Consider the following 144,179-nt stretch of genomic DNA (forward strand, 5'->3'; position numbering starts at 1 on the left):
AACTTTATTACTTCGTGTCCAGTTATGCAGTTAAACGTTATTGCTTTACATTAAGACACTGCCAAAAATACATCGATCATATGTATGACTTGATAATGACGATATACAACATACATACGTTTCTTCAGAATGTTTATTTAACAACAATCAATGAGTTTGACTATAATTAATCAATTAAATCATATCTTTTGATGTTGTTTTGGTTTATATCTGCAAACATTTTTACTTTTAAGCACTAAGCCCCATTGCTGTTCTTCTCTACGTATGATGATTTTAACTTCTCCGCTGTTGTTTTTACGAAGCGTCTAATGATATTCGATACCGCCAATGTAAATCATGCCGTCCTTTTTAAGTAAAATTGTAAGAACTTTGACTCTAATATCGCTTGGGCCATGTTCCGATCACGAAATTACAGTAATTGTGCTTGGGTTATAAAATTATCATTACACATTGATAGTTATTTGGAAAAATGGCGGCCGTCGATTTTCATCACTGTGCTATGTTCCGAACACAAAATTAAAGAAATTGCGCATGAGTTATAAAATTATCATGAAACATCAATAGTTTGGGGGGAAATGGCGGCTGTTGATTTTGCCATTTTTTGGTAGCGTGTTATACATAGGACCTGCTGTTTTTCGCCGGTTTTTGGTCAACTTTGGGGGGTGCGTATTATACACGAGTACGTATTATACACGATACATTACGGTACTTTATAATAGCTAATGCCTAAATAGATCATATATTAAATTTCAAGGTAGATCTGATGGTTCAATTGACAGTAGTTGACTATCCAACCTCTTAAATATTGTAGCTATATAAAAAAAAACATTGCCTACATGTGAGCTAGCTTTATAATGCTATACATGTTACTTTTCAGATTGGTCACCTATTATCTTCTTGCCTTAAATTTTTAGACAATACAGTAAAACATGGTTATAGCAAACATGATTATAATGAATTGAAGCTTACAGCATAAGGTAAGTGATTTTCATTCCCAGTAACTATATTACATGTTGTAAAATTGAAAGATATAACAAATTACGCTTATAGCGAAGCAAAATCTCCCGTCCCTGGCACTTCGTTATAACCATGTTTTACTGTAGAATGTTGCCACCCCAAAAAATAAAACACCCTCATAGTATATGTAAATCTTCACACAAATCTCTGAACCCACCTACCTAAGTTTCTAGTCCTTGAAAATTGCCTTTAAATTAAATGCAATATATCACTAATATTAAAATGACAGATTCAATTCATTAATATGCTTTGCTCAATAACTAATTATTAAGTACTGAGATTTTTAGTGGATATCATAAATATCATAATACAATAACAATACAATCCCAATCAACTCCTCCTACATTACCTCCATCACCGTATCTCCATCCATCTATTATATCATTCCTTTAATAGCTCACATCTCTCAGTTCTCTGTCAATTCACTATTCATGAATACTTCCCAAAAGAGTTATTTTGTGCATACCTATCCAGGGGCGGATACAGGATTTGTAGTTAGGGGGGGCGTGGATAAAATTATTGAGGCAGGGGGTCTGGGGGCCGCCTTGAGGTGGGGGCCCAGGGGGCGAAGCCCCCGGAAGCTCCTGGGTTTTCGTGTATTTTGAAGGTAAAACCAGGCTCAAAATAGTGGTATTTTTTCAGTTATGTACACTTTACACAAAAGTATATAACAATTTGACATATATTGTTACTTATACCTAATACATGTATTGGATTAAAAACAAATATTTTAGGCATTTATGAACTCCCAAAATTAACCAGGTTATCAAAGTTACAACATTCTAATGACGTTACAGTATCAGACCCCCTATTAGCTGTTAGAAATATCTGATGCATCAAATCTTCAATATTCTTATATTTAAATAGTCTATTTACTTAGAAAAAAATTCAAAAAATATACAGCTATTCAGAAATTTCTGCTTGCATCACAATATGGAAATGACAGCGCAGTCTACACTTGAAACAAAACTGCTGGGATTTCCAGTCGATTCTTGGTCGAAGCCCCAAGTTCAGGGCCCTGGGGAATTTGATGCAGCCACCATAATAAAATGACCAACACTGCTTGTTTTAAACACTGTTTAATTGGTTTGTTATCAGAACCTGTCAACATGCATTAGGATTAGATGTTTATAGATGATTATAGAGCAGCAGAATTACAGTCAGCATAGCACAGCTAGTGTATCAATGATGTGTAATATTGAGTCAGGCATAATTATAAATAAAGTGAAACACAAAATGCTAACTTTTCTGTGTAAAATTTATCAAATCATCTACAGTCATGCATACTTTGAAAATTTTAGGGGGGGCGTGCGCCCTCCACGCCCCCCCCTTAAATCCGCCAGTGCTATCTATGCATCAATTTCTCCAAAGAAATATCGCTTAAATGATCATGGAAATCTATACTGTATTGCCCATAGATATTCATATGCGAAGCAAAAGCATTTTTTTATGGCATACATAAAATTTCAAAGCACCAGTAAGACTGAGAGCCGTGTAGTGTATATATGTAGAGTGACTATATCTATTTCCTCTTTCAGCAGAGTGATTCAGAGCGATCAAGGGCCATAGAACAAAGATGAGCTCACTTTTGATCTCATCTACCAAGTAAGTTGAAAAACCACTTCATCAAAGTGAACTTCAATCAAAAGGAATTTATATGCTAAATCTGCATCCTGCATCAATGATTATATAAACATGTACCATATCAACAATGTATAAAACATAATACAACAATGCTCCAAGTTGTGACTAATATCTGGGTTGCATTTGCGACTTAAACTTGGGTTTTCAAGGTTAAATTTAAAGCTAAAGTAACCATTTCCAACGAAAAATTATCTGTAGATCACATTACAAAATTTTAAAAACGGGTTCAAAATTCAGACAAGTAATAATTTTTTTAACAATCTTTTTTATCAGAAAAATATGCAAATATCTTAATGCAATTAACATAAAGCCTTACTTCTTATGAGGCATCTTAAATTTCAAAATGACCACATAAATTTATAGATAGAGGGAATTGCCATTTGGGCACCTTAAACTTGTTCAAAAGTCTACAATGAGCCCTGCAAATGTACATCCTCAAGTTTCAACCAATTGTCTGAGCTTTCACTTCAGACAAGCTAATGACCCATGTACAGAACTGATTTACTTAAAAGGCCATGCATCTGTGGAAAAAATTTAGTTTTTCTCTTTTTTGACTAAATGTTTTTAAAAGTATATATGTTGGTATATATAAGTATAGACAATTTTTTTTATCAAAGTTGAAAGTTAAAAAATTGAATAGCAAAGAACTGGTTTTTTGTTAAACTTATACTTTTTTGTCAGTCAGTAATGCTAATGTACAATTTTTTTCACAGCTGTGTCTGCACTTTCTGTGAATCCCATTTAGGAAAAATACTAGGAAATAATAAGGAAACTAAACATACTTTGACAAAGTGAAACCCATTTACATGTGTGCATGTGTATCAATTATCAAGTAAATATATCAAATATAACCCACAAACTGCGACACATATATTTATATTAACATTAATTTTACTTCCCTGTTTGGCAATTTTTTTAAAATGGTGACCATTAATCAAAATACTATGTCTAAAATGTTATTATAAATGCTGTTTTTGAATATATATATACATTCTGATTTTATAAAATAATCAGAACTTTAATCAACTGATTGACAAAAAGAAATTCAGAATCTATGTTTGTTTAAAATATTCTTACAATTCAAATACCAGCTGCTTTCAGCAAGCATCTCTGAATTTGTTCGATCTGGAAAGATTTGATCACAATTGTTCGATTAATTTTCTTTGACCATTTTCGATCCTCTGCAATGTTTGATAACTCTAAATTATCCAGAATCTTTTATATTCATACCGTAAATCTGCCTTTTATGTAGACAAATTTAATTAGTCTTGTAGTGTTAACATGGTTAATACATGTATTACACACAGCTATTCAACGAACTGCTTGGCTTAGTGGCTCCACTGAGACCTATTACATAAAGGTAAAGTGGTTCGAGCCACCGAGGCAACAGTACAACCGTTTTTGTTTTCTAATTTGATCTCAACTTGTATATATAACCATTATATCCAATGTGGTCAAAATTGCAATAACTTAGTAAAATGCATGGATACCATCAAAAAAATTCTTTTCTTGTTTATTTCATTTAAAGTTTGAAGGATAAATAACATTTTGATGATGAAAAAATACTTTAAGGATGAGAATTATAAGTACCTTAAAGTAGACGGTAGTTTTGGAGGTATAAGACAATGATGACTGCCTATTTTCTTCACCAATCAAATGTGACAACAGATACATATTTCTTCATGTGCACTGCAGCTAACTTTTACCTATATTACAAACGATTGACAATACAAAGATACATACACAATTTCAAAAACACTTACTTTGTCAGGCAGGTTATAATATCTTCAGATTGGCCTTCTGCTGACAAATTAACCATGGAAAACTGGGGTCTCGGTCCAATTCAATTTGAAGGTACCTGGTATATATATTTAGATGTATATATGGACAGTGTTTATTTCCTCAGTAAAAAGGACTGGCTTTTCACAGTAATAGGTAGAGAGAGAATCAGATACTATCTCCGAGTCAGCCATATATAAAGGGTACTCATGCAGAGAGTGGAGAAATGAGATAAAATTACCGGTACTGACAGATAAAAATGAACTCTATAACTTTTGTGACCTTGGAGTTATTTTTATCTTCAAAATTACATGTTTGAAGTTTTTCAGAGCATAAAATGCAAGTTTAATATGTGCATGTTTAGAGTATACAATTAAATACATGCACTTCCTGGTATTGTGTACACAATGGCAGGTGCAAACACTTGCAAGTTTGCAGGCATTAAATCATTATGTACCATACTCAACATACAGTGCCCTACTTTTCCTAAAATAAAATTGGGTATATAATTCAATATGAATTTTGTTTCAGTCAATGAAAATACATATGTTAAAATAATTCCGAATTAAAATAATACGCTGTTATATAGTTTTTTATCATTACATATCATACTTAAAAACATTTAGAAAAAAACTTGTGTAAAATGTTCATCATTAAAATATAATTTTCCGGGTATGGCAATAAAAGAGGGATAACTCTTTTTATCTCTCCATGACTGTCTAGATCTTTTTCTCTCTCTCTGCGAGACAATTATGGTGGCAGGGGATAGTTTCGAAGGAAAGACCCGGTCAAAATTTTGAAATAAAGGGAGAACCTGGGGTTTGGCTGGTTATTTGAGGGGTATAAATTGGTAGAATATTTATTGCATTCATTTTGTGGATAGAGGAGCTCATGTCAATTTCTTTGATATATGACACTCTAATACTGGTAGCACTTTTCATCAGATATGGAATAAAAATGCGAAACTGAGGCCAAAATTTTCACTTTCGGTTTTGTGCTTGAAAAGTAGGGTGGGTTCAGAACACGAAATGTCACTCGAAAAGAAGGTGATTGACCCCCCATCAATTGGTGATTATTTGCATGGGTATACATTAAGCTACAAATCCTATGGTAGTTTATGGCAGTTGCTCGGGACTGGAGCGTGGTTCTGGACCCGTGAAAATGTGAAAAAAGGGCAATTTTTCAGAAAATTTTGAGACCGTCCCTGGCTGTTCTTTATAGTGCTATATGTAAGTTGTACTTGTTTTATTCTGAAATGTTTAAAAATTCTCAAGAGTTGGGACCATGTGTCCACTGCATGCAAACCAATTTTAGCAAATTTAAAAATCCACTGAAAAATTAAATCTCATATATGAGCACTATCTGCCTCACATTTCCTCGACCAGAAAAACTATCCCCTGCCACCTTCAAGAAAATGTCAAATTTTGACTAGGCCTGAAATTGAACAATATGGGAACAGAAAAGATGTTCAATGTGTGTAAAATGGGAAACTGGCTGAATTTTTATGATTGCTCAACCCTGTGATGAGATTTAGGGGCCAAAATGTAACAGGGGGTGGTCCATAGAAAAAGTGCAACTTTTTCGCGTTTTGGGTTTGTCCTTATTTTAAAACCCTTTATAGGCATTTTATTCTTATTGATATAAGATGCAGGGTTGAATTTGAATTAACTGAATAATATTATACCATTTTCTTTAAATTTTCTTGAAATTAATTGATAGCCATGCAGTTTTATGAAGTTTTAAACCCTTAGTTTTGATAAGAAATTGCTAAATATTGTTCTTTCTCAAGCTAAAACAGGAAAAAAGTAGCTTTTATGGCTAAATATATATTTTACATGTGCTACATATAAATTATATGTAATTACATGTAATTCTGAATAGTTAATATTTGCATTTTAAGTCATTATAAACAATTTTAAAATGTCTGATTGTCAAAAAAGCACCCCCCCACCCTTCAATTTTCTTCACCAAAAACCCCAAAATAGCCTTTGTTTCACATTTCTTTTGATAAAATCTCATAGGTACACAAAATTGCTCCCATTTAAAACAAAACACATATGTCTGGTTTCTTCTTTATTGAAAATATATCAAGAAAAATTGAATTTGTGTGCATTTTTTAACCATTTGTCATTTGCATGTATTCCGACCTCATGATGGGGGTGTGGTCATGATGTTCAAATTTGGTATTTCTTTATGTGTAAAACATGTATTTCAATCTTTTTAACAAATGAATCTAGATCTTTTACTATTGGTTAAAGAATAAACAGAGAAATTAGGTTTCATCATCATCCGTTCAGCATATTTGGGAAATGACTCCTCGGGTAAGATGCCTGATTGCCATTTTCTAGGTACCTGTCCCTTATGAAGAGATGAAAGTGAAGTTTTGTGTTCCAAATAAGTTGCTTTTATGTTCCAATAGAGTTTTTAAACCTGTTAATACCATTTAGAAACAAAAAGGTTGATTGCAAGGAGTAATAGTGTGTTTTTTCTTATTCCCATTTGCAGGGGGATAGGTGATACATATGAGTTGAATTCTCCTATATGTTGTTACTAAATGTGAATATTTCAATGTTTTTACATCAGATTTGGATACAGGTTTCTTGTTATAACTGATTTTAAAAGAAAAAATGTCTTTTGGATTGAAAGAAGTCAGGATACATCTTGAAAACCTTACAGAAACAGGTTAAGGTGATTCAGCCGGGAAAGGGGGTAATACTTAAACAGCCATAACTTTTTTATTTTTTAATGAAATCAGACCAAATTTGAAAAGTTTTACTCAGAATTGCATGAACTTTCTGATTGTAAAGTGTTTTGGTTAGAAAGAAACAAACTCTAAAAGTTAAAGGTGGCAGGGGATAGTTTCGAAGGAAAGACCCGGTCAAAATTTTGAAATAAAGGGAGAACCTGGGGTTTGGCTGGTTATTTGAGGGGTATAAATTGGTAGAATATTTATTGCATTCATTTTGTGGATAGAGGAGCTCATGTCAATTTCTTTGATATATGACACTCTAATACTGGTAGCACTTTTCATCAGATATGGAATAAAAATGCGAAACTGAGGCCAAAATTTTCACTTTCGGTTTTGTGCTTGAAAAGTAGGGTGGGTTCAGAACACGAAATGTCACTCGAAAAGAAGGTGATTGACCCCCCATCAATTGGTGATTATTTGCATGGGTATACATTAAGCTACAAATCCTATGGTAGTTTATGGCAGTTGCTCGGGACTGGAGCGTGGTTCTGGACCCGTGAAAATGTGAAAAAAGGGCAATTTTTCAGAAAATTTTGAGACCGTCCCTGGCTGTTCTTTATAGTGCTATATGTAAGTTGTACTTGTTTTATTCTGAAATGTTTAAAAATTCTCAAGAGTTGGGACCATGTGTCCACTGCATGCAAACCAATTTTAGCAAATTTAAAAATCCACTGAAAAATTAAATCTCATATATGAGCACTATCTGCCTCACATTTCCTCGACCAGAAAAACTATCCCCTGCCACCTATAATACCGTTATTTTCACATTTTGACACACTCTAAACATCCTGGCAAGCTCAATATAGTTGTTGCAACTATTACGAATACAGCATTAACCAATATTTAGGTTGTCTACCTTTATAAGAAATAATATTGCATAAAGAAAAGTGTCAGCTATTTACAATAAAAAATCAACAAAATGTACAGAGATCTATGTAAAATTCAATTGATGAGAATTATTACTAACTTCAATTGAATTTTCTTACTGTCTTCATGTTATGTAACCATTTACCTTATTCTAATGTCAATGAAAACTAACTCATACAGTGTATTACAATAAAGATGTGGCGATATGATACACGTAACGTGAGTCAACACGATCAATATGATCAATGCATTGTCGTATTGTTACACCTCTAACTTTCATGGCCAATGAATTCTGGAGTTTAGAGTGCAAAATAATTTTACAAATGCACTGTAATAATGTGATACAGGACCTTCACCAAAATTCAACAGTATCTGTTTATCCTTTTAAGTTGTTCTGTAAACAATGTATTACACATCAAACTTTGCACTCAAAGTTTTAAAAGTTTTGGGGCAATTGATTCATGACCAGTTACTTCTTGAATGAAATATAAAGAAGGTCAATTATTGTTTATAACAAGATTATTGATTGGTGAAAATTCTGATTCAACACAATGTAAAGAAATCATTCTTATCCACGTCTCACTGCATACAGTTGGTGGACAATTACGCAAAAAATGGAAATATTATTTTTGCTTAACCATATTTTAAATTTACTTTTCAAAAAAGTATTGACGTTATAAATACTGCGAACTAATCTTAAATGTTAAAACATTCAATCAATCAATCATCCAGATTCCACCATGAGGGACGTATATACTTCCCTGATTCCACTGTCTAAAAAACTGTACATGCATTGGCACTTCGAAGAACATTCGGCTGACAAATTTTAAGAACATGTAACAACCAACCTGCGTCTTTATGCTTTTTAAAACAGCATTTATATTAGAGTTCAAATAATCATGACAACTTACCACAAGGCATGCCAATCAAATTATTGCGCCATGCAACGAACGCACGTGAATTTGAAAATTGTTAATTCGTTCGAAGTCTTATTCGATCCATCGTCATTAAGAATGTAAATCTTTTTTAAACGATAAATATTGTTGGGTTTTTTTCTGGTTTATTTAATTCATGCACACTTTCAAATGACAAATGAGATACTGTTGATATATTGTCTAGCATGCAGATCTAGAGGTAAGGCGGGGACACACCCCCCTTTTGAAAAATTTAAAAAAATTAAAACTTATTATATTCACTCACACTGCCCCCTTCTTTCATAAACTTCTATGATTCTTTTTATATGATAGATATTTATTGAAAAAAAATTATACATGCGTAAGACGACACGAAATCTAAAATTTTTATACTTAAACATTAGAAAGCAGTATGAACCGCATTTTCGGAATTTCAATTTATAGCTGTGAACACCATATTTTGTGTATACGCTTAGATTGGTTTGCATGCATAAGGGTCTTTACCATTGCATGGTATTCATAATTTGGAATTAACAGATGAATATATACAAGAGTAAGATAAGATAAGATAAGATAAGATAAGATAATTTTATTTCCAAATTCTGGCCCCTTTTGGGCATACAAAGGTACATGTAAAAACAAAAAAACCAAAAGAACTGCATGGGGGGGGGGGATACTATTTTAGCACATGACTTAATATATGTATGTTCCTTAAAGTAAAAGCATGGATGAATGTATAATGAATCCACAAATGATAAGAATATATGATACTGTATACAGGGAAATATTTGCCTCCGTTTTATTTTCGCCCCTTTCGCGCCCTCTTTGTCTACGGGGAAATTCAAGACTACTGGGCGAATTGAAATGGCTCAATTAAAACGGAAAAAAACTGTTTGCAAGTTTAGAATGGCGAAAATTACTCGGGGCGAATATATCCCTATATACATGTACAGTATTTGAAAACTGATAGAGGAAATTCGAACTGGAATATTTATAAAAATTGTGAATGAAAACTTAATGCTTTGTGTCTGTTTAGTGTTACTGCCATTCATAAACTGTATTTCATTTTTAAGAGAGTTTAGCAATTTCGCGGGCATGTTAAAAGGCTTCCCGATGGATTTTACAGCATTGGGAAAGTCACTTGTCTGTACTTCGTACAATATAACGTCATAATTAACTTTGAAGTCACAGTCTGCATTCTTGTCGATAGTTCAGGTAAAGGTGAATTATATCAAACCACTGTAAAACCGCATGTTTCCTTTACATAGATGCTGCCGTTAATGCTAGACATACAGAATTCATTCATATTAAAAACCAGTATCAAATAATCGGCAGTTTTAAAGCTTTGTTTTAAGTAAAAGACTATTTCTAAACTAGTGGTTTTGGAGACTCTCCCTGCTGCGTGTTAACAACTGAATCGTGCTTGGGAAACTTACAGATTCTCCCCAATTTTTTATATTTACATTCTACTGTGTTTTTCCATTAAATTCCGTGATGTTTAACGAGGCCGAGTACAGAACGAGTACGCACGCTTTCGCGCAGCGTTTCATTTGTATTGTGACGTCATCTCTTTGCTTAGTTGACGCCATGGCGTGATAGTTTCAACTGTAGATATTCAGCGAAAATTGTTGAAAATATCTCGTTTGATGCGTAAAAATAATGTTATATTGTGGAATAAACATAAATGTCTCGAAGTATAAGCTATTGGTCGAAAACGTGAAGAGGGTTCAGCAAGCCTAGCCCTCTGTCACGTTTTCTTAACCCGCCTAAATATAGCTTAATTCATACATTTCAAGACAGTAACCATGTATTTTATATTAATGACCCTTAATATGCGAAGTTATATATTTTTTTATTACTTAAATATGTCTGAATGTTTTAATAATACTATATAGACCACCTTTTTCGCCTTTGTCATATAAAAAATAGCCATTATCTGACGAATCTGGGAAATTGGGCATACAAAAATCAACTTTGATAAGACCCCTGGAACAAACCAGGAGGTAAAAGTGTTTTTTTATTTGACCATTTGATGCCCTTTAGCAATAACTTTAATATGTAGAACAGAAAAAGAAATCCCTAGGGCAGAAGTTTTGAAAAAATGTAAAAAATTTGCAAAATTGATACATTTCAAGCAAAATCCCATAGGGTCCTATGTTAAAGATTAACAAACTTTGAGATGACCCCCTAAACAAACGGTGTGGTAAATGTCTTATTTTTTAATCTTAAAATAATAATTATATCGGTAGAAATTCATGTAAAAAGTTTCATCCAAAAATCTAGGGCAGAACAAATTAGACCCGGCCTCGTTAAATGCCTCTAAATGCAACAAGTAGTCAAAGGTCAAATTGACGAGTTTTATCATGACGTCACAAACGTTGAACGCTGTAAACTGCAACGTCACAAGCGAAAATCAAAGTTCACGCTTATGGCTGTTACTGTGGCTCTTCCATTAATATTAACTTACTTTTAGGATAAGATAGGAATTTTAAGGTATGAATCACATTTGCAGACAAGGCAAGAAGTTAAAAAAAATGTAAATATAAGCATTGAATGATGATTTTTAGAAGTATACACTCTCATAACTGCAGCGGTGTGTGCATACAAATTTTCATAACGCGCTAACGCGCGTTACTCAATTTGTATGCACACACCGCTGCAGTTATGAGAGTGTATACTTCTAAAAATCATCATTCAATGCTATAATATTTACATTCCAAATATTTTTTGCATGTAAAGTGTGTGAAAAGGTACTGCAGTTATAAGACCGTAACACACATAAGGTACTCAAAGGTTAAAATGACGAGTTTATTATGACGTCACAAACGTTGAACGCTGTAAAATGCAACGTCACAAGTGAGAATCAAAGTTCACGCTTTCGGCTGTTACAGTGGCTCTTCCATTAATTTGAACTTACCCTTAGGATAAAACAGACATTTTGACCTATAAATCACATTTGCAGAGAAGGCAAGAAGTTAAAAAAATGTAAATATAAGCATTAAATCATCATTTTTTAAAAGATATAGTCTCATAACTGCAGCGGTGTGTGCATACAAATTGAGTAACGCGCTACTCAATTTGTATGCACACACCGCTGCAGTTATGAGACTATATCTTTCAAAAAATAATGATTCAATGCTTAAGTAAATCGCTTTTGATTAGTAAAAATGTGCATTATTTTGATGATTTTGTGGAATGTTTTAACAATATCTTCCATAAACGAAATATCTATTCTTTCCCAAGCAAGAACTTCAAAGTATATATAACTTAACAAAGGATTTTTCTTGAAAATATGTATAACTGAATGCCATTAATCACCTGCGTCGATGCGATTTAATAGATCATTTGCAATATTAGGATTCGCCCGTCACGTGATTACAAAAAACATATGACGTCGCAAACATATGGAACGCCAAATTAACATATATTCAAATATTTGTACCTATCTTCAAATAATTGTACCTATCTTCAATTCAATTGTACCTATCTTCAATTCAATTGTACCTATCTTCAAATTGAATTAGAGATAGGTACAATTCAATTATACCTATCTTTAATTCATTTGATGATAGGTACAAATGGAATGAATTGAAGATAGGTACAATTGAATTAAAGATAGGTACACTTGAATTGAACATATCTTCAATTACTAAAATATTGGCAATAATGAATACTCCCTGTATAGTACGTCATTTCCGTTACGCCACAACTGGCGCGAAAATTTATCAGTTTTAGATACAGTTGTAAAAGATATAGTATCTACTACATCTAGTATCCAAATATAGGCACCTAGTATTACTATTAAGGAGGGATGCCACATCCAAATATTTATTTCATAGATCTTTAAAGTATTCCTATAAAGATATGGTTTCAGCACTTAATCAGGTCTTAATTATTTAATATATGATTTCTTTTTCATAAAAAATGAAAAAAAAAATGTTTGTAAATAAGATGATTTAAAATTAAAAATCTGCTATTATGAAATGCATCATATGAAAATCTAATAAATATAGTGTTTTATTTTCATAAATAATTGTATATTTAAAATTAAAATGTCTATCTGGGCCTTCTTTACATATTCTAATGAATATTTATATTAGGTATTTATCAACGGCAAATGTTAAACCATAAAATACCAAATTTGCAACAACAAAAAATTCAAAAAAATTCAAAAAAAATTAATTTCTCTGAAAAATGCATAAAAAATCTTATAAAATAATTAAATAGCTTACACTGGTTTTTCAATGCTGAAACCGTAGTGTAAAAGGGATGTCCTTAAGATCTATAAAAGAAAAATCAGAGGTGACATTACTGCTTAACACCTTTACATATTTATAAATAATAAAAATAAACAAAAGATTGAAGAAAGGTGACTTAGAAATAAAATCGGGATCGGGATGATAAAATAGGCAATATGATTTTGTCAACTCTTCGAAAGATTGAGCCTTAAAACAAACAAACACTCATAATAATTGTTACCGCTTTAATAAATAGAGTGATTATCAACTGAAATATACATTCTTTGATAAAATTATGGAAAAAAATAAAGCCAGTTTTTTATTTAGGTATATAGTGACCCTAACTACGTCACTACCCTAACTCCGCCACTTCAAGGGAGCGTTCATTATTTTCAACAATACACAAAACGAATTGAACCTAGGTATAATTGAATTGTACCTATCTTCAAATCCTTTGTAGATATGTCTGAATTGAACATATCTTCAAATCAATTGTACCTATCTTTAAATGAATTAGAGATAGGTATAATTTAATTAAACCTATCTTGAATTGAATTGAAGATAGGTATAATTCATTTGTACCTAGGTATAATTCATTTGTACCTAGGTATAATTCATTTGAACCTAGGTATAATTATTTAGAGATAGATATAATTGTTTACACCTATCTTCAATTAATCAATTGTACCTATCTTCAAATAATTGTACCTATCTTTAATTCAATTGTACCTATCTTCAAATGATTTGAAGATAGGTACAATTTATTGAAGATAGGTACAAATATTTGAATATATGTTAATTTGGCGTTCCATACAAAAAGGCATCAAATATAATGTTTAACATTGGTGTCAATAAATGTAACACAGATTTTAAGAAATACCCCCGGTCAAAGTATTTTTGCGATGATTCAAATAATACTGTGGTTTCATCAATATTCGTTGAATACCAATTTTCGTGGATTTCGTTGTTTAGTTGATCCACGAATTTAAATGTTCATTGAAGTGCAATTTTTATAAACATTTTGTATTGATAGGGTCATTGGCCACGAATTTACGTATCCTTGAAACTGTGATATTCACTTTATCCACGAAATTTGATGCCCTTGAAAATTAATGAAACCACAGTATAGTTTTCCAGCCGTATTTTAGCATCGGGACGCCTTAACATTGCTGCGTATGTGAACAGGTAACACTATTTTAGATATTATTTATGATCTGTCAACCAAAGTTCCAACTTCTAAGCCAATAAAACGTCTGCATGTTTAATTTTATTGCAACAGCTTGTTCCTGACTTTAAACCTACCACGTGTACTAACAACGGTAGTCAGACAGGAAGGAGGCGAGATCTCAGAACACCAACACAGAGGATTAGAGCGGTTTGTTCATTTTAGATATCCAAAATTCATAGGACTAACTTGTTTGTAAATTAAATTTTTTTTTTCAAAATTAGCAGGTGCTCACATGTGTATGTGTAATAATCTTTCACCAAAAGTGTTTTATCCAGTAAAAGTGTAGTGTAAAAATTAGGATTTCTTGTTTCGCTTTCATATTAAATTCGTGGAATACAGATAAATCAATATATCTTTTATGCATTGGTGATATATATATATAATAGAGCGTATGCTTTTTGAAGATGGACCAAAATTACAGCGCCAGGATATCGTACGATGTTACCTGTGTGACACACCTGTCCCAGAGCATTACTGTGACACCTGTTACACCAGTCTATGCACGGTTTGTGCTGAAGAGCATCTCTCTGACAAATTCAAAGACCATAAAGTGGTGCCGTTTAGACAGCGAAGATCTAGTCCAAATTATCCAAAATGCCCGAAGCACACCAAAAAACGGTGCGAGCTCCACTGTGAACAATGTGACGTGCCAATTTGCACCCGTTGCTTGTCCACTCGAAAACACAAAGAACACAAAATAATTGACATTGTTGCAAACTTTCAACGAAAGAAAGAAATAATACAGACAGAGCTTCTAGAACTAGAGAAATCTATTTATCCAAAATACCAAGAGACTGCCTCTACCATTCCAGTCCGGAAAGCTGATCTGCATGAACACTCAAAGAAGTTTACAACAGACCTCATTCAACGAGGTGAAGACTTGCACAGAGAAGTAGACGCCATCACCGAGAAACTGAAATGCGAATCTGATGAAAATGAAGCAAATTGCCTAGCTTTCCTGAATGATCAAGAAAAGGAAATTAACCGGGGTGTATCTGAAATCGCGCGAAGAATTCTTGACTTGAAGAAACTATCGAAATCTAATGATGTGTGCCTTGTCGCTGGATACACCTCTCAGATAGCTGAACTAAGTAGACCGCCGCCCAATCTTAATGTGTCAATACCACATTTTTCTTGTCAGGAGATCAACACAGCTCAGCTCTCTGAACTGTTTGGTTCTCTATCATTACTTCCCATGACAGTTGATGAACCTGACAACAACACTGCCAGCCAAGGAGCCGAGTCTTCTCCACCAAGCAGGTTGTTTCTTGACCAACCAGAATTCATCCGGGCCATTAACACAAGATTTGAGCTCCTCTACAGCGTGACCTGCTTGAGCGATGAGGAAATTTGGACCCGTGGAAACAACAACATTATGAAACTCCACAACCTCAAACAAGAGCTGCTGGAGTCAATCAAAACTAAGTCAGAGAACAAACCATGGGACTTAGCAGTGACAAAGACTGGTGATCTACTTTATACTGACCCATGGGATAGCTCTGTAAACAGGGTAACAAATAAAGAGATACAGCCATTGATCAGATTTCGGGGATGGATACCTCGCAATCTATGTAGTACCTCCTCTGGTGACCTGTTAGTTGTCGTGAACAGTGACGATAATGAAGAAACAAAAGTTGTGCGTTTCTCGGGCTCCACAAAGATACAAAACATTCAATTCAATGACAAAGGGCAAGCATTTTTTGCACCTCAAAGTTACACAAAGTACATCTGCGAGAACAGAAACATGGATATCTGTGTAGCAGACTATTTAGGCCGTGCAGTAGTGGTGGTCAATCAGGCTGGCAGACATAGATTTACGTACACAGGCTCCTCATTTCCATCCACGGAATCGTTCATTCCAGTCGGTATCGCCACAGACAGCCAGAGTCGGATCCTGGCGGCAGACTGCATGAACCACCGTATTCATGTCATCGAAAATGACGGACGGTTCCTTCGCTACATTGACAACTGCGACTTATTCATTCCATTGGGCTTATGTGTAGACACGAAAGACAATCTTCTAGTGGCTGAGAGGGACTCGGGAAAAGTAAAAATAATCCAATATTATATTTAGACAACACTTGTGTACGTGTGAAAGTTGAACTTAAGATATGTAAATATGGTTTGTACTTTTGAAGTTCATGTGCCCAGTCTGTAATTCTCGGTATAAAGAGAGAAGCAAGATACTTTTACAGTTTATGTAAAAAAAAATGTGTATATATATTCTACATTTAACAAACTGTGTGATACTATCTTATATGCTTCGTTATTAAAACTATTGTTTTTATCAAGTGTACAGCCTACTAAGTGCGTAAACAGGTGTTTTGATTTGTGCTGTGTTGTTTTGACTGTTTAGTGTTTATTGCCCAGAATTCGTAAACAAAATAGTGCAGTGCATAATACAGAGTGATGTGTTCATGATTTCACAATTTTTTTTTCAAAAAATCTTCAATAAAATTTTGAAAACACTGTATTTGTTGTTAAAACTCTTTTTTTAAGATTGAAAATTGTGACAGATAGCGATCGTCACTTTAGGGTAAAACAATAATGTACTACGAATATATATATACGAAAACTGATCAATATGATTCCCTAAACGGAACATCTTTGCTAAAAATCTAAGTTTAATAAAAGATCGCAATCGTAATGTACATGCTCCGAAGTGAGGTTTCATTCAAAACATGTATACTTTGATACTGACAACAAGATAGAAAGATTTATAACATTATATAGATCAAGTAGATTAATTTAAAATCAATTTCATATGGCAAAAAATGGCTGATGCAATGCAAAATTCCCGTAGACTTTCTATTTTGGGACGTGTATTGAAACCTGAAGCAGTAGAAGGGGCGTTTCGAAACAGATAATCTGGACATTTTTCATATTAGTGGATGAACGTAGTTTGAGCACAAAGGTATTTATGATTATCGAAATATCAAGCAAAAAGTGGTGGAAGCAAAAACTCGGGACAGAGTATAGAGTTTTGATGTATATGTAGTTCACAATTATATTAATTATAAATCCTGTAAAGTTTGAATCCTGTCATTATACTCTTAACTACAGTAAAGACCAATTTCAGAGGGCTCGACGTGGCCATTTTTAGATTGATCTCCTTTAAAAATAAGAATATGTATAAAAATATAAAAAACATACACACATTTTAAAAGTAAAATGTAAGTTTTCTTAATTTACGAAATAATAATGTACAGCTAAACAAATCATATCTTTAAATTTTAGGCAAATTTGGTGATTAATTTGCTGACACCCAGCCTCGATCCTCAACAACTAGGTCGTAACATAACAGTATACGTCCAGCGATGTTTTGTAGTTGAAGGACTCGCACGGAAGGATTGTAAAAGATATATATCACAAGCCTGAGTTCTTTGGACTATAGGCCTGGTTTTCGCACACGGCACAATTTTAGTAGATAAAAGAGACCCATTTTTCATGTTAGTACGGATAGGTGATTCACTGATTGAAAGACCGAAATAAATTTACTCACTCAAATGACCTATTTGTTTGGCGGTTTTCGGTCGTTGTCCATTGAAAGTAAAATTTACCAAATATTCAATAAGAAATCTAAATAGAAGAATATTTATTGAACTTTAACCTTGCAAATGAAGGCATTTTGTATTACCTTATAAAAGGGGGAAATATGTATTGTTATTTTGCATTTTTGAAAATTTGAATGAAATGAAATTCTCATATGGAGTATCTAACCAATGTCCATCAAAGAATACAAAGTAACTTTGGAGTTTACTGTTTATAAAGTTTCAAAGTTATAAAACCAATAACAAACTTCCATATCAGACATACAATAAAGAAACCTTGGCTATTTCGGCTACTGCCCTTGGTCTTATCATAACTCGCACGAACTAATTGCTATATAAATGTTCCAGAGAAAGACATCTTTTAAACCTTATAGATTCCAATAACCGACAATGAGGATTTATAGCGTCTTAGCTTTTGTAGCTTTGGCAGGTTTGTTATTATTATTACAAACAAATATAGCAGTGTTACAAAATAAGAAGGCGTTGAGATATATCTTGAGATATCCACAACCTACCTTAACATACTATGTATTAACAAAGGCATTTTTGCTACTGTGCAAAAGGTTATAGACTATAATCTTTGAGATTCAAAGAATTTGTCTTTGTATATACATGTATCAATATTAAACTATATTTTCTTTTGTTCTAAATGTATATGCATGACAATTATTGCTATATTTAATCTTGATCCTGGTCCTTTTGAGTAATCAATAAAATATGTTCAAAACAGATTTCTCTTTTAACATTAAGGAGGCTGGATGGTCAACAAATTGCCCATCAGATCGGTTTTAAGCTTTAGTTTTATATACCCCGATATGATGTTTTTTGGCCATAAATTATGTCGCGTATATTAAACAAAATCCAAATATATATTATCTTTGTTTAAACATTTTCTTAGGCATGTAACTTTGTACCAAGCCTTCTGTCTAAGGGAGGTAAATAGAGTACAAAAATGGCCACCTAGCCTTCTTAACATAAATCTGATACAAAGCATTCCTACATATTCTTTATCCATCGATTGATATGTAAAAGAAATGTTTTATTTTTTTTCCCGAACAAATCATGTTGAATGTGGTTAATGCTGATTTTAAGATGAAAATACAGTTGAACTTTGATATCTGGAACACTGATATCTCGATTTCAGTGGATATGTCGAAGTGATTTGCAAGTCCAACCACTTATACGTTTAACTATTTTACCTTCGATATCACGAATACTTAAATATCTCAAGTTTTTAAGCAGTCCCATTTAGTTCGAGAAAACGAAGTTTGACTTTTCTTTATTGTTATACTATGATAAGTATGTTTAAAATATGGTCAGTTAACGACAGATTGTGTTTTCTATGCACGTACGTGATAAAATTAAATAGTGATAAGGAGAATGGCAATTCTTTAAATCAAAATATTTTGAATTATGATAACACTACAAGAAAACTTTTTATAAACCGTTTCGACTGTAATATACTATAACTAACTATAAAGGAAAATCTCACTCCACGGTTGAGTACATTTTTATTGCTTAAAAAGGTTAAACAGATTTTCACCATGTTTGTATTTTTTTCAGGGTATGTTTCGGCAGGAGTAAGGTAAGTAAAACATACAGTTTTTTTTATATCAAATAATAAACAAAACTACATACCAAACTGAATCTTTAAATACGTTGGAATCATTAGAATTTGCATACATTACATCGCTTTTATCAATTATTTTCAAGAACTAAGTCTTGTCAGCAGCAATGATTTGTGCTGAGGTACAAACACTGTTTCACTTTCGGTTTGTCCGAGTAACTGCATAGGAGAGTTGATTAAAATCAACTCCCAAAACTTGACCCAAATAAAATAAATGATTCTATAATAACCATGGTCTTTATAACATTAGTAATGATACTTATAGATTTGAGATTTAGGTATTTTTTGGTGTTCCTTTTGCTGGGAATGACCTGAAAAGTTATAAAGTTTTACGCAAAGTAATCTAGTTAAGAACAAGCAATTTATTTTTCTCCTCACTTTCTTTTTATATGAAAGTTTTTTATGGCCTCAATTTAGACAAACATTTAGCTAGTGTTCCGCATTCACTGGCTATACAATTATTCTCTAATACAATATACAATTTATGAATTATCATAAACAAATTCATGAATTTTTCTGTTTATTTTAAATCATGTAGTTAGACCAAAACTTAAGATTTTAATAATCACTTATGCTTCATTAAAGTTATGCTCTAGTAAAGTAATCCTTCATTAAAATATGAATGATTATTGTTTATTCCAGACGCGCTGATTGTCATAACGGACACCAGTGTGTGTGCTCTGACGGACAGACCGGAGTCTGTAACAGCCAGGGACATTGTGACTGCGGAAACAACGGGTATGATAGCCTCATTGAACTTCTCATAAAAATCATAAAAATTCTACTACGTTCAAAGTCAATTCCATATTTCTAATGTACATGTACATGCATTAAAATCGTACACAGCAAGAGACAGGCGGCCAGTCAGTGTACCACCGCCGCTGACTGCACCGGATGTTCTAGTAACCAGGTCGCCGAGTGTCACCATGGTCACTGCACGTGTCACCATGACAGCAACCATCACCCTTTTAGGTATGTTCAGATTGCTTTATATTTTGAAACATTTCAATCACATCATTCCGAGAATACATATTTTTGTTGATTGGTATGTTTTTGCAGTTATATTTGTGCATTGAACTCAAATTCATTACACGAGCAAAAACTGCTTTAACTGTTTCACAGGTGTTTTTCCTTCAGTATATTATGTTTTAAGGCATATTTTAAATTCCTTTGCGGATACGATTAATGTTTATTTGAATAAACATACCTATTTATCATTCTGCTAAACAAATATTATTGAAACCACGCGATGAAATTATTTTTCAGTAAACGTTGCAGTTCTGATAATCTTTAGAAACCAACAACCAGTCTTGCATACACTAACTTACTATAATTTATTTGTGAATTGGAAACCATAAAAAAAAGATGAAAGCAATAAAAGTTTCATGATTTGGTTCACGATCAGTTATCGAAGGCAACACTTGAGGTGTGGTTTTTAACAATGTTTTCAAACCCTACTTATCATAATAATGCAGTAAAAGCATATCCATGTCTATTGGTTGTGTGTTATTCCAGACGCGCTGATTGTCATAACGGACACCAGTGTGTGTGCTCTGACGGACAGACCGGAGTCTGTAACAGCCAGGGACATTGTGACTGTGGAAACAACGGGTAAACTAGCCTTCATTGAACTCCTATCAGAAACATTTTAATACGTTCAGAGTCAATTCCATATTCTAATGTATATGCATTAAAATCGTACACAGCAAGAGACAAGCGGCAAGTCAGTGTACCACCGCCGCTGATTGCACCGGATGTTCTAGTAACCAGGTCGCCGAGTGTCACCATGGACACTGCACGTGTCACCATGACAGCAATCATCATCCATTCAGGTTAGTTATTTTGAGACTGGTTTATATCTTCACAATATTTCCATCACATAATTCCGAAGAAAATATTAGTTGTTTATAAATATGTCCAATTATACTTGTGTTGTGATCTCAATATATCGAAAGACTCGTTGAATGTCATTCAGTTTTGAACGAACAAAAAATAAATTTTTTGATATATTTTACTGTTTTCCTGTCATTTCTATACAGTCTAGATTGAACTTTCTGCATTTCTTTGTACAGGGAAAACTATTGATCTTGCTGCTTATTTAAAACCACGTGATAAAAATGAAAACAATATTCAGCATCAAACATTCAGTCGAAAGATAATCCTACTAACTGTAGGCCACCTCGTAACGTTTTTCTCGTTTAAATGAACATATCATGTTGTATTTTGGTTGGCTCCTTCACACATTCATTAACCAAATTCTGCGGATGCCTACACATAGATCACTTAACAACGACGTGGTTTTATAACATCATCTAAAAAGCACAAAACTTTTGCTTTTTCATTGATGAATGGCAATAAGTAATGTTCATAAAATGAGAAAAGTTGTAAAAGTGTGTTCACGGTCAGTAAACGCAAAAAAGACTGATATGTGGGATTTCAACTATGCAGTAAACCCTAACTCATTGTTATACAACATTACCAGATTGTCATTGTTAACTGATCATTCCAGACGCGCTGATTGTCATAACGGACACCAGTGTGTGTGCTCTGACGGACAGACCGGAGTCTGTAACAGCCAGGGACATTGTGACTGTGGAAACAACGGGTATGATAGCTTTACAATTCATACAGGTGTTTTATTTTCTTAATTCGCAATTAAATGGAATATTTTCTACGACGCAATTCATAGACACTGGAGTTCTGTTCGTTAGGTAAGATATAACAACGTAAGAAAATATCTATGAAAGATTGTCTTATATGAAATATCAAAATTATACTATTTGGAAGGTAATTTGTAATGTTAATTTTAAATTGTTGCAAACTTTATTAAATATTGGAACTTAGCTTTGTAATATATGTGTATTTAAATCGTACACAGCAAGAGACAGGCGGCCAGTCAGTGTACCACCGCCGCTGATTGCACCGGATGTTCTAGTAACCAGGTCGCCGAGTGTCACCATGGACACTGCACGTGTCACCATGACAGCAACCATCACCCTTTTAGGTATGTTCAAATTTTTTTATATTTTGAAACATTTCAATCACATCTTTCCGAGAATACATCTTTTTGTTGATTGGTATGTTTTTGCAGTTATATTTGTGCATTGAACTCAAATTCATTACACGAGCAAAATACTGCTTTACTGTTTCATAGGTGTTTTTCCTTCAGTATAGTATGTTTTAAGGCACGTTTTTTAAAAATACCTTTGCGTATACAATTTTATAATGGTTTTTAATAAACATACATATTTATCATTCTACTAAACAAAACTTATTGAAACCACGCGATGAAATTATTTTCAGTAAACGTTGCAGTTCTGATAATCTACACTAACTTACTATTTATTTGTGAATTGGAAACCATAAAAAAAGATGAAAACAATAAAAGTTTCATGATTTGGTTCACAATCAGTTATCGAAGGCAACACTTGAGATGTGGTTTTTAACAATGCATTCAAACATTACTTATCATAATAATGTGGTAAAAGTATGTCCCTGTCTATTGGTTGTGTGTTATTCCAGACGCGCTGATTGTCATAACGGACACCAGTGTGTGTGCTCTGACGGACAGACCGGAGTCTGTAACAGCCAGGGACATTGTGACTGTGGAAACAACGGGTATGATAGCTTTACAATTTATACAGATTCAATATCTGCGTTTTCTTTTCGAAATTCAATGAAAATATCTTCTACAACGCAATTTATAGACATTTTAGTTATGTTCATTTGTACATTATAATATAACAACATTAATATTATATATATAATTTCTTGAAAGATTTTCTTTATGAAATATTAAAATCATACTCTTGGGTATGTTTTTTGATATGTTATTGTTCAATGCAATTAAAAACTGATTTCTAAGTAAAATATCATTTTTGCAAAACTTGATTAAATATGGATCCTTAGGTTTGTAATGTATATGCATTAAAATCGTACACAGCAAGAGACAGGCGGCCAGTCAGTGTACCACCGCCGCTGATTGCACCGGATGTTCTAGTAACCAAGTCGCCGAGTGTCACCATGGTCACTGCACGTGTCACCATGACAGCAATCATCATCCTTTCAGGTTTAAAACCATATCTTTTTTAATAATTTACCTAAACATTTGTTTATCTTTTGATGAAACAAAGTTTTACTCCGACTCAAACCCTGTATTGAAAATGAATAATTTGATATTCAACAGACAAGTTAGACAGACGATGTGTACCGTGGATGCCAATTGCACATGCGCCGGAGCCCATGAAGTAGCTTTCTGTGAAAATGGAAACTGTCATTGTAAACACGACGAACACCATCACAATCCAGGAAACCACCATCCGTATGTATCTCTATGGACTGCGTCTATAGTGACTTATGCTTTATAATTCAGTTCCTTACATTCAATGACACATACATGTATGCCTAGAAAAGGAAAGAAAGAAGAGAGAGAGAGAGAGAGAAAGAGAGAGAGAGAGAGAGAGAGGGAGAGAGAGAGAGGGGTAAAACTATGCATATTCTTCCTTTCTACAGAATTCCCAGACAAATTACAACCGATATGTTTACTTACGTGTGGAGAGAAATGCATGTAAATGAACTTGATATCATGATTTGAGAGAAAGTTATTCATGCTAATTATTGATAAATAATCCATTTTATAAGTTAATTTATAATAATCTGACCGTTTCTTAGCGGCCGACGCCAAACCACAGCCTGTATGGATCCAGATGATTGTACATGCGGCGCCCATGAAACCGCCACCTGTGACGCTGGCATGTGTCACTGCCACAATGATGGCGATACAGGAAACCACAACCCACCACATCATCCGTATGTATAACAGGGAAATTCTCAATTTTAATATTAACCGCCAAGCTGTAATTTCGGGGCTTCTGAAGCACGCACACATTTATATGCCAAACATTTCATAAAGAAATATCTTTATTATTTGCACAATGTCGCCGAGTGTCACCATGGACACTTCACGTGTCACCATGACAGCAACCATCATCCTTTTAGGTTGAAACCATATCTTTAAAAAAAAATTACCTGAACATTTGTTTATCTTTTAATAAACAAATTTTTTCTTCAACTCAAATCCTGTATTGAAAATAATAAATTTGATTTTCAACAGTCAAATTAGACAGACGATGTGTACCGTAGATGCCAACTGCACATGCGCCGGAGCCCATGAAGTAGCTTTCTGTGAAAATGGAAACTGTCATTGTAAACATGACGAACACCATCACAATCCAGGAAACCACCATCCGTATGTACATGTACATCTATGGAACGAGTCATACATAGATTTATAATTCACTATACATTTCCTTATAAATGCACAGAAATTGAGAGAAAAAATATAATTATTTGATTGAAAATTACGAACTTTTTGTCTTGAAGTCTTTAAGAACTTACTATCAAAAAGATGAAACCTTAAGTCGCCTTTTGTAGGTTTAACGGGAAAAAAATTATTTAAATGAACTCTGTTTGAATAAAGATTCCCAATATTTTGTTACATTTAAACGCTTATATAAAACGTTATATTTAAGAATTTTTGTTTATGACAGGACCTTTTGTTTTTCAGTGGCCGACGCCAAACCACAGCCTGTATGGATCCAGATGATTGTACATGCGGCGCCCATGAAACCGCCACCTGTGACGCTGGCATGTGTCACTGCCACAATAATGGCGATACAGGAAACCACAACCCACCACATCACCCGTATGTATGACAGAGAGCCAAAAACTCTCAATTTATAAGAATAACCGTCATCTTGTAATACCAGGATTTCTAAACTACGCAAACTTTATATGACAAAAATTTCTTTAAAACATTTCTAATATTTGCACTATTGTTTAATCGCTAGCCATTGAGCAACACTATCTAGCCTCGATGTCGTGGTTAGAACGAAACTCCAAATTTTGAAATTTACAAAATCCTCTAAAATTCTTGTTCACAGTAAATAATGAAATCAATGTTTAATTTACAAAATCAATGAACAAATAATGAGAAAGAGTTGCACTAAAGAAAAAAAACCCTCTGCAAATGTTGAAGTAAAGACCTTGACAGCTACACAATTGTTATACATGTACATATGTGGTCTATTATTATTAAATCATTTTATTCATTTTCACAAATACACAAGTCTTTGTTCTGAACATATTGTGTATGGTTTTCATTTTCAGTTGATTGCCATCATCGATTAGGAAATAAAATTAGTACACCTGCATACATTTGTTGATTTTTATAATAAAGTTTTTTTTAACAACTTCTATTTTTAATCTGTGGTTTCATTGTATATCACAAAAAGTTCACTTTCTGTGCACAATCTTGTATTCTATGCATTAATTTACTGCATGATTTAAAACCTTTAAAAATACCTGTATTTTTTTTTTATTAAAATTAAAAAAGGGGACATTGTAAGCAACCTGAAAACTTATCAGCAACGAAGGGCAAAGAAGACAATGCCTCTTATGAGCATGCGTGTAATTTTAACCTTGTACAAAGATATATTCATTCAAGGACAATACCTGAACATTTACCTACACATTTTCACCTGTTACGTACGGTGGTTAATACTTTAATTTATACTTTTTACCGAGTAAATGAACAACTAATATTTATTTCATTTTTATTTTCATCACATAAATCATAATATTGATAATGTTTTTTTTTAAAACAAAAAATACCCATTATTGATTGCATTTAAAATGGGTTAATACTAACTATTAAAAATGAATTTGATGAATAAACATACTTTTGAAACTATTAATATGTTTCAATTCACAAAACATACATCTTTCAAATACATGTAACGGACACTTATGATCAACATAACAGGCAGATACCTTCTAAACCATCCAAAATGTTATGACTTAGGGAGATAATAGTGTAAATGACTAATGTATCTGAAAAAATGCATATATACACTCCTTTTTAAGTAGTAAGAAATATTTTGACACTTGTGGGAGTGAGTTGTTTTCCAACAGAGGTTTTGAACCATTGGCATAAACAAGAAAGTGAGAAATCATTGATTCATAAATCAGTCACTAAAGTTAAATGCATATAACTTCGGTGTCAAATACTTTTCAATAAAATGATAAATCTTTTGGATTTTATATGGTGCAAGGAAGAAAAAGGATTAAATATGTAGTTTTATTAAATATTTGTCATTAAGTAATAGCATGAAAAAAGTGAATGTTTATAATGATTAAGTATATATCATTTGTAAAATAGGTTGTCTTAATATTCCTATCGATAAAGCAAGTTTTAAGATAGGAATTTAAGATAAAGCAATCAAGATCGCTTTGATTGTTTAAAGTTCTGACATGAATCTCTGTGTAAAATTCTTAATATATTTTCTTACAGCAAACATTACTCAATGAAAAGTAGCTTGATGCATGAAAGTATATTATATTGTTCAATTGAAACTGTGAAATTCTTAATGCCTTGTGTCTAGTGTCCAAGCTTAATTAAACATTTATATAAGAAATTTTACACGAGTGTACGGGTGTTCAATGAAAGGTGCTCCGTACTGGTCCTTTTGGGGGTTTCCTGTTCCAGACCCACAACTGTCTATCTATCCCCATACACTTCTTCACTGACACTGTCTTACCGTCGGCTGACAGCTCCAGACAACGGTCTGTGCCCTCATGTTGTATCGTGTTGTCCTAGAAAAACAGTGTATGCAAAGATATTAACTTAGTAAAAAAAGCAATTCATAAAGTGGAATCGGAAGAGAAATGTCACGTCTTCATGAAAAAGAAAATGTTTTTAATGATATAAAGGACATGTGTAGTGCCTTCTGGATTTGTTTTTAATCTCTCTCTCTCTCTCTCTCTCTCTCTCTCTCTCTCTCTCTCATTGGTTTTGTTTATATGGCTATCAATTTCTAACTTTGTTTAAAAAAAAACAAGAACAATGTATCCGCTATTGTTGTTTACTTCTGTATCCTTCAAATAATTTTTAGGTACGAGTTTAATTGAAGTGGCTGTATACTGTTATAGATTACAATGTCCCAATTGTTCCACCTGCCTCATTGACAAAAATTATTCTTTTAATTCAGAAAATGTCGTCGGACCTTTCTTTGGATTCGGGATTCATAAATTAGAAATACTGTTTAAGATTGAAATTTGTCTCGGTTTTGCGACAATTAATCAATTTGTAAAATGAAAGAATGCACGTTTAAAAACCCCGACCTCTCTGTAAGTCCATTTTTGGTTTCCGCCCAGTCCATGGCAACTGTTGACGTAGACAGTTGACCCTGCGTCATCAATACAGCCGTACAGATCATGGCGGATCTCACCTTTCTGGGTGTACAGCCAATACTATAAAATAAAAGACAATAACATCAGGAAAATATCTACCGGTGCACAGCCAATACTATAAAATAACAGACAATAACATCAGGAAACTATCTACCGGTGTACAGCCAATGCTATAGATTAAAAGACAATACCATCAGGAAACTACTTGCCGGTGTACAGCCAATACTATAAAATAAAAGACAATAACATCAGGACACTATCTGCCGATGCAAAGCCAATACTATGAAATAGAAGGCATTTATAACATCAGGAAACTAACTACTGGTGTACAAAACTATCTACCGGTGTACAGCCAATAATATACGATAAAAGACAACAACCTCAGAAAACTATCTACCGATGTACGAAACTATCTACCGGTGTACAGCCAATAATATACAATAAAATACAACAACCTCAGGAAACTATCTACCGGTGTACGAAAGTATCTACCGGTGTACAGCCAATACTATACAATAAAAGAAAATAACCCCAGGAAACTATCTACCGGTGTACAGCCAATACTATACAATACAAGAAAATAACCTCAGGAAACTATCTACCGGTGTACAGCCAATATAATGAGATAAAAGACAACAAGCTCAAGAAACTATCTACCAATGTGCTGTCAATGCTATAGAAAAAAGACAATAACAAAACAATAACATCAGAAAACTATCTACCGGTGTACAACCAATACTGTAAAAACTGCTACATGTATACAGCCAATAAATAAATATGAAATAAGTTACTTTGAAATGTTATCAATTAAGAAACTTTCATCCCGTGTACAGCGGCAACTGCAAAAAACTGGTTCTAAGTATACAGCCAAAAAAATGTGGAATTGAGTTCATTGAAATGTTATCAACTTTACACGTAGTCCTATAGAGTGATATCAAGAAACAATCGCCCGGTGTACAATCAATACTGTAGAATGAAGTACTTTGACAGGACATGAAGAAACCATGTAGGTAATGAGTACCATATAGAGGGAAAGTGAAAATTAATTATGTTATATAACTTGAGATAGAAATGATCTGTAGAACTACTAGTGTTGTTTGTCTGTGAAGAGAGAGAGAGAGAGAGAGAGAGAGAGAGAGAGAGAGAGAAAGGATTGTACACATACTTGTACATGTGTATAACAAGAATAGCTAAAAGATAAAACAAAGTATCAAAATCATACACACTTGATTCCCTTTCTGTCCATGACAGTGAAACACAGTTAATGGTTTGTTGATTTTTCCAAACCTATAGGGACTCTCCAGACACAAAGGTTCTGCCTTGCTTCGAATCTGCACGAAAAGGTCAAATAAAAAATATATAGCGAATATTTGATATCTGTATTTTAAGAAAGACGGAGAATGTTGATGTCTTAGGGAGGAGAGGTTTAGGATTCAGTTTGCAAGCATGTGTTTGAGACTGACCTAAGGAGACATGTAGGCCTATAAAAATAATATACATCAAACAAGCGCAATTTTAGGGCCTCGGTGATGTTTTATACATTTGTAAGCGAACAAGGCCAAAACTACTCAAGTTAATAAAGAGGCAGGTTGGAAAAAGGTAAGATTCTGCACAAATCTTATTTTATTCAAGAGTATGGTATAATAGACAAAATTACCTCCCCTGAGTAAAGAGCCTCGGCCGGAATTAATAGTTCCGGATAAACATTAACAAGATACCAATCAAAACTGTGACACTGAAGGTTGGCTCGGAGAGCCCTCCGCGCGGAAACGTCTCCGTAATTTCCCTGAACAAAAAAAGAAAATAATAGGTAAATTGTATTAATCGCGTTTCCAGTTATTATACTTAATACATAAATACATAAGGACCTCTTCTAATAAACCGCCTAAAGATAAACATAATCACACTGACCATGAACACTTACTAGAGTGTAGTTGATATGTTGATAGTAATAATATTTGAAATCGTCTAGCCACACTTCCGCCATGCGCACGAGGTTGTTTTTCACGACGTTTTTCTTTGGGCCAAAGGAATAAGGTGGTGTGTGTCGAAAAACATGGCCAACATGCGAGCAGGGAGCAGTTAGTAATGTTCCACCACACATCCATATCTGAAAATTAATTTGAATGACAACTCATCCGGGAATAGTCCTGGCCTTGAACAGAAACAGAAAATACTGTTAGCCACGGCTATGTTCTCTGGCATTTTTAAATTTTTTTTAAATTCAAATCAAGTCAACTGGTTTTATTTATGAAAAAAATATTACTCATCTAGCTGTTGTTCAAATATTATGATACAAATGAAATCCTGCGAATAACAAGAAGTTACCAATGAAGCAATAAAATGAATACTGAATAATTTAAGTTTTAGCCAGTTTCTCGACTCCTATGAAATTTTTTTTTTTGGTGTTTAAATTAACAAAAACGTGTGTTTTCGTTTCATTAATGAAACGATTTACCAAACTTAATATTAATCACAATCTTTTAAAGACTAAACGCCAAAAAACCCTTACTTTGAGATTAATAAAAACACAGTGTTTTTTGCTGGACATATATAAAGGTATTCTTATATATTTCGACCGTATTAGTTTAATGTTTGAAATACATTACCCTGAATGATAACTCCAAGTTTTCCCCGCCCCAAATGTCCATTCCTTCATCGTAGGTGCCAATGTGCTCAAAATATTTCCTGCTGATGGCGAACAATCCTCCGGCCATTGTCGGCGACCTGCAGGACACAGACATTCACGTGAAACAACTTAACCCTTAACCTTAAATAGGACTGTCTAACTATTAATAATTATTCATCAGGTCTTTCGACTGATTATAGATGTATGATTTTTTAAAGCTATAAACCGTTATTTAGTTTTCGTATTTTATTGGTGAAGAGGCGGAAGTGGTTTACCTTACGGGTAGATAATGCTTGTACTGGCGTCGCTTTTGCTCTGTTTCAGGGACGAAATGCCACGTGAACATCAAGGACCAATCAAATCCACCGACATTAGTCGCGGAGGCTGCTTGAAACCCGTACTGAAATGTCTCCTTATCTATGACGTCAATGACAGGGGTCATGACGGTGCTCCAGTTTCTGGCTATAGGGTCTATTAGGGGCTCCAACCAACCTTCAATGGTGAAAATGCGGTAAACTCTCTTAGAGGAGGGATCTTTACATTCATGCTACTTTAGACTTTTTGGGGATTTTTTTTTAATTTGGTGTATAAAAGTAACTGTTATGTTGTTATAAAATATAGTAAGGTTTCACTGTATTTTGTTTTTAAATTGTTTAATTTGAAAAGTTAACATTTTTATTGAAAGGACAGGTGGACATTCAACATAAAATCTTACTTGCAAGATTTGAAGATGTTTTACAACTGCATGTAATAAAATGCACTTATCAAAGAGGTAAATGTTTTTTAACTGATTTTGATTTTTTAAGAACGTAATATAATATATATTACATGTCTTCTCGGGCGACAATACCAGAATATTTGTCACTTAATGACAGGAAAGATCTGGAATGTTATGAAGCCCTCCGCCTTCGGCATCGGGCGACATAACACGCCAGGGCTTTTCTGGCACCTCCGGGCAAATATTCTGATAATGTAACCCTCGAACCCATGTAATTTATGTATATGATGATAATACCTTCAGCACACTCTATGTGAGAGTCTAGAAAAACGAGGACATCGCCGACCGCCTCCCTGTATCCACGAAGACGAGCGCGGATTAATCCCTGACGCTCTGTGGCTCGAACTATTTTCACCTTTTGGAATTGTTCCATAAATTGATCAAGAGGTTCTTTGAGATGCTCTAAATAAAGAAACAAACATTTATATGTTTTGTTAAAATGATAAAACAAAATAATGTTATGTTTTTATCTTAACACACGGAAAAGAAGATCTACATCGAAGTTCACACACTATATAATTAGTGCTTACCAATTTGACATTACGAAGTTATTAAATACTTGGCTGACGCTTAGTAACACATACCCAAGGACGAAAAGTCGTCAACAAGAATGACTTCTTTGAGCAGAGAGTCGGGTGTTCGGTTGAGTATACTGTATACACTCCTTATCAGAACGCTCCAAGCCTCGTTATGGAATGTGACAATGATGCTGACCTCTGGCAGGTTCTCGCTGTAGGTCAGGTTGTGACACCTGCATGCATAATTAATAATAAATATTAACGAAGAAATCATACACATTAAACACCTAATTTGCAAAAGATCATCTTAATGAACAAAATACACAGATATCTACGGAATGTGAAATTTGCATCGTTTTTATACGAACCCCTACTCCAACCCAATCCCCCCTCCAACAATGCATGTATCAACAGTTAGCACAGCATGCATTCAAAACTTTGAAGAAATAGCAAACAATTACGTAAGGTCAAATTAATCTGATATCTTGTAACCAGGAAAAACCCCCACTAAAATCTACAAGATTCCAACGTTTAAAATATCAATAATATATTGAACGGATTCTTTCTGAAAAGTTATAATAGTCTAAATATTACCATTCAAATTCGATCGCACCGTTTCATTCAAAATAACGATCTAAATTCATTGAAAAATTTAGAAACTTAAAATGTCGTCTTGTAACTGAAGTAAACATTGCGTCTTATAATCTTTTGAAAGTCATCAGTGGAAATAAAATGACAAAAAAAATCTGAAACAGCAAAATGCCGATATAAGATATAGTAACGAAAAATAACATGATTTTTTGCAATCGTTAATGAATAATTATGTACATAATGAAAACGCTGTCGGCGACTCTTAACATTCCAACATCTGTCTTCCTTATGCTTGGTTTTAACTCAATTTTGTGAAAATAAATGGCAAGTACATGTAAATATACTTGTTTAACATCCATTGTACACGTAAATTTCTTACCTATAACAATACATGTCTTACAATTACGATAACCTCCAGCCCCGCCCACCGACAAGGGACTCAGTGTGGGTTTTGTGGCAATAGAAAAGAAAGTAGCCTAAAACTTACTCTTTGTCCCTCGGATCCTTGAGACTTCGTTGTAGAGAAATTCTGTTACTGGCAAATTCATTGAAATTGTTCTTTTTCCAGCCAGTTTCATATTCCAATTTTTCTTTTGAAGTTAACTGACTCTTGTTAAAAATGTAAGGGCTTCCAAGTTCTCCTTCAGATTTCAATATTAGAAAACGAAAAAAATTATATAGTTACATAGAAATAACCAAAACAATACAGGGCTTTCTTTTTCTAAATATCAATTGAATTTTTATTTATTCGACTACAGGGTCAATGTACATTGCACTATCATATGATATATTGAGAAAAGATTTGAACACTAATATGATTAGGCCTAATTCATATGAAAATTAAGAATTTCCAGCACAGAGAATAGAAAAAGTTCAGTTTACATATACATGTAACATATGTACCTGGCGCTTTTAAATCCGTCTTTGCTCTTGCACTTGGCTTCCAATCGTCTTCATCAAATTCTGACAATGCTGAACCTAATGCCTCAATATTGCTAGCATCGAGGTCACTTTTTCTCATGACACGTTTCTTTTCCCGCCAATAACTACGGACAGAGTCAATCACTGCAGCTTTACCATTCGCCATTTTGTCACTTTTAGCGTCCGTTTTTTCCGTGGATGTTTGATTTAGCGACAAATACGAAACATATTTGGTGATTAATAATGTTAAAGTTACGATTATGATTCCCTTTTTTACGTACCTTTTTAAAAATCGAATCGTCATTTTACAATTAGTTACTTAGCCATATATACAGTTTTCCAGTTTTGCTCGAGACCCACGTGGAAAGTATGTTCCGTGAAAAAAATCTATACCAGATGACACATAAGCAGTATCTGTTTGCATCTTACTGTCAATGCAAACTAGTTATAAGCAAATTCATTGATTATCTTTTTTTTGCTTTAATATGAAGCTATGTTTCTTCAGCTAAAAGATTATCTAATTTTCATTGAGAAACGTTAGACAAATTTTAGCATAGAACATTGTTTTTATTTCATTGAAAGGTCTCGTGTACCTAGGGTGCTCAACATCTTGCGTATAATAAATTATTATGAAATCGATTGGTTCAGCGTAAAGTCATCCTTAGCTGAGATAGACAGCTGCCCATACATGTACATAATTCAATAAAATAGCAATCTGTGTTAACAATCATACTACTATACATATATTTTTTATTAACCGGTGAAAAGTAATATTGACCGAGGCAAGGTTTTTGTCCATATCAATTATATTGCTGTTTCAAATTCATCACGGTTAGGTATAGTGTTAAGTTTGAGGGATAAATCACCAATGGCATAAGCAGCCCAAAGGTTATAAGTCGTCATGCGCATGGTTAACTACACTCGTATATTTACGCATCGATAATTTTGTAAAAAAAATTCTCTTAATGACACTTAGCAAAGAAACCCATGACAAATAAATGGCTTAATATTTATAATTGTATCAATTAAAAATTGAGACAGAGGTTTCAATCAACAACAGAAGAAGCACTCACAAGTATAATTTTATATTGAACACGCCTTTAAGCTTAAGACACCCAATATCCACAATCCATGTATCATTATTTACATGTAATTTTGCTTTTGTTATGTTTTTTTTTTTGGATTTTGCGGTTCGTAGAAAGAAGAAAAGGAAATTATTGGTTACGGTAAAATCAGAAAACGTATTGATGAAAACATCTATTTGTGATTTTTAAGGGGGCTCAATGGTCAAGGCCATTTTTAGACTGTATTGATCTCCATTGAAAGAGGACTTTCATGCGCGGATCCAGAAAATTTTTCCGGTTAATTAAGTTTGCTGGGGTGGAGTAAGGCATATTTTTGGTAATTGTATAATTTTACAATTTAAAAAAAATTGAATTTTGCAGGGGAGGGGGTTTGGGTCCCCTTGACCCGCTCTAGATCCGTGCATTAGCTCTGCATAAAAATATAGGGAACTACCCAATTTAAAAGGTAAAATATATGGGATGTTTCTTTTCTAAATTATATTGTATGGCTTAACAATCCAAATCTTGAAAGGTTTGGAAGATCTGATGGGTAATTTGTTGACCACACTATCTCGTTAATATAGTCAAGTTCGCTTTAATATCCACTTAATTTCAAAATCATTCCCCGTCAATGAAGAGTCCATTGCCTCTAAGGATATTGAATTAACAAATCAATAATTGGAATTGTTCTAGCAACATCAACTTTAAGATATCGTAATCTAGGTAATGGTATTGGATCATTATTATATGATGACGTTAATACATCCATTCACTTAACCTATTACCTACAGACAATGTCAAATCTCTGGACAACGAGAATGCGATTTAACTAAACTGCCGATTGAGGGTCCATTTGCTTACTAAGCACTATATTTGACGACTATTGTGGTAGAATCCATTATTTACACATAATATTTTTTTCATTTGGCAAAACAGATCTTGAGGAATATTAAACAAACGTTAGAATTATCCAGTTTTTGCAGTGTGTCCTCGGGAGGAGATAAAATGACTTCAAACGCCACAAGTCTTGGATATGAAGTAGAGGATGTAGGATTTTACATTTACTACTTTGGAATAATGGGACTTCTAACCTGTGTGAATATTCCGGGAAATATCCTTGTGATGACGACAATATTACGTCATCGGGATTTACATATCAACAGTAACTATCTATTGGTGAATCAGGCGGCCGCCGACCTTTTATATGGAGTCCTTTATCCCGTCTATAACTTCGCACAGATGACCATAGTCCCTTCAGTTGTAGAAGCCTTTGGTTTGTGGTTTTAACATCTAAATAATCTTGAATACACAGGGGAAGTTAAAAAAAACTAAGCTTGTAAAGGATATCTGTCGAAATTAATGTGGATTAAAGAATAAATTATAATCAAAATACTTTCACCGGTTTAGAATTTTAAACTTACCACAAAAATACGTTTTAAAATTTTTCGGAAAGGTTAATATTTTAAAATTTCTAGCGGGATTTTAACTATTCCAGCTGGATTCGAACTCATGACTTGCAGATTAGTATTGAACCTTCTAATCCACTGCGCTACTGCAGTACTCTGTTAGCTGACAATTTTGGAAAAAAAATATTTTTAAAATTACATTTGATTTGATTTTTTATTTCCTTAAATAGTATGTCACAATATGGAAATGTCCCATACCACCTTGATATTTTTTGTTCAATCATGATAGGTCAAACTTCTATCATTCCTGCATTCATTGTGCCAGTGAAAAATTTGAATAAGATACTGCTGTGGAATGTGTATCTATGTCATATATAACTTTTACGAGTCTTATTTTCTTTGAAATAGTTTTTTGCATTTAAAGAGAGTTGTTCCCCTCTAGTCTAATTTTTAGTCTAAAAATTCTGCATCTTTTATCTCATACTTTTGGTGTATACTACCCGTGTGATAACCCTTTGCTTTATTATACGTGTGATGGTTTATCAAATACCTCGGGTCGTATCATTTTTGATAAAACCGTTATAGCTTCAACGCTTCAGTGACTTGTTTCTGAAGATTTTCCTGTATGTACCACATCACTATCTCTCCTACCAAAAATTGATTTAAGTGGACTTTGTCGAACATTCAAACTTAAAAAATGAGTAAAAAATGTGTATTTATGTAATAAAACTACAAATCACATTATATGCTATCAATCCTGATGAAAACAGACCGCTTTGGTTAATATTCATTATGTGCACCATCTTTTAAATTGTTAATATGAATTTTTTTTATCTTGCTTGTTTTTTTTAAATATAAGAGTCCTTTAAAATTGTAGCTATCATTCTTATGAAGTGCATATAAAAAAATAGTGTAACTGCATGTCACAGAAATTTGTTCGGAAACAATATTTTTTTTATCGAAATATATTTCAAATGCAATTATTTCAGCTCAAAAATTTTAATTATATTCCACCATTGCAATCAACATTAGGCTGAATTCCGCATATAATATTTTAATCGAAATATATCAACCAGTTGTATTAATTAAAAGCCGTTTCCTAAATATCAAAGTTAAGGTAGTTCACTCTCTTTATTGTAACTGACTACACGATGTGCACGTCTTTTCCACTTTTTTGTAGCTGACTACACGATATGCACATCTTTTACACTTTTTTGTAGCTGATTACACGATATGCACATCTTTTCCACATTTTTGTAGCTGACTACACGATATGCACATCATTTACACTTTTTTTGCAGCTGACTACACGGTGTGCACGTCTTTCCTCTCTTTTTTAGCTGACTACACGGTGTGCACGTTTTTTATATCTCAAGTCCTGACGGTTGTCTTCTGCTCGCCCATCAACTTGATGGTGGTCACAGTGGACCGCTTCATCGCCATTGTGTATCCATTACGTTACGAGCAGCATGTGACCGCGAAATCTACACTTATCGCCATAGCCTCGGTTTGGATTTTCAGCGAATTGTACTCCATTAGTGTTCACGTGATCTATCCGCCAAGTAAGAAATGAAAAAATGAAATTAGCAATTTTATCGTCAGTGAAACGAAATAAAAATGTGGACAATGGTTGTCTATTTCGCACGAACCAACAATTGCTATTGACAATTAATATGATTTTATTTATTTCCAACAAACACTTTATAATACATGTAACAACTGTGGTTTTCCTATCATTTGATTATAAATTCCCTTTAAACGGCTTATCGACATGCACATTGTGATTTAAATAAAATTGTCAAAATAGAAATGACAGGTAATGTCATTAATTTACGTGTCCTCACAAAAACTGGGATGGAAATTAATACCCAGGAATAAAAATACGCAGTATATTGCATGAGTTCATTGTTTTTAGGATCCGACTTCAAGATTTGTCGATACGAGGATATGTTCAACGTTCTCCAGACTCTGCTAATGAATCTAGCGACGGGACTGACTCCCCTGGGGGTGATGATATTTCTCTATATACGAATCGTAAAGGTAGTCAGGACACAGGTAAATTATCAGGTGACCTAATGCGCATTAATGTGATGGCTGTTCTCTGTATACGGGCCGTCAATATGGTATGGATTCGGCTACGCTTAAGATGGCTCGATGGTCGTAATCTCCGTAAGAAGAAGAGCTATATATTAAAACATTAAAAGGAAAATTATATGAATTTTTCTTTACTAAATAATAGGAAAACAAATCGTTTCTTAAAATCTAAGATAAAACGATGGCTATTCGTTGACCATCCAGCCTCCTTATTGGCAATTACTTCTCTTAAAGAACAAATGTATACATGTAATTATAAACGTTATCTGAAGAATAAGCATTTTTCATTCTATACTTATTGTATGTGATAGTGTCACAATTTATGTCCATAATTACTTTCCATACATTATGTGCTACGTTTATAATGTTACTAATTTATTGTTAGAGTTGCTTTCCATAGTTTAAAGCTCACTCAGCCGGTTTTACTAGGCGGGTTCTAATCCCATGCATTTAAGAATTCAGTCTGGGCGTAGCAATTGGAGAGAGCGGACGTTTTCTACCAGCTCCCTCATTTCATCCTACATGTAATGTATAAGTATTTCTGACCAGAGTCTAACTATTCTGGATCTCTTTTTGTACCTTAATCTCAAGTCTGTTGAAGAATTGGAAATTTATCTGTAAATTATCACCTAAATAAAAGCTACGTAAACCTATTGAACGTTATTATTTTGGAGCCGCAACGCCACCCGACGACAGATAGTGTACATGTAACTAACCCAAAAAGCCCACAATGGGTTGTTAGTGGTAAGTCCTTACCAGATAAAAACATTTTCGAAAGTTATTGTGTGAAAAATTAATTCAGAATTAACCTTTCAGCACACATGGTCATATTTCGAATTTTTAAGATTATCAAAGAAAATATGATTTGTTTTATTGTTGAGAAAAGATTCGATATCAAAAGTTCAAACCGCACAGGTTTTAACCGTAAATCATTCAAAGCATTATTTTGCATTTTATTAACGACATATGCATGTACTGGTTAAGGTGGCTTGATGGTCAGTAAAAAAAGTATGAATATGTAATTTACTTTTAAAGTTGGGTATTTTACATACTTTTAAATTAAGCTCTTCGTCAAAAGGAGATCAGTACGGTCTTAAAATATAGTCACGACTATCGAGCCTTCATAAATTAATGACCAGTTAGTTTAGTCAGTGACTATGGGTAAGAAAAGTAACGTACTCCAATGCATTATCAAAGATTTCTCAACAAACAAAGGAAGAGTTCAGACAATGTTTATAATGCTAGAAAGAGCAACGTCATTCAATACGGAGGGCTTAAATTAGATATACTTATGATTCCATTGATCTACTATAACAACTAATTAAAGTGTAAATTATGTTAACAGACTCATTTTCTAAATTATTGTTATATGATTTGCACCTCTTTAATTTGCATTCGGTGTATACTATATTAACCTAATAGATATTAATATCTTTTATCACATCAACTGATCAAAACATATCATAAGTACATTTTAAAATTTTTAAGTCTAGAAGTATTGCAGTACAGCTAATTGCCGTGGAAGCTACTTCCAATGACAACGCTAATTCCCGAAAAGTACCGAAGAAAATCAAAGAAAACAAGTCCACAGCGCTGATCAGTCTCCTGCTGTTGTTTTATTTCTGTGCCTGGTGTCCAGTTCTTATATACTTTCTATACGTTATGCTGACAGAGACTAAACCCAGCCCTTACTTTGGGTGAGTGTAAACCAACCTTTTTTGAAAAAAAATTTATTACATGGACTTATTTCCGGCCATTATCGTCGCTATAAAATAACAAGAGGCCAATTGGCCTTAACGGTCACCTGAGTAGCATACATCCCATACACAAACTTGTCACGGAGCTTCATGTATGATCTAATTAATTAGGTTTCATACTGGAGTAGAAAAATTATAAATTTGTAATGACGACCACATTTCAAAAAGAACTGTGAAACCTATAATTTTGGTGAAAAACTAAGATCTGGTCTACAAAATCATGAATTCAGTTTTCCTTTCAGATGTGTGGGATTTAAGAAGATAATTTTTTAACGTTATATGCATTAACATCTATACAACCATTTTGACCCTGTCCTAGAGTCAAAACCCATCCTTGAGGGGACATGAAAATTAAAATTTCAGTAAAGGACTTCCTGGTAAACATAATTATTAGTCAGTTTTTTTAATAGAGATGTGTGAGAATAGAGAAGAAATTTTTTAAACATTATATATAATGCATTAACACTATATTGCCATATTGCGCCCCCCACCCCCTTTCATGTCCTGAACCCCTGACCAAGGGGCCATGAATTTCACAATTTAGGTAAAGGAGATTGTGGATATCATAACCATGTATTCAGTTTTTTGCCCACATGTGTGGCAGTAGAGAAGATTTTTTAAGATTTTTAAAAAACAGTTTTACTATGTGGCCATATTGGCCCCACCCTAGAGCCTGAACACCTAACAAAGGGGTCATGAATTTCACAATTTTAGTAGAGGGCCTCATGGACATCATAATCATGCATTTAGTTTTTAACAAATATATATGGGAGTAGAGAAGAAGATTTTCTCAGATTTAATACATTTTTACTATTTGGCCATATTGGCCCCACCCTAGATCCTGAACCCCTGACCCAGGGGTCATAAATTTCACAATTCAGGTAGAGGGCCTCATAGACATCATAATCATGCATTTAGTTTTTAACAAATATATATGGGAGTAGAGAAGAAGATTTTCTAAGATTTAATACATTTTTTACTATTTGGCCATATTGGCCCCACTCTAGAGTCTGAACCCCTGACCCAGGGGTCATGAATTTCACAATTTTGATAGAGGGCCTCATGGACATCATAATCATGCATTTAGTTTTTAACAAATATATATGGGAGTAGAGAAGAAGATTTTCTCAGATTTGATACATTTTTACTATTTGGCCATATTGGCCCCACCCTAGATCCTGAACCCCTGACCCAGGAGTCATAAATTTCACAATTTAGGCTGAGGGCCTCATAGACATCATAATCATGCATTTAGTTTTTAAAAAATATATATGGTAGTAAAGAAGAAGATTTTCTAAGATTTAATACATTTTTACTATATGGCCATATTGGCCCCACCCTAGAGCCAGAACCCCTGACCCTGGGGCCATAAATTTCACAATTTTGGTAGAGGGCTTCATGGACATCATAACCATGCAACCGGTTTTTCCTCACATGCCTGGGAGTAGAGAAGAAGATTTTTGAAAATTTGGCTTTTTTTTGCATATTTGGCCCCGCCCGTGGCACCCCAAGGGTGGTAGAGCCATGAATTTCACAATTTAGATTCTTCTTACCATAGAGATGCTTCAGACCAAAAATGGTAACGATTGGCCTGGTAGTTTTCAAGAAGAAGTTAAAAATGTAAAATTGTTAACGCACGACGCACAGACGCACGACGACGGACGAAGACCAATTGCAATAGGTCACCTGAGTGACTCAGGTGACCTAACAATTGTAACTGTGTCTTAAGCTAGCTATCCTACCAAAAAATTTTATTTTCTCCTCTCGCAAATTTTGTGCTAATTTATGTTGTCATTAATCATGATAAAATATATTGTTTATAATTGCATAGGAGAAATCATTAAAATTACACCGTTTAGACAATAATCTTATTTCTACAATATCAAAATTTGAAGCGCAATGCTTAACATGTATCATTATTGTTTTATTTGTAGCGCCACCTGTCGGATTTTTGTGTTCACCAATTCCTGTGTGAACGTTTTCGTGTATTCATTGCGGCTTCAAAATTTCCGGAAGTATCTGATGAAAGATATACGTCTGTGCTGCAAAAAATTCTGCGACTATTTACCTGAAAAGAAAAGAAGAAGCTATCGGATTAATCGCTTAGACAGAGGGGACATAAGTACTGATAGAAGTTCCTCGAAACTATCTGGTCGAGCGGACATAAGTATAATCAACATACAATGAGAGAGAGAGAGAGAGAGAGAGAGAGAGAGAGAGAGAGAGAGAGTTGAGATTTTGATAGTATATGATATCGTCATTCTTTGTTGCTTTTAACAAAGTTACATCTATTGTTTATCTATCATTTGTATGAAATATATATTAAAGCTTAAAAAATCCTGCCTAGTAAGTACTATATGATCTAAATTAGACTTAAATCTATGGAAGTCATTAAACTCGGCTGGTTTAATGTGTTATACTGAGTTGTCGCCCGTGAATGTGAGGAAATATGCTTAAATTCAATGAACTTACATTAATTTAAAGATAGTTATTTATTAATATACTTCAGGGGAAATAGCAAAAAACTCCTTAAACATTTTATCTGTGTGAATTATTGATACATGTGTATGGAAGGATATTATCTTCAAAGGAATTTAACGTGGAAGTAAATATCTAAGCCGATTATAGATATCACACATGAAGTCGCGCACCTGTTTGTCTGCCGCCACGGTAGAAGGAATAACGTATGCAGCATGTCAGTCGTTGGTCTGCATCATGATTCTCTGTGTTTTGTTACCTTTTATAGTGGTCTTGATATGCATGGCGGAAAACAGTAAGTTTATCGGTTTTCAATTAAGTTATATTCTTTAAATTCTAAAATGAATCAGAATAATATTTTAATTATATTGCAAATTCATGTTCAATTTAATCTTATTTGGTATTTTCCAATAAAAAACTATAAAATTTAATTGGGATTTTCTTTTTTATTAAATTTAGATATTGTATTTTCTTAGTTCACAAATGCGCGGAATTCTATGATCATGACAACAATATCATTACTAACCTTCACCAGAATGGTTCGAAACCAACAACGGTTAACCAGACCTGCAACTACGAAATAGTCGCACCGCTGGGCCAGCAAGTGGAAATTGTCTTTGATGTTTCCTTTAACTTTCCTGTTAATTGTGTACCAGCGACAAAACCTGTTCACGGGATCTTCATATCTTACACTCATTACGACAATGTGACGTATTATGACGTCATTTGTAATAACAAATCATCGTATTTCGTTCGTTCCGTTGGAAGAAGACTTTATCTGAAGTTCGTCATGAGTGGTGTTTCATTCTCATACAGGGGGAGATATTACTACGGTATGCTTTCGTTAATTTCGAATTAGAAACCCATTAAAACCGTTTTAACTCTACTGGTAAAGAATAAATCGCTTCTTGTTTTGAGAATTTACAATGTATCTTTGCATAACTTTATATACCGCGGGTATTTGGCATCTCATTTTTTAGTGAAGGTTGCGATTACTTTAATATCGATTCTTTTCATCAACTATAATATATCTACTTTCCTGATTTCTTTTAACCTTTGAAAAGTGACAATGTAATGTTATCCTTAAAGAAGTACATTTCATCCGAATATATTGTAACGAACAAATCTTAATATATTCATATACCCTTTTATAGTGTGCTCTTATTTCCGATAAGGAATAACGTTGTTACGCATGTACATATAAACTATCTTTTTTCTGTTTTGCAGTTCAACCTTCTGACTGCATTCACTACTCTTGTTTTAATGGTGGAACGTGCCTCACCACCAATGGGAAGCGGTTCTGCATATGCAAATCTGATTTTTCCGGATTAGCCTGTTCAGAGTGTTCGAATTTTACTTGCTACAATGGCGGCTCCTGTGTTATGTCGATAGACGAAAGACCATCTTGTGTGTGTGACATCCATTTCGGAGGAACCCATTGCGAGAAAAGCACAAATCCGTGTCTAACTAACCCCTGTCTTTTTGGTCGCTGTGATATTATGACGTCAGTAGATACCACAACGGCACAGAGTCCATTTGTGCCGTCATCATATCTGAGCAAGGCAAAACAAAGTACAACATCAATAAATAAAACTAAACTTATAACGGATCATACGTTAAATGATCAAATTAATACCATTTCACAAGAGAGAAGCATAAACGCGTGGAGATGCGCGTGTTATCCGGGGTATACAGGTGTTCAGTGTGAGAACAACATTAATGAGTGTGAATCTAGCCCATGTTTACAAGGGCAAGAGTGCATTGATGGTGTAAACCAATACGAGTGTTCTTGCAATCATTGCGTATTTGGGTTATGCGTGTTGGATGGAACCAGCATAGTGTGTCGATGTTTTCCTGGGTTCATGGGAGATAACTGTTCTCGAAATGTCAACGAGTGCGATTTTAGTCCTTGTATCCATGGAGACTGCGTTGATTTCGTTAACGGTTACGTCTGCTCTTGTCATGAGAACTACACAGGTAGGAATTGCGACGTCTCCATAAGAAGTAGTTTGAATGAGACTATTAAAACCAATACAAGTATCTGCTCTAACCGTTTTTGTAAAGACGGAGAGTGCATGGAACAAGATTCAGTGCCGTATTGTCGATGTTCCACGGGTTTTACTGGAACAAGATGTGATGTTCCACTATCCGTTCTCGTTCCAAATAACATCACATTTGTATCACAGAAACACGAGTGTTTTATGAAGAAAGACCTTGAGAACATCTGCAGTTGTGTATCTTCATTGTGCCAAAGAAGTCTAAATTCGTCAGCATGTGAGGCGGTTATGATACTATCATCACTAAAAACAATATGTACTGTAGATTACAACATTTCTTTGTGTCTTTCGTTTTATGACTCAAACATTGTATTCATATTGCAGAATCTTTGCATTCAGGAACAAAATGGAACAGCTCTTTCGAAGCCCGTTGGAAATGCTACCATTACAACGTTTGCTCCAGAGTACTGGAACACACGGTTGTTGTTCTCATATGTTCTGTTATGCAAACTGACAAATAGTGAGGAACCTATCAGAATTGAGTTGCTTCCGTTTGGATATTCTCGGGGGAATTCTCAATCAGTTTACCTTTACTCGGAGTGTATCGTGAATACGTCAGACACGTTGATAGTTTCTAACTGTTCATTATCAAGCATCACAATACATTTCAATTTTTCAAAATCCCTAATTTATCTGAAGACAATTTCTTTTACGATAAGAGGTGTTGAGACTTATAATTCGTCCAATACTCATCTAGAGACCATAGTCAGTGGTGAGGACTTTAAGCGTACTATGAAGATGTCCATGATATCTAAGATTGTGTCACTTGATAACGACACTTTGTTGTTCAATTCGAGTTATAATGGAGAGGCATTGTACAGCTGTGATAGTCTTTGCGATGAAAGGTACTGCAGGCAAAAATATTGCGAGCCTGAATTGACCAAACATTTGATGGACTACGAACCAAAACTGGAAAAGAAAACCCAATGCCACTGCCCCGACAGTATTAAAACAGAGGGAATATGCAACATTACAAAAGGTGTGAAATACTTTAATTCTACTTGAATATCGTTTTGACATTTTTTGACAAATATTTGCAAAACAAAATTGAAATTGATACTTGGTATTGATGCCATATACGACGGTTCTCCCTGTGACGTAATACATAACAATACTCTTTGTGACGTAATATACAATCATACTTTCTTTGCCGTTTGTAAGCTACAGAGCCAGATATACGTTGTCCATATCCTCTGAATTGGCAGGTATAAACATACATAAGCTTTGATGTATCCTTTACACTGGCCAATCATTAATGCTTATTGCCTTTCATTCAGATATCACAGGATCTGAAGACAAAAGATCTTACTTAGCGTTGTACATCGCCGCAGCTGTTTCTGTGTTTCTTATCGTGCTGATACCTGGCTCCGCCTATTTCTTTGTAAAGCGATCAAAACAAAGGTAAATGTAAACATTATCTTTAAGACTCTCTCTACACTACGCCCTGATATGAGAATAGTTTTGGGAGGTAAGAGTGATCTGCTGTTTAATATACAATATAGAAACTGTTAATTCATAATTTGATATGATTTAATAAAAGTATTCTGAACATAGGATAAGACAAAATTAGACTATATGGAACTTGATTTGAAAGATTTTCTCAACACAATTAAGTAAATATTTTCCTTAATATATTCTCTGTGTTTAAATGGCACGCACACTGCGTTGGCCTAAATTAAGTAAGTATTATTCATTTATACGTTATAATTTTCTCAAAACTAAAGCAATTAAATGTTATTAGTTAATAGAGGGTTCATAAGCAGAAAAAATATGCAAAAAGAGATAATTTTCTTCAAATCAGTATCGTAGACAATAAATTACTGAGTTTAACAGGGGGTATGGGATTGAATATGCTTATGTATTATGATTGATGTTGAATTTCCTTGGGAAAATATAATAAGAAATGGAAAAATGTTACAAGGTTGAGAAGGATATTTTTCTAACACCTAAGCTTGTCTATATACTCTTCATGTGTAAAACTTTGCTGAACTCCTTGAAGCAAATATAATTTAATTCCATTAAAAAAATGCAAATTTTCATAACACGATCTTTTTTATTTTATTTTCTGATATATTAATTTAGTTGACAATTTTAAGTTTTATGATAGTCGTTTATTCAATCTTTATAATATTTACTTGATCCTTGAGTTACTTGAGAAGCCCTGATACATGAACTTCAGTGTACTCTTTTACAGAGGAGAAGCCAAGTTTCCAGATCTTCTAGGTTCATCTTCGAAGGTCTGGCCTTTACACTCACCACATGAATGGCCTAATGAAATAAACAATTCTAATAATTTGGAAACGACAGTGAAAGATGCCATCAGGCCAGCAAATGATAACAGGTTCGTTTTTAAAATTTCTCCTTTGTTTGTATTCTAATAAGAGTAGATTGGTGAATATTCTTAAAACTTACTGGCTTTGAAATCAAAGTTTTTTAAGAAGTTGCAGCTTTAAGACTAATATTACATTTATCTGGCTTAAGTTTTAAAGATAATTGCAACAGAAATAATGTTAAGGTTTAACAAAATCAATCACAGACAACCAATCTGCTCAGGTCTGAGTTGAAAGAATAATTTAGGCAACTGTAAATTATTCTTTTATTGATCATTGACTTAACACTTCAAATATATCTGAATATTGGCTGAGATAATCTTGCAATATGCACTATTATTATGATAAAGATTGTGTTATTTGGTTTTTAAAAAATGTTGATTCAAATTAAGAGTTCATTTAAATAGGTAGTTAATGTCTCATAATTATTTATCTTATACTTTTTTTTATTTTCGAAATAATTGCTTTTTAATCGACGGACATTAAATATGTACTTTAAAAATATCATATTCTTTAAAAATAGTAGATCAGTAGATCATTTGATATCAATAAATATGTTTTAAAAAATCAGTACAGAAAGATTTGAGACAGAACTTTTTCTGTCAACGTATACCATTACGTTATCATTTTAAGGTAAGGAAATGCAACATATATTCCGATATGGAATTAACATATAAGTAAAAAAGGATTTTGGTGAGTATGTAAATGTTTTGATATATCTGTTAACGTTGTTCAATAAACTTTTATTCATCGCATATTTCTTGTAAGTAATAAATGTGTTCCTAAGTTAACCAAAGAACAGTAAATCACAATGCATAGTTATGTCTTTTATATACTGATTTACATTTTTAAAAATGCCCTGACCCTTAAAAATAGTTCTGTTTCGGTTTGTGGATAAAAACATTTTATGTTGCAATTAGTTTAACGTTTGAGAACAAATTGACAAAACTAATAATGCTGTAATATTGTAAAACCCCTTTCAATACATATACTTATTTTTCCTGATTTTTACCTATGTTATCCATATATGTCATCTATATACAGTTTGACTTCAAAAGGCATAACAACACTTTGGACTATCTTAACTGAGCTGCAAGTCAACATAATGCAGTCGTTTTGTAGTTTATTAATAACATCAACTATTTTGCAGGGTTGTAAACTTAGATGGAGTAGAAACCGGCAAAACCGACGTCTAATTGTAAGTTGCCTGATATGAAGACAGAATATAAATGTTTCAGTCTAAATGTGATTTGGCAAAAAGGCATTACATCCCATAAATGAATCCAAATTTAAACGCTAGACACATCTTTACTTTTTTAAACATTATGATTTTTTCAAATTCATGGTGGTTTATTCTTCATACTTTTTAAAATATTCCTTATACACTAGTCAACATTGCAAACAATAACACATTTTAATTTAAAAAAAAACACTGTAAATTTTTCAAATACTTACGGTGGTCCATTTCCCGTACTTTTTTGTGATGTTCCTCATGCACTAGTAAACACTGCAAACAATTACAAAAACAGTCTTTAATCTGAATACATTCATGTAAATCTACAAATAACAATCTAGAAACCTCTAAAACTGACAATTCACGAAAAAGATTTACACAATTTATTTGATCTGACAGGATTGTTTTTACCAATTGATATATCATAATGTAAAATCAACAACTTACGAGAAACGATCTGTTCAAATAAGTCACAATATTTCACCTGTATCGAAATTAGGTAACATGATAATGAAATGTTTATCTTTCTATATATACACTGTATATCTATATCTATATCTATATATATATATATATATATATATGTATATATATATATATATATATATATATATATATATATATATATATATATATATATATATATATATATATATATATATATATATATATATATTGAAGAGCTAATTGTTTTTTATTTTAATTTACTTGATAGAATTTGTTTTGCAACACAGGGAGCAGAAACATTTAACAAGGTCAAGTAATTTGATAATTTGTTTTCGCAAACGACCGAATTCTGGCAGGTTTTCCAATCTTTTTTTGTTCCTTGTAATTATTTTAGGAGTTTTTTTCCTTAACACGCAACTGGTTTTATACGTGTTGATTGTGTAAGAGTAATCTCATTCTTATGATATTATCATGTATAGTATTTTGTCATTGGAGAATTTTATTTTGTCTTATATAATAAATGACATATAAAACCAAAGTTTACATTGTTTCATGAATTGACATGTAAATAATAACAATGCATTGATTTGGTTTTTTCTAAATCTCACGAGTTGCGCTAGAAAGATGATTAAAATGTTCTAAAGATGACTGGAATGAAATGATTTCTTTTTGAAAATAAGAAACATGGTCTTTTGTTTGTTTTTAATCGGCATGATATCATACACGTAATTTCTTTATAAAATATTAACAAAAACATTGTAATAGTTATGATTTAAAAGAAAATATCGGCCACTATTGTATGTAAAAATAAAATAAAAAAAGCAATCTTTAGTACTCTTTTCAGAAACTGTGGGAAATATTATTTTGCATTTTAGCAAATGATGGTAAACATTTTTTTCAAGAAATTTGATTCGTCGCAAAAAATGTCATTCTAAATGGCACGAATTTTAAAATTAAACTGAAATCCTGTATACCGAAGTTTGTCCTTGATACTTGATCTGTGTTTCAAATTATTTTTGTGTTTCTGGTCTTAAATATTTCTTGACATGTATATTGTATGTTAGACAAACTCTTATGAAGAAATCAAATTTTATGAACGGCATATATAATTGTTATGTTATTATTGTGTTCAATGACAAGATTGAACTAAATTAACCAGATTAGAAATAATAAAATATTGCGAGCCTGAATTGACCAAACATTTGATGGACTACGAACCAAAACTGGAAAAGAAAACTCAATGTCACTGCCCCGACACTATTAAAACAGAAGGAATATGCAACATTACAAAAGGTATAAAATATTTTCATTTTACTTGAATATCGTTTTGACTTTTTTTGACTAATATTAGTAAAACAATATTGACATTGATATATGGTATTGACGCCATATACGACGCTACTCGCAGTGACGTAATATATAACGATACTCTCTGTGCCGTTTATAAGCTACAGAGCCAGAATATTCTCGATCTCTGAATTGGCAGGTATAAACATATATAAGCTTCGATGTATCTTTTACACTGTTGGTCCATCCCATCTTCGCTAGCCAAGGGTTTTCGGTCCATTTTGCTCCCGGATCGAAAACCCTTGGCTAGCGAAGATGGGTTAATCCTGGCCAATCATTAATGCTTATTGTCTTTCATTCAGATATCACAGGACCTGAAGACAGAAGGTCTTACTTAGCGTTGTACATCACCGCAGCTGTTTCTGTGTTTCTTATCGTGTTCATACCTGGCTCCGCCTATTTCTATGTAAAGCGATCAAAACAGAGGTAAATGTAAAAATTATCTTTAAGACTCTCTGTACACTACGCCCTGATATGAGAATAGTTTTGGGATGTAAGTGTGATCTGCTGTTTAATATACAATAAAGAAAGTGTTAATTTATAATTTGATATGACTTAATCAAAGTATTCTAAACATAGGATAAGACCAAATTAGACTATATGGAAACTTGATTTGAAAGCATTTTCTCAACATAATTAAGTAAATATTTTCCTTAATATATTCTCTGGGTTTAAATGGCACGCACACTGCGTTGACCTAAATTAAGTAAGCATTATTCATTTATACGTTATAATTTTCTCAAAACTAAAGCAATTAAATGTTATTAGCTAATAGAGGGTTCATAAGCAGAAAAATATGCAAAAAGAGATTATTTTCTTCAAATCAGTATCGTAGACAATAAATTACTGAGTTTAACAGGGGGTATGGGATTGAATATGCTTATGTATTATGATTGATGTTGAATTTCCCTGGGAAAATATAATAAGAAATGGAAAAATGTTAAAAGGTTGAGAAGGATACTATTCTAAAACCTAAGCTTGTCTATATACTCTTCATGTGTAAAACTTTGCTGAACTCCTTGACGCAAAATAATTGAATTCCATAAAAGAAATGCAAATTTTCATAACATGATCTTTTTTATTTTATTTTCTGATATATTAATTTAGTTGACAATTTTAAGTTTTATGATAGTCGTTTATTCAATCTTTATAATATTTACTTGATCCTTGGGTTACTTGAGAAGCCCTGATACATAAACTTCAGTGTACTCTTTTACAGAGGAGAAGCCAAGTTTCCAGATCTTCTAGGTTCATCTTCGAAGGTCTGGCCTTTACACTCACCACATGATTGGCCTAATGAAATGAACAATTCTAATAATTTGGAAAAGCCAACGACAGTGAAATATGCCATCAGGCCAGCAAATGATAACAGGTTCGTTTTTAAAATTTCTCCTGTGTTTTTATTCTAATAAGAGTAGATTGGTGAATATTCTTAAAACTTAGTGGCTTTGAAATCAAAGTTTTTTAAGAAGTTGCCGCTTTAAGACTAACATTACATTTATTCCAATAAAACATTTTGGCTTAAGTTTTAAAGATAATTGCAACAGAAATTATGTTAAGGATTAACAGAATCAATCACAGACAACCAATCTGCTCAGGTCTGAGTTGAAAGAATAATTTTGGCAACTGTAAATTATTCTTTTATTGATCATTGACTTAACACTTCAAATATATCTGAATATTTGCTGAGTTAATCTTGCAATATGCACTATTATTATGATAAAGATTGTGTGATCTGGTTTTTAAAAAATGTTGATTCAAATTAACAGTTCATTTAAATAGGTCGTTAATGTCTCATAATTATTTATCTTATACTTTTTTTAATTTTCGAAATACTTGCTTTTTAATCGACGGACATTAAATATGTACTTTAAAAATATAATATTCTTTAAAAATAGTAGATCAGTAGATCATTTGATATCAATAAATATGTTTTATAAAATCAGTACAGAAAGATTTGAGACAGAACTTTTTCTGTCAACGTATACCATTACGTTATCATTTTAAGGTAAGGAAATGCAACATATATTCCAAAATGGAATTAACATATATGTAAAAAAGGATTTTGGTGAGTATGTAAATGTTTTAATATAATATATATATATTAAAACATTTATATATTATCTGTTAACGTTGTTTAATATACTTTTATTCATCGCATATTTCTTGTAAGTAATAAAATGTGTTCCTAAGTTAACCGAAGAACAGTAAATTACAATGCATAGTTATGTCTTTTATATACTGATTTACATTTTTAAAAATGCCCTGACCCTGCCCTGTTTCGGTTTGTGGATAAAAACATTTTATGTTGCAATTAGTTTAACGTTTGAGAACAAATTGACAAAACTAATAATGCTGTAATATTGTAAAACCCCTTTCAATACATATACTTATATTTTCCTGATTTTTACCTATGTTATCCATATATGTCATCTATATACAGTTTGACTTTAAAGGCATAACAACACTTTGGACTATCTTAATTGAGCTACAGGTCAACATAATGCCGTCGTTTTGTAGTTTATTAATCACATCAACTATTTTTGCAGGGTTGTAAACTTAGATGGAGTAGAAACCGGCAAAACCGACGTCTAATTGTTTTTTTCCTTAACACGCAACTGGTTTTATAAGTGTTAATTGTGTAAGAGTAATCTCATGCTTATGATATTATCATGTATTGTATTTTGTCATTGAAGAATTTTATTTTGTCTTATATATTAAATGACATATCAAACCAAATTTTACATTGTTTCATGAATTGACATGTAAATAATTTCAAAGAATTGATTTGGTTTCTTTTAAATCTCACGAGTTGCGCTAGAAAGATGATTAAACTGTTATAAAGATGACTGGAATGAAATGATTTCTTTTTGAAAATAAGAAACATGGTATTTTGTTTGTTTTTAATCTGCATGATATCATACACGTAATTTCTTTATAAAATATTGACAAAAACAATGCAATAGTTATGATTTTTAAAAAAAGAATTGGCCACTATTGTGTAAAAAAAATAAATAAAAAATGCAATCTTTAGTACTCTTTTCAGAAACTTTGGGAAATATTATTTTGCATTTTAACAAATGATGGTAAACAATTTTTTCAAGAAATTTGATTCGTCGCAAAAAATGTCATTCTAAATGGCACGAATTTTAAAATTAAACTGAAATCCTGTATACCAAAGTTTGTCCTTGATACTTGATCTGTCTTTCAAATTGTTTTTGTGTTTCTGGTCTTTAATATTTCTTGACATGTATATTGTATGTTAGACAAACTCTTATGAAGAAATCAACTTTTATGAACGGCATATATAATTGTTATGTTATTATTGTGTTCAATGACAAGATTGAACTAAATTAACCAGATTAGAAATAAAAAAAATAACGTTCACTTCTTCTTATTTTCATTTTTTTGTCATTAACATACTAGTAGTCTTTTTTTGACAGTTTCATTTTAGGATAACAACTTAAGAAACTTCAGAAAACTTGAGAAAAAAAAACTAAAAAAAAAGAAAAAAAGAAAAAGAAACAACGGACTGCATGAAATAACCATGATGCTGCCAGACTCAAATTCCTATAAAAAAATCTTGTTGCTTTTCTTTATCTAACATACTGATGTACTTTTACAATTATACGTTTAGGTTACTTTTACTTGCATCTACGATCAATCAAATTCATTTATTATATTATTATTATATATTATATTAATCGTAAAGAAATCTCTAGAGGGGATGAGAAGATTAAAGAGAACAAAAGACCTCAGAGATCCCTTTTTTAAGGAGCTTCTCATTAGAGTCTGTAGCGCCCATTATTAGGTTTGTTTTTTCGGAATGCGAAACATTTTTGTTTAAGTTTTTTTCCCTTGGCCTTTTATGGCATATTTGGGTAGGGTAACTAAGGTCTGTGCCAAGATATTTATGCAGCACATTTGGACGATTTTTAAAAAAAATACACATGTGAAAGAAGTGCAATTAATATAGTTGAAGGGATAATTTCCAAGACACTTTCATTGACACGTTATCATCTTTCACTCGGAAAAATTCACAGGAACGAAAACATTCCTTACGGAGATTTATAATGGGGAATATATACATGCTTTCTCCATTCGGAATACACTCGGAATACATTGCACATTTTTTCAACGTTATCATTCGGGCTTGCTGCTATATAAAATCCCCGTAGACATAACATTTTTAGCATTGTATTGAAACCTGATAAGCTAACAGGGGCGTTACGACTGAAAAATCTTGGACATTTTTCATACTTTGAATGAACATCGTTTGAACCCTGAGGTATTTATAAATATTAAGTAATTAAGCAAAATGTGAATCCAGGATATCTTGGGACAAAGTATAGTGTATACTTCAGAGAAATGCACTCGTGTCCCATTATCAATACAGGATATAGCATTTTGCACGGCCAAAACTGTACCCTGCGTTTCCATTCATGTATAATTCTAAAAAAAACCTTCAAAAAGGAAAAGGAACCCATATTTTATAACCATCTACATGTATTCATCAAAGAAATATATACTGCCTAGTTTTGAATTTTAAAAAATCATAGCAGTGAGACCATGCATCGAGAGTTCATTATTCGTGCATTACGATACACTTCTGCTCACTACATCTCAGTTCAATGCACAGTCTTGAAAAATATTTTTCTGACAATAAATCACAAAATATTCGCTTACAAATTGCATTATTTTTCGAATTGATGGTGCAATGTGTCATGCCATTAAGGGAGTATCGCATGACAACAACCAATATCTAGGGCGATAGACATCAAGCGCATTGCTTAAGTATATTAGAATAGATATGATGTAAGAGTTGTTAATGATTTAATTTTTTGTTGTTATTTATTAATTCTTTAGAGCGTTTTGTGTGGATTCTGAGATCTTCTATTCTTAACTGGGCATGTAGATGGGCAGCTGCAAATTTGACTACAAACTTAGGTTTGGTCAATTTAGGCGTTTAGGTAACGGTGATTGGCCAGTGGGGAATGAAATGGGGGATCTTCAATTGTTTACTGTACAAGTGGATGGTCAGCTGCAAATTTGACTATAAACTAACGTTTAGATAATTTAGGCATTCATGTAACTTGGATTTTCAACGAGGAATATGAGCATATGGCGGCCGGCTCGCTTAGGCTGCCCTAGGAGCCATACAAGCTTGCTACGGAATGCACCGGAGGCTTGTGTGAGGAATCTGTATGGTAAAACAGTAACCTCGTACCCCGTATCTTATAACGGGTTATTTCATTGTGCCTTAATCGTTATATGGGCTTACCTTTTCGGTATAACAGGTAGTAGCCTCGCTAAGGAAGCCACTAGGAGCCAATAACACTGACCCGCTAAGGGATACCCTAAGAGTTGACTAGCACATACTTGAACGCCTTGCTGTGGATTACCCCAGAGGGCACGGTGCTATAATGCCCGTTACCATATTAGGTGTGTGGCAGGCAATGATTGCTAAATGCTTGTCTGACATTTGTTATTGAAACAATTATTAAAGCTGAGGTCTATATCATTAAAAATAAATAGTTTGTTATTTTTTCAGATAATATTCCATAAAATACATTCTTTTAATCTGTTTGAAGACGTGGAATACAAAACTTTTTGTCTACAAGATTCCATCGTCGAATACGTAAAAGACGCGATCACCCTTATATATAAGGATAAGACGTGACACCCGTGGGTATCCAACGATGACAGGATTCCTTCTTTATAATATGTTTATAGACTATTTGTATGGCACTTTGTTGATAGTTATATGCATAAGACATAAGCAAAGACTTCCAAACGGGATAAGAGGATAACGATGTTAAAGAGTTGTCATTTTAAAAATTAAAGTACCGAAGAACTGACGGGAGTTGATTTTATCGATGTTTATTTATTTTAAAATCAATGATATGTTATTTTGCATGACAAGTACAGGTAGTTTCTAATCTGTATTTGACTTACGTTCATTTTGATAATATGAATTTTTGGGCTTTTTCGACACAAGAATCATGTTGAGTAATATTTAAAGATATAATAAATTTAATCAAACTATGTATCAGTGATAGAAATATTTCTGAAAAATTTATGGATCCAAGCAATATTGAGCTCTCGTCTCGTTCAACCAAACGCTCGGCTGTCGCTGTTAATCCTCGACAAGCAAGAGAGACTCTCTGCTTGTCGGAGATTTACGGAGACAACCGAGCGTCGAGTTGAACGAGACTATATTGAACTCTGGCGTAAGAATACATACAACTACAAAAAATATCTAAATTGTTCGTACCATTTAAAATTTGACTTTTTTCAAGGTATTTATAAATATATTTCCTTGAAAAACAATGCTTTAGCATACATTATTTCGAATTTATCAATTATTCTCAAGAACTAATTCTTGTCAGCGGCGATGATTTGTGCTTTGGTCAAAACACTGTTTCACTTTCGGTTTGTCAGAGTAACTGCATAGGAGAGTTGATTTAAATCAGCTCCCAATGAATGATGCAGTACGAATGAAAAACAGTTAATGAAACAAACCAGGATTAATGAAAGAACTAAAAAGTGTTTTGAACCATTTTTTATATTTTACAAAAATGTGCAAAAAGCTTCATACTTTTTTTTGTTTATACAATTTTTGAATTGAGGCGCTTGTGTTGTTTTTTTGAGTAGCTCTTCAAGACAGGACTGGTTGTGCATAAATTAATAACGGTTATAAAACCAAGTTTTCAAAACTCTTTTGTTGGTTTTTGGTGTTTGCAGAGGAGTAATAAACATTGTAAATCACATTATAAAAAGATTGAACAAACACTGCCAACTGAATGACAAGGGGTTATTATGTAATTCTTAACTTTTAAAACGTAGTTTATTGGTTCTAGCCTTGTTTATTGGCCTCTCACTAGTTTGAAAATGTGTCACGAACTGAAGATCAAAGAGGTTAAGATCATGTCTGCGAGAAAACCATACAAATATGAAAAAAAAAGCTGTGGTAGCAAGTCGAAAGAATGAACAGAATTTTGTCATAGTTTTATATGATGTTTGTGTTAGCACAGGATATTTCTATTTATTTTATCAGCCGATATTGCATACTTGTTATAATAGAGAGGTTTAGCAGACCAACGGGTAAGCGTACTTGTACGTGAAGATTACAAGTAAGAACTTTGCGTAGCAACTCACATTACTTTTCTCGTTTAGCAGTTGTAACGTGTATGTGTAACTGTTTTAATGTAAGTCTACATAATCTACATAATACTAAGTGAGAACTCAGTCACAGTCGAAAAATAAGAATTCTGCATGTGTTAATTTTATTATACATTATTGTCACATATATTATATGTATTTTTATTTATCACAGAGAAATAAAATAACAGAGTTATTGCATGTATTGGAGGAAAAGATACTTGTATTAAAACTCAGCCAACAGGGAAAGATAAGCTATACGTTTGATATAACGGATACTTTGCAAGTTACACGTATGTTTATTCGGGTACATACGTGTAGAAATTCGTCAATACACAAAATAAAGACGTTTGCTAAACCTTTCTATTGCCGCTAAAATACAGGAAATTCAAGGAAAAAATTGTTAAATTCAATAATTTATCATAAAATTTATAAGCAACATTTAAAGAAAAGAATACAATGTTCTTAAAAAGGAAGTTCAAACCTTTTAGTATTGCATATTTTTTTTCATATTTCTATTTACACCATGATGACCCAAGGGTGCAAATGTTGGCAGGCTACCAAAAAATGATAATTATTCATTTTGTCAACTTTTGAGGAAGAATTTCTCAGAAAATGGTGCATTTTTTCTGTTGTGTTAAGGAAGGAGTCTTCTGTTATCAAACATACTTCTTATAATAATAAATTCATAAATTCATGAAATGTTGACAAATTCAAATGGATCAGATCACCAAATGATTATCTCATTTCAATCAAATTTGACTTTTTTGTTTTCGCATAAAGGTCAGATCAAGGCCACTACCTTTTTCCTTAACGATAAAAAAAAGTTTAGCTCTTTGTAGTTCCGTAGACATTTGTTTAAGATTTGAAGATTCTATTCTTCAATGAAATGATAGAATATCAGAATGTCTATCAGCTTATCCTACTAAATTGGAATAAATATTTATATTAATATTGATATTGCTTAGCCCGTATTTCCTCTAATTTTCTTAAATTTTGAAGAAATTTCGATTATTTTTTTATGCTTTGAATAATAAAATATTTCTGATTTTTATGTATTATGGAGATTTTATAAAAAGATATATTTACATTCTACTGTGTTTTCCCATTAAATTCCGTGATGTTTAAACGCCTCTAAATGCAACAAGTAGTCAAAGGTCAAATTGACGAGTTTTATTATGACGTCACAAACGTTGAACGCTGTAAACTGCAACGTCACAAGCGAAAATCAAGGTTCACGCTTGTGGCTGTTACTGTGGCTCTTCCATTAATATTAACTTACCCTTAGGATAAGATAGGAATTTTAAGGTATGAATCACATTTGCAGACAAGGCAAGAAGTTTTAAAAAATGTAAATATAAGCATTAAATCATGATTTTTTGAAGTATACACTCTCATAACTGCAGCGGTGTGTGCATAAAAATTTTCATAACGCGCTAACGCGCGTTACTCAACTTGTATGCACACAACGCTGCAGTTATGAGAGTGTATACTTCAAAAAATCATGATTCAATGCTATAATAAATTGACAGAAAAGCTAATATATCGATCATTTAATAAGAGAGAAAAACTTACTTTAGTGTTTTTTTTTTTCTAAAAAAATTAAATGTATAGAATAGGAGCTTTAAAAAGTTTATAAAAATGTTTGATAGGCAAATCATATTTTAAAAGCATATTCTGAAACTATTATATTATTAGTTCACATCAGTAAAAAAAATCCCACATTAATTTTATTTTTTTTAAGATCAATTCTATGTAAGAATCAAAGATTTATAAAAGGGTCTGGCCACGCATAGTCACCAATTGTCCTTATATTTTAAATATGGACACACCTAGGTGTAAAACGTAAAAAACCACTAAAAGTTGGTTGCTAGGAGTAACCGTTGCCATAGTAATCGAGGCTATAGATGGAAAAATAGCAAAACTTACCTACTTTGAAGCCATATTAGAAGGTTTTGCCCACTAATGTAAACTATCAAAGACACAAAACAGCCTTTCTCCTACTTTCAATTATTTAATTATATCATAAAATTGATGGAGAAACCAATACATTTAAAATGTTACCATGGAAACCGTTACGAATTTTTTAAATCAGTTTTCTGCTGTTTTTTAATGAGACGAAATGGTAAACTGCTCAATTTTTACATTCATATCATTGTCCATGCTTTATATATTTTATTACGAAAATTGAGATCCGTTGCTATGGCAACAAGGCCAACAAATAGGAAAAACTGAGAAATTGAAGATTTTTTTTATATGCTTTAATTCCCGATTTTAGAATTTTTTTGCAATTGTTTTAGTTGGAATTTGTAAAAATATATCTAAACTTTCATTATATACCACAAAAAGCTTTGTTATGCAACAGAGAAGTGTTGTTGCTATGGAAAGTTAAGTTGTGTAAAAAATCACACAAAAATACTTACTTTTCGAAAATCCATAGCAACGGCAATTATTTTTATAAAATATCAGATTTTTTCCAATGTCGTTAAAGTTAAGGACTTACTTTTTCTCACCATTTGATTTTATATATTTATTCATTATAAGTGAATAATATCCATTCAAAGATGCCTAAAAATATAATAATTTTTCTTTTTTTTCAGCTTGTTACCATAGCAACAGTTCTCATTTTTATATCTAAATTTTTAATTGCACAATCATAATAGTGCTTACCAAAAAATCCGAGATTTGCACTTTTTATTCAAATTAAATGAAGAAAACAGATTTTAAAATTTCTGTTTGGTAACCATGAAAAGGCTCTAAATATATGCGTTTCTCCACGATTTTTTATCTTTCTTTTAAAGATTGACAACTTTTTTTATTAATATATTCTACCCTGGAAACCCTAAAGTCTGCACATTACTCACAATATGTTCTAAAATGAGTATTAAAATGCCATTTTTACATCTTTACCCTCGGTTACCATGGCAACAGGACCACATAGCAACAAACAAATGGTGTTAGGCTTTTTTACTCACCAAAGTCTATCAAATTGTCAAGTATGAAGAGAATCCGTGACTATGCGTGGCCACCGAATTTTGATTCTTACATAGAATTGATCTTAAAATGCTAAAACAGACTCATTAATCTGAAGCAATTCTGAAATGCAAAACATGTGATATTTTCCTACGCCAATATTACGCCAAAAATATTGTCCTTGTTAAATTCTAAACATTGATTACTTTTTCTATTCCAAGTTGTATGATAGTAGAAATGAAAGAAAAATATACAATTTTAATTTCCTTTTATCTTGATTTAATGAACAATTAATCAAATTTACGTTTGACAAGTCGAAAACCAGATAAGACTCCTTCTTTAGTAAGAAACTGTCTTCTGTTTTGTTACTAATAGATAAAATCCACATATGGATATTTGATGCGTTTTTTAAATTTTATTTCACAAGCGATTTTAATCCACTTAAGCCAATATATGTAAATAAAAGTGGGATAACCTTTATTTTGCTTTTCATTAAAAACTTAGTTTTTATCAGTGTTTTTCCTAGAAATCTTATTCATTACATTTGCATTACTACAGTTAAGATTGTCTCCCCTGAACCTTTGCACTAAAAAGGTTCACCTTGTAAAAAAAATTCGTCTAACAAAAAAAGTCTAGGGTAGAAAATTAGTCATTACATGTATTTCTATCTCTTCAATTTTGAGTCTTTTGTAACTAAATAAAAGATATTATTAGGAGATTGAAAGAAAGAGAGACATTTAACAATAAGACACCTATAAAGCTATTAACTAATCATGTAATTTCTTTTACATTAGTACAAAGCATAATGTTACAGTTTTTAAATATTTTTTTCCGAATTTTTATATGTTTTAAGTATAATTTAAAATATATTTAAGAGTACATGTATCAATTCTTGCGTTGTTTAAAATTTGGTATTTGTATTCCTTGCTTGCCTTCTAATTTTGCAGGCTTGATATCGGTTGCATCCACATCCCTCAAACAATAAAAGTTCATTGACGTATACTGTCGGACAATGTTTTTTTTTCGAGATCTTCCTTACTCTTTAATCATTCAAGGTGATAAACAATCATTGGCAAGGGGTTTCACACCACTGCCGCATTAAAAGTAAATCATCGTCTGTTGAATGCAATGAATTTACAAATATATCTTTAATCATTTTTTCCCATGGAGTTGAGTTTTTTTGTAGGGGGGGGGGGGGGGGGGCTATGAAATTGAATCCTACCTTCTGAAGCAAAAGATAACTAGATCGAGTGTCAATAGAATGAAAAAATCAATATATGTATCAATATGTTTATTCTAGTACTCTTTCTTTTCAATCAATATTAGTATTTTAAAGGAGTGCAATCTTTGTTTATTCATTAAATTTAAAGTTTCCACCCCCGTACTAAAGTAATAAGGTTGTCAGTTGAAAATCAACTATTAATGTGAAATAATAAGCACAGAGAGAGAGAGAGAGAGAGAGAGAGAGAGAGAGAGAGAGAGAGAGAGAGAGAGAGAGAGAGAGAGAGAGAGAGAGAGAGAGAGAGAGAGAGAGAGAGAGACAGAGAGAGAGAGAGACAGAGAGAGAGAAAGAGAGAGATTTTACTAAACTATAGGCAAAATTACACACTAGAAAAACCCGGCTTTTAGTACTTTGAATTTTGCAGTATTGTCGTCCCTGTGATTATTTATTAGTGCATTTATGGGTACTCTGCTTGTCTTTATGTGTAGCATTGTCCAGAAATGGGGCGTGTTAGCTTGCTTACTTGTTCTTTCATTAATTGTGAGATAAATAAGATTTTTCAAACATAGATAAGTTTATTCCACTTCAGCTTATATTTAAATTCCTCTTTTTCCATGTTTTCTCGTGATTAAATGGCATTGATTATACAAAAACAAACCTTGAAATGTGTTGAAGCACCCATACAATTCAGTCAAATATTGTATGACTTGCTAATATATACAGCTTACTCCACTTATATTGAACTCGCTTATTTTGAAATTCCGCTTATTTTGAAATAGAAATAAATCCCCAGTTTTTGCCTCTCATATTCTTTGCATTGATTTCACGGATATAATGAAATCGGTTATATTGAAATATCGCTTATATTGAAGCCACTGATCGGTCCACAAAGGTGATAATTAGTTGTTTTTATAACGGTTATATTGAAGTACTCCCTGGCGGCTGCCGTCACGGTTGGTGACAGTAATTATGCCAGACTGACCGGTTGATATACAAAGGTGTGAATTGATAAGTTCTCTTCAGGTGTGTTTTATACTTCTATTAAAAAGTAAAATTTATTCACTGTTTAATTTTTTGTTTTTACGAATACGGTTGTATTGAGGCTAGACGTAACATGGCAACCCCACTGAAAAGAAATACCTTATCTCCGGACGCTAAATACAAACTAGTTATGGCTATTGATGAAAGGACAAAGCCTAAATTCAAAATAGCTAAGGATTTTGAGATTATCGCGGGTACACTTACGATGATATACAAGCAGCGTTCACCAATATTTGAAGCGTCTGGTGATTTTTCTCTAACGTTTTTCTAAATCGTAAAAGAATGCGATCCGAGATTATGATTAGGTTAAGGTAGTAACAAAATGAAACTTACAAAACTTTCGGTTATAATTTTGATCAAACTTTCATGGACTAATGTTCCATGTAGTCCGTTTATTGTAATAGATAAATGATGACCAAATAATTTGTTCGGGTTTGGTTTTCTATGCTTACATCGGGATTGAACTTTCAAAAATGGCGGCTTCACGTCAGTCAATTTCGCTTATATTGAAATACGGATATAATGAAATAATTTGCATGGTCCCCTGAATTTCAATATATCCGGAGTAGGCTGTATGTCGTTTTTTTCAATAAGATACATGTTTCAATGTAAATATAGTGCTACACTACAGTTTCTGGAGAGTTTTAAAAGTAAAAAAAAATGTCCAACTTTAAGACAACACATTTGCAATATAATTGACAGTCCAAAGACAGATTTTAAATATCTTGTATAGATGAATGTTCTTTTATAACTTAAAACAGATTGGTAAGTTTAATGTGCCACTTTCTGACTTTAAAAGTATTTAAAAAATGAATATTTTCACAATTTTTCAAAAAGTTAGAAACATGCCAGATTCATGACTTATCTGCACTTAACAGAAAGAATATCTGGTAAGTCTCACAAAATGACTTACATTAGTGGATCATGTTTAAATTTAACTCAGAATTTTTAACAATGATTATGCACAATTATATTCTTAAAAGAGACAAAATGCTATAGCAACAGAGCTGCAGAGCAATGTTTAGACTGACCACATAAAAAATGGCAAATTAATTGATACAGATGTACTCTGTTACACACAGAACGTTTTTGTTACATCAGATGCGGTCTGGTTTTTAATTGGTGACTTAAGTTTCCAACTTCAGCTTTCGCCATTGTGAACTTTTATTTCTTATTTTGATTTAGGTTATTGATATGAACAGTCGTGGAAAACCGTCTGTGAGCATTAGACCTCAAAGCAGTTCGTCTGCTACGACTCATAGTCACGAGGGTGACACATGTGAGCCGTTATTGGCCGAGAACTTTTCATTGAAAAAAACCCACTGGGGCGGAAAGAGTTTCTGTGTTATGCACAGATTCAGATGCGCAGAATGTCCAAAATGGCAGCGCCCATGTTGATTAACGATCAGATTCAACAGCTATTGAAACAAAATGAGTTATTGATCAAACAACAATCTAAGATAATGTCATCTTTTATGAATCATAGTTTTAAAGCAACCTCCGATCAGTCAGACTTGATAGATGACATGGGTGACACTGATACTACCCATGGCTTCTTTTCGAAATTTGCCAAAAAATTCCCGTCTTATATTAACTTGTAGATCTAAATGAGCTTATTGTAATTCGCATTTCATCAAGCAAATAATATGTAATAATATTGTAATTTGCATTTAATTAAGCAAATAATATGCGGTGAAATATATCTGAATGTAAATGTAATGGCAAAATGATAAAAAAAGTCATTGAGATGATGTTACATATGTACGTGTTCATATACACACAGCTGTCTACATTTACCTGCATGAAACCGGTACAGTTTAAACATAGCAGATTCACGTGAAGAACCGAAAATTTGCACTTCCCTAAGACGGTTCCTATTTTCCTGCTTTCTAAGTATATCTTACCCCCGACCTCTACCCTGGAGTCACATGAGTTCGATCTGGTATCATTGCGTGTAGGAGTGTTTAAAACAATGTGTCTGAGAATTTCGATTCTAAGTAAGGTGACCAAAGTTCGATAATATTTAAAATTGGCGACGAAGTTAGAAAAAAAACCATTTAAGGCACGCAATTTAATTAACGTTTAAACATGATAGATTTAAAATCTAGCAAATAAAATAGATAATCGTCATTGGTAAATCAAATACCAAGACCACATTAGAAAACATATTCCAGTATGTATATGTTATATATACAATACTTTTTTCACAATACAATTTGTTGATATTTGATTTTTAAAAAAGAAATTTGGTCAATCTAAGATATCATAAGTTAGGGTACATCTTAGATAGCTTCGGTTTATTTCATGTCATAGAGTGGTCAGAAGCTATTTCTTAAGATATATCCTATTACATGACTTAAAATTAATTGTTAGATACTTTAATGAACATGGCCACTGGTCTCCAAGCAGCGAACACCAAATTTTTCAGTGTTCGAAATTAGACATATTTGCACGTTTTGTACATGAAATCAACAGACAAGGAGGAATGCATTTTCAGCATTCGTCGATCTAAAGGAAAGAGTGGAGGGTTGTTCTGGTGGGTCCGGACCCCCTACCCTCTAGAAAAATCGAAGTTCTTAAATTTATATAACAAAATTATTAAAAATATGCCTCGAATCCCAACACTGGCATATCTAATTAATATATCCTTTAGAAACCTCTCTCCCCCATCGGAAAAAAGTACTGGATCCTCGTGTGTGCAGTACCTTAGTTAATTAGTTCTTCAGCCGTCATGAACTTTATATCTCAGAATAGGGCGAAGGGTTGAAACTAATTTCATTAGAATGCATCTTTGTATTGATTGTTAATGTTTATACAGGTGTATGGGGTATGAATTATAAATGAATACTGTATTACACATGTATGTATTATAAATTAGTCAACGGTATAAATTTTAAAGTTAAAATTCTTCGACGATTATCTCCCTTTACAGCCCAAATATTTAACGTTTACCCAGACTATTAAAAGCTCTAGCTTATTTTGAATGCAAACACAGGTTGTTTTTAAATGCACCTTTTCTAAAAAGGATTCGATTTAAAAAAAAACCCTGATTCGAATATTCTAGACTAATAAAGGCTCTATCTTCTTTTGAACGCCAATAAAGTTCGTCTAAATGCACTTTTTAAAAAAAAAAAAAAGAGGATTCAATTCTTAACTCTGATTTAAATATTCTGATGAAAAATTTATTTCACAAGGTAGTGGTTTTATGGGGACAACCGTGAGATCCTTGACACAAGGAACACAGGCAGGTACACATATCGTGTTTTATTATCTGCGTTATATATTGTTCCTGACGAGAATTTGAGTAAATGGCTGACATTTTTGGTAATGCAGTTTTACAAACTGCATAAATACAAAGCTTGTTGCAGCATCATGTGAATGTAATCCACACTACGGTACTGATCAGACCCAACGACTTTTATTTCATGGCCACGAATAGATATTTAATAGATATATGTCCTATAGTAGCCACCGTATAAAGGCAAGAGTTCTTCAGTGACATATTAATTCCCTATACATGGAGAGATTAATAGAGACAAAAACAGATTCCATGCGAATATCAATAATGGGAAGACTGGCTTATTTTATCAAATGAAAGTTAATCGGAACACTTCGTACAATAAAAAACAGAGGAAATGCTCAGTTGATGTAAACATTGTTTAATGAAGTTAAGATACCAACCGAAGTTTGACATGACATTTAAGAATATTTGTATAGTGTGTCTTATCAGGTGGTTTGAGTAAATACAAAATATCATCTTCCGTATCTAAGTGATACTTATTTTATTAACTACATAATGCCATTGAATTAAACCACATACATGTACTCTAGTTTAACATTAATAAGATAGACAGACCTGGCTTTCCGTGCACTCGTTGCTTTGTTTTTATGTTTCTTAGCATGTCTTTAAACTAAGATACACGGTGTTGTTATAAGTGTGTCACAAAATAACTATAAATGCTATTCGGAAATCATCGGGTCGAAACGACACGATCTAAATATGGTGGAGGTGATGAAGTGAATGTAATGAATGCAACAGAAAGGTAAGTTTGTGCTACGAATGTGTCATTTTCTTCTGCCTTTTCTTCGTACAATCCTAAAATTTGGTCATGATAAATCTCACACTGTACAGTGTTAAATTCATCTCAGTATTTTAAATATTCACTTTCATACAAAAATAGCAAAGTATGGTTAGTTTAAAAGTATATACACAGGTCTCATTCAATAAAACATAGATTTATCGACGTTCATGTTTGAAAAAAAGTATGTAATAATATGCATTTCCGAATCAAACAAAAAAGTAGTTTTTTATAGTATTAAGTAGGTTCTAAAAACATATTAAACATAGTTGGGAAATTTTAATTTTACACATGTATAGCATTTTGTTAGTACCTAATATTCTGTGGATAATTCTATAGTTAAACCATATCAATCCTGAATCTTTTGTAGCAGATCTAGGGTTTGAATAAACCTGTTTCCAGTTAAAATCTAGAGGTAAATTAAAATTGAAGGCCCATTTGTTTTCACAAATAGGTTTATGATTTGATTTTGCCATTAAGTGATCATTCATGTTCCGTGCTCCTTTTTTACACAAGCAAAGTATTTTGATAGATTCAAGTTGATATGGTTTGATTATTACTTCATGTGGAAACTGCGTAACATTTGGCCAAGCACAAATAATTGCATGTTTCAAACCTTCATATGTAGTAAATGAAATCTTAACTGGATAATCATTAGTGATTCTCTCATAACTAATAAATTCACCTTGAGCATCAAAGAATCACGAACAATATGAAATCCTTTCTCAAAAAAGCCTTACAGAATACAAATTTATTTTGAATCTTTACTTTATTATTGTACCATAGTGGCTCAAGCATAATATTGATATTATCAGTCTCTATACTTTGCAAAAAATCACATAAATAAAGTAAGGTTTCTTTCCAGAAATTATTACGAGTGGCTTTTGCCCTTTGTCTACAATATTCAGGTCCAAAATGACATAGTTAATTGGTCTGACACCCAGTAATTTCAGAAAAAATACCTATCCAGCTTGAGTTAGTCTCTTAATCCATGTTAGTTTAAGAGACTTAAGAAATATTTCAACATTTGTCATTCTGCATCCCCCTTTTTCATAGTTTAATTGCAATGTTTTTCGAGATAGTTTGTCTATTTTATTTCTTCAAATAAGATTATACAGCGTTTTTTCAAATTGCTGTTTCCATTGAGTGCTACGTTTTGGAAGAGAAATAAACAAATGTGTGAATTTTGATGAAAGTAAACTTTTAACAAATCTAATTTTCCCCAGTGTTGAAATATTTCTTCACTCTGTAGATGTTGTCTGGCACATGTCTCCTTAAATATGTTAAATACTGAGCCGGACTCAGAATTAGGTGTATAAGGTGAATCCTCTACTTTCTACCCATTGCACAAACATTTTTGCTGGAACTAACGTACCATGTCAATTATTATTAATTTTATCTTTAAAATATAATGCTTTCATAAGATAATTCTTTCCCATACGAATGTTTATTGAACTGTATACTTCATCTATATAACCTGATTTTACTCAATAAATTAAATTTGTTTGGCCAAGACAGATTTTATTATTGTAAATCAAATGGAAAATCATTGGTTAAATAGATATTTTCTTTGGTTTTTGCAAGATATTACAATAAAAAAAATACAGAAAAACGTATATAATCAAAAAATATCAAAACATACAGTAAATGTTAAATCAATAATGACATGATTGCTATACCTGACGTACTGCGCAGAACAAGCGACATGGAACGCGTGTATTAAAAAAACATGGCTGACAAATATAGATGAAGGATTTTTGACTTCCCGTGATAAGAGAGGTCTGAATTGGTGTAAGCATAGACATTGAGCTTGAGAGAAATCAATCTACTTTGATTTTTTTAATATTAGACATCAGAACATATAGCAAGGTAAGGAAACAATAATAAAACTATTTTCAATGAATACCAATCTTGCATCCCTGAATTTAGCATACTGAAAGTCACAAAATATCAAAACCAATCAACTTAAATCTAGATTAAGTACTTTCAGTACTTTACAAGTGTCTTAAGTTTATCAGTATTATTCACGCATCAGATTACCTTTTGTTATTACGTTCACTGTATAAAATGAAAATTAATTAATCTATATTTTATATAAATTTCTATGAAAACATGTAAAATGTTCATTATTCGATATAATAAAATGTGCAAAAATGAAAACAAAATCTATGTGTATTCATTTAAATGGTTCATGATAGTCTCTCCTTTAGTTTTAAATTATGCTAATTCTCTTGAATTCATTTAAACAGATCGTCTTGTAATATTAAAAAAGACCCTGTTTTTCAAATAGCAAGCAGTCGACTTGAAAAATATTTTAAAAAAGGACCCTCTAGAATTTTCTTCTTTTTCAATTTATTTATTCTGTTATGGAGGCTAGGTGGTCAACAAACTGACCATTAGATCTGCCTTAAACTTTTCTATAAGATATTTTTGGACATAAACTAACACTTAGTTCAGAAAAATCCAAATATTTTAGCTTTAAAATTAGAACATTTTTTAAATTTCTTTAAACAGCGCACCTCATTACAAGGAGGTGAATATAGCGATAAAAGCGGCCACGGCAATCCAGTTCTCTTTAATATAAATTTCCTTAATATGTTTACATCGATTTACTTTTGTGTCAGAAAAGCAAAAGGCATTTTAAAATAAGATGAAAATGAAAATGAAAATATTGGTGGTTCAGGTGGGGTGTAACAACAAAATATTTATGAAAATTTATTGAAATACAACCACGCAGTAAATTCAAAATTTACAATATGATATTAATATGAAAAAAAATATATAAGAAAAAAAAAGACAAATCAAATAATACAACAAAACCATTTCATGCAAAAACATAATCTCTTTCAAAACAAAATAGAAAAAAATAAAAGTTTTGTCGAACATATTTTAAAACATGCCAAGTAATTCGTCCTCAATTTTGATCGATATAATTTTTTTTTTCTTCACTGCGTGGCTGATCATCTTCCATATCCAAGTGATAATAATTTTATAACTATGCAATGCCATTGAATTAAACAACAAATTCTAGTTTCATTTTAATAAGGTAAACAGACGACAGCCATGAATTCAATATTATTTTCCATACGCAGTTAGACCTGGCTTTTTGTGCATTCGTTGGTTTGTTTTGACGCTTCTGTGCATGTCTTTAAAGTAGGAAACACGGGGTGGTTTAGGGTGTGTCTAAGAATAATACCTAACGCTTTTCGAAAATCATCGGATCGAAACGAATTCAACAGAACAGGGATATTTGGACGTAAATATACCACAAAAGACATTAAACAAAAATACGACAAATAATAGTATAAAAGTGCATTTTATGTAATGGTGAATTTCATGTCTGGGTATATAAAAAACATGAAAAATGTGTGGAACTTAAAGAACTGGGTAAACAGTAAAATTGGCCCTGTTTTCAAAATTAATGAAATTTTAAGTGAAATATTTGGAGAATTAGCCGGTTTCAAAAAGTTTAATTTTTTAAAATATCTTGTACGGTTTCCATATAATAGTTATCTAAACATAGCATTGTTTATAGCTATTCAGTTAACCAATAACGTCATGACGTCATGAAATGTATTGATAACGTTCCTCAAATAATAATTACAGAAAGGGTGTGCTGTTATATAATGTAAATAAAGACATATTTTATACATTATTTATTTGCCTTTTGCATTAATAAATTATTTATGTTTCATGCTTCATGCTTCATGTTTCATGTAAATGTATACATCATCATCATAATAGTTTGCATTCTCTCACAAGAGGTCGCGTTACGCAAGTTTCGCTTGCATCTCTGTCAACGCCCGATGTACAAAAAGATTAATGTACAAACTGAGACGGTGGGCAAAATGTATTTGAAATCAATGTAGTTTATTTTTTCATCTAAAAGCATGATAATAAACAAATCAATTTAAATGTTTAATGCATGCGAACATCTTTCTTACAAAGTTACTGTAATAGGTTTTTAGCCGAGGTAAAAATTAAAATCTGCATGATTACATAGTTCAGAGGGCAATTTTTGACCGCTCCCGATTCATCGGTGGTTTAATAGAAATCAGCAGCAATATCAACTCCTATAATCTTAAAAAACTTGCCCACAATGTCTTTGCCGTTTCTTGTCCTCTCTTTAAGATGATAAGACAGGAAAATGAAAACAGCAATACCATGTGCTTGCCATCCTTGTTTTGAGCATGTTACATACTATTTCTCCAGTGTTGACAGAAGTGAGAGCTGTACAAATAAAAGGTTTTCAAAAAGCTTGCTCGACTAAACAAAATAATTCAAGGCCGGCCGTATCTAATGACATGAATTTTAATTTTCGCTGTTGTTCATAAATTCATAAACGAAACTTGCAGATTTAAGTAGAAAATTCAGTCTTTTTCTTCGATCTATAGCTTGAGCATGTACGTGTCTATTATTTGAAATTAATTTATTTCATTTTTTCAAATGATTTTGAAATGTACATGTATCAAATAATTGCATGTAAGCTTAAAAGATAAAGCAGTTTAATTGTATTTGTTATATAAAGATGGAAAATCAAAGGCCTTTTTGTCATTTCCAGCCATAGGAAAGTAAGTTTTTTGTTTTTCATATATTTATAAAGCTGCAAAAAGCTGTATTCTCTTGATCCCGATAAAAGACTCGAATTTTAGGGCTTTAATACCGAGAAATCAGAGGAGTACCGTGTTTTGTTTTATATATTTTAAACATCATTTGTACCTGAAGATTACCGATTTGTTTTTGTTTTTTTTCCCAATCAAGCTTCGCTTATTTTAAATAATCAACGAAAATTCCTAACAAAAATCCGGAAATCATTTAAACTTTTTACAATCTTGCGCAATCTTGCGCAAATATCCCGAGAGTTCCGAATGTCAATAAAATAATTGTAAATATTGAAGGGAGTAAAAAACGTTGATGAAGAAGTGTTGAATTCGAATTAAATTTTTTAGATTAAATTATAAGAAAGTAATGCAGCTTCATTAATATTCTCCAAAATCGTTTCAGAGCGATTCTGCAATTTTTTGCTACATTACGGGTATATGGGAAGATAAGCTTTAAGTCCGGTGAAGGCCTGTCTCGAAACACAGTTAGATTATCTAAGCAGAGTGTAGTGAAATAAATAACATACTTTTAGGCTTAAAGCTGGGTTATTTAAATGTCAACAATATGGTGTGTCGATGTATATATATGGTAAATGTCAGATATCATATGCAAAAGTCAACCCGTGCACGCACGGGTCAAAGTCTGGTATATATTATACTTTAGATTGAATGTTTAAGAAGAAATATGAATGAAATCGATCAATTGATTAAAAATCGGGACACACGCCTGTTCGGCGATTAAATTCCTCCAGTAAATATTCCAGCGACATGAATATATATTTGACAATGTATTAATCTGAACTGTTATTGTTTGTTAATAATGATAATCCAACACCAATTATTACATACAGTCTACTGTAATAGATAGTTTAGATCTATCATGAAATAATTAACGCAAGTATTAATAAGACATCCATGAACGATGTAAAAAGTTATTTAATGTATTTTCTAGAATTCAAGTTGTCATTTAAAAAACTAAACACAGCTAGACCTCTCATTAGTGTTGAATCCCTACATTCTTACGCAAAATGTATATAGTACTGTATAATTGAATTTTACCTTGTAATACTTTCTTCAGCCAAGTTTCAAAAACTGGTTTGGTGGTTTTGTGTGTATTTAATTATGTGTATTTATTTATCTATATGTGTCCATGCTTTATCCATACTTCCCATATTTGTGTTTACTTGTCGTATGGAGTTTTTTCCGTTTTGATTATCACCCGTCCGGGTTAGGCGCGCCCGGGTCTATAGTACCATACCAGGATTTGTTGTTTTTTAAGTACTTTGAATATTATGTGGTGATACTTTTGGTCGGGTGATCAAATTTAATAAAGCCCGAAGGGCTTTATGATAGATTTAATCACGACTCGACCGTAATTATCACCTTATAATATTCAAAGAATGGTTTCTTTTAAATTATATTTATATAATTTTCGGGAATTGTATGATTAAAAATTTGAATGTAGATAAGCCAAACTCCACTTGCACCCCAACAATACATCCTTTGACTTTACTGGACTGTATAGTACAAAATCACAGTATTCACAGGTAGAGACACTGAAAAATGTAAATATTATATAATATACGCGGTTAACCCTTAGACAGTCTCGTTACATGGACTTATGACATCCATGTACTAGTAAATATACTGGGCAAAATACTCCAGGTTCTCCATTGAACCGTTTTATTTTTCTTCAATTTAAGTCAATTGTCAACATATGTCGATTTTTACATTTAAGTATTTATTTAGGCATTGTCATAATAAAGAAACTCATCTTATGTCTAAGCTGACCAATGAAAACATCCATTTTTTGGTTCATCTTGAAAATAGAAAATAATAAAAACGAAAGTGGCTGCAGTCTTGTACATAATTTTTTCCGTTTTTATGTTGATAAGCAGTCTAATATTGTGCTATTCTGAAATTTTTGTGTATGTACTCGAATGCGACCTTGTAGAAATATCAGATCAAACATTACAAAAACCTATATATTTTACAAAATCCGTAAACGTTGTCCGGTTTCGGAGTTTACAATTACCAAACGCACGTGAATTTTAGCAAACATAAGTTATTTTCATACAGGGGGTGTCCTACATGAATTATTCCGGCGAACATATTAAAGATATCATGTGTTTGATTTTTCACATTTCGACAGGGCCGATATGTTATGCTTAACATACCCAGTTCTTTGTTAACTTTGAAAAAAATGACAGGTTTGCTTTCCTGTTCTATTAGTTTTTGAACAAGTTGCCGTGGATATGAATTAGCGTATTCCTGAATGTGGCTATTCTTGTACATATGTGGCATAAAGTGTTGAACTGGATATAGCAGAAGGTGCATTCCACCAAAAGCGCTTAATAGAATAAACAGCCAAATGTATTACGTTAACAGTAGATTTTGTAATGATTTTATCACCTTTTTGTCTCATTATGCAGTGTATATCGCCCCAGTGTTAGGTTTGTTTTGAAGATAAAGAAGAAAAACACTCTGTACATGTTGTCTGAGCCAGGCTCAGAATTAGGTGTATGTTCACAACTAAATATAGAAAGCGTAGTATTTAATGCACTGATATTCTGTGTTGGGGCTTTTGTCGCAATTTAGTGTATTACTGTAAAAAATTTCCTTTAAAAAATATACGAAAAAAATACGACTGCCATCACGGGAAAAGGTCTCTTAAGGTCAAAAATTTGTATCATTTTGATTTTTGTTTTGTTTCAAAATATTATTTGGATTTCTTTTTGAATATTTTGCAAGAAACTTTTTTTCCAGTATCTGCCATCAATATATGACATCGTTAATTACAACTCCGACAAAAAGGGCGCAGTAATTAATTGATCAAATCAAGTTGAATAGTTTAAACCTTAAATTTATATTTAGTTTTTACGTACAAGATTTTCCTTATCAATTAACACTCAGACATAAAAAAAACATTTAACTTATATCTATATTTTTAAAATTGTTAATACTTTATAAACATTGAAATGTGTATTACATTAATTGAATTCAAATTGTTGCAAATTATTTCTGATGCTCGAAACTGACTAAATCTATATAAAGAACCCCAGGGAATTTCCATTCTATGTACTGTAAAAGTGGTTATTTACGCTGGTGGTTATGTAAGCGTTTTATATGGTAAAACACAACGCGTGATTAACTACACTAAAGTTGCGATTATTCTACCACATGCGCGGAGGTATTTGAGGCGGTTTAAAGCTTACTGCGTAACTAGTGTAACCCCCCCCCCCCCCCCACCGGAAAGCACTTGTACGGTAAATAAAAAAGTTCATGCATATTCAAATTCTTTTTACCATTTAGTTTCAATCGTTCAAAAAACCGTCTTTCAGGGAACCATGATTACCTTACCGGAAATTAAGATGAGGCGCCAAATTGTATGTCATGGTTTAAAGTACTTCTGTTCTGGGTATGTAGTGCTCTGTTGAGCAGTAACATCGACGGTAACAAAGTCATCAATGCGTGCAATCCATGCAAAGACCTTGAATCTGTACCTTTACTTCTACCCATTGCACAAACATATTCGCCCGAGCTAACATACCATGTCAATTTCTTTTCATGCCTTTAAATTTGGAAATATGAGACTTTACCTGTTACATAACGTGCATGTTTGTCCAGTATATTGTTTGGGCTCAGTCGACAAGAAAATGATCTTTACGTAATCGTTTCGAAAAACTGGTGACTAAACTAGTTAGTTCGGTTGATGTATTATGCAGTTATAGATGTAATAGGTAGGTTAACTTTGTTGAAATTCTATAAAGATTTCTATGATTATTATTATTTTTTCTCATTAAAATATAATGCTTCCATAAGATAACTCTTTCCCGTACGAATGTTTATTGAAATGTATACTTTATCTAAAACCCGATTTCACTTAAAACTTTTGTATGGCTAAGAGAAATTTTATTATTTGAAAGCAAATGGAAAATCAATGGTAAATAGATAATTTTTTCTGTTTATTGCAAGATATCACAAGAAAAGAAACAAAAAAAAAAAAAACGTATAAGATAAAATTTTTTTTCAAAACATACAGTAAACGTTAAATCAATAATGACATAATTGCTACACTCGATGTAATGCGCAGGACAAGCGACATTGAACGCGTGTATTAAAAAAAAACATAGCTGACAAATATAGTGAAAGGATTTTTGACTTCACGTGATTAGAGAGGTCTGAATTGGTGTAAGCATAGATTTGAGCTTGAGAGAAATCAATCTAGTTTGATTTTTTCAATATTAGATTTCATAACATACTGTAAGGTAAGGAAAATAATAATGAAACAATTTTCAATGAATACCAATCTCGCATCCCTGAATTTAGCAAACTGAAAGTCACAAAATATCAAAACCAAAACCAATCAACTTAAATCTAGATTAAGTACTTTCAGTACTTTACAAGTGTCTTTATCAGTATTATTCACGCATCAGATTACCTTTTATTATTACGTTAAATGTGTAAAACGAAAATCAATCAATCTATATTTTACATAAATTTCTATGAAAACATGTGTAATGTACATTATCCAATAAAAGAAAATGTGCAAAAAATGAAAACAAAATATTTGTGTATTTAATTAAATATTTCACAATGGACTCTTGATTATGCTTATGTTCTTGAATTCATTTAAACAGACGGTCCTGTAATAAGAAAGACCATGTTTTTCAAATAGCTAGCAGTAGACTTGAAAAAAATATTTTGTAAAGAACCCTCTAGAAATTTCTTCTTTTTCAATTTTCTATTCATTTAACGAGGCTGGATGGTCAACAAACTGACCATTAGATCTGCCTTAAACTTTTTTGTATAATTTTTTTGGACATAAACTAACATTTGGGTAAGAAAAATCCAATATATTTTGGCTTTAAAATTAGAGCATTTTTGAATATCTTTAAACAGAGCTCTTCATTACATGGATGTGAATAAAGCAATTAAAAATGGCCACAGCCCTTCAGGTCTCTTAAATATAAATTTCCTTAATATGTTAACATCTAGTTACTTTCGTGTCGGAAAGGCAAAAGTATTTTAAAATAAGATGAAAATGAAAATTTTGGTGGTTCAGGTGGGGTGTAACAACAAAATATTTATAAAACATTTTGTATTTACAACCTCTCAGTAAATTCAAAATTTACAATATGACATTAATATGAAAAAAATATTTAAGAAAAAATACCACAATTCAAATAGTACAACAAAACCATTTAATGCAAAAACATTACCTCTTTTAAAACAAAATAGAAAAAAAAATAAATGTTTTGTCGAACATATTTTAAAACATGCCAAGTTATTCGTCCTCAATTTTGATCGATATAATTTTTTTTCTTCACTGCGTGGCTGATCATCTTCCATATCCAAGTGATAATAATTTTATAACTATGTAATGCCATTGAATGAAACAACAAATTCTAGTTTCATTTTAATAAGATAAACAGACGACAGCAATGAATTCAATATTATTTTCCATACGCAGTTAGACCTGGCTTTTTGTGCATTCGTTGGTTTGTTTTGACGCTTCTGTGCATTGCTTTAAAGTAGGATACACGGGGTTATTTAAAGTGTGTCGAAGATCGTTGGTTTGTTTTGACGCTTCTGTGCATTACTTTAAAGTAGGATACACGGGGTTATTTAAAGTGTGTCGAAGAATAATTACTAACGCTTTTCGAAAATCATCAGATCGAAACGATACCTTCCGGGTAAGGTGGATGTGATGAGGTGAATGTATTGAATTCAACAGAACAGAAATATTTGGACGTAAGTGATCTACGATATGCATTAAAAGACTAAAAGACATTATACAAAAATTAGACAAATAATAGTATAAAGGTGCATTTTATGTAAAGGTGAATTTTTTGTCTGGATATATAAATAACATGAAAAATGTGTGGAACTAAATTTTTTTAACTTAGAAAAGAAATGACAGGTTTGCTTTCCTGTTCTTTGACGTCACCTGACGTCGTGGAAACATGAAATAGTGCTCTGTAAATCTAATGTTGTGTAAAATAAAAGTTGCTTACTAGCTTTCGTAAAATACTTAATTTGGATGTCCCTGTAACTTCTTGTTGAAAAAAATATAAACGTAACACATTTGGCGTTTTCGATATTTGGTGGAAATTAGTTTTTGAACAAGTTGCCGTGGATTTGAATTAGCGTATTCCTGAATGTAACTATTCTTGTACATATGTGGCATTAAGCGTTGAACTTGATATAGCAGAAGCTGCATTCCACCAAAAGCGCTTAATAGAATAAACAGTCAAATGTATTACGTTTACAGTAGATTTTGCATATGATTTTATCATCTTTTTGCCTCATTATGCAGTGTTTATCGCCCCAGTGTTAGGTTTGTTTTGAAGATAAAGAAGAAAAACACTCTATACATGTTGTCTGGCATATGTCTCCTTAAATATGTTAAATACTGAGCCAGACTCAGAATTAGGTGTATGTTCCAAACTAAATATAGAAAGCGTAGTATTTAATGCACTGAAATTCTGTTTTGGGGCTTTTGTCGCAATTTAGTGTATTACTGTAAAAAATTTCCTTTAAAAAAATATACAGAAAAAATATGACTGCCATCACGGGAAAGGGTCTCTTAAGGTCAAAAATTTGTTTCATTTTGATTTTTGTTTTGTTTCAAAATATTATTTGGATTTTTTTTGAAAATTTTGCGAGATACTTTTTTTCCAGTATCTGCCATCATATATGACATTCGTGAATTACAACCCTGACAAAAAGGGCGCAGTAATTAATTGATCAAATCAAGTTGTATAGTTTAAATCTTAAATTTATATTTAGTTTTTATGTGCATGATTTTCCTTATCAATTAACACTCAGACATAAAAAAACATTTAACTTATATCTATATTTTTAAAATTGTCAATACTTTTTAAACATTAAAATGTGTATTACATTAATTGAATTCAAATTGTTGCAAATTATTTCTGATGCTCGAAACTGACTAAATCTGTATTAAAAAACCCCACTGAATTTCCATTCTATGTACTGTAAAAGTGGTTATTTACGCTGGTGGTTATGTAAGCGTTTTATATGGTAAAACACAACGCGTAATTAACGTTAACCACACTAAAGTTGCGATTTTTCTACCATATGCGCGGAGGTATTTAAGGCGGTTTAAAGCTTACTGCGTAACTAGTGTAAATTTCCCCCACCGGAAACCACTTGTACGGTAAATAAAAAAAGTATATGCATATTCATATTCTTTTAAACCATTAAGTTTCAATCGTTCAAAAAACCGTCTTTCAGGGAGCCATGATTACCTTACCGGAAATTGAGATGAGGCGCCAAAGTGTATGTCATGGTTTAGGTGGCAGGGGACAGTTTTTTTTTTATAAAATTCATTGTAGCCAAGGGATGCATGTCTTTGGAACTCTGTAACTAGAATTTTCTCAGTTCACATTCAGCACAAATACCTTTAATTCACTCTTTATAAGGCCAATCACCAATTTCTGAAGAAAATAACTAGTCAAAACCTGTTCAATTCTCTACATACTGGTTTTTGTGAGATTTTGACCCTTTCATATTTTGCTAATTTTTCATGATTTTTTAAGCTTTTTAGACCTCCCCCAGTTAATTGCCTGCAGAGGGTCAACCTTCCGTACCGCGTGCATGTTGCACTATCACATGTCAGAAACTTACCGGTATATAGTTTACAATGTCCCATCCACCTACTTTTCGTGTTATTTTACCTCCCGTCTGTAACTTGCAATTTCACTGTGTAAAGTCAACACAACAGTCGTAGCCGCAGGTTTAGCATTTTACTTCTAATTCTCATGAACCTAACATATGGGGCCTACATACTGCATATCAGTTTCAACACGAGACACCCCTCTAACTAATGATAATCATCTGATTTCATGAATTTTAGCAACACTCATAAGCCTTCAAGTACAGCAACTCTCAATTTTACAAAAATATTGTCGGGTACTTTATCTGTCCGTTGCTACCTTAAAGTACTTCTGTTCTGGGTGTGCAGTGCTTTGTGGTGCAGTAACATCGACGTTAACAAAGTCATCAATGCGTGTCATCAATGCAAGGACCTTGAATCTCAACCTTTACTTCTACCCATTGCATTGCGCAAACATATTCGCCGGAGCTAACGTACCATGTCAATTTCTTTTCATGCCTTTAAATTTTCAACGTGTTACATAACGTGCATGTTTGTGCAACATTTGGTTGAGCTCAGTCGAAAAGAAAATAATCTTTACGTAATCGTTGCCAAAAACTGTTGACTGAACTCGTTAATTCGGTTAATGTATTATGCAGTTATAGATGTAATAGGTAGGTAACTTTGTTGAAATTCTATAAAGTTTTCTATGATTATCATTATTTTTTCTCATTAAAATATAATGCTCCAATAAGATAATTCTTTTCCGTTCGAATGTTTATTGAAATATAAACTTTATTTAAAACCTGATTTTACTTTAAAAAAATTGTATGGCTAAGATAGATTTTATTATTGTAAATCAAATGGAAAATCAATGGTTAAATAGATATTTTGTTTTTTGTTTTTTGCAAAATATCACAATAGAGGTTACCAAAAAAATCCCCCCAAAAACGTAAAGATCAAAAATAGCAAAATAACAGTAAACGTTTAATCAATAATGACATAATTATTCTACCTGATGTGCTGCGCAAAGGAAGCTACATGGGACGCGTGTATCAAAAAACATGGCTGACAAATATAGTGGTGACTACGTGATTTGAGATTGGTGTAAGCATAGATTTGAGCTTGAGAGAAATCAATCTAGTTTGATTTCATAACATACTGTAAGGTAAGGAAAATAAAAATGAAACAATTTTCAATAAATAACAATCTCTCACCCCTGAATTTAGCAAACTGAAAGTCACAAAATATCAAAACCAAAACCAATCAACTTACATCTATATTAAGTACTTTCAATACTTTACAAGTGTCTTTATCAGTATTGTTCACACATCAGATTACCTTTTGTTATTACGTTCACTGTGTAAAACGAAAGTCAATCAATCTATATTTTATATACATTACTATGAAAATACGTACAATGTACATTATCCGATAAAAATAAAATGTGCAAAAATGAAAACAAAATCTATGTGTATTTAATTAAATAGTTCATAGTAGTCTCTTAATTATGCAAATGCTCTTGAATTCATTTAAACAGATGGTCCTGTAATATAAAAAAGACCCTGTTTTTCAAATAGCTAGCAGTCGACTTAAAAATTTTTTTTTAGAAAAGTCTGCTTTTTCAATTTTCTATTCATTTAGGGAGGCTGGGTGGTCAAAAAACTAACCATTAGATCTGCCTTAAACTTTTCTATATGATATTTTTGGACATAAACTAACACTTAGTTCAGAAAAATCCAAATATTTTAGCTTTAAAATTAGAGCATTTTTTAATTTCTTTAAACAGCGCTCCTCATTACAAGGAAGTGAATATAGCAATAAATAAATGGCCACGGCAATCTAGTTCTCTTGAATATCAAATTCCTTAACATGTTAATGTCCAGTTACTTTCGTGTCAGAAAGGCAAGAAGTATTCTAAAGTAAAATAAAAACAAATATAAGAGAAAAAAAAAGGATAATATTTTTCTTTCCAACAGTGATATGATTTCTTTATTGACTGAACTATTCCTATATATTTAAAAGCAATTTTAACTAGATGCTGTCATTAGACAGTAATACCCGCACCAAGTGTTTGCCCCTTAATAACACTGTTTTGTACCAGTTTAATCAAAAATGAAGGCCACATGCAAGCTCCGGTAATATATTTAAAAATTATAATTTTCATAATTGAAGGATGAGATCCCTTCCCATATGATAATACACATGAGCAGCACTTTATGTGCAATTTGGGGTTGAACTGTTTGCAGTGAATTTTCAGTTAATCAATAATCTTAACATTTAATGTCATAGAAAGTATAATGGTCTATATAATTATTACAAACATAATTAAAAATTAAATTATGCCCCTCCCCGTGGCGGTTGCCGGTTTTAGATTTGCTTCTGTGTGCCTACATGTACATCATCGTGTGCACAGATTTAGAGATGGGGTGGGAGTGAGGGTCCAGACCCCCCCCCCCCATGAAAATTCATTTATATCAATTGTAAAATTTCCAAAGATACACCTTGGACCCTAATGCTCTTACAGACATGTAAACGCTCTAACCCATTGCGCTTCAATGCCAGGTAACATCATTTGGGGGGTAAATATTTAATTAATATTTGATATACTTTATTGTTTATCTCAATAGGAAGTATACATCACAACATACAGGTGTCCTGCACCACCTTAAAGCTGATATTTACCTAATAAAATAGTGCAAGTGGATTTGACGAATCGGTCATAAAAATACATGTTACAAATAACTGATTTTTGTCTGCAGTTACATACACAACACAGGTCTGCAAGTCTCATTAGCAGGTACTAGTTTTACCCAGCTCTTCTATTAGATTGGTTCACCTGTATTATACATACATGTCTGTGTTTTCCATATGCAGAAAAGGATTAGTTAAGATCAGCTAAAGGAATTCATTATTGTGTTTTAATTGGATTATCATTATGATGTTGACCAATATAGGTAAGCATAATACATGTAGTAGCAGTGGCACAATATAATGAGATGCCAGTATACATAAGTTCTACTTTCACTTTCTAAATGTGATCTAGCTCCCGTTGACAGCATACTGTATCATCATCTTGAAATATTCAAATAAGCTTATCATCGTTACCTATCCTACCGCATTTGTAAAGTTTCTGTCATTATAGTTGCAAAAGTTATTTTTTTCATTTGTCAGACTTGCACTATTGAGTTGACCCCTTAAAGACCGTATATAAACAGTTTCTTATTAAATTTGTGTATTACATGTAAGTAAGTATAGACACTTATCATTTTTATATGAGTTATAATAGGAAGGAAGGAGTATTTCTTTCTTAATGTATTATAATGCATCAAATACAATGTAGGTCATGACCTTATGGAACTGTTCTGGTCCTGAAGCGATCAAGAAAATACAAAATATCTTCTAATGTCATTATGATGCATCAAATGGTGTAAAGTACATTAATGACTCCCAGGTGTTGTCTTTAAACCCCCCCCCCCACCCACCTTTATGAAATAGGAAATGATGATACACTGTATATTTTGTTAACTTCTGAGATCTGAGATCCTCATCCCTAAACCATATAATTTATTCTTGCTCTTTGTGTCATATTGCGCATAAAATTGTATATAGAGTATGCCCCATTGGAGACACCCTGACATTCTAGAACTAGAAATAATAAAGTATTTTATCTTATTCAAATGTTACAGTAGTGTTTGATCCATGTGGGTAATTCCTAGCCTAATGATTTCACTGCTTTGTTTAGGAGACTTTACAATTGCCCCAAATAGGCGAATACACATGCATATAACATTTTGTTTATAAATCTTAAAAATTGAATTAAGCTTTTTCCAAAATGTTAATGTGCATCAGGATAGAAAGAGCAATCAAGAAATGATTTAAAATTTGCTACTGCACACATGTAAGAATGTATTAAAAAGACTGAATCTTTAGAACCAGGTTATATTGGAGGGGGGGGTGAATGTGGAGTATAAACATTTATAATTTGAATCATTTATTGTTCTTAATTTTAACATGTCAATGATTACTAGTTATTGATCCCAAGGTAGAAATATGACCTCTGATCATATCTCAATAGATCAATTGTCAATTATGTAAGGTGTAAATAAATGTAATATTTTTTAAGAATAACATTTTTACCATTTTATAAAAGTTTTTAGACACTTAAATTATATTTTGATTTTAATAGATCATTCGGAAATTAAGGAGGGGGGGGGGCATTTTATATTTGAGTTTGTTTAGGGGTGGGGGTTTCAAGTCATATATTTGACAATTTTTTAATGTGATTTAAAATAAGACTAAGCCATACTACAGTCATGAACATGAATAGTATAGAACAGATCACAAACTATTACATGTATATATACATAGGAAGTATTATAAAACATAGATGATTGATCTATATCTGGGTCATTAAATTGAATCATATATCATGTACATATCATATTTTTGTTTCTTTGTTCAAGGCATTTCAAATGGTATCTAGGTCATGATCCCAAGTGCTCTTCCTGAAATTATCAAATATTATAAAAACCATTGAGATCCCCACCTTAATCCAAAGATATTATTCCTCCTTAGATCATGGCGCATCAGACCATTATGGGATGTAAGGGGTCACCCGTACCCCCTTAGAATATGAAATTTGGAGACTTATTGTTTTTGTACGGTTCTTAATACATGTATTATTATTATTCGTCTTCTTCTTTTTCTTCTTTCCCGCTCTGAACTTGTTTCTCAGAGATGACTGAACAGAATTGTACAAAACTCTAGGATATGATATGCCTGCATATCTAGTTGTGCACCCTGGTTTGATTTTTCTCATTTTGGGTTAGAGAACCACTTTCAGGGGGGGGGGTGTCAAAAGGGTGTTGGGTCTAACATTGAACCTTGTAGGGAGAATCGTAGAATCTATTGTAAATGGTAACTTGAAAACGGACAAAGATAATAATATAGGGTTTTCATAATCATATATTGACTGTTACTGGCAATATATAGGGTTTATTAGATCTGACCCCTGGGGTCATCCCCACCCTCCAGGAATTTGAAATTACCATATATCTCAGAAACTGTTATAATCATGAACCCACCCTAAACCATATATATTCATGTTTCTGATGTCAATGGGCATCAAATGTTATGTAGGTCATTGGCCCTGTTGGTGGTCCTGACCCCCTCAAACAGCAGGTCCCTTAATATCTTCAAAACAGTTGAGATCCCCACCCTTAAACCATATATTTCTTGTTCCTTGTGTCAAGGGGCATCAAACAGTATGTCCATGTAGGTCATGGGCCCCGGGGGTGGTCATGACCCCCTTCGAACAGGATGTGCACGAATACCTCGAAAACGGTTGAGATCCCCACCACTTAACCATATCTTGATCCTTAAAGGGCATCAAAAGGTATGTAGGTAATGGGCCTCAGGGTTAAATTTAATTTTTCAAAACCGTTATGCACATCTATGGAACAGTTCCTGTCATATCCCAAGATATGATGTGTCTATCCATTAAATCATAAAAGGGGTTATAGAATCTATGTTTTTTTGAAGTGATTAACGTCAATTTTCTGCTATTTTTTGACTCCCTGGATAAAATTTAAATTTTTAAAACCTTACTTCACATCTATAGAACAGTCGCTATCGTATCCCAAGATATGATGTGTCTATCCATTAAATCATAAGAAGAGTTCTTGGATCTATGTTTTTTGCAGTGATAAACGTCAATTTTCTGCTACTTTTTGACTCCCTGGATAAAATCTAAATTCTTAAAACCTTATTGCACATCTATAGGACAGCCCCAATTATATCTCAAGAGATGACGTAGCAACTCCAAAAGTTGTAAGAGGAGTTCTGGGAACCATACTTTTTTTTCTTTCAAAAAACGTCATTTTTTGTTGCCCACTGATCCCCTTAAAAAAAAATTCTTGAACCTGATCATACCTTAATATAACACCCCAATCATATCCTAGAAGATCATTTGGCTACTGCCAAACAAAGTGACGTTTTTGAAACCAGTTTTTTGTAAAAAAACAAAAAAACGTCCTTTTTCAGCCATTAAATGACCCCAGGACAAAATTGAAAATTCTCAAACCTTATTGCGCATCTATAGGATACCCTAAAACATATTCCAAAAGATGATATGTCTACTGTTGAAAATGTAGGAGGAGTTCGAGGAAGAAGGTTTTTTGTGAAATAACAACATTTTTTTTTACCAATTATTTGACCCTCCAGGACTAAACAGAGAATTTTTGAAACCTTTTTACAAAACAACATGATACCCCAAATCAAACTCCAAGAGATCAGTTTGCTGGTTTATGATATGTAAGAGCAGTTTGAGAAAGTAAAACGTGACAGATGGACGGACGGACGGTCGGTCGGAACAGGGTAACAACAATATACCCGAACTTTCTTAAGAAAGTGCGGGTATAATAATTGAATGTGATAAGTGTGAATTATTTCTTTACGCAGACTGTTAAAATTTATTATAAAAATTTAAGCGGATTTAAACGTTCATAAAACGATGCATCTATTATTAAATATATTTATGTAAAGCTATTTTATCATGATATAAATGTTATATCAAATGACACAGTATATTTCAAAATGCTACTTTCCATGAATCTTATTGTGGTCCCCTGAATTTATAGTAACGTGACATGTGATGATAATTCTCCCGAATGGAGGTCATAAACAAATTTCAATATTTCAAGGGCATACTCTTATTTGCATTATAAATATAAACTAGATGCTGTCATTAGACAGTAATACCCGCACCAAGTGTTTGCCCCTCAAAACACTGTTTTGTACCAGTTTAATTAAAAATGAAGGCCACATGCAAGCTCCGGTAATATATTTAAAAATTATAATTTTCATAACTGAAGGATGATATCCCTTCCCATATGATAATACACATGAGCAGCACTTTATGTGCAATTTGGGGTTGAACTGTTTGCAGTGAATTTTCAGTTAATCAATAATCTTAACATTTCATGTCATAGAAAGTATAATGGTCTATATAATTATTACAAACAAAATTGAAAATTAAATTATGCCCCCTCCCCGTGGCGGTTGTCGGTTTTAGATTTGCTTCTGTGTGCCTACATGTACTTCATCGTGTGCACAGATTTAGAGATGGGGTGGGAGTGAGGGGTCCAGACACCCCACCCCCCCATGAATACATTTATATCAATTGTAAAATTTCCAAAAATACACCTTGGACCCCAATGCTCTTACAGACATGTAAACGCTCTTACCAATTGCGCTTCAATGTTAGGTAACATTATTTGGGGGTAAATATTTGATTAATATTTGATATACTTTATTGTTTATCTCAAAAGGAAGTATACATCACAATATGCAGGTGTCCTGCACCACCTTTAAGCTGTTATTTACCTAATAAAATAGTGCAAGTGGATTTGAAGAATAAGTCATAAAAATGCATGCATGTTACAAATAACTGATCTTTGTCTAAAGTTACGTACACAACACAGGTCTGCAGGTCTCATTAGCAGGTACTAGTTTTACCCAGCTCTTCGATTACGGTTCACGTGTATCCAATAATACATACATGTATGTGTTTTCCATACGCAGAAAAGGATTAGGAGTTAAGGTCAGCTAAAGGAATTCATTATTGTGTTATAATTGGATTATCATTATGATGTTGACCAATATAGGTAAGCATAATACATGTAGTAGCAGTAGCACAATATAATGAGATGCCAGCATACTTATAATTCAGTTCTACTTTCACTTTCTTAATATGATCTCCCTTTGACAGCATACTGTATCATCATCTTTTAATATTTAAATAAGCTTATCATCGTTACCTATCCTACCGCATTTGTAAAATTTCTGTCATTTTAATTGCAAAAGTTATTTTTTTCATTTAAATGTCAGACTTGCACTATTGAGTTGACCCCATATTGACCCTGTATAAATAATTTCGTATTAAATTTGTGTACTCGTGTTACATTTAAGTAATTGTAGACACTTATCATTTTTATATGAGTTATAATAGGAAGGAAGGAGTATTTCTTTCTTAATGTATTATAATGCATCAAATACAATGTAGGTCATGACCTTATGGGACTGTTCTGAACCCACGAAACAGGAAAATACAAAATATCTTGTAATGTCATTATGATGCATCATATGGTGTAAAGTTCATTAATGACCCCCAGGTGTTGTCTTTAACATTCTAGAACTAGAAATAATAAAGTTGTTTTACTTATTCATATGTAGTGTTTGATCCATGTGGGTATAAAAATAATTCCAAGCCTAATGATGACACGGCTTTGTTTAGGAGACTTTACAATTGCCCCAAATAGGCGAATACACATGCATATAACATTTTGTTTATATATCTTAAAAATTGAATTAAGCAATTTCATAAATTAATGGGGAAGCTCCAGAATTAAGGTGGGGGGGGGTGAACAGTTTATATTTGAGTTTGTTTGGGGATGGGGGTTCCAAGTCTTAAATTTGACAATTTTTAATATAATTTAAAATAAGACAAAGCCAAACTACAGTCAAACCAGGTTAGATTGGAGGGGGGGGGGGTGAATGTGGAGTATAAACATTTATAATTTGAATCATTTATTGTTCTTAATTTTAACTTGTCAATGATTACTAGTTATTGATCCCAAGTTAGAAATATGACCTCTGATCATATCTCAATAGATCATTTGTCAATAATGTAAGGTGTAAATAAATGTAATTTTCTTTTATGAATAACATTTTTTACCAGTTTATAACAGTTTATAGACACTTAAATTATATTTTGATTTTAATAGATCATTCGACAATTAAGGAGGGGGGGGGGGGGCAGTTTATAGTTGAGTTTGTTTGGGGTTGGGGGTTTCAAGTCATATATTTGACAATTTTGTAATGTAATTTAAAATAAGACTAAGCCATACTACAGTCATGAACATGAATAGTATAGAACAGAACACAAACTATTACATGTATATATACATAGGAAGTATTACAAAACATAGATGATTGATCTATATCTGGGTTATTAAATTGAATCATATATCATGTACATATTATATTATTGTTTCTTTGTTCAAGGCATTTCAGATGGTATGTAGGTCATGATCCCAAGTGCTCTTCCTGAAATTATCAAATATTATAAAAACCATTGAGATCCCCACCTTAATCCAAAGATATTATTCCTCCTTAGATCATGGCGCATCAGATCATTATGGCATGTAAGTCATGACCCTAAGGGGTCATCCTGACCCCCTTAGAATAAGAAATTGTCAATTATCTTTAAATTATTGATGTTTGATGATCCTATCTCTATTTAATCTTTATTATTAAGTCTCCCGAATGAAATTTGGAGACTTATTGTTTAGTACGGTTCTTAATACATGTATTATTATTCTTCGTCTTCTTCTTTTTCTTCTCTCCCGCTCTGAACTTGTTTCTCAGAGATGGCTGAACAGAATTGTACAAAACTCTAGGATATGATATGCCTGCATATCTAGTTGTGCACCCTGGTTTGATTTTTCTCATTTTGGGTTAGAGAACCACTTTTAGGGGGGGGGGTGTCAAAAGGGTTTTGGGTATAACATTGAACCTTGTAGGGAGAATCGTAGAATCTATTGTAAATGGTAACTTGAAAACGGACAAAGATAATAATAGAGTGTTTTCATAATTATATATTGACTGTTACTGGCAATATATAGGGTTTATTAGATCTGACCCCTGGGGTCATCCCCACCCTCCAGGAATTTGAAATTACCATATATCTCAGAAACTGTTATAATCATGACCCCCAAACCATATATATTCATGTTTCTGATATCAAGGGGCATCAAATGTTATGTAGGTCATGGGCCCTGTGGGTGGTCCTTACCCCCTCAAACAGCAAGTCCCTTAATATCTTCAAAACAGTTGAGATCCTCACCCTTAAACCATATATATTCTTGTTCCTTGTGTTAAGGGGCATCAAACAGTATGTACATGTAAGTCATGGGCCCCAGGGGTGGTCATGACCCCCCTTCGAACAGGATGTGCACGAATACCTCGAAAACGGTTGAGATCCCCACCACTTAACCATATGTATTCTTGATCCTTAAAGGGCATCAAAAGGTATGTAGGTAATGGGCCTCAGGGTTAAATTTAATTTTTCAAAACCGTAATGCACATCTATGGAACAGTTCCTATCATATCCCAAGATATGATGTGTCTATCCATTAAATCATAAGAGGAGTTCTTGGATCTATGTTTTTTTGAAGTGATAAACGTCAATTTTCTGCTATTTTTGGACTCCTTGGATGAAATTTAAATTTTTAAAACCTTACTGCACATCTATAGAACAGTCCCTATCATATCCCAAGATATGATGTGTCTATCCATTAAATCATAAGAGGAGTTCTTGGATCTATGTTTTTTAGTGATAAACGTCAATTTTCTGCTACTATTTGACTCCCTGGATAAAATTTAAATTTCTAAAACCTTATTGCACTTCTATAGGACAGCCCCAATTATATCCCAAGAGATGATGTAGCTGCTCCAAAAATTGTAAGAGGAGTTCAGGGCACCATACTTTTTTTTGCAAAAAACGTCATTTTTTGTTGCCCACTGATCCCCTTAAAAAAAAATTCTTGAACCTGATCACACCTTAATATGACACCCCCAATCATATCCTAGAAGATCATTTGGCTACTGCCAAAAGAAATGACGTTTTTGAAACCAGTTTTTTGTTAAAATGACAACAACAAAAACGTCCTTTTTCAGCCATTAAATGACCCCAGGACAAAATTCTCAAACCTTATTGCGCATCTATAGGATACCCTAAAACATTCCAAAAGATGATTTGTCTACTGTTGAAAATGTAGGAGGAGTTCGAGGAAAAAAACGACATTTTTTACCAATTATTTGACCCCCAGGACTAAACAGAGAATTTTTGAAACCTTTTTACAAAACAACATGATACCCCAAATCAAACTCCAAGAGTTCAGTTTGCTGGTTTATAAGATGTAAGAGCAGTTTGAGAAAGTAAAACGTGACAGATGGACGGACGGACGGACGGGCGGTCGGAACAGGGTAACAACAATATACCCAACTTTCTTTAGAAAGTGCAGGTATAATAATAGAATGTGATAAGTGTGATTTATTGCTTTACGCAGACCGTTAAAATTTATTATAAAAATTTAAGCGGATTTAAACGTTCATAAAACGATGCATCTTTTATTACAATATATTTATGTAAAGCTATTTTATCATGATATAAATGTGATATCAAATGACACAGTATATTTCAAAATGCTACTTTCCATGAAACTTATTGTGGTCCCCTGAATTTATAGTAACGTGACATGTGATGATAATTCTCCCGAATGGAGGTCATAAACAAATTTCAATATTTCAAGGGCATACTCTTATTTGCATTATAAATATAAACTAGATGCTGTCATTAGACAGCAATACCCGCACCAAGTGTTTGCCCCTCAATAACACTGTTTTGTACCAGTTTAATAAAAAATGAAGGCCACATGCAAGCTCCGGTAATATATTTAAAAATTATAATTTTCATAACTGAAGGATGAAATCCCTTCCCATATGATAATACACAAGAGCAGCACTTTATGTGCAATTTGGGGTTGAACTGTTTGCAGTGAATTTTCAGTTATTCAATAATCTTAACATTTCATGTCATAGAAAGTATAACGGTCTATATAATTATTACAAACAAAATTAAAAATTAAATTATGCCCCCTCCCCGTGGCGGTTGCCGGTTTTAGATTTGCTTCTGTGTGCCTACATGTACATCATCGTGTGCACAGATTTAGAGATGGGGTGGGAGTGAGGGGTCCAGACACCCCCCCCCATGAAAATACATTTATATCTATTGTAAAATTTCCAAAAATACACCTTGGACCCCAATGCTCTTACAGACATGTAAACGCTCTAACCCATTGCGCTTCAATGTTAGGTAACATTATTTAGGGGGTAAATATTTTATTAATATTTAATATACTTTATTGTTTATCTCAATAGGAAGTATACATCACAATATGCAGGTGTCCTGCACCACCTTTAAGCTGTTATTTACCTAATAAAATAGTGCAAGTGGATTTGAAGAATAAGTCATAAAAATGCATACATGTTACAAATAACTGATCTTTGTCTAAAGTAACGTACACAACACAGGTCTGCAGGTCTCATTAGCGGGTACTAGTTTTACCCAGGTCTTCGATTAGATGGCCGGTTCACGTGTATCCAATAATACATACATGTATGTGTTTTCCATATGCAGAAAAGGATTAGGAGTTAAGCTCAGCTTAAGGAATTCATTATTGTGTTATAATTGGATTATCATTATGATGTTGACCAATATATGTAAGCATAATACATGTAGTAGCAGTAGCACAATATAATGAGATGCCAGCATACATATAATTCAGTTCTACTTTCACTTTCTTAATATGATCTCCCTTTGACAGCATACTGTATCATCATCTTTTAATATCTAAATAAGCTTATCATCGTTACCTATCCTACCGCATTTGTAAAGTTTCTGTCATTTTAATTGCAAAAGTTATTTTTTTCATTTGTCAGACTTGCACTATTGAGTTGACCCCATATTGACCCTGTATAAACAATTTCTTATTAATTTGTGTATTACATGTAAGTAAGTGTACTAGACACTTATCATTTTTATATGAGTTATAATAGGAAGGAAGGAGTATTTCTTTCTTAATGTATTATAATGCATCAAATACAATGTAGGTCATGACCTTATGGGACTGTTCTGGTCCTGAAGCGATCAAGAAAATACAAAATATCTTCTAATGTCATTATGATGCATCAAATGGTGTAAAGTACATTAATGACCCACATGTGTTGTCCTTAACCCCCCCCCCACCTTTATGAAATAGGAAATGATGATACACTGTATATTTTGTTAACTTCTGAGATCTGAGATCCTCATCCCTAAACCATATAATTTATTCTTGCTCTTTGTGTCATATTGCGCATAAAATTGTATATAGAGTATGCCCCACTGGAGACACCCTGACATTCTAGAACTAGAAATAATAAAGTATTTTATCTTATTCATATGTTACAGTAGTGTTTGATCCATGTGGGTAATTCCTAGCCTAATGATGTCACTGCTTTGTTTAGGAGACTTTACAATTGCCCAAAATAGGCGTATACACATGCATATAACATTTTGTTTATAAATCTTAAAAATTGAATTAGGCAATTTCCACAATGTTAATGTGCATCAGGAGAGAAAAAGCAATCAAGAAATGATTTAAAATTTGCTACTGCACACATGTAAGAATGTATTAAAAAGACTGAATCTTTAGAACCAGGTTAGATTGGAGGGGGGGGGGGTGAATGTGGAGTATAAACATTTATAATTTGAACCATTTATTGTTCTTAATTTTAACTTGTCAATGATTACTAGTTATTGATCCCAAGGTAGAAATATGACCTCTGATCATATCTCAATAGATCATTTGTCAATAATGTAAGGTGTAAATAAATGTAATTTTCTTTTATGAATAACATTTTTTACCAGTTTATAACAGTTTATAGACACTTAAATTATATTTTGATTTTAATAGATCATTCGACAATTAAGGAGGGGGGGGGGGGGGGGCAGTTTATAGTTGAGTTTGTTTGGGGTTGGGGGTTTCAAGTCATATATTTGACAATTTTGTAATGTAATTTAAAATAAGACTAAGCCATACTACAGTCATGAACATGAATAGTATAGAACAGAACACAAACTATTACATGTATATATACATAGGAAGTATTACAAAACATAGATGATTGATCTATATCTGGGTTATTAAATTGAATCATATATCATGTACATATTATATTATTGTTTCTTTGTTCAAGGCATTTCAGATGGTATGTAGGTCATGATCCCAAGTGCTCTTCCTGAAATTATCAAATATTATAAAAACCATTGAGATCCCCACCTTAATCCAAAGATATTATTCCTCCTTAGATCATGGCGCATCAGATCATTATGGCATGTAAGTCATGACTCTAAGGGGTCATCCTGACCCCCTTAGAATAAGAAATTGTCAATTATCTTTAAATTATTGATGTTTGATGATCCTATCTCTATTTAATCTTTATTATTAAGTCTCCCGAATGAAATTTGGAGACTTATTGTTTAGTACGGTTCTTAATACATGTATTATTATTCTTCGTCTTCTTCTTTTTCTTCTTTCCCGCTCTGAACTTGTTTCTCAGAGATGGCTGAACAGAATTGTACAAAACTCTAGGATATGATATGCCTGCATATCTAGTTGTGCACCCTGGTTTGATTTTTCTCATTTTGGGTTAGAGAACCACTTTTAGGGGGGGGGGGGTGTCAAAAGGGTTTTGGGTATAACATTGAACCTTGTAGGGAGAATCGTAGAATCTATTGTAAATGGTAACTTGAAAACGGACAAAGATAATAATAGAGTGTTTTCATAATTATATATTGACTGTTACTGGCAATATATAGGGTTTATTAGATCTGACCCCTGGGGTCATCCCCACCCTCCAGGAATTTGAAATTACCATATATCTCAGAAACTGTTATAATCATGACCCCCAAACCATATATATTCATGTTTCTGATATCAAGGGGCATCAAATGTTATGTAGGTCATGGGCCCTGTGGGTGGTCCTTACCCCCTCAAACAGCAAGTCCCTTAATATCTTCAAAACAGTTGAGATCCTCACCCTTAAACCATATATATTCTTGTTCCTTGTGTTAAGGGGCATCAAACAGTAAGTACATGTAAGTCATGGGCCCCAGGGGTGGTCATGACCCCCCTTCGAACAGGATGTGCACGAATACCTCGAAAACGGTTGAGATCCCCACCACTTAACCATATGTATTCTTGATCCTTAAAGGGCATCAAAAGGTATGTAGGTAATGGGCATCAGGGTTAAATTTAATTTTTCAAAACCGTAATGCACATCTATGGAACAGTTCCTATCATATCCCAAGATATGATGTGTCTATCCATTAAATCATAAGAGGAGTTCTTGGATCTATGTTTTTTTGAAGTGATAAACGTCAATTTTCTGCTATTTTTGGACTCCTTGGATGAAATTTAAATTTTTAAAACCTTACTGCACATCTATAGAACAGTCCCTATCATATCCCAAGATATGATGTGTCTATCCATTAAATCATAAGAGGAGTTCTTGGATCTATGTTTTTTAGTGATAAACGTCAATTTTCTGCTACTATTTGACTCCCTGGATAAAATTTAAATTTCTAAAACCTTATTGCACTTCTATAGGACAGCCCCAATTATATCCCAAGAGATGATGTAGCTGCTCCAAAAATTGTAAGAGGAGTTCAGGGCACCATACTTTTTTTTGCAAAAAACGTCATTTTTTGTTGCCCACTGATCCCCTTAAAAAAAAATTCTTCAACCTGATCACACCTTAATATGACACCCCCAATCATATCCTAGAAGATCATTTGGCTACTGCCAAAAGAAATGACGTTTTTGAAACCAGTTTTTTGTTAAAATGACAACAACAAAAACGTCCTTTTTCAGCCATTAAATGACCCCAGGACAAAATTCTCAAACCTTATTGCGCATCTATAGGATACCCTAAAACATTCCAAAAGATGATTTGTCTACTGTTGAAAATGTAGGAGGAGTTCGAGGAAAAAAACGACATTTTTTACCAATTATTTGACCCCCAGGACTAAACAGAGAATTTTTGAAACCTTTTTACAAAACAACATGATACCCCAAATCAAACTCCAAGAGTTCAGTTTGCTGGTTTATAAGATGTAAGAGCAGTTTGAGAAAGTAAAACGTGACAGATGGACGGACGGACGGACGGGCGGTCGGAACAGGGTAACAACAATATACCCAACTTTCTTTAGAAAGTGCAGGTATAATAATAGAATGTGATAAGTGTGATTTATTGCTTTACGCAGACCGTTAAAATTTATTATAAAAATTTAAGCGGATTTAAACGTTCATAAAACGATGCATCTTTTATTACAATATATTTATGTAAAGCTATTTTATCATGATATAAATGTGATATCAAATGACACAGTATATTTCAAAATGCTACTTTCCATGAAACTTATTGTGGTCCCCTGAATTTATAGTAACGTGACATGTGATGATAATTCTCCCGAATGGAGGTCATAAACAAATTTCAATATTTCAAGGGCATACTCTTATTTGCATTATAAATATAAACTAGATGCTGTCATTAGACAGCAATACCCGCACCAAGTGTTTGCCCCTCAATAACACTGTTTTGTACCAGTTTAATAAAAAATGAAGGCCACATGCAAGCTCCGGTAATATATTTAAAAATTATAATTTTCATAACTGAAGGATGAAATCCCTTCCCATATGATAATACACAAGAGCAGCACTTTATGTGCAATTTGGGGTTGAACTGTTTGCAGTGAATTTTCAGTTATTCAATAATCTTAACATTTCATGTCATAGAAAGTATAACGGTCTATATAATTATTACAAACAAAATTAAAAATTAAATTATGCCCCCTCCCCGTGGCGGTTGCCGGTTTTAGATTTGCTTCTGTGTGCCTACATGTACATCATCGTGTGCACAGATTTAGAGATGGGGTGGGAGTGAGGGGTCCAGACACCCCCCCCCCATGAAAATACATTTATATCTATTGTAAAATTTCCAAAAATACACCTTGGACCCCAATGCTCTTACAGACATGTAAACGCTCTAACCCATTGCGCTTCAATGTTAGGTAACATTATTTAGGGGGTAAATATTTTATTAATATTTAATATACTTTATTGTTTATCTCAATAGGAAGTATACATCACAATATGCAGGTGTCCTGCACCACCTTTAAGCTGTTATTTACCTAATAAAATAGTGCAAGTGGATTTGAAGAATAAGTCATAAAAATGCATACATGTTACAAATAACTGATCTTTGTCTAAAGTAACGTACACAACACAGGTCTGCAGGTCTCATTAGCGGGTACTAGTTTTACCCAGGTCTTCGATTAGATGGCCGGTTCACGTGTATCCAATAATACATACATGTATGTGTTTTCCATATGCAGAAAAGGATTAGGAGTTAAGCTCAGCTTAAGGAATTCATTATTGTGTTATAATTGGATTATCATTATGATGTTGACCAATATATGTAAGCATAATACATGTAGTAGCAGTAGCACAATATAATGAGATGCCAGCATACATATAATTCAGTTCTACTTTCACTTTCTTAATATGATCTCCCTTTGACAGCATACTGTATCATCATCTTTTAATATCTAAATAAGCTTATCATCGTTACCTATCCTACCGCATTTGTAAAGTTTCTGTCATTTTAATTGCAAAAGTTATTTTTTTCATTTGTCAGACTTGCACTATTGAGTTGACCCCATATTGACCCTGTATAAACAATTTCTTATTAATTTGTGTATTACATGTAAGTAAGTGTACTAGACACTTATCATTTTTATATGAGTTATAATAGGAAGGAAGGAGTATTTCTTTCTTAATGTATTATAATGCATCAAATACAATGTAGGTCATGACCTTATGGGACTGTTCTGGTCCTGAAGCGATCAAGAAAATACAAAATATCTTCTAATGTCATTATGATGCATCAAATGGTATAAAGTACATTAATGACCCACATGTGTTGTCCTTAACCCCCCCCCCCACCTTTATGAAATAGGAAATGATGATACACTGTATATTTTGTTAACTTCTGAGATCTGAGATCCTCATCCCTAAACCATATAATTTATTCTTGCTCTTTGTGTCATATTGCGCATAAAATTGTATATAGAGTATGCCCCACTGGAGACACCCTGACATTCTAGAACTAGAAATAATAAAGTATTTTATCTTATTCATATGTTACAGTAGTGTTTGATCCATGTGGGTAATTCCTAGCCTAATGATGTCACTGCTTTGTTTAGGAGACTTTACAATTGCCCAAAATAGGCGTATACACATGCATATAACATTTTGTTTATAAATCTTAAAAATTGAATTAGGCAATTTCCACAATGTTAATGTGCATCAGGAGAGAAAAAGCAATCAAGAAATGATTTAAAATTTGCTACTGCACACATGTAAGAATGTATTAAAAAGACTGAATCTTTAGAACCAGGTTAGATTGGAGGGGGGGGGGGGTGAATGTGGAGTATAAACATTTATAATTTGAATCATTTATTGTTCTTAATTTTAACTTGTCAATGATTACTAGTTATTGATCCCAAGGTAGAAATATGACCTCTGATCATATCTCAATAGATCATTTGTCAATAATGTAAGGTGTAAATAAATGTAATTTTCTTTTATGAATAACATTTTTTACCAGTTTATAACAGTTTATAGACACTTAAATTATATTTTGATTTTAATAGATCATTCGACAATTAAGGAGGGGGGGGGGGCAGTTTATAGTTGAGTTTGTTTGGGGTTGGGGGTTTCAAGTCATATATTTGACAATTTTGTAATGTAATTTAAAATAAGACTAAGCCATACTACAGTCATGAACATGAATAGTATAGAACAGAACACAAACTATTACATGTATATATACATAGGAAGTATTACAAAACATAGATGATTGATCTATATCTGGGTTATTAAATTGAATCATATATCATGTACATATTATATTATTGTTTCTTTGTTCAAGGCATTTCAGATGGTATGTAGGTCATGATCCCAAGTGCTCTTCCTGAAATTATCAAATATTATAAAAACCATTGAGATCCCCACCTTAATCCAAAGATATTATTCCTCCTTAGATCATGGCGCATCAGATCATTATGGCATGTAAGTCATGACCCTAAGGGGTCATCCTGACCCCCTTAGAATAAGAAATTGTCAATTATCTTTAAATTATTGATGTTTGATGATCCTATCTCTATTTAATCTTTATTATTAAGTCTCCCGAATGAAATTTGGAGACTTATTGTTTAGTACGGTTCTTAATACATGTATTATTATTCTTCGTCTTCTTCTTTTTCTTCTCTCCCGCTCTGAACTTGTTTCTCAGAGATGGCTGAACAGAATTGTACAAAACTCTAGGATATGATATGCCTGCATATCTAGTTGTGCACCCTGGTTTGATTTTTCTCATTTTGGGTTAGAGAACCACTTTTAGGGGGGGGGGGTGTCAAAAGGGTTTTGGGTATAACATTGAACCTTGTAGGGAGAATCGTAGAATCTATTGTAAATGGTAACTTGAAAACGGACAAAGATAATAATAGAGTGTTTTCATAATTATATATTGACTGTTACTGGCAATATATAGGGTTTATTAGATCTGACCCCTGGGGTCATCCCCACCCTCCAGGAATTTGAAATTACCATATATCTCAGAAACTGTTATAATCATGACCCCCAAACCATATATATTCATGTTTCTGATATCAAGGGGCATCAAATGTTATGTAGGTCATGGGCCCTGTGGGTGGTCCTTACCCCCTCAAACAGCAAGTCCCTTAATATCTTCAAAACAGTTGAGATCCTCACCCTTAAACCATATATATTCTTGTTCCTTGTGTTAAGGGGCATCAAACAGTATGTACATGTAAGTCATGGGCCCCAGGGGTGGTCATGACCCCCCTTCGAACAGGATGTGCACGAATACCTCGAAAACGGTTGAGATCCCCACCACTTAACCATATGTATTCTTGATCCTTAAAGGGCATCAAAAGGTATGTAGGTAATGGGCCTCAGGGTTAAATTTAATTTTTCAAAACCGTAATGCACATCTATGGAACAGTTCCTATCATATCCCAAGATATGATGTGTCTATCCATTAAATCATAAGAGGAGTTCTTGGATCTATGTTTTTTTGAAGTGATAAACGTCAATTTTCTGCTATTTTTGGACTCCTTGGATGAAATTTAAATTTTTAAAACCTTACTGCACATCTATAGAACAGTCCCTATCATATCCCAAGATATGATGTGTCTATCCATTAAATCATAAGAGGAGTTCTTGGATCTATGTTTTTTAGTGATAAACGTCAATTTTCTGCTACTATTTGACTCCCTGGATAAAATTTAAATTTCTAAAACCTTATTGCACTTCTATAGGACAGCCCCAATTATATCCCAAGAGATGATGTAGCTGCTCCAAAAATTGTAAGAGGAGTTCAGGGCACCATACTTTTTTTTGCAAAAAACGTCATTTTTTGTTGCCCACTGATCCCCTTAAAAAAAAATTCTTGAACCTGATCACACCTTAATATGACACCCCCAATCATATCCTAGAAGATCATTTGGCTACTGCCAAAAGAAATGACGTTTTTGAAACCAGTTTTTTGTTAAAATGACAACAACAAAAACGTCCTTTTTCAGCCATTAAATGACCCCAGGACAAAATTCTCAAACCTTATTGCGCATCTATAGGATACCCTAAAACATTCCAAAAGATGATTTGTCTACTGTTGAAAATGTAGGAGGAGTTCGAGGAAAAAAACGACATTTTTTACCAATTATTTGACCCCCAGGACTAAACAGAGAATTTTTGAAACCTTTTTACAAAACAACATGATACCCCAAATCAAACTCCAAGAGTTCAGTTTGCTGGTTTATAAGATGTAAGAGCAGTTTGAGAAAGTAAAACGTGACAGATGGACGGACGGACGGACGGGCGGTCGGAACAGGGTAACAACAATATACCCAACTTTCTTTAGAAAGTGCAGGTATAATAATAGAATGTGATAAGTGTGATTTATTGCTTTACGCAGACCGTTAAAATTTATTATAAAAATTTAAGCGGATTTAAACGTTCATAAAACGATGCATCTTTTATTACAATATATTTATGTAAAGCTATTTTATCATGATATAAATGTGATATCAAATGACACAGTATATTTCAAAATGCTACTTTCCATGAAACTTATTGTGGTCCCCTGAATTTATAGTAACGTGACATGTGATGATAATTCTCCCGAATGGAGGTCATAAACAAATTTCAATATTTCAAGGGCATACTCTTATTTGCATTATAAATATAAACTAGATGCTGTCATTAGACAGCAATACCCGCACCAAGTGTTTGCCCCTCAATAACACTGTTTTGTACCAGTTTAATAAAAAATGAAGGCCACATGCAAGCTCCGGTAATATATTTAAAAATTATAATTTTCATAACTGAAGGATGAAATCCCTTCCCATATGATAATACACAAGAGCAGCACTTTATGTGCAATTTGGGGTTGAACTGTTTGCAGTGAATTTTCAGTTATTCAATAATCTTAACATTTCATGTCATAGAAAGTATAACGGTCTATATAATTATTACAAACAAAATTAAAAATTAAATTATGCCCCCTCCCCGTGGCGGTTGCCGGTTTTAGATTTGCTTCTGTGTGCCTACATGTACATCATCGTGTGCACAGATTTAGAGATGGGGTGGGAGTGAGGGGTCCAGACACCCCCCCCCATGAAAATACATTTATATCTATTGTAAAATTTCCAAAAATACACCTTGGACCCCAATGCTCTTACAGACATGTAAACGCTCTAACCCATTGCGCTTCAATGTTAGGTAACATTATTTAGGGGGTAAATATTTTATTAATATTTAATATACTTTATTGTTTATCTCAATAGGAAGTATACATCACAATATGCAGGTGTCCTGCACCACCTTTAAGCTGTTATTTACCTAATAAAATAGTGCAAGTGGATTTGAAGAATAAGTCATAAAAATGCATACATGTTACAAATAACTGATCTTTGTCTAAAGTAACGTACACAACACAGGTCTGCAGGTCTCATTAGCGGGTACTAGTTTTACCCAGGTCTTCGATTAGATGGCCGGTTCACGTGTATCCAATAATACATACATGTATGTGTTTTCCATATGCAGAAAAGGATTAGGAGTTAAGCTCAGCTTAAGGAATTCATTATTGTGTTATAATTGGATTATCATTATGATGTTGACCAATATATGTAAGCATAATACATGTAGTAGCAGTAGCACAATATAATGAGATGCCAGCATACATATAATTCAGTTCTACTTTCACTTTCTTAATATGATCTCCCTTTGACAGCATACTGTATCATCATCTTTTAATATCTAAATAAGCTTATCATCGTTACCTATCCTACCGCATTTGTAAAGTTTCTGTCATTTTAATTGCAAAAGTTATTTTTTTCATTTGTCAGACTTGCACTATTGAGTTGACCCCATATTGACCCTGTATAAACAATTTCTTATTAATTTGTGTATTACATGTAAGTAAGTGTACTAGACACTTATCATTTTTATATGAGTTATAATAGGAAGGAAGGAGTATTTCTTTCTTAATGTATTATAATGCATCAAATACAATGTAGGTCATGACCTTATGGGACTGTTCTGGTCCTGAAGCGATCAAGAAAATACAAAATATCTTCTAATGTCATTATGATGCATCAAATGGTGTAAAGTACATTAATGACCCACATGTGTTGTCCTTAACCCCCCCCCCCCCCACCTTTATGAAATAGGAAATGATGATACACTGTATATTTTGTTAACTTCTGAGATCTGAGATCCTCATCCCTAAACCATATAATTTATTCTTGCTCTTTGTGTCATATTGCGCATAAAATTGTATATAGAGTATGCCCCACTGGAGACACCCTGACATTCTAGAACTAGAAATAATAAAGTATTTTATCTTATTCATATGTTACAGTAGTGTTTGATCCATGTGGGTAATTCCTAGCCTAATGATGTCACTGCTTTGTTTAGGAGACTTTACAATTGCCCAAAATAGGCGTATACACATGCATATAACATTTTGTTTATAAATCTTAAAAATTGAATAAGGCAATTTCCACAATGTTAATGTGCATCAGGAGAGAAAAAGCAATCAAGAAATGATTTAAAATTTGCTACTGCACACATGTAAGAATGTATTAAAAAGACTGAATCTTTAGAACCAGGTTAGATTGGAGGGGGGGGGGTGAATGTGGAGTATAAACATTTATAATTTGAATCATTTATTGTTCTTAATTTTAACTTGTCAATGATTACTAGTTATTGATCCCAAGGTAGAAATATGACCTCTGATCATATCTCAATAGATCATTTGTCAATAATGTAAGGTGTAAATAAATGTAATTTTCTTTTATGAATAACATTTTTTACCAGTTTATAACAGTTTATAGACACTTAAATTATATTTTGATTTTAATAGATCATTCGACAATTAAGGAGGGGGGGGGGGCAGTTTATAGTTGAGTTTGTTTGGGGTTGGGGGTTTCAAGTCATATATTTGACAATTTTGTAATGTAATTTAAAATAAGACTAAGCCATACTACAGTCATGAACATGAATAGTATAGAACAGAACACAAACTATTACATGTATATATACATAGGAAGTATTACAAAACATAGATGATTGATCTATATCTGGGTTATTAAATTGAATCATATATCATGTACATATTATATTATTGTTTCTTTGTTCAAGGCATTTCAGATGGTATGTAGGTCATGATCCCAAGTGCTCTTCCTGAAATTATCAAATATTATAAAAACCATTGAGATCCCCACCTTAATCCAAAGATATTATTCCTCCTTAGATCATGGCGCATCAGATCATTATGGCATGTAAGTCATGACTCTAAGGGGTCATCCTGACCCCCTTAGAATAAGAAATTGTCAATTATCTTTAAATTATTGATGTTTGATGATCCTATCTCTATTTAATCTTTATTATTAAGTCTCCCGAATGAAATTTGGAGACTTATTGTTTAGTACGGTTCTTAATACATGTATTATTATTCTTCGTCTTCTTCTTTTTCTTCTTTCCCGCTCTGAACTTGTTTCTCAGAGATGGCTGAACAGAATTGTACAAAACTCTAGGATATGATATGCCTGCATATCTAGTTGTGCACCCTGGTTTGATTTTTCTCATTTTGGGTTAGAGAACCACTTTTAGGGGGGGGGGGGTGTCAAAAGGGTTTTGGGTATAACATTGAACCTTGTAGGGAGAATCGTAGAATCTATTGTAAATGGTAACTTGAAAACGGACAAAGATAATAATAGAGTGTTTTCATAATTATATATTGACTGTTACTGGCAATATATAGGGTTTATTAGATCTGACCCCTGGGGTCATCCCCACCCTCCAGGAATTTGAAATTACCATATATCTCAGAAACTGTTATAATCATGACCCCCAAACCATATATATTCATGTTTCTGATATCAAGGGGCATCAAATGTTATGTAGGTCATGGGCCCTGTGGGTGGTCCTTACCCCCTCAAACAGCAAGTCCCTTAATATCTTCAAAACAGTTGAGATCCTCACCCTTAAACCATATATATTCTTGTTCCTTGTGTTAAGGGGCATCAAACAGTAAGTACATGTAAGTCATGGGCCCCAGGGGTGGTCATGACCCCCCTTCGAACAGGATGTGCACGAATACCTCGAAAACGGTTGAGATCCCCACCACTTAACCATATGTATTCTTGATCCTTAAAGGGCATCAAAAGGTATGTAGGTAATGGGCATCAGGGTTAAATTTAATTTTTCAAAACCGTAATGCACATCTATGGAACAGTTCCTATCATATCCCAAGATATGATGTGTCTATCCATTAAATCATAAGAGGAGTTCTTGGATCTATGTTTTTTTGAAGTGATAAACGTCAATTTTCTGCTATTTTTGGACTCCTTGGATGAAATTTAAATTTTTAAAACCTTACTGCACATCTATAGAACAGTCCCTATCATATCCCAAGATATGATGTGTCTATCCATTAAATCATAAGAGGAGTTCTTGGATCTATGTTTTTTAGTGATAAACGTCAATTTTCTGCTACTATTTGACTCCCTGGATAAAATTTAAATTTCTAAAACCTTATTGCACTTCTATAGGACAGCCCCAATTATATCCCAAGAGATGATGTAGCTGCTCCAAAAATTGTAAGAGGAGTTCAGGGCACCATACTTTTTTTTGCAAAAAACGTCATTTTTTGTTGCCCACTGATCCCCTTAAAAAAAAATTCTTGAACCTGATCACACCTTAATATGACACCCCCAATCATATCCTAGAAGATCATTTGGCTACTGCCAAAAGAAATGACGTTTTTGAAACCAGTTTTTTGTTAAAATGACAACAACAAAAACGTCCTTTTTCAGCCATTAAATGACCCCAGGACAAAATTCTCAAACCTTATTGCGCATCTATAGGATACCCTAAAACATTCCAAAAGATGATTTGTCTACTGTTGAAAATGTAGGAGGAGTTCGAGGAAAAAAACGACATTTTTTACCAATTATTTGACCCCCAGGACTAAACAGAGAATTTTTGAAACCTTTTTACAAAACAACATGATACCCCAAATCAAACTCCAAGAGTTCAGTTTGCTGGTTTATAAGATGTAAGAGCAGTTTGAGAAAGTAAAACGTGACAGATGGACGGACGGACGGACGGGCGGTCGGAACAGGGTAACAACAATATACCCAACTTTCTTTAGAAAGTGCAGGTATAATAATAGAATGTGATAAGTGTGATTTATTGCTTTACGCAGACCGTTAAAATTTATTATAAAAATTTAAGCGGATTTAAACGTTCATAAAACGATGCATCTTTTATTACAATATATTTATGTAAAGCTATTTTATCATGATATAAATGTGATATCAAATGACACAGTATATTTCAAAATGCTACTTTCCATGAAACTTATTGTGGTCCCCTGAATTTATAGTAACGTGACATGTGATGATAATTCTCCCGAATGGAGGTCATAAACAAATTTCAATATTTCAAGGGCATACTCTTATTTGCATTATAAATATAAACTAGATGCTGTCATTAGACAGCAATACCCGCACCAAGTGTTTGCCCCTCAATAACACTGTTTTGTACCAGTTTAATAAAAAATGAAGGCCACATGCAAGCTCCGGTAATATATTTAAAAATTATAATTTTCATAACTGAAGGATGAAATCCCTTCCCATATGATAATACACAAGAGCAGCACTTTATGTGCAATTTGGGGTTGAACTGTTTGCAGTGAATTTTCAGTTATTCAATAATCTTAACATTTCATGTCATAGAAAGTATAACGGTCTATATAATTATTACAAACAAAATTAAAAATTAAATTATGCCCCCTCCCCGTGGCGGTTGCCGGTTTTAGATTTGCTTCTGTGTGCCTACATGTACATCATCGTGTGCACAGATTTAGAGATGGGGTGGGAGTGAGGGGTCCAGACACCCCCCCCCCCATGAAAATACATTTATATCTATTGTAAAATTTCCAAAAATACACCTTGGACCCCAATGCTCTTACAGACATGTAAACGCTCTAACCCATTGCGCTTCAATGTTAGGTAACATTATTTAGGGGGTAAATATTTTATTAATATTTAATATACTTTATTGTTTATCTCAATAGGAAGTATACATCACAATATGCAGGTGTCCTGCACCACCTTTAAGCTGTTATTTACCTAATAAAATAGTGCAAGTGGATTTGAAGAATAAGTCATAAAAATGCATACATGTTACAAATAACTGATCTTTGTCTAAAGTAACGTACACAACACAGGTCTGCAGGTCTCATTAGCGGGTACTAGTTTTACCCAGGTCTTCGATTAGATGGCCGGTTCACGTGTATCCAATAATACATACATGTATGTGTTTTCCATATGCAGAAAAGGATTAGGAGTTAAGCTCAGCTTAAGGAATTCATTATTGTGTTATAATTGGATTATCATTATGATGTTGACCAATATATGTAAGCATAATACATGTAGTAGCAGTAGCACAATATAATGAGATGCCAGCATACATATAATTCAGTTCTACTTTCACTTTCTTAATATGATCTCCCTTTGACAGCATACTGTATCATCATCTTTTAATATCTAAATAAGCTTATCATCGTTACCTATCCTACCGCATTTGTAAAGTTTCTGTCATTTTAATTGCAAAAGTTATTTTTTTCATTTGTCAGACTTGCACTATTGAGTTGACCCCATATTGACCCTGTATAAACAATTTCTTATTAATTTGTGTATTACATGTAAGTAAGTGTACTAGACACTTATCATTTTTATATGAGTTATAATAGGAAGGAAGGAGTATTTCTTTCTTAATGTATTATAATGCATCAAATACAATGTAGGTCATGACCTTATGGGACTGTTCTGGTCCTGAAGCGATCAAGAAAATACAAAATATCTTCTAATGTCATTATGATGCATCAAATGGTGTAAAGTACATTAATGACCCACATGTGTTGTCTTTAAACCACCCCCCCCCACCTTTATGAAATAGGAAATGATGATACACTGTATATTTTGTTAACTTCTGAGATCTGAGATCCTCATCCCTAAACCATATAATTTATTCTTGCTCTTTGTGTCATATTGCGCATAAAATTGTATATAGAGTATGCCCCACTGGAGACACCCTGACATTCTAGAACTAGAAATAATAAAGTATTTTATCTTATTCATATGTTACAGTAGTGTTTGATCCATGTGGGTAATTCCTAGCCTAATGATGTCACTGCTTTGTTTAGGAGACTTTACAATTGCCCAAAATAGGCGTATACACATGCATATAACATTTTGTTTATAAATCTTAAAAATTGAATTAGGCAATTTCCACAATGTTAATGTGCATCAGGAGAGAAAAAGCAATCAAGAAATGATTTAAAATTTGCTACTGCACACATGTAAGAATGTATTAAAAAGACTGAATCTTTAGAACCAGGTTAGATTGGAGGGGGGGGGGGTGAATGTGGAGTATAAACATTTATAATTTGAATCATTTATTGTTCTTAATTTTAACTTGTCAATGATTACTAGTTATTGATCCCAAGGTAGAAATATGACCTCTGATCATATCTCAATAGATCATTTGTCAATAATGTAAGGTGTAAATAAATGTAATTTTTTTTTAAGAATAACATTTTTTACCAGTTTATAACAGTTTATAGACACTTAAATTATATTTTAATTTTAATAGATCATTCGACAATTAAGGAGGGGGGGGGGAGGGGGTACAGTTTATAGTTGAGTTTGTTTGGGGTTGGGGGTTCCAAGTCATATATTTGACAATTTTTTAATGTAATTTAAAATAAGACTAAGCCATACTACAGTCATGAACATGAATAGTATAGAACAGAACACAAACTGTTACATGTGTATATACATAGGAATTATTACAAAACATAGATGATTGATCTATATCTGGGTTATTAAATTGAATCATATATCATGTACATATTATATTATTGTTTCTTTGTTCAAGGCATTTCAGATGGTATGTAGGTCATGATCCCAAGTGCTCTTCCTGAAATTATGAAATATCATAAAAACCATTGAGATCCCCACCTTAATCCAAAGATATTATTCCTCCTTAGGTCGTGGCGCATCAGATCATTATGGCATGTAAGTCATGACCCTAAGGGGTCATCCTGACCCCCTTAGAATAAGAAATTGTCAATTATCTTTAAATTATTGATGTTTGATGATCCTATCTCTATTTAATCTTTATTATTAAGTCTCCCGAATGAAATTTGGAGACTTATTGTTTTGTACGGTTCTTAATACATGTATTATTATTCTTCGTCTTCTTCTTTTTCTTCTTTCCCGCTCTGAACTTGTTTCTCAGAGATGGCTGAACAGAATTGTACAAAACTCTGGGATATGATATGCCTGCATATCTAGTTGTGCACCGTGGTTTGATTTTTCTCATTTTGGATTAGAGAACCACTTTTAGGGGGGGGGGGGTGTCAAAAGGGTGTGGGGTCTAACATTGAACCTTGTAGGAAGAATCGTAGAATCTATTGTAAATGGTAACTTGAAAACGGACAAAGATAATAATATAGGGTTTTCATAATCATATATTGACTGTTACTGGCAATATATAGGGTTTATTAAATCTGACCCCTGGGGTCATCCCCACCCTCCAGGAATTTGAAATTACCATATATCTCAGAAACTGTTATAATCATGACCGCTAAACCATATATATTCATGTTTCTGATGTCAAGGGGCATCAAATGTTATGTAGGTCATGGGCCCTGTGGGTGGTCCTGACCCCCGCAAACAGCAAGTCCCTTAATATCTTCAAAACAGTTGAGATCCCCACCCTTAAACCATATATATTCTTGTTCCTTGTGTCAAGGGGCATCAAACGGTATGTAGGTCATGGGCCCCAGGGGTGGTCATGACCCCCCTCGAACAGGAAGTGCACGAATATCTCGAAAACGGTTGAGATCCTCACCGCTTAACCATATATATTCTTAATCCTTAAAGGGCACCAAAAGGTATGTAGGTAATGGGCCTCAGGTTTAAATTTAATTTTTCAAAACCGTAATGCACATCTATGGAACAGTTCCTATCATATCCCAAGATATGATGTGTCTATCCATTAAATCATAAGAGGAGCTCTTGGATCTATGGTTTTTTTTTTTTAGTGATAAACGTCAATTTTCTGCTACTATTTGACTCCTTGGATGAAATTTAAATTTTCAAAACCTTATTGCACATCTATAGGACAGCCCCAATTATATCCCAAGAGATGCCGTACCTACTCCAAAAGTTGTAAAAGGAGTTCAGGGAACCATACTTTTTTGCAAAAAATTATTGCCAACTGATCCCCTTAATAGAAAAAATTTTGGAACCTCATCACACCTCAATATAACACCCCCAATCATATTCTAGAAGATCATTTGGCCATTGCCAAAAAAAATGACGTTTTTGAAACCAGTTTTTTTTTGTAAAAAAACGTCATTTTTCAGCCATTAAATGACCCCCAGTTACTTTGCTTGGCAAATTTCGAAACCTTATTGCGCATCTACAGGATACCCTACAACAATTTCAAAGATGATTTGTCTACTGTTGAAAATGTAGGAGTCATTTTTACCAATTATTTGACCCCAAGGACAAACAGAGAATTTTTGAAACCTTTTTACAAAACAATATGATACCCCAAATCAAACTCCAAGAGTTCAGTTTGCTGGCTTATAAGATGTACGAGCAGTTTGAGAAAGTAAAACGTGACAAATGGACGGACAGACGGACGGGCGGACATACGGACGGACGGACGGACGGAACAGGGTTACAACAATATACCCGAACTTTCTTTAGAAAGTGCGGGTATAATCATGGTATTTTTTTTTTACCAAAATCATGGCCATGCCCCTTTAATGTAGACCGGTTAACTGTGAACTCGCCGCCGCCTCAATTGATAGACTAGAACAATATCAGGCATCGGTCTATCCGGATAATTCTTTGTTTAAAATATGAAAAGCAATTAGTGATATAAGCCCGTTTGTCATATTTGCTAAATACGCTTTCACATAATGACTTAGGTGTTTGAGTTACTGTGCAAATGCTTTAATATATCCTATACTAGTTAAAGATAAATGTATAATAATGATGACCATATCATACTGTGTATCTGGACACTCATGATCAGAACCGATTAAAATCAAAGTACTGTACTGACGGGAGTTGATTTTATCGATTATTATTCATTTTAAAATCAACGATATGTTACTTTGTTTGGCAAGTAGTTTATAATCTGTCTTTGAATTACGCACATTTTTATAATATGAATTCTCGCACTTTTAGGACACTGGTTTTGAGAAAAACCCCGTATGAATCGTGTTGTGTAATGATTAAAGATAGAATTGATTCCATCAAAATATGTATAAGTAATCGAAATACTAAAAAAATTGTATGGATCCAAGCAATAATGAACTTTAGTCTCGTTCAACCAAATGCTCGGCTGTCTCCGTTAATCTGAAACAAACAAGAGAATGTGTACACCAGGTCATGCGATAGCTTGATGACGCGACCTCTAAATATAGAATGACTCTCTGCTCGTCGGAGATTTACGGAGACAGCCGATGGTTGAACGAGACTTTACTGAACTCTGGCGTATGAATACAAACGACTGCAAAAAATATCTAAATTGTTCGTACTATTTAACATCTGACTATTTTCAGGGTATTCATTAATAAGTTTCTTAAAAACCAATGCTTCAAGGTACATTACATCGAATTTATCGATTATTTTCAAGAACTAAATCTTGTCAGCGGTGATGATTTGTGCTTAGGTCCAAACACTGTTTCACTTTCGGTTTGCCAGAGTAACTGCATCGGAGAGTTGATTAAAATCAACTCCCAAAAATGAACAACAAACAATACAAGATTTTTATTGTAATGTAAAAACATGAGATTTCGTATCCATTTCGTTTTTTAAAATCTTTAAAACCCGCAAGCGCGGGAATTAACACTTTACACATTAATATAATTTACTGCTTAATATGTTAACATGTTGAACCATATTTTTTTTTCATTTTTGTATATGCTTTGTTTTTTTTCCTTATCCTAATTCTTTCAAATTGAAATAAAAAACAACCTGCATTGTAGGATATTTAGAGTAGCGAGTAGGGATGAAAAATCTAAACTGAAATGAATTATATTTACACGTATATGTCCATGGCCTGAATCCGGTTTGTTGCAGCTGAATTGAAAAAAGGAATTTTTTTTTTCTATATGTATTTATTTCAAACCAGTGAATAGGTATTTAGTGTATCAGTGTAGATGTTCTTTAGGTCAATTTTCAATATAATTTCTACAAATAAGAATCTAAGATAAAAGAAAAACAATCTGGAGAAGTTGCGATTGACGGTATATAGATGTAGAATACAATTATCTCTTTGTTAATGTTTAAGGTTTACAACCAATCTGTCGTAAAAAGAAAATGTATGAAATTAAAACACGCTAGGTCATGCATTGTTATCCATTTGGATGCATAGTTTAATCCAAAGTTGTCAGATTCAAAGTACTTTGTCCAAGTGGATGGTTAACTCGCCCTACACTTTTTGCCATGATGTGAGTTAGTCAACCCTTTTCTAGGCAACCCGTTCTGGAAAGTTTTTTCCATTAATACTAAAATCGTTCCATTATATTTGTTAACTTTTCGTACCAACCGAAGTCCAATCCAAGGTATCTGCCCCTGATGCGTGATGAGCTCCTGCTACACTTTTCGTTAATTAATCAATCCGCGTTCTTGGTTACCCCATTCTGGAAAGTTCTATCCCATTCTCTCACCAGAGGTCTTGCTTCGCAAGCGAATAAGTATCAAAGCTAAAATCGTCAACTAAAGAAACGAATTGACGACTTAATATATTTATTCAATATTTGACAATTCTGTACTTTTATTAACTCTCAAAGTAGGCTCTCAGTAAATGTATTCACTTCATACGTACATGTAATCATGCAATATTATTTCATTGCAAGTTCATATTTTGATCGAGACTATCCCTAACATGGATCACCAAAGCGTGTCCATCACCTTACTCTCATTTTAGCTATTTCCGGCTTGTTTATCGAAAATGAAAATATTTTGATTTTGATTAATTACACAATAATAAATTATCATTTAAAGTACAATAATACCTTACGGACATCATCTCACATATGTTGAAATACCAAAGGTGTAAGCAAGTACTCAGGTGGAAGCATTTTGCAGTTTATTTGCAAAATGCCTTTATTTATAAGTATAAATTTTAAAGGCTACACAGAAAACCAGATGTTTGGAAACGCTTTTTAAAGTTTGTTTTATAAAGTTATAAACCACCAAAAAAAACCCCCCAAAAACCCCCAAAAAACCAAAAAAACGCGGTCAAATGGAGAAATATTAAAGCACGTTATCAGAATACATTTAATTTTTTTATTATCAAGACACTTAACTTGAAAAAGAGTATTAATTAATCCCAAAATATGAAATTCGTTCTTAACTGATTGCGTATTATTGAGATTAATTATTTATATTTCTTTTTAAACACTGTTTTGTATGGTCTAGTATCATTAGGAAATAACAACCCAAGATACAATAAAATTTACAAAACATTATCAAAATTAATTACTTTAAAAATACACCAGCATATTTAATTCCCATATATCAAATCAATTTCAAAAAATTATATATTTCAAAGCACAAATCTACTACCAACTAAATTAGATTTATATATAATGGAACATAGTTACATGTACAGCTGTTAATGCAATATCAACTCTTTAATAAGTACTGGAGTATGCACGTTTTTGCATCAATTTGGTTCAGTTTATGTGATATCTTGATATACAAGTCTGAATAAACTCTGGACCTGTTGTTTTAAATGTGTAAATCAAATATACTGAGTGAGCCTACGGACAAGTCTTTTCAGTGCAAAATTGCTATTACATGTAAGTAGAGATACATGTAGTTCTCTTTACAACAGTGTTAAATCAATTATATCTCATATTTGAGGATCTTTATAATTTCAACTTGACCCTGCACAATTTTTGACTGTATCAACACACATTCTGCTTTAAACGTGTGCACACTACATAGTTGAAAAAATGCAGTTGAGCTACATTGAAAATAAATTCAACAGCTACCCAAAGCTTCCCAGTTTAAATAGGGTCTTTAAGTTTTGACAGAAGAATTATCGGCTATAACTTTGTGGTTTTCTTTTCATTTTAAATCTTTATGATAAAAACCGTCAAGTATATAGTGAAAATATTATTCATTCTTGACCATTATCCATTGTTATCTTGTTTATTTTTTCTTTATTATGAAAGGTCTTGCTGTTATTTCGATTGGTAAGAAAAAAGAAATTTACATTGTTCAGTACTAAATTTTTTTTCATATCAAAAACATCTCTAACATGTGTGTGAAGGCTTTCTACGTAACTCTTTAAACTATACTTATTTATATATAAAGGTGACCTTAGTTAAAGGATGTCCTGTTAACCCTTTTGGTCGTTTTTCGTCATGTGTCTTGCTGTTTGTTAGCTTTTGAGTTAGACTACCAGGTTAAACATGACTTTGTGCAGTATCTGTATAGGGTCATTATTTGTTTTTTTTTAAATTTCTGATACCATATCTATTGTGTTTGGGAAAACTTTTAAGATACAAGAGGGCTGGATGTTTGTTTCCATTTATAGAATAATTTTTTTTTTTAACAAGACGAGTTCCGCATAAAAATATATTAAAAATTACTATCAAAGCTAAAATATATGACACCTTTTTTTTTTTTTTTTTTTTTACAAATTAACGACTTAATATAGCTAATATGAATCACCGAAGAAAGCACTCTATTGTTTAAATGACCCGGGATTCTAGTGGAAGGACCAGACTATATTGTTCATAGAAAGTACATTTTGTAAATTAAAAAAAAATCTTTTCCACAACCGACATTTTTCAGACAAATTCAAACATAGTGCATGATTTGGTAGATTGGAGGACTTATGTTTTTAAATCTTTAATCTCGTGACTCTTTTAACAGGAAAACCAGTATTGATTTGCTTCCTTAACCATGTATGAAAAACACGCATGCTTTACATTGCTTCTACGACAAATCCGTGTCAAAAATACGAAATGAGTGCTATAAATTGACTTAGACAAGATTCGAGATCAATATTCTATTTTATTTTTTATGTATAAGATAGTTTATATGTGCATTTTAAAAGACTGACCAAGGTTTGATTGCTAAACTTCAAGTGATCAGAGAGATACAGACTTAGGATATCATTGTTATATAAACAAAGCTCTAGTCTTATTTTGTTTACAAATAATATAAAGTAATGCATGACCATTTTTTTGACAAAATTACTCGCTAAAAAGATAAACTGATTCAATGTGTTCATTAATAATTTTATCAACAGAAGAAAGCAACATTTGAGTGACAATTATTTCAATAAAACACACATGTAAACAAAATCAATAACTCGAGCTTTGTAAACCATAAAAAAATAAAATTTCAAACTCTGTATCTTGTTTTTAACTTAATATTTGACTTAATTAATATTGACGAAGCAAATGTTAACATAATACATATACTCACTATTTTAAACATTAAACATGGAGAAACAAAATGTAGTATTTGGAGCTCAAATCTTGTCTAGGTCCTTTTCAATTTGTTAGTTTAGTGTGACTTGTTATAAGCAGTGGCAATCTTATTATTTTTTTATTTTTGGAGACTGACGTAAATCAAATTGGCCCAGGAGCCATTAAACTTAGATGAGCTTACTTTTGATCTTAGTCTCACTCTTAAAAAGAAATATATAGTGAAAAAGTGAGACTGGGATCAAAAGCTCTCGGTTAATTCTTCTGGACCTTGGGCCTGGCATTCTATGTATATCTTTGTACTGATATATATATATATATATATATATATATATATATATATATATATATATATATATATATATATATATATATATATATATATATATATATATATATATATATATATAAGTTGTGTTATCGTCTACTGAAAACTTCTCTCTCTATGTTAAGGTCATACACTTAATGTATTTACCAATAGCAGAAGAAACATAACCCTTAGATATCATTTATACTTAACCTAATAAAGAAATATTCTGCCTTGCTTTTTAAAACTTTGGTAGTTCTCTTATTGAAGAATGATTGAGAAAAATTGCGTGTTTTGAATATATATTTGTTATATGGTAATACATTGTATATGTTAGAAAGGGCTACTATATAGAATTTATTTATATGTATATATTTATGAATGTAGAGTGTCTCTGGACTACAATTTGCATTATGAATGAATTATATATATATATATATATATATATATATATATATATATATATATATATATATATATATATATATATATATATATATATAATAAAAGAAAAAAAGCAACACTAACTGCAAAACATAAGCGCTTTCATTGTTAAAAATCTTCAGACGTTTTACAGTCGTTAAAACTATAGTTTTAACAGTCGTTAAAACTATAGTTTTACAGTCGTTAAAACTATATATATTTATATTTTTATAGTTTATAGTCGTTTTATAGTCGTTAAAACTATAGTTTTAACAGTCGTTAAAACTATAGTTTTACAGTCGTTAAAACTATAGTTTTAACGACTGTAAAACGTCTGAAGATTTTTAACAATGAAAGCGCTTATGTTTTGCAGTTAGTGTTGCTTTTTTTCTTTTATTATATTTTTACCGGACACTGAGAAAATACTTTTGTGATTTGGATATATATATATATATATATATATATATATATATATATATATATATATATATATATATATATATATATATATATATATATATATATATATATATATATATATATGAAGAGAGAGAGAGAGAGAGAGGTATTTATTTGCAATGCAATATTTTTTTTAAATTGATCATTAAAATTGACATAAAAATGTTAAGATAAAAAGCACAATAAGCATGTTTTAAACATATGCTTGGCTTGAAAGAAACATGTTTAGTATGAACTAAACTCTTTTTCTTCTATTTATTCTGAGTTTAAAGCACGGCATTTCCTTTCTATGTGCTGACAAAGAAAAACCAATAATATTAATTTACTTATTGGGTTGATATTTTTTTTCAAAACCGAATCACAGGGATCATTGTAACTCAATTAATAGAAGTCTTAGACACTTGAGAAAAAAATACATTTTCATTTTAATATTTTGACCTTTTTTGCAGATCCAGCATGTTATTCTCTTCGACAAGCTTCTTCTCTGTCTGAAGATGTATGAGAAATATATTTACAGAGGAAGTATACATTTATAAAAGAATAAACGCTACATCCAAGGAATATAGACAACAACAAAAATAAGAGCACAATCAGTAACCCATCAATATTACGGTTGAGAACGTAACCGATTACCCAATCTATGTTTCGAAACACAGTATAACTTTGTCACTACTGTATGCAGGGATACATTCGCCCCCGTTTTATTTTTGCCTCTTTTTCCCTCGTTGTTAGAAGGCGAATTAAAGACTGGGCGAATTCTATGTTACAAATAATATCTCTGTAAACATAACTGCAACTGGGCGATTTCAAGATTGGACGAAACCGTTTGGAAGTGTAGAAGAGCGAAAATTACACGGGGCGAAAATAACCCTGTATACTGTATTTGCCTTGCCCTTTATTAATATGCAAATACAATAATGCATACAATCATACTACATGTATTATTAATTTGTCACATTAATTTAAATGATATGATAACATTGAAATCTAGACGTAGGCATACTAAGGTTATTACACAAGGGTAAAACATTAGTACAACTAAAAATACATATTGTATTGTTTCTGTGTTTTCTTTACAAAAAGTACAGCAATCATTTGCAGTGATCTTGATTTGTATTCAAACAACAGTTCACAGAAAGAATTTTGTGTAGATATCTGTGTTGTAGTCATTAAGCAGAAGTACCATTAGTTGTCATAAAACATTTTTGGAAACATTCTTGTATGCACAAAATTTGTCCCTGTGGTAATTCATTGTTCCATCTTGATATTGTAGTTAGGACTATATCAGTAAATTTCGAAGTTTTATAAAATTCCTTGGTAGATTTTTCATTCAAAAAATTCATTTCAAAATACATTGGTATAAAAGGAGTAATTTTTTTTTCAATATTCACTCCCTCCATATGCTAGTAAAATGATTTTAAAAACTTTGAAATAGCACCAATATTACTATTGTATTAGTTGGCTTCAATGTTATCAATATAATGTTTTAAGAAAACTCTTTAAATGTAAATACTTCATAGTTTTATATGCAAAAATTCATATTTTTATGTTTAAAGCAGATTAAAAATCCAAACTATGTTGAGTTATTACATCATTTGAGTTTTAAAAACAAGATAGAGAAATATGCGTTAGTTAAAAAATTTCAAGTTAGGAAATTTGAAAAAAGATTGTCACAGTGGGAATTTTTTTTCTGTTTATAATTGTACAACTAAATTATAAAGAGTGGAGTTTGCTATTAATATTATTATTGCATTTTTTTTAAAATTCATCTAAATTAATGTACAACCTCAGGTCTATTCACTTTGAATATTTGAATGAGTGCGTTAATGACAGTGGTGAAATGAAAGAAAGTATTTGAAATTTTTAACAAAAATGACATTATGTTAATATAATATTCGTATGTTTGAATTTGAAAAACTGGGGAAAAAATCTCTAATATTTATTTAAGAATTAGATAGCAATATTAAAAATTCACCTTGATATAAAATTGGCGGGTCATGTGTTCAAATCTGAAGGGCTTCTCAGAAGATTTGATCACAAACCCATCTAGTTCATATCCCGGTCAACTTTTTAACATTAGTGTTTATTACTTATATTTACATTTTGAAAAAAAGGCAAAACGTTCAGATTATTATCATAGATATACCGTTTATTTGTGTTTAAAATAATGCACCCGTCAAACAATAAGCGCGTGCTATAACCATGGTGACGTCATGAAAATGTTCACAGAGAATTGAACGTGCTTGTTTTTCTAGTTTTATATAAGGAAGCATAATTATTTGCAAATGTAAATATCTTGTCATTATTAGAAGTCCAGACCTTATTTTCGTATTTTTTTGTGAGTGATATAATTTTTGAAGGTGGTGTACGCTTCACATTGCCATTTCCAATCTTATTGTTTCATACTTAACTGTGTTGTAACATGTAGTCAAATAATAAATGAAATTTGTTAAGAAAATCAGTGCCTTGGCTCTTATTTACATTAATTGAAGCTCTGTAATTCATTCAACTGAGTGTCAACTGGTCAAATGTCTGGAAACTGATAACTGAAGGACATAACAATGCAAATAGTTACCTTTAAGTTATTTTTTCAATCACCTTTCAGTTAAATGATTAGCAAAGCTTCAACCTGTGTTAAAAATCTGAAATAAAGAGAAAGGAACTGCTTGATTAAATCTTGATAAGAAAAGAATGTCTTTAAATGAAATTTCAGATTGAATGACAGAATGCAATGTTGTGTTTCAAAAATGGATAATCATTGTAAAGATATGAAATGCATGTATCATTACAATTTGGAGTGTTTGGTTGTATTTCAGCTTTTTCTATTTTTACCGTGTTTATATGCTATTCAAAATTGAACATTAAATATTTTGAAGAGATGCATCTATTAAGATAAATTTGGTGCCCACTAATTAACAAATGCTTGATACCAAATTTATTTGAAATTAGAGTATTCCGCAGAAGTCAAACATGGAAAGTTAATATACAGTCGAAGATGTGAAAAAGGGAATACAAACGGACAAGTACCATAACGTGACAAACAAAAGCTGATTACAATAGCTTACATAATCGTTTATTTGTGTGAGCTAAATTGGATATTTATTGTAGAGAGAAATTGAAAAGATCTGCATCAACAATACGTTTAGTATATCGGGACGCTTTAATTTGTTTGGTTTGTCCCTGTTGTCACTGGTACCGTAAAGATTTGGAACTACAAAAAGTAAGACAAGATTTGCATGTTTAAGAAAATAAAACTGAAATGAATAAATTACAATTTAATAAACCCCCTCCCCTCCTAAAAATCGACAAAAAACCACTACCCCATACATGAATCGATTTTAGACTGAATAAATTACGCAAATGCATTCCCTTCTTTTAACGACCCCTGGCCACTTTTTTATTAGTTCTGTTTGAAGACCAACCGACCCAACCAAACCGACCCAACTTTAGAGGAATTTGAATAAAAAAATCAAAATTTTGTTATTTGATTAAGAGAATATATTTAGCCAAACCAATTTATTAACATTTATTTGAAAAATGAGAAAAATTAGATAAGATTTTATCAAGTTTCAATAGAATTTCCTATTTTTGATATCTTTAAAAATTTTGGATACTTGGTATTTGGTTTAAATAGCTTGGGCAATATTATCATTTCTATATATATGTCAGAAAATACATACTGAATACAGGGTTACTTTTGCCAAGTGTAATTTTTTGTCCTTTCCACTGTCTTAAAATGGCCCATACACATTTGTGTTTGAAGAAAGATAATTTGAGACATTATATTTTGACCAGTCTTAAGTTTGCCCGGGAAAGGGACTATAATGAAACGGGGCGAATATTTCTTTATACACAGTATTTTATTAATCTCCCAACCCAAGTTTTCTGGATAAATGTTCTAAATAATGGGATTCCATCTACTTTCAGTACCTGCCATGGATAACCGTAATCTTTAAGTTAAAAACTAAACTCTATTTTCAAAAAAAGGTTTGGGAAATAAATTAAAAAAAAAATTACAAAACGACATTTTTTATTGTGAAGTAATTTTACTTTGTTCGTCGTTAAATGCTAGGTGGTTGTTTTAATTTACCAAAAATATTTTGCATTGTAGACTGGAGAACTATGGGTTGGAAACATGTGAAAGTCGCTCTTCTTTATTTGTTTTGTATTTGTATTTTTGTATACATCTATATATACATTAATAGACCTGTTTTTCCCAATGAAAACAGTCCAAATGAAAAGGAGAAGAACGATATGGCTCTCGAAGCAAAAATCTTAAGCATATACCAACCAACCGAGAAACCCGCAAGCTGAGATTGAAATTTTTAACCATTCTCAGTGAGCATGTAAATTGAAAAAAAATAATACACTACTTTAGAATGAATTCTTTGTAGGAATCAAATTTCTGTGGCCTTGTATAGTCACGGATTTTCTTTATACTTTACAATTTGATAGACTTTGATGAGTAAAAAATCCTTCTTTGTTGCCACGTGGTCCCGTTGCCGTGTTAACAGAAAGTCAAGATGAAAAAAAAGACATTATGATTGTTTAATTGAGAATATATTGTAAGTAGTATTGTTTTGTAACTGGGAGTTTAGGTTTCTAAAGTAGAATTTATGTTTAAACACAACTGTCGTTTTATAAAAGAAAGAAAATCATTTATGGAGAAACATATTTTAAAAATGTTTCTATGGAACTATATAGCAATTTTAAAATATGATATCTTCATTTAATTTAAATTAAAAGAAATGAAAATCTTGATTTTACTGGTACACACTATTATGAGTGTGCAATTAAGAATTTAAAAATGAAACTCGAGAACCGTTGCTGTGGTAACAAGCTTAAAAATAAGGTAAATTCTTATATTTTGAGGCATTTCTATATGGGTACTATTGAAGGCAATTTGAAAAATATCTTACATTTGCTAATAAAAATTGACGTGGCTTGGGGCTTTTTAATCAGACTTCTTATAAAATTTTCTATACAACCTAAATTCCATAGCAACAACATTCTGTGTTCAATTACAGAGCTTTTTGTGATATATGATTAAAATTTAAGCATATCATTACAAGCTCCAACAAAAACAATTGTTAATTTTTTCTAAAAGCAGGAATCACAGCATATTAAAGGCATCTTCAATTTTTCAGTTTTACTATTTCTTGACCATGTTATCATACCAACGGGTGTAGTTTTTTTTTTATATTAAAAGTGCATATTCCATGGACGTTGATAAGCACTTAAAAAATAAGTAGTTTTCCTTTTTGGCTGATAGAAAAACTTTAAAAAAAATTTCAAAAATTTCTAACGGTTTCCATTGTAACATTTAAGAAAGATTGATTTCTTCATCAAATATCTTCTGTGGATTATAAATTAAATGTAGAACAAAGGTTGTTTTATGTCTCTGATAGTTTTGAATAGTTTTGCTATTTTTATTTATTTAGCTTCGGTTACCCACAACATCAAAAGTTAAGTGTCGTTTGTGTTTCAGACATAGTTGTGTCAATGTTTGAAATATAAAGAAAACTGGTGACTATATTTTGCCTTACCCTTTTATAAATCATTCATCCTTGCATAGAATTAATGATAATTCTATTTACATCATACACTGATATGAACATTGCATTTCGATTCAGGAATGAATAATATTTCCTACACTAGGAGAATTTTCAACAACAAAAGAAGATTTATTTGCTCTATGAGCAATGTGTTATAAATATTCCCATGTAGAGAGATATGCAAGAAAGAACCACTGTATTTGTAAAACGCGGTTGTTTTAAACCTTTTTCATCGTCCACAGAAAAGAGTTTGTTGTCTTTAATGAAACTTTAAGGATCTGATCTGTTCACCAGACCGCTGATGCATTGAAGTTTGAGTATCTGAACAAAATAGAAAAAAAACAAACCAAAAAAACCGGAAGCATTCAACCGTTACAATCAGATATGAATATGATAAACTATTCATAATAGAAAAGAACTTTTATGCATTACGAGGTACAATTCAGATAGAGGCTAACGAGTCAAGTGTCCTCAACGCAAGACGTAATTTCACAACGTTAAAATATGTATATTTTTTTCATTTTCAACTTACTTTGATTTTTTTTCTGAAAAAATAAATTTAGAAATTTTACAATAAAAAATGATACTGCCAATTATTGTTTTGTTATTCATTCTGTCAGAATTTCTGTAATTGAATATCTTATTATATTGAATTGGACACCGATCAAAGCAAGATTTTTTCAAAAAAAAAAATATTTTTGATAATTATGTTACACATGCTCGAGGTTGATAAAATGTGATATACTTTTTTGCATTCATGACAACTACTCTCATTTTAAAAATCATTGCCAGATAAAATATATTGTCGGCAGTTCTTCAATTCAATTTATCATTTTTGGCATAAAACAACTTGTAAATATTCATGATGTATCGTAGAACGCCAACAGTTATATAATGTTTGAGTGTATTTATATAGAGATATGCCTCTGTACATTTTGTCACTTCTTGTTGTTATTGTAAATTAGTATGTGCGGAAGAATTAAAATCAACAACTGTTAATATTTTGACCAGTTTTTGTCTTATGTTTTTGTTTTATATACGGTTTACGAACTATTTAAGGTATTCTCTGACGGCTCATAAAACAGTATAACTTTGCCCATTTAAGAATTGAAACCATAGTATTCTTTTAAACAAGAGGCCCCATAGTCTTAACGGTTACTTGAGTATTATACATACAATTAAGGTGTGTACATGATAAAGTAAAATAAAGTGGTTGATAGGTTGGTATTCGACACAATGTTATTAGGAAACGCAGTTTATTAAAAAAAATGATTTTTGATTTTTTTGATCCAATTCAATGTTAAACGCGAAAATTTGAACACCATTTAAAAGCGTAGCACGAATACAACTCCTGCAGTTAATTTAAGCTATTATTCAGCAATTTTCAATGACATTACATAAAATTCTTCTCGGAAGACCTTTGCTATTGTAGTTGATTGCAAGACCGTTTAAAACACAATGCAATACATTCAAATTACTTGAATATTATACATACAATAAGGTGTGTACATGATTAAGTAAAATAAAGTGTTGGCTAAGATTTTACTCGACACAATGTTAATGTAAATAAGAAGGGCAGGTTATAAAAAAATTGAATTGTTTGTTTCCAGTCAGTGTTAAAAGGGAAAATTTGAGCCTCATTAAAAACTCCTGCAGTTAAGATAAGCAATAAGTCAACAATTTTCAATTACATTACATAAATAATAGATTATTCTTGGAAGATCTTCGCTACTGTAGTTTTTACAAGACCATATAAAACACAATACCATACACTCTAATTTTTTTTGGATTTTACTTTTTAATTAAGGCATAATCTTTATTATGTTCAGAGATGGCTTTTAGAAAGAACATTTTTAAAAGCCCCCCCCCCCTCCCAAAAAAAAAAAATGAATATTAATAGTTATAAATAAATTTGTATATATACCTTCCAAGTAGAAAAATCTGACTCAGAGTTCATAACATCAGATTATATCAGTTCACTGTTTTTACCCAAAACCTATACCCCCTCCACTGGGATTATCATTTTACAATTTATGTTTAAAATTAGCAAGGGATAACTTCCCATTGTGTACAAGAGTGTGAGGTTTTCTGAGAAGTTGGAAATGTTTCAAAAGATAATAACGACCATGCAGGCGACACATTTATCTTATGAAGCATGACCAAAAAAAAAAAAAGAAAAAACAGAAAGAAAAAAAAAGAAAAAACCCAAACAAACAAAATGCAATCCAATATGCATATTTTACATAAGTAACTCATGTAATGCGATAAAATGGAAGTATTTGAGCGAAGTATGTTTGAAATCGGTGGTATAAAATCAGCTTTGTTTATTAATATTATTTCCCTCAAGGTAGCTGGTTGTCGCTAGATTACTCATTTGATCAACCTCAATATTTTCAAAATGCTAGTTTCAGGTATGGACTATCATTAGGTAAAGAAAACGTCTATATATTTTTTTTTTTATTTTACAATTTTTCTATGTCTTCATACCGGACCCTTTTTCTCAGGGTGATTAATATAGTCGTTTCCCTTACCTACAGAGAGAGAGAGAGAGAGAGAGAGAGAGAGAGAGAGAGAGAGAGAGAGAGAGAGAGAGAGAGGGGGGGAGGGAGGGAGAGAGAGATAGAGAGAGAGAAAATAAGCTTGAGTGAAGAAAATTAATTGATAACTCTTTCATTATGTAGATATTGCAGAAAAAGCCAGTTATAAATTATTTGTATATTATGAACAATACGATGTTTAAATACATACATTCAGATGTACGAGTAACATAATCTCTCTCCCCCGTCTCTCTCTCTCTCTCTCTCTCTCTCTCTCTCTCTCTCTCTCTCTCTCTCTCTCTCTCTCTCTCTCTCTCTCTTCAGTGTGTTACAATTTTTGTGAAGAATGTTGTTTTTGTGATTCAATAAAATTTTCTATTTTAAATGACATATGTTATCTTTCATAGATTTGAAAGAAATATCTTTAATGGGTTTTTTTCATAGATAAGTCAATTAATTTATCAGGTCATTGTTTGATTATTAAGTATAATATTAAATACTCACAAAATATAATAATGTTCCAAAAAAGAATATGACCCTTAGGCTAAGACAGAGGTTTGAGATAATCTTATTTGCAGACAACACTTAAATATATTTTTTAAAAAATCACAAGGTTCAAATATGATATAGTCTCATCAATGTAACGGTACTTGCAAACGTCAAGTTTTCATAACTGGTCTTTACCCAGTCTTTGTGCACGCATCAATGCAGAATAAGGTGATTTGGACTGTGTCATTGCCAAAAACGCCGCAATCATGTCGCTAACATCAGCAAGGGTCACATTGTGCGAGTGATTTCAATCCTTCATGAATATTTATGGGAACTACACACATTTTGTTAAAGCCCTTCGAATATGTGTTTAAAGAGAACACGTCAAAACTTGTCTATTTGAAATCGTTAAGCAAATCGGTTTGGAATTACAAAATAACATGGCTGCATTATGGATGTGTTAAAACGGTGAGTAATTGTTTTTTTTTTTTTTACGCTGATTTATATTCTTCATAACAATATCCCTAGTCAAATTGTTTTGATTTCTTACGGTGACTCTATTATATTAAAATATTAAGTTTTTGTTAGATATTGTTATGCCAACAAAACAAAAGACATGCAATAAAACACGTGTCGTAATTTTCCTTTTTGTTATTCCCTGATCTGCCATGTAAGTTGTGCAAACGGCACTTAACCTACACAGTTTTAAACTATATCCCTTATTCATATGAAATGTTTTAATTAGTTACAGTCTGTTCTGCTAAACTTATTTGGGCATTCAAAACAGAACCAGAATATATGGATGACCTTTTATTGTCGCCTCACGACCTTGGAACCGACACACCTAGAAGGGAGCAGCCAGTTGGCAATGCAGGCAAGACACACGTCTTGATATCGAAGTCAACCTTTTAAAAGAAATTAATAGGGCGTCAAACAGATACCCAGGTAGTTACATTTACGATAAATTTAGTTAAGAAACAGGCAGCAGTGTTAAAAGATTCACCGAGATATTTTTACTACTTATATTTACCTTTGAAAAAGACGAATCGTTCAGAATTACAAACAACCTAGTATTTATAGATATAAAATGCATCACCAAACCACAAGCTTGTATTGTGACTATTGTGACATCAAAAATATTACCATCTGCCTTGTTAAAAAGTTTACACAGATATGAATGTTTTTGCTCTACTGAATGTTCATGTAAGGAAACATATAAGCAAATATTAAAAATAAATTATTAAGATGCAAATCCCTAATTTGATACGCTCTGACTATAATTATTCGCTAAAGCATCATAAATTTATAAAGACAAAAAATAATAATGCCTCAAATGTAAAACTGTTTCATGTTGCTTACTTTAAACTGTTAATTTTGCTTAAATTGTATTTAACCTGTTGGATTATATCAAAATCGCCAATGAACTCGAGAAGAAAAAGTGAATTTGCAATGGAAAATATTTGAAATTAGTATCAAATTAATACAACTCTGGATGGCCGGCAAACTATCCATAGAATCTACTTTGAAAATCTAGATTCATAAATGAGATTTTAGAGCATACATTAAAACAAATCCAAACATTTTAGCCATGAAATTGGAACATTCTTATATCTTTACAGATGAGAACTCTTTGTTTCAAAGAGGATAAAATAGTCTAAAATGGCTACATTATAAAACCTGCAAGGCCTCTCAACAGCCAATACAATATAAACACACTCTTTAAATTTATTTTTTCTTTTAATTTTTTCAATCCAATCATTTTTTTTTACTCGACTTCATTAATAGGCGAAAACCAGCCATACAAAGTCAATCCAATTCGCACAAAGAGCACACGGCGGGTGTGACCGGTCAGCAGAGGATGCTCACTCCTCCATTGCACCTAATCCTACCTCTATCTTTTTAGAGGTCCGTGTTGCTCTGCTTTGAATTTGTATTTCGTTTTATGGATTTTTGAGATCGTTGACAATTTGTTATTGTCATATTTTCATTCATACATGGAATTCGACCAGTTGAATGACTTCCGTGTAAATGAACCGTTCAACTTAATCACATCATTTAATCAATAATCATATAAAAGTTTTAGTTAAGATCTCAAACGGATTGTCCTTATATTGAGCACACATGAACCTGAAAATACAACCAATCTTATTCTATATGAGCTGAAATGGATTTCTATTGTAGGGAAGAAAATTGTGAAGTTAATTAAGAAAGGTTAATATTTGAAGTTTTGAAAACACAAAAGGTAAGTTTGATTCATTTCAATCAAAATATGCATGAACAGTTTCATCTGGCATGGAATTTGAAATGCCTTAATACTTAAAAAGGCTTCTTTAAAAAATCATGGTCACGATTTGAGCTAAAGATTTTCATACTTCATTTTCCCATTTCTAATAAATGAGATTTAATGAGGTAATTTTAATACTTATCTAAAAATGAATGTCTGTTGGCAAGTTTCAAGCGAGATAGAAACCTCAATTTCCGTTTGATGTTGAGAAATTTCTTGTCATGTTTTTTTTAATATACAGCTTGCTTAGAAAACCATTGAAATTGTTTAATAATGTTGTATGTTAGTCACTTGCAAATAGATACAAAACATGTTAAAATAAATATTATACTTGTAAACAAATTTCAAAAAAGAGTTATGTTTACATTGTACTGTACTACGCAACTTGACACGTGGTTATTACTTCCTCGTCACTCAGTAAACGTACCGTTGAAAAGATTTGTAGCAATGTGGCAAAACATTACGCACTTTGAAATTTATTTTTTATAGTGTATATTTTTTCAAACAATTAAATGGGGAAACACGTTTAAATATTTTCAGCTCAAATCACCATGCCTCTTGAATGAAAAGCAATAACTATAAAACATTTTTAGGTGGCTTTGACAATGTTATTTTATCAGTGATTAATGTACAATTAGACACTGTAGTCATTGATATAAAAAGAAATTCACTGTTACCTAATAAAATCTATAATAAATGAAGTACTTGAAAAAGTCTAAAACAGTACTTTAAGTGATAATTAACGAATCCTTCAGAATTTTTGAAACAATATATATTTTTGTTGTAGATTGGAAAACGATGGGGAAAACGATGGGGTGGAGACATATCAAAATTGCTTTGCTTTATTTATTTTGTATAAGTATCTATGTGTATATCTATTTTCAAATCAAACCACAAGCTTTGATTAAATTGATAAGTATTAATGGAAAGGACCAAAGCACGATGATTCTTGAACAGCAGAGAAAAATGAAAAGGAAAATGACTCTTTGTGCAAACCTTTTCAAACTGCACCAATCCAACACAAAAACCAACATACTGAGATTTGAAACAAGCTCCGATCACTACGTACACAATGAATATCGAGATCCAGTTTTAACTCTATTCACGACCTGGACTGCTACTAAAGACAATTATGCTCGACGAAACACAACCGTTGAAAACTGGGCGATGCTAAAACCATTCGTAGTCCCTCTACTTTTCACCACTGACGAAGACCTGCGTAAAAGGGTAGAAATTAAAGGTTGGAAAACTCTTCCTATCTTAAAAACTGGTATCGGGATTCCAGTTTTAAAGGATATGTATATCACAACGATGAGTAAGTTTCAATCTAAGTTTTATGCATATGCAAATGGCGATATCTTGTTCACTGATAATCTACTATTGACGCTTTTTGGAGTAATGGAAAATATCGACCTCCAAAACAATAATGTCCTTATAACTGGTCAAAGGACAAACGTTTTGAATATATCTAAGCAGGAATCAACGAATTTTACAACGCTTAGAGAAATGCTGACAACAAGAGGAGAACTATTCACTCCATGGGCAATGGATTATTTTATATCAACTAGAAATTTCCCTTGGAAAGATATGCCAGATGTAGTGATAGGTAGACGTGGTGTCGATAACTTTTTAGTAATGGAGTCCCAAAAACGAGAGTTTATGGTAATCGATGCGACCAATACAATCTTAGCTGTCCATCACACTACGGGTGCAGGAAATTTCGAGCATCTTAGCAAAGGGAATGTTACATACAACACCGATCTTATATCGGAATATTATGATAACAAAACTGTTGATTATCGGCCGGGACTATCAACCTGTAGCAAGTACTACTCAGATATATTGGCAAACGGACAATTTGTCATCAGGGCTAGAAAGACATTTTCACAATGTTGAGTTTTTTGGAATATAATTTTATAATAAGGTAACGGAGACTTTTTCCGGGGTCAAAGTGCTAAAAAACAGCCTCTACCTCTTTTGTTGTGTTGCTTATTCTATCAAGAATTTGAATCTTGAAAACTTTTTTTTCTCATCAGCTAAAGGACTCATATGTTTTAAGTGATATTTTTGTGTCACATCTTCTTCTATACATGTATCTTAATATCTTCAAACCGCTTGACATCTGTTTCTATGTAGATGTAATAAATTGCTTTTTTAAACTTTACAAATAAATTCTTTTTATTTTTATTTTATATATTTTTTTCCTTTTTATAATTAAGTTGTTTTCCAAAAATGCATTTTATTTTACTGTATACTTTTTCAAATTCTCTTGTCTTTATCTTGATTTATTTTTTTTTATAAACCGAGCATGTGAGGAATATTCAGAAATAGTTGTCGATAGTATCCAAACAATTTAAATTGTACTTAGGATAATCATTTTTTTAATACCAACATTTCCAGAAAGTTTTCTTTAACCTCCCCTAAAAAAAATATTGATATCCATTTAGCACTATTTCTAGTTATTTGCAAAAATGTTAGCTTGTGTTAAATACGATATAATATCCCGTTTTTGTAAGCAAATACATTACCTGATTATTATGAGAGTTTCAAGGGTCATTTTTGTGCTTGTCCACAACGCAGTTTTCAACATTACCACGCAGTTAGCGTGTCTTACCTGATAAGTGAGATATTTACATTTTAAAATTACTATCACTACCGTAGAATTTGTTTCCTAAAAGGTTTTTTTTTAAAAATCTGTTGATATTTGTAAAAAAATTGTTGATAGTGTTGTTAATCGTTTTTCACACAAAATGTAAAAAAACACACACATTAATTTGATATCTCTTAAGAACGCAGATGGGGTTATTTTATTAAAATGTTGCTTTAAAAATCCAAAGATATATGAACTTTTCTACACCCTATCAATCAATTTGTTAAAATGTTATTGCAATTATATCTCGAAACAATATTTTAGATGACTTTTGTGTTTTTATCCTGATTAATGTTCGATAACTCGTAAAGTATGCGTACAATGTAAATGTCTGGGTACTACTTTCTATTTCCCCTTAACATTTGCACTGAACAACTCTAGACAAATAATGCGCAATCATTTCTAAAAATTTTAATTGTGAAAATGATCTATGTAACAAGCTTACTTTGAGATAAAACTTCTTTAGAGACGGATATACACGAACTCGAAAAAAAATATACTGATAAGAACAAATTAACAAGGAAAGATATTTTTTACAATATTCACTTGTGCATATCAATACATATTTTCAAAACATAAACCATGTTTAAGATTTACGCTAAATATGCGCATTTAGTGTAACAATAAATGAAATATGCTATGATTATGTCGCTTATGCTTTTATTATGCTTTTACTGCATCATCTTAATTGAAGTATATTTATTGTAGCTACACACCTATGCACAATGGCTAATAGAGTTTTGATATGGTTACATGTATCTAGATATAAATAATTTCTAGATTTGACCTAACGCATTTCAGTCAGGATGACAATTAATATTTATTAAAAAAATGAACATACTCTTCAATCTGCATGATGTATATCAAAGTTATTTTACATCTGCAATCAAAAAAGCAAAAGATAACGTCACCGGTGATGCTGTCACATGCACAGAGCAAGCCAAGAGGAAGACAGTCACAGCCGTGGACGTTGTCTACATAAAAAACAAACAAAACAAAAAAGATAAAACTTTCACCATACAGCTAATATGCCGTCAACTTGTCCTTTTTAATATAAAAATCGCGCACCTGTTTACTTTTTGTAGACTCTAGAAAGTATATTAGAAGAAACAATTTATCAGTTTTGAAAAATCTCGGACTATATTTTAAAATATATCTTCCAATAATATATTAGATGTCTGATCTTTTTCTGTTAAGCTGCTTAAAGCTTTTGTCATTTTGTCTCAAGAGAAGCAGAAACACGTTGAAACTCAGACGACTTGCAAAAAACTTTTCTTGCTATGGTATGATGCTTCATATCATTTTGAGAATCTGGGTTTACATGTACCAGCAGTTATAATTTCCTGACTGTAGAACTGGAGGCATTAAATTTAGTTTCAACTTCAAAACACCAACATTTATCGAAATTAACAAAAGAATAAAATATAAATATATACACTGTATATTTGCTAATTGTTTAAAAAAATAAAAAGGGAAATAAAATGTTTAAACTGAATTACTTTATTAGCAGACATATTCATCACTCTAATGTTAAAAGCACCCATCTCTCGTTTTAACTTCACCGGTCTGATAAGAAGCAAATACATTTCTATGAATTTTTCATCAATCTTTTGACATTGAAATAAGAATCATTTGAGTGACGTATTAAAATGGAAATGACAGTTAACATTAGAATTTTAGCAAAATATTCAACTTCTATATTACAAAAAGCCTTTTGAAGATTTAATAACAAAAGATAAACACACAAAAATCACCATAAAAAAAACTATAAACGTTAGTAAAGGGTTGTTTAGTCTATAAATTGCCGAAAAGCGTAAGTTTTCAAAAGTGACTTTCAACTGATAAAGTTTCACTAAAAGAGGCCGACATTTTTTCATTGCGCATGTTTTTGCGCGTTCTAATATAATACAGATGATTAATACTTCTTATTAGATTTTTTCGATATCATTTATAAAATTGAGCACAATAAATAAAACACAGATATAAATATATAAATTTTTTAAGGAAACTTTAATTTTCCTTGTGGAGTAGGGGAGCGTTGCCATTACGCTTTTCTGACGTTATGATAAAATGAAGCTTTATAGGAGTACGTTATAAGAAATAACATAAAAGAAAAAGTAAAAGTTGTACGCCGTTGAAATTTTATATACAGACTGATGCTATCCTCGAGCACATTTTCCTTATTTTTTGAATGAATCCATTTTACCAATCTTCATTCGTAATGATCCAAATATATAGCAAAATTTGGTGCATTTTAATATTTTGAGATGGCCCCCACTAAAAACCAGACAGTAGAATTTAATATTTCTTTACATATAATGTAGGAAATGATTTTACTAATCATATATTATAATTTGAGAAAAGGCTATTGTAGTTTTTTTTTTATCTGCTTTAATGAGCAGAAAATGACAGTTTCCTCTATATTCCTATAGTAAATGTACCTCTACTTTGAGATGGTCCCTAAAAGAAACCAGACGGTCGATTTTCTTGAAACTTCGCAAATAAGCTAGAGTTTGTTTAATTTACACATGGGTAAAAAATAAAGAGTTTTGCTATTGTAGTTTTCCCGTAAAAAACCCAAATCGGCCTCCATAATAAAGTTGATGCTGTTAAAATTTGCTGCTTGCATTTTTTTTAATTGTATGAAAGTAACATAAATTCGTTTTCTATTCTAAATATTTTTTTCTTATCTGATTTAAAGGATTTCGCTAGACATGTTTTATAACTACAAAAAGGTCAAAGATCATGATTTTAAACTGTCATGTTGATGAAATGTAAATAATTTCGTGAAAATATGTTTATTTCATATGTGGGGGTTCTTTGGCAAACTTTAAAACCAGACCTGGCCTGGCCTGGCCCCATTTACCTGGCCTTACTTTTAGCCTCAAATTGGCCTAGCCCCAAATTTTGGCCTGACCTCAAATTTTGGCCTGACCCCTTTTGGCCTCTTGAAAAAATTTTAGCATCAAATTTTAAAATTTTTCCACTTTTTATTTTCTTTGATTTAGATTGAATTTTTATTGACTTCATTTGAAAATTGAAAATTCAATGCTGTTCTGAATGTTTAATGAATAATCATATGAAAAAATATATATGACAAGTGACCGATTGATTAAGTTTAATTAATTTAATCAATGTCTAAACACAAAATACCTATGACATGCATGTACAGCATTGCTTTTACTATTGTTAAGGAATAGATTATAAAAATACAAAAGCTATTAACTATAAAACTAAGAGTCGCCACACCCCCATCCTTCTCCCATTTAAAAGTTAAATATCATTTGAAGGACTGACCTGATTGATATCCCAAAAATTTGTAAACTGGTATATAGCATTGAATCGTTATCACTGTGTAATGCACTTTAACATTTGCAGTTTGCTTACATTACCTGTCAACATCGATCAAGCCTAAATTTCCTTCCCCAGCATATATGTATAATGTTTCGGTTTCAGTATCATCAAAATAATTTTATTTCATTTTCGAGTTATGGTTTATGTAGGTTTGACTTTTTGTATAACACAATTCTCTGTGGGCAAAATTGTAAAGGGACATCAAGTAAAGAATTCATATGCACATTTCTCTTATTGTATTATCACGTTATTCTATATATGAGAAACGATTATCTTTTTTAAACAGGCAATCGGTTAATTAGGGTGCAACACATTTGTTTGTTAAACATTTAATATGTACCTGCAAGAACAGCAATTAGTCTTTATGTCCAATGGATAAAAGATAAAAGGTTTTCATGTGAATTCTTGGCTAGCGAATTAAATATCCTTTTAGACTTTTTTATTAATACATTTTTGACTTTGTTTTAATTTCAGACTCTTTAAGCAGACACATTTACATTAACACATATTCTGGTAGCTAAAAGTGGCAAATTTTATTTGATGACATTAACTCACAAATTATTCAATGATACATGTATAAATGAGGGAACCAACCTGAATACAATTCTACTACTATCTGTGTACTATTACCAAAGTTGAAATTATAATAGTTCTTTTTTCCACAGTCCTGAAAAAGCAAACTCTCAAATGAAAAGCTTACACATTCAATTAGGAATTTCAAATATTCCAAAACTGACTTTTAATTTGAAACAAAAAACTCTAAACTTTCGATTAGATCAGATAATGTGAGAGATTTATTCCTGTACCACTTGAAAAGAAAACGCCGAGTCATGCAGTGCAGAAGCAATTTGTAGGATCCATCCCCACTCTTTTGTGTTTTGTTTAAAAATATTTGGGGGTGTGGAGGTTTTGTCATTTGCATCTTGTGACAAACGCAAGTTTAAGACAATTATATTATTATTATGTTAAAAGATGTTTTACGGATTGATGTATGTAGTCTGTCATATTTTAAATGGAATATAATATGATACAAAATTCCTAGCTCAAGAAGGTCTTTTTTCTTGCATTGTTGGTGTTTTTAACAGCAAGTCCCACTACTCTTTTTTCAATGATATTGTTCTGTTACATATTGAATTATGCTGATTCATAATGACGTATGTTGTAGGAGTGATACCATTAATTTAGCTGAACATCAGCGAAATGTGTGATTGCTGTCGATACGACATTCACGATAATGTGAAAAGTAAAAAACAAAAAAAAGACTTGTCTATACATGTATTTATTTCCATTGTATGAACAAAAATAGCAATTATTGTAATGGCTAACGATCGTCTCACTATCCAAAACGCATGCAGCATAGTATTTTTATAATTATGAAAGCAATACTTCCTTCGTATGATTAATAATAAACAGGGGGCTAGGAAACGCAGGGCGAAAAACAATCTTTAAGCAAGTCCTTAAAGGCGCATGGTCACGATTTTGGTCAAAAATATTTTTTTTGATTTTAATGTTTACAATGCTTCAGTAAGGCATTTTTAATAGGCAAAATTTGAGTGTCATTTGATGAGTTATAAGCGAGTTACAGAGCTTACAATTCTTTGCAATGTAAACAAAGCTTTTGTTTACATTATGAATGTTGAAGTGAAAATTCCAGTTTTAGACCTAAAATGAATGTATTAATCGTTAGGAACTGTTTAATTATGCTTTAAATGAAAAATTAGATAGACAAACCAGGTTGAAAATGATTTTTACTGGTATATTGAACCTATGTAAGCAAAAACAGGGCATGAGCCTTGTTTACATGACGAAGAATTGTGAGCCCTGTATCTTGCTTAAAACTCAACGACTGGCACCCAAATTTCATTTTATCATTAGAAATGCATTACAAAAGTATTGCGAATAATAAAACCAGGAAAATAAAATTTGACCAAAATCGTGACCATGCCCCTTTAACTTTTACCAGGAATTCCCCAATAGTCTTCTGAAGGTTCGCCACCGCAAAGAGAATTTAATTGGAAAAACAGATCTCACTGATTGTTGTCAAACATTCCCTGCACTTTGTTTACTTCACTTTGTTTGCAATCATGATAATTGCTTTTTTATGAATCGCTTCGCGTTTTGTAAAGAGTAAACTGCCCCAACTCATTTTATATTTGTAAAAAATGGGTAGCTATTGAAATCATTCCTTTCTTTTAAAGAATAAAATAATATCAGTATTTTTTGTCAATCTTTTGTACACCCATTTCGTCGCGTATCCCGTTTTTTATTTTTTTTTGTGTGTACTTGCACTATAATATTTTGCATTATAGTTTAAAGAAAACTTACAAATGGTTTTCAACATTATTGTTTGTTTTAGTTTGATGTTTTTATTTTCATTGTTTTTATTACTTCTTTCGAAGCTAGATACAGTTTAAACGGTTTTTGTATATCCTTACATGATAAAATAACAAATAAAATTATGTACGCCCGATCTTTGCTTTTAAAATAAAATCAAAGTGGAATTGTTACAAACCATTGATATCTTATCTTAGCAACGTAAACCGAAACAACTTGTTTCAATACAATTTAATGTAAATGTACATCAAAAATCTTCTCAGTCAATTATAAAAAGATCTTAAGATTTAAAATATTATATTTTGTCTTTAATATACTTAGTATATATTAATTTGAATATCCAATATTCTATTTATTATAACAAAGTTAAGTAAGGTTTAAATTTGTTTAAATCCTCATTTCCCAAAGCTGTGAAATCTATGAAGCAAATGCCCAAGGTTTCTATCATGCTGGAAGGCTCGTAAGATATTCACGTAGACTGAAATATTAAATGAATAATAAATTAAGAACTGAATCAAGAATGTTATGAGTAAAGTTGTCAAATTGCACATCATGGAATCCATGATAGATGTGTAAATGGAAAATGATATAACTGTTTTTGATATCATCTTGTTCTGGTAATTGTGAAATGGTGATTAAACAAAACTTTTCAGTCCATTATCATAATGTAAACAGTAATAAATAGTTTTTGACTAGAAAACATATGATAACGTTTACAACTGCTATTTTAATTTATTTTGTGTGCAGTAAATATTACAACTGAACGACTATAAAAATTGCAATCAATTTTAAAGAACAAAGGTTTTCAATGAACAAATTAGAAATTTTTTTCTGAATCATTAAACTAAAAAAAAACAGTAAAAGATTTTTAATGGTCACTTGAGTAAAATACGCCAATATAAGATATTAATATAATATGCAATTTTAGATTAAAGTATGAAAGAAATGCAAATGTTAACCGAAAGAATACGATGTTGTGCGTTATGAAATATTTGTAGGTAAGGTCAAGATAAGCATAAAACTACGAAAGTTCTATTCTCATTATGAATCTGATCTTCGTATTTAATTCTTTAATTCAAGTGTTTGTCAATGGCATTAATTAAAATGATTAATTGCAATTTTGAATGATTGAAGGGGCTTGACAACTTTGAAAAAAAAACATTTCGGAAAAATTACACAATTAGATTTTTTTTTCCAAAATACGTGAAATTTAGTAAATGAACAGCAAAAGCCCATGTTGTGCTCATTTCATTAGCATTTTTTTCGTTAAGTAAACGTTATAATGTGAAAATAATGCATTTATTCCCGAAAGTTTTTTACGAAAATGAGTTCAAAGGACTTTCGTTATTATCAGCTTGCAACTTTATAGATCTTTGTATTTTTTCTTCATTAAAATGAGCAAAAATAATGTAAAACTAAAAAATTAAATAAAATTCTGTATCTGAGTAGGATCGAAAAGAGCCTACACAGATTTAAAAACAAAATTGCAAAAACTGACCTAAACAATATCGGAGGGAAAATGCTAATTGACCTCCCGATTTAAAGCACCACCAGAACCGAAGCTCGTCCTTGTCGAGAGTTGTCCTACCTTGTTTTTCTGGTATTTGTTTGACCATAGGTCTCAGAGAAACTCCCTTGCTGTAGTGGTACATTCTATTGCTGACCGGTGAATGGAAAAGCAAGGCTGAAAAAAAGAAAAATTAATTCATTGACTAATGAGAGCGTAAAAACGAAATACCCATCAAGTATTCTGAGTATCTAATTTGAAGAAGAGCCTGGCTGACGAGAGGAAAGCCAATTTTTATTTAACTTGAATGTAAATTACTGTCTAGAATATTGATAAAAAAAAGTGTTAGTAAAAAAATAAGGAAATATCATGAGCTTGTAGAAAAGATATTCAATAAGGCATTTGAACTTAGTTATTTGATAGATAAAGGAAAGGCCAATTTTTTGTTAAAGTTAAGCGTGCAAAACAATTGAGCAAACATTGCTAATAGGCTGACAAAAACTAATTTCGTTTTCCTTAATAGATGTTCGATTCTATTCTTGGTATTGAGAAAAAATCTGAACTCATTCGACAAGTTAAACTTAATGATAAAGACATAGATAATAGTTTCTTAAATATTAGGTAGCAAAAAGGATATGTTAAATGCGTTAAATAGATAACATCTATTAATATCGTAAGGCTAAGAAATAGTATGAGGTCCCCTTATCTTAAAAGGGCCATCGTATAAGGATCAGCCTGATGTTAAACAAAGAAAACCATCACATAAATATAAATCTCAGATATGCGTTAAAAAGAGAAACACCAATTTTCAAATGCAGACAAATGTCCCATTTAGAAATACATGCACATTTTTATGAAGTAAGAATTAAAGAAAATATAACCTACCTTGACCAACGAAAGACATACATATGAAGATGCATATAATCAGTATTTTCATATCTTGCTATGGTAGTGGTTTGAACGGGACAAGCGGTATTGCTGATATTACACGTTCAATTGATTTCAAAACTTCAGTCTGTCCTTTTATATATCTACAGATATATACATGTACATATGCATTTGCATAGTGTAACAATAGACAGGATATTCTGGTTGAATAAAAATACCTTTGAGTTTACAGTTTTCCTTTTTTCCCCTTTGATGACGTCTTCACACATTTTTGCAGACGACGCAATGAATACCGACAATTCCGTATACTCTTTATCTCAATTCAATAAAGTAACCCAGATAACGCTAATTACAGACACGTATATACTGATTAACTAAAGGTTCTGGTAAACACGTCATTATCTCATAGCCTGTTGTTGAAAACACACTTAATGGACCATGTAGACTAGTGCAACAAAAGGAATTGCCTATTGCACGAGTCACCCATCGCCCATACGTTTGAACTCTCAGAGAGAGAGAGAGAGAGAGAGAGAGAGAGAGAGAGAGAGAGAGAGAGAGAGAGAGATTGTTCTTAACAAGTCACTTTCGGTGGTGATCTATATGTGTACATACTTTCAGTGTGTTTATGAGAATATACTGGCTATTGGTACTTTGCGGAACGGAACAGAACAGAACGGAACCAGTTAAGAGGCCCCAAAAGGGGAAACAAGATTTTTTTTAAACGTCATTATTTCAATTTAACTTATCGTGAATGGAAGATTGTTTTACAAATTTTGCTGTTTTAATGAACTGTGTATTACATAAAATATGCTACTCATTGCTCTATAAGTCATTACACGCTTCTTTCCCGAGAAAACCTAAAGTCACTAGTTGTTTTATGATGTTTGATTGACACTGTAAATATAAAGTTGAGGTTTAAACCAAACTCAATTAATCTGTGTGTGTAACGTCGATGAAAATTACTTAAGTAATCTTTCTTCTGAATAGATTTCTTCTGATTCCGTTCCGTTCCGCAAAATACCATTACCCGTGTGGATATTGGTATTTAACGGAACGGAACGGAACCGTTTAAAAATTTTGAAATATAAAATATATCATAACAACTACTAGCTGTTTGTTAATTTCTATGTTCTTTTGAGATAAATGAAGCAAATCATTTCATCCATTCAAACATCTTGCATATGTGCATATCACTCCTGTGTTGTGTACAGCTATAACTTTTATTTCATCTATGATACTACATCACTTACACGGATGATATTACTAGTTTGTTGACCAAGCTAGCAATAACGCAATGTGCATCCCATATTACGTAGAATTCTAAAATAAAACGAGCACATTCGCAAGGAAAAAGTTTAATATTCATCACTTACCTTCCGTCTGAACAATTTTCTTCTGGTTCCGTTCCGTTCCGCAAAATACCATTACCCGTGTGGATATTGGTATTTAACGGAACGGAACGGAATCATTCAAACTTTTTAAATAATGGAAAATATCATAACAACTACTCACCGTTCCTTGAATTTTTTATCAGATTCTTTAAAGATGAATGAGTCTATCAATCAAATCAATTCAGTCATCTTGTGTATTTGCTGATTATTAATTTCAGCGTTTGTGTGCACGTGCTGCATACAACAACAACTCTGTTTTCATTTTTCTTTTATCAATTTCATATCATTGTCACGGCAGAACTAACTAGTTGGTTAATTAAGCTAGCAAAAACACAATGCTTATATCAAGTGGAATTCATATTATACCAAAATCATTCGCAGCGCAGGGATAATATCGATAAAAATACTTGATAGTCTTATTTGAAATAAATTTGAATGAATGATGATATAACAAATGTTGTTACCATACTTATAAATAATTTTCATCTGGTTCCGTTCCGTTCCGCAAAATACCATTACCCGTGTGGATATTGGTATTTAACGGAACGGAACGGAACCGTTTAAAAATTTTGAAATATAAAATATATCATAACAACTACTAGCTGTTTGTTTATTTCTATGCTTTTTTGAGATAAATGAAGCAAACCAACAAATCATTTCATCAATTCAAACATCTTGCATATGTGCATAATTATCACTCCTGTGTTGTGTACAGCTATAACTTTTATTTCATCTATGATACTACATTACTTACACGGATGATATTACTAGTTTGTTCATCAAGCTAGCAATAACGCAATGTGCATCCCATATTACGTAGAATTCTAAAATATAACGAGCACATTCGCAAGGAAAAAGGTTAATATTCATCACTTACCTTCCGTCTGAACAATTTTCTTCTGGTTCCGTTCCGTTCCGCAAAATACCATTACCCGTGTGGATATTGGTATTTAACGGAACGGAACGGAATTTTTCAAAATTTTTAAAATGTGAAACATATTTTTACAAAGGCAACATTTATTCATTATATAATAAATTATTTGATTTTTTTTAGGAAGAATTAGCTAGTTGGGGTTAATCAAACTAGCGAAAGACAATGTTTACATCAAGTCGAAGTTTATATCAAAACCATTTGCAGGATTATAATCATTTTTAAAAATAAATACCTGATAGCCTTATGAGTGGGCTAACTTATTAAGTTGGGATTAAACTTCAATTGTGCTTCCGTGAATTAAAATTCTGGGAAGGAATTAGACAGTCCTTGTTAGAGAAACTCGAAGATTCTAGGTCAAACTGGATATACATGTATATCTTGAAAGACTGCCCAAAAGTATCGTCTGCATTCACGGGCCGGTGTCTTTGGAATCAGCTTAGTGAGATTGGAGAGAAAATTCATTGGCAGTAGTTTGCGACAGGACCATGAAATTCAGAGTGCAATCTTGCAAATTACAATTTTAAGTAATAAGTAGATTTGCAATCGTACAATGTAAGTACTTTGCTATAATATATAAGCTTCTCTCCGCACATATGCATACAGACATGAAAATAAGCGTGCAAACTAAAAATACACTTGCCTATTATCATTCTTCTGAAAACTACATAACCCGTATTTTAATAGATTGTGTATTCACGTTTGACCTAAAATAATATTCCGCTGGCTGACTTTCTTAACTTTCTTTTTAAAAAGCTAACCTATAGCGTGTTTGTTATACATTGAAATGAATAATGATATAACAAATGTTGTTACGAAACTTTTGAATAATTTTCTTATGATTCCGTTCCGTTCCGCAAAATACCATTACCCGTGTGGGTATTGGTATTTAACGGAACGGAACGGAATCTTAAAAAAAAAATAATGGAAAATACCAAAACATCATTTTGGGATATAAGAAGCAAGCTAACATACCATTTCATTAATATAAAATTATAAATATCTTGTGTGCTTATCTTGTGTACAACGTTAACTTTTATTTCTGTTATGTCTTGTGCATATCTTATTTTGATTACTTTATGTATATTGTACGAAAGATTTTGTGTACGACTTGTTTGTTTATGGATGGGGTACTGCGCCATATTTCTAAACGCTCGATTACTACAGTTTTTTGTAAGCCTTGATTTCCACTGTGTAAGTGTTTTGACTGTTATAATTATGTATTATTAATCTTCTAGTGATTTACCTCTGTCTTTATTGTCAACTATGCTTAGTTTTGCATATTCTTGTTACCGATGGATTTTAGTTTACCATGTGCTTCAAGTATGGTGCGCCATTTCGTCGACAAACATTACATTTTGAACTTGATAATTACGTACTGTCAGTTTAATAAAGTAAATTGATTACGGTTTTAACTCATTGTTTTCTATTCAATTAATGAATTTATTTATAGAATATATTTAAGATATGTTGCATTACTTAATTCTATGTGAAAGGTTTATTGAATTGTTTATCTATGGAAACCAATACCTGTCATTTTTATTTGTATTTTGTTTATTACAGATTCTTATTGCATTGCAGTTATCTGTCAATTAAAATTAATTAAAATCTTTAATGCTTATTTTATGTCACATTTTGCACGAGAATACTTTAATCACAGGGGCTTGGTTGTTGGATAGTGAATTTCCTAATTATTTGTTCCCGAAGAAAAAATTGATTAAAATTTGGCGAGTATCTAGTACATTTCGGAACGATGTGTTTATTATGCAGCGTACAGATGTAGTCAGACGATAGGAATAAGTCATTTTAACATTTTACAACCTAGATCTCGCCAGTAATCGTTGGAGAAATGGACGAATTTGTTTAAAACATAGCTTGAAACGAGGACCCCCTATAAATCCAAGATGGCGAGTGTCGTCCCTTTATTAGGGTCTTCCGTTTTCAACGGAAGACCCTCTTGTTATTCTTCGGTTTCTTATTATTATTATTATTAGGGTCTTCCGTTTTCAACGGAAGACCCTCTTGTTATTCTTCGGTTTCTTTTTATTATTATTATTATTATTCTTTTTCTTTTCTTCTGACTCCTTTTTTGCTTCATAACTCAAAAGGTTTTTAACCGATTTTAATGAAATTTTCAGAGATTTTTGCAAGTTGGCGTCCCTCAAAAGTATTAAAATTTTAAAGACAACGTCACGTCCGTTTTGACGTGACGTCAATTTTAAAAATTTAAAAAAGTCATTTTGTCCCGGACTTTTCTCGAAAACGCTTTAAGATAGAGGCTTGAAATTTTCAATGGTTATGATTTGGTCGATTTACCTCTGTAATAAGGCTCGAAATGAAAATCTATCACTTCCGGTCCAAACCGGAAGTGAAACAAATTTTTCGAAAAAATGAATTTTCTGATCAAATCAAAAATGAATATGTGATTTGTAGAGCTTATTTAGCTGAATCTAACACTGAAAGCCGTTTTAAAATCGGACGATGCATTACAGAGATATCGGGGTTTGAAAATCGATTTTTCCGGAAATTTTGATTCCGCGTCCTTGGTTTAAAAAATAGCGTAATGTTCAAAGTAAAGTTAACTCGTACCAAAAATAATTGTTAAGTCGTACTTGAACACATTCGGAAATTTTTTTGTTAAGTCGTTCTTAAAATCGGAAAGGTGTTTGTTAAGTCGTACTAAAAATCATTCGGATTTTGTTAAGTCGTACCAGGAATAATTCGATTTTTTCATCTTTTTATTTAAGTTACTCTTGTTATTGGTTTAAGAGCTCTGCTTCCTACAGGAACTCCCAGCTTTACTTCCGACATTAACGGAAGACCCACTCGTTGCTTTGCAACGAGCTTTGCTCTAGTTATTATTCTTTTTCTTTTCTTCTGACTCCTTTTTTGCTTCATAACTCAAAAAGTGTTTAACCGATTTTGATGAAATTTTCAGAGATTTTTGCAAGTTGGCGTCCCTCAAAAATATTAAAGTTTTAAAGAGAACGTCACTCCCGTTTTGACGTGACGTCATTTTTAAAAATTTCAAAAAGTCATTTTGTCCCGGACTTTTCTCAAAAACGCTTTAAGATAGAGGCTTGAAATTTTGAATGGTTATGATTTGATCGATTTACCTCTGTAATAAGGCTGGAAATGAAAATCTATCACTTCCGGTCGAAACCGGAAGTAAAACAAAATTTTCGAAAAAATGAATTTTCTGATTTAATCAAAAATGTATATGTGTTTTGTAGAGCTTATTAAGCTGAATCTAACACTGAAAGCCGTTTTAAAATCGGACGATGCATTGCAGAGATATCGGGGTTTAAAAGTTGATTTTTCCGGAAATTTTTATTCTGCGTCCTTGGTTTAAAAAATAGCGTAATGTTCAAAGTAATATTAACTCGTACCAAAAATAATTGTTAAGTCGTACTTGGACACATTCGGATTTTTTTGTTAAGTCGTTCTTAAAATCAGAAAGGTTTTTGTTAAGTCGTACTTAAAATCATTCGGATTTTGTTAAGTCGTACCAGGAATAATTCGATTTTTCATCTTTTTATTTTAGTTACTCTTGTTATTGGTTTAAGAGCTCTGCTTCTTACAGGAACTTCCAGCTTTACTTCCGACATTAACGGAAGACCCACTCGTTGCTTTGCAACGAGCTTTGCTCTAGTTATTATTATTAGGGTTTTCCGTTTTTCAACGGAAAACCCTTCTGTTATTCTACTGTTTCTTATTATTATTTTTTTTTTTTTCCCGCAAATTTTGTGCACGAGATTTCTCGAACATTTTTTGTCTGATTGCTATGAAACTTTCAGGGTATGTAGATGATATTAATATCTCTAGACGTTTTTTTCAAATTTTTAAAATTCACTTCCGGTTATGAGTTATTGCCCTTTAATTGAAAATTGGGGGGTCTTTTGTCCAGAGTTGATCTCGGGAACTACAGATGATAGATGCATGAAATTTGGCGAAATTGTCGGTAACATTTTATAGTTTTGCTGGCCTGAAAATTTTGGTAATTTCTTTGTTAGTTTTTGAGCTATTTGTCGCCAAAGTTTAAGATTTTTTCGGGGCTGAAATTTTGTTGCTTTTTGTATTATAACCTTTAAACTAAAAATATTTTGTTAATACATATAGAACAAAAGTTGTTTAGAATAACGAGAGCTTTCATTTAAAATTAAGAAAAAAGGGCTGGCCCCTATAATTAGGGGTCAGCAGCTCATACACGTATTTTTCTGATAGCAAAAATCGTTATCATTTTATGAAAAAAAATTAATTCAGTTATTGTTAATATATTAAATAATGTCATTTGGTATCAAATTAAACAAGTTCTGTGCTATATTTTTTTTTAAATTTCATAAAACAAATATGTGAGAATCGTACATGAACGAGTTAATATGTCTACATAGACACACAAGCGAACAAATGCCACATTAAGGCCCAGGCATTTACTGCATTACGTTGTGTTGTGTCTTAGATAAATTGTTGTGATTCAATTTCATTTTTTTCATCTATATCATTTATGAATTCAATGAACACACATTATTTAAACGTTCTATGTGCAACTATTTGTCGGGGCGCCCCTGTTTGTAACCCCCGCGCGCGCGCCGAATGTAAACAGTAACGAACGGCATTGTAGAAAAGAGAGAGACGTAATGCAGAAGAGAAGTTGTGTATTCTTTCGGTGTACACATGCATTTTCAATTTACTGTGAAACATATGAACATGCACAGGGAACAATACTACATATTTGTTTAAGGAGGATATTTTTCTCGTGTGGATACAGTTCGAAATTACACCAGATGGTGGTCTGAACTATACCGGAAGATGCGGTCATACTAAAACACGCCTGCCGACGCCTGCCGGGGAAAACACGCCTGCCGAGAGAAAACCGCACGCCTGCCGTTTACCTGATGGATTATTTTAATATTTTCTTTGATATTTTATTTAACTTAACTAAATTAAGTATCATCATAACAAAAAGTTGACTTTATATTGATTATTTAGCACAAAATTGGCAAAAATGTTCAATGTTGGTAAAGATAGATAACTCTTACGTAGAATTCATACGCCTGCCGAGGAAATCTAGACGCCTGCCGTTAATTTGATGGATTATTTTACTTTTTTCTTTGATATTTTATTTCTTTTAACTAAATAGATGATAATAGAAATCAAAAGTTGATTTTATATTAATTAATTAACACAAAATAAGTAAAAATCGGGTAAGCTGATAGCTCTTACGAAGAAATCATACGCCTGCCAAGAAAATGTATACGCCTGCCGTTTAGTTGATGGATTATTTTAATTATTTCTTTGATATTTTAGTTTACTTGGCTTAATAAACGACAACGGAAATAAAAAGTTGACTTTAAATTCATTAATTAACACAAAATTAGTAAAAATCGGTAAAATAGATAACTCTTACGCAGAATGCATACGCCTGCCGGGAAAATCTATACGCCTGCCGTTTATCTGATATATGATTATTTTTTTCTTGGATATTTTATGTTTCCTAACTAAATACATGATCAAAGAAATAAAAGGTTATTTTGCATTCGCTGTTTAATAAAAATATTTATAAAAATGTTCAAAGTCTGTAAAGAAGACAAAGAGTTCTTACCCTGCTTACGCCTGCCGAGACACTGAGTTGTAATAAGCCTGCTGATTTAATCATTTATCCATGTCTTTTATTTTTATTTCTTGAAAAACTTCAGCTTTTTACATAGTTATAGTTTATTAGTGTTTTCATAACCTTATTTTTTGTTGCAATTAATTAAAGATATATTACAAACTCGAATCAGGGACATACATGTACTGTTAATTACATGTATATACATGTACATGACTTTTGAATGTCTCTGCTCGAATTTTAAGATTAAAGTTTTCGAAGAACCCTTAAAATATGCATGTATATTACGTATAATCAAAATATTTCATGTTATATATTCATACGATCTAGCCTAAAAGTGGTGTCTGAAATAAGAAGGAAAGTATACTGATGTGAATATATATATA

The 144,179-nt window shown here is 32.3% G+C and overlaps 7 protein-coding genes and 2 long non-coding RNA genes across 17 annotated transcripts; 7 read left to right on the plus strand and 2 right to left on the minus strand.

Moving 5' to 3' along the window:
- The first annotated feature begins 14,827 nt into the window (after nt 1-14,827).
- On the plus strand, nt 14,828-16,510 carry LOC105342467 (uncharacterized). Its single transcript, XM_066073509.1, has one exon. The coding sequence runs from the start codon at nt 14,828-14,830 to the stop codon at nt 16,508-16,510; it is 1,683 nt and encodes a 560-aa protein (XP_065929581.1).
- A 1,769-nt stretch (nt 16,511-18,279) lies between these two features.
- Nucleotides 18,280-25,865, plus strand: LOC105342460 (tenascin). Of its 2 annotated transcripts, XM_066073498.1 has the most exons (15): nt 18,280-18,417; nt 19,551-19,572; nt 20,257-20,352; nt 20,461-20,586; nt 21,130-21,225; nt 21,321-21,446; nt 22,124-22,219; nt 22,493-22,618; nt 23,137-23,232; nt 23,558-23,683; nt 23,801-23,935; nt 24,286-24,423; nt 24,728-24,862; nt 25,181-25,318; nt 25,783-25,865. In XM_066073498.1, the coding sequence occupies exons 1-15, from the start codon at nt 18,378-18,380 to the stop codon at nt 25,784-25,786; spliced, it is 1,500 nt and encodes a 499-aa protein (XP_065929570.1). In that variant the 5' UTR covers nt 18,280-18,377; the 3' UTR covers nt 25,787-25,865. The 2 variants fall into 2 exon arrangements, with proteins under 2 accessions (XP_065929570.1, XP_065929571.1); XM_066073499.1 differs by lacking the exons at nt 23,801-23,935; nt 24,286-24,423.
- A 1,085-nt stretch (nt 25,866-26,950) lies between these two features.
- LOC105342448 (polypeptide N-acetylgalactosaminyltransferase 5) lies at nt 26,951-33,757 on the minus strand. Its single transcript, XM_011449397.4, has 11 exons — nt 33,284-33,757; nt 32,868-33,021; nt 31,856-32,022; nt 31,509-31,673; nt 30,769-30,985; nt 30,474-30,591; nt 29,789-29,974; nt 29,522-29,650; nt 29,091-29,195; nt 27,796-27,924; nt 26,951-27,267 (listed from the first exon to the last, which is right to left on the minus strand). The coding sequence occupies exons 1-11, from the start codon at nt 33,603-33,605 to the stop codon at nt 27,112-27,114; spliced, it is 1,848 nt and encodes a 615-aa protein (XP_011447699.3). The 5' UTR covers nt 33,606-33,757; the 3' UTR covers nt 26,951-27,111.
- A 1,368-nt stretch (nt 33,758-35,125) lies between these two features.
- Nucleotides 35,126-43,467, plus strand: LOC105342440 (adenosine receptor A1-like). The gene is made up of 7 exons (XM_011449385.4): nt 35,126-35,638; nt 37,112-37,333; nt 37,687-37,826; nt 39,354-39,562; nt 41,557-42,395; nt 42,577-42,933; nt 43,328-43,467. Exons 1-5 carry the CDS (start codon nt 35,371-35,373, stop codon nt 41,807-41,809), a joined length of 1,092 nt encoding a protein of 363 aa, XP_011447687.3. The 5' UTR covers nt 35,126-35,370; the 3' UTR covers nt 41,810-42,395; nt 42,577-42,933; nt 43,328-43,467.
- A 1,506-nt stretch (nt 43,468-44,973) lies between these two features.
- Nucleotides 44,974-48,607, plus strand: LOC105342417 (uncharacterized). Of its 2 annotated transcripts, XM_066073763.1 has the most exons (5): nt 44,974-45,136; nt 45,435-45,558; nt 46,352-46,498; nt 47,638-47,685; nt 48,437-48,607. In XM_066073763.1, exons 1-4 carry the CDS (start codon nt 45,049-45,051, stop codon nt 47,681-47,683), a joined length of 405 nt encoding a protein of 134 aa, XP_065929835.1. In that variant the 5' UTR covers nt 44,974-45,048; the 3' UTR covers nt 47,684-47,685; nt 48,437-48,607. The 2 variants fall into 2 exon arrangements, with proteins under 2 accessions (XP_065929835.1, XP_065929834.1); XM_066073762.1 differs by lacking the exon at nt 48,437-48,607 and having other exon boundaries at nt 47,638-48,232.
- A 738-nt stretch (nt 48,608-49,345) lies between these two features.
- LOC117684098 (uncharacterized) lies at nt 49,346-52,814 on the plus strand. The gene is made up of 4 exons (XM_066073764.1): nt 49,346-49,461; nt 49,818-49,941; nt 50,735-50,887; nt 52,065-52,814. Exons 1-4 carry the CDS (start codon nt 49,374-49,376, stop codon nt 52,108-52,110), a joined length of 411 nt encoding a protein of 136 aa, XP_065929836.1. The 5' UTR covers nt 49,346-49,373; the 3' UTR covers nt 52,111-52,814.
- Nucleotides 52,815-67,688: 14,874 nt separating this feature from the next.
- Nucleotides 67,689-120,824, plus strand: LOC105342409 (uncharacterized). 2 transcript variants are annotated; one of them, XR_004597962.2, is made up of 4 exons: nt 67,689-67,860; nt 111,808-111,828; nt 117,371-117,482; nt 118,374-120,824. It is a non-coding gene; the product is annotated as an uncharacterized lncRNA (long non-coding RNA). The 2 variants fall into 2 exon arrangements; XR_004597963.2 differs by lacking the exon at nt 67,689-67,860 and adding an exon at nt 78,594-78,887.
- Nucleotides 120,825-122,879: 2,055 nt separating this feature from the next.
- Nucleotides 122,880-127,314, plus strand: LOC105342402 (uncharacterized). Of its 5 annotated transcripts, none has more exons than XM_034454859.2 (4): nt 122,880-123,311; nt 123,589-123,788; nt 125,025-125,085; nt 125,915-127,314. In XM_034454859.2, the coding sequence occupies exon 4, from the start codon at nt 125,926-125,928 to the stop codon at nt 127,021-127,023; it is 1,098 nt and encodes a 365-aa protein (XP_034310750.2). In that variant the 5' UTR covers nt 122,880-123,311; nt 123,589-123,788; nt 125,025-125,085; nt 125,915-125,925; the 3' UTR covers nt 127,024-127,314. The 5 variants fall into 5 exon arrangements, with proteins under 5 accessions (XP_034310750.2, XP_019928530.3, XP_019928532.3 ...); XM_020072971.3 differs by having other exon boundaries at nt 123,595-123,788; XM_020072973.3 differs by having other exon boundaries at nt 123,631-123,788.
- Nucleotides 127,315-132,527: 5,213 nt separating this feature from the next.
- LOC117683822 (uncharacterized) lies at nt 132,528-136,066 on the minus strand. 2 transcript variants are annotated; one of them, XR_010710124.1, is made up of 3 exons: nt 135,858-136,066; nt 134,964-135,149; nt 132,528-133,943 (listed from the first exon to the last, which is right to left on the minus strand). It is a non-coding gene; the product is annotated as an uncharacterized lncRNA (long non-coding RNA). The 2 variants fall into 2 exon arrangements; XR_004597690.2 differs by having other exon boundaries at nt 132,529-133,943; nt 135,054-135,149; nt 135,858-136,054.
- Nucleotides 136,067-144,179: the final 8,113 nt, after the last annotated feature.

This window comes from Magallana gigas, chromosome 10, assembly GCF_963853765.1.
Source record: "Magallana gigas chromosome 10, xbMagGiga1.1, whole genome shotgun sequence".
Lineage (NCBI taxonomy): Eukaryota > Metazoa > Mollusca > Bivalvia > Ostreida > Ostreidae > Magallana > Magallana gigas.

Excerpts from the sequence above, each read along its gene's own strand:
- LOC105342440 (XM_011449385.4), top strand. The coding sequence starts at position 35,371 with ATGACTTCAAACGCCACAAGTCTTGGATATGAAGTAGAGGATGTAGGA. Across the intron at positions 35,639-37,111 it reads TTCAGTTGTAGAAGCCTTTG|CTGACTACACGGTGTGCACG; the intron begins GTTTGTGGTTTT and ends TCTCTTTTTTAG. Across the intron at positions 37,334-37,686 it reads TCACGTGATCTATCCGCCAA|GATCCGACTTCAAGATTTGT; the intron begins GTAAGAAATGAA and ends CATTGTTTTTAG.
- LOC105342467 (XM_066073509.1), top strand. The coding sequence starts at position 14,828 with ATGCTTTTTGAAGATGGACCAAAATTACAGCGCCAGGATATCGTACGA.
- LOC105342402 (XM_034454859.2), top strand. The coding sequence starts at position 125,926 with ATGGGGAAAACGATGGGGTGGAGACATATCAAAATTGCTTTGCTTTAT.
- LOC105342417 (XM_066073763.1), top strand. The coding sequence starts at position 45,049 with ATGGACTACGAACCAAAACTGGAAAAGAAAACCCAATGCCACTGCCCC. Across the intron at positions 45,137-45,434 it reads AATATGCAACATTACAAAAG|ATATCACAGGATCTGAAGAC; the intron begins GTGTGAAATACT and ends CCTTTCATTCAG. Across the intron at positions 45,559-46,351 it reads GTAAAGCGATCAAAACAAAG|AGGAGAAGCCAAGTTTCCAG; the intron begins GTAAATGTAAAC and ends ACTCTTTTACAG.
- LOC105342448 (XM_011449397.4), bottom strand. The coding sequence starts at position 33,605 with ATGACGATTCGATTTTTAAAAAGGTACGTAAAAAAGGGAATCATAATC. Across the intron at positions 29,196-29,521 it reads AGGCTCTTTACTCAGGGGAG|ATTCGAAGCAAGGCAGAACC; the intron begins GTAATTTTGTCT and ends CTTTTCGTGCAG. Across the intron at positions 27,925-29,090 it reads ATGGACAGAAAGGGAATCAA|TATTGGCTGTACACCCAGAA; the intron begins GTGTGTATGATT and ends TTTATTTTATAG.
- LOC117684098 (XM_066073764.1), top strand. The coding sequence starts at position 49,374 with ATGGACTACGAACCAAAACTGGAAAAGAAAACTCAATGTCACTGCCCC. Across the intron at positions 49,942-50,734 it reads GTAAAGCGATCAAAACAGAG|AGGAGAAGCCAAGTTTCCAG; the intron begins GTAAATGTAAAA and ends ACTCTTTTACAG. Across the intron at positions 50,888-52,064 it reads AGGCCAGCAAATGATAACAG|GGTTGTAAACTTAGATGGAG; the intron begins GTTCGTTTTTAA and ends CTATTTTTGCAG.
- LOC105342460 (XM_066073498.1), top strand. The coding sequence starts at position 18,378 with ATGAGGATTTATAGCGTCTTAGCTTTTGTAGCTTTGGCAG. Across the intron at positions 20,353-20,460 it reads TGTGACTGCGGAAACAACGG|CAAGAGACAGGCGGCCAGTC; the intron begins GTATGATAGCCT and ends AATCGTACACAG. Across the intron at positions 21,447-22,123 it reads AGCAATCATCATCCATTCAG|ACGCGCTGATTGTCATAACG; the intron begins GTTAGTTATTTT and ends TGATCATTCCAG.